General features: G+C 37.3%; 4 protein-coding genes across 14 annotated transcripts in view; all 4 read left to right on the forward strand.

Annotated features, from left to right (window-relative positions):
• Nucleotides 1–5,383: 5,383 nt before the first annotated feature.
• Nucleotides 5,384–85,958, forward strand: clip1.L (CAP-Gly domain containing linker protein 1 L homeolog). Of its 11 annotated transcripts, XM_041567608.1 has the most exons (28): nucleotides 5,385–5,538; nucleotides 24,366–24,548; nucleotides 28,130–28,689; nucleotides 32,836–32,960; nucleotides 33,963–34,188; nucleotides 35,559–35,756; nucleotides 35,910–36,013; nucleotides 36,386–36,446; nucleotides 41,054–41,158; nucleotides 42,226–42,252; nucleotides 46,435–47,382; nucleotides 49,450–49,566; nucleotides 51,474–51,531; nucleotides 52,720–52,803; nucleotides 53,249–53,405; nucleotides 53,516–53,681; nucleotides 54,790–55,005; nucleotides 57,893–60,631; nucleotides 62,390–62,527; nucleotides 63,570–63,676; nucleotides 68,154–68,274; nucleotides 72,234–72,286; nucleotides 74,261–74,281; nucleotides 77,882–77,999; nucleotides 78,970–79,129; nucleotides 81,121–81,176; nucleotides 82,463–82,590; nucleotides 83,634–85,958. In XM_041567608.1, exons 2-28 carry the CDS (start codon nucleotides 24,461–24,463, stop codon nucleotides 83,860–83,862), a joined length of 7,110 nt encoding a protein of 2,369 aa, XP_041423542.1. In that variant the 5' UTR covers nucleotides 5,385–5,538; nucleotides 24,366–24,460; the 3' UTR covers nucleotides 83,863–85,958. The 11 variants fall into 11 exon arrangements, with proteins under 11 accessions (XP_041423571.1, XP_041423542.1, XP_018118580.1 ...); XM_018263091.2 differs by lacking the exon at nucleotides 74,261–74,281; XM_041567635.1 differs by lacking the exon at nucleotides 49,450–49,566 and having other exon boundaries at nucleotides 46,435–47,154.
• A 6,276-nt stretch (nucleotides 85,959–92,234) lies between these two features.
• On the forward strand, nucleotides 92,235–93,454 carry LOC108697102 (hydroxycarboxylic acid receptor 2). The gene has a single exon (XM_018226771.2). The coding sequence runs from the start codon at nucleotides 92,422–92,424 to the stop codon at nucleotides 93,361–93,363; it is 942 nt and encodes a 313-aa protein (XP_018082260.1). The 5' UTR covers nucleotides 92,235–92,421; the 3' UTR covers nucleotides 93,364–93,454.
• Nucleotides 93,455–100,524: 7,070 nt separating this feature from the next.
• Nucleotides 100,525–116,539, forward strand: vps33a.L (VPS33A, CORVET/HOPS core subunit L homeolog). Its single transcript, NM_001127880.1, is given in 13 exon segments — nucleotides 100,525–100,857; nucleotides 101,592–101,657; nucleotides 105,124–105,251; nucleotides 106,101–106,290; nucleotides 106,570–106,686; nucleotides 107,199–107,373; nucleotides 107,869–108,062; nucleotides 112,119–112,245; nucleotides 114,030–114,097; nucleotides 114,605–114,742; nucleotides 114,974–115,111; nucleotides 115,388–115,556; nucleotides 115,991–116,539. Coding segments are annotated over 13 exon segments (1,806 nt in total). The 5' UTR covers nucleotides 100,525–100,755; the 3' UTR covers nucleotides 116,185–116,539.
• A 16,442-nt stretch (nucleotides 116,540–132,981) lies between these two features.
• The window catches only part of diablo.L (diablo, IAP-binding mitochondrial protein L homeolog), an 11,203-nt gene continuing 5 nt past the window's right edge, over nucleotides 132,982–144,179 (forward strand). The window contains 6 exon segments of the mRNA NM_001097970.1: nucleotides 132,982–133,031; nucleotides 137,468–137,582; nucleotides 138,701–138,829; nucleotides 140,560–140,670; nucleotides 142,147–142,243; nucleotides 143,952–144,179. The exon segment at nucleotides 143,952–144,179 is cut by the window's right edge and continues 5 nt beyond it. Of these exon segments, the coding sequence (NP_001091439.1) occupies nucleotides 132,982–133,031; nucleotides 137,468–137,582; nucleotides 138,701–138,829; nucleotides 140,560–140,670; nucleotides 142,147–142,243; nucleotides 143,952–144,179 (730 nt within the window).

Genomic DNA, 144,179 nt, shown 5'->3' on the forward strand with positions numbered 1-144,179 from the left:
AAAAATCCAGATATTGGTGAAGGCTGCGTTACACCTAACAGGACCACATGATCACAGTCTGAAATTGAGATGCTCTCATTCTATTTCGCAATGTTACAGCTGTGCGTGCAGTTACATGTCACCAGTTTGTCTATGAACATCTAAGCCTCTAGGTTATTTTAACAAGTACTGATTAGCTCCTGTGTACAACTTTCAGTTTTTAGAGCCCCACTATGGACAGTTGCTGGAACTTTTATTATGCAGTTGCACTGTATTTGTGCTCTCATTACCCATCCATGTATTTATTATAAAATAAAATATAAAGTATCAAAGAGGATAACCACTTCAACTCATGGGTTGGTCTGTTGCCATCTGTTTCTTTAGGTAACGTTATTAGGAGAACCCTTTTTGACTGGCAACCTACGTAGGGTTGTCTAGAATATCTTGTTTTTACAATTACCCCTCACAGATTCTGTCCTGTATGTCATGTTTGGTGACATTTTATGAGTAAACAATTCTATACTTTAGAGCTGTTCTGTTTGTCACACCCAGTAGTTATAATACCATAAATTTAAACTCCTTTATAATTTGGAATGACAGAAAACAGATTCCTTATCATAAATTCCTTTAGAAGTAGGCAATTAAATTGTGAATATTACTGAGGAACCTGTAAAATTACACACAAAATTGGATTCTATCTTAAAAAGTTAGAGCTTAAAGGTTATTCTATAAATAAACATGCAGATAATAGAATTACTGTGGCAATTTATTCAGTTTCAGAGAGATCCATCTATATGCTGACCCAACTGGTAACTTATGAATATGGATATTTAACATATTTTACATTGTCACTAGAGCATAAAATAATAAGAAATAACAAAGGAAATGTTCTTCTAAAACACTTGGAAATTCCATTGCTGCAGAGGTTCCAGACATCACTGAAACTGTCCTCCTCGTTCTCCTATTGGTTTAAATAGAAACTAATAGACAATGCAATTATTGTGCTCGCTCCCCCAAATGGTTTTAATGTAAATTTTCTGGCGAACCACTAGTACCAGAAATGTGAGGGACATTTTCATCTGGCGGAGTACCTGTCCCATGTGAGAGGAGACACAGTGTTTACAGACAGACAAGCCCACCATTAATCTTTCAAGAATAGGAGCAGAGCCACCTCTGCCAAGAGGCAAGTTAAAAAGTTCCTTGTAACTTTAAGAGAAAAAAATTGCAGGTTTTAAACTGGAAATTCAGCTTTTCCAGTGCATTGGGTGCATTTACGATTTCTACAGTAGTTTGTGGCCCCTTCTCAGCCCTGAAGGAATGCAACTTTGGGGGGGGGGGCGGATTGGGACGGCGACCTCAGAATAGCCAATGGGGTTGAATCTCCTTTAAGCAGGAGGGTTATTTAATATATTAACACATCATACAGTGCTTGCACAAGTTGCACATTTCAGTACATGGATTTGTGCTACAGTGATGCAATGTGTCACTTAGAATTGGTCAGCAGTAATGAAGATCATAAATATGAGGCCTTTACTTTGCACAGAAACCAAAGGTTTATAGACTAAGCTCTTTGGGCAGGGCCCTTATTCCAACTTTATATAAAAGCTTCCAACACTGTTTCTGTTTGTATAACTGTACCCTCTGTTTGTTCTATATAAATACAATACAATCAGTTGCACTGAAACCGTATAATTTTTTCCTAAACACCACCGCAGCAGCCAATCTTTAAGTGCGTTTTGAGCTTTTGCCAATAGTATTTATATATGTTGAAGTGTTACTAACACACTTGCCTAGCATGTATATAAGGCTGAAAGCAATAGGCACATACTTTATAGCTAAGCTTGTAAAAGTGTTCATTTTTTTAAACAAACTCCATTAAACACAAAAAAATTGAGAAAACTGAAGTCTCAAAGCTATGCTGAGGATTGTGGCCTTAAATCAAGAAGTTGAAGTCCAAAAGAATTTGCACAAAATAATATTGAAACATATGGATTACATTAAAATATCAGCCCTATAACTGTTGTTAAATGAGAGCAGATGCATGGGGTACAGAGTAAAACAGATGTTACAAAGATGAAGCCTCTTTGTAATAATACATACTATTAAGGTTACAAAACTGAACAGTTGTTATTTCAATTAACCAGACATTAGCCAGATTGCAGGTGTAAAATTAAGCAGGTATTTAAGCATACAAAATTACAACATTCTCAGTGTTTTTGGATGTTGTATAAGACAAATAATGTAAAGCACACTTCAAGGTATAGTTGACCTTTACATTAACTTTTAGTATGTTATAGAATGGCCAGTTCCAAGCAACTTTTCAATTGGTCTTCAACCCTTTTTTTTAGGTTTAGTTCTCCTTTAAGCTATGCCATGGCAGAGCCGATGTCTTGCAATTAGAACACACATGCGTGGACAACGACCCCATACACACCCACAAGGGATTCGACCTCTACCAAAGAATGGACTCTTATGGGATCATTCAAACACTGATACAGGTTGCTTCCTACCCTACCCCTTTACCATTGCTTTTATCCTTACTCTACCACTCTACTCTGTCTTCATTATAAATGGACTAACTGTCTGCATCAGGGCCGGATTTATATTGTGGGCGCCCCTAGGCCCACTACCGTTCATCGCCCCTGTCCCCTCAAGGGGGACAGGAGCAATGGGGATTGGTGCATGGAAAATTAAAAAAATTATTGTATCTCCAGCGCATCCCCAGTGTTTCTGAACCAATGTGGGTGTGGTTGGGCAGCATGCCACCCCCCTAAAATTCTGCTGCCCTAGGCCCGGGCCTAGGTGGCCTTTCCACAAATCCGGGCCTGGTCTGCATACCTTTGTTTACCCTAAATGAAAGCTTATGAAAACACTGATACAGTGGCCAGACATATCATAGTCATCCAGTTCTGTCACAAAGTACTTAGTCTCAAGAGTTTTCAATATAGCAACAAGTCAGATATTTGCTTTCATGAAATTAACTGCACTACTTCCTTTAATGAAAGGTGAATGATTGCTAAGAGTTACTGTACAAGGGCCCATGTCACTATTAAACAGTTAAGTGTAATTAGCCTATTAAGTGTATAACTATTACGTGTAATTAGCCACTGGGCCATCATTTATTTATATAGTGACCAGTTATGCAGCATATTAGTTTATAACAATAATTTAACAAACATGGAATACAGAATAAAAATTGGATCAGAGAGTCCTGCTCATAAAATCTTATAATCTAAAGGCAGGTGGCATTTACTGATTACATGTTTAAAACAAAAATCTTTGGATGCTATGAGTTACTGCACCTGGGCAACCTTTTTGCCTTGTATAACATATGGATAATTATATCCTTGCATCATTGTCTGCCTGGTTTTGGTTTGATTCCAGAGAAAATGAATGCTTTAGAATTCTGTTCTTCTACCAGTGTATAGTAACTGAACTACCTCAAGATTCATAATCAAGGACATGCTCTTTTATAAACATTTATTAATGAATCTCAATCTGGCTTTCAGTGCATGGCAATGATGATATATTACTAGATGGGCAATCTGTAGATACTGGCAAATGCTAAAGGGGCTGCTGCAATGCCAAAGTCTATTTTCTGTCTCAATCTGGACCTGGTAACTAAATCAGCACAGAACGTTTCTACTCCACATAGCCTTTCTGTGCCATCTGATTTTAACACTTCATTTTAGTGCCAGTCATTCAGTTTAGGGATCTTTCCTAAGTGGGAGCTTTGAAGGGACATACCCCCTTGTGAGAACTGTGAGGCTGTGGAATTCTCTCCCTGATGTAGTTGTAGTGCCGGACTGGCCCACCAGGATACCAGGAAAACTCATGGTGGGCCCAGGTGTTGCTAAATATTTGGCCTATTTCATGGCCATTTCCTATATCTTTGTGAACAAAGTGGCTAAATAGATGGAATAATAGATTAATGTATGTAAAGAATAGAGACAAGAAGAATAGAGGTTGAGTGAGGAGAATAATAAAAGTACTGAGAGTGGGCCCCTGGTCTATGGTTCTTTTGTGGGCCCCTGGTGTCCCAGTCTGACACGGAGTAGTTGTACAGGCAGGTACATTAGATAGCTTCAAAAAGTCGTTGAATGGCCTAGCAAGTGAGAAAGTGCAGGGTTATTGAAAATAGCTATTAGTACCAAGTTGATGCAGGGTTCAATCTTCGAGAAAGAATTCTTTCCACGTCTGAGACACATTAAAGAGGCTTTAGATGGCGTATTTTGCCTTCCTCTGGATCATCTTACAGTTATGCAGGTTTCATTAAGATGGAAAGGTTGAACATGTCTTTTTTTCAACCTCAGTTACTATGTTTACTAAAATAGATACAATCTCCTATAACTGTATCTATTTTAGTAAAGTATCTGTAGAAAAAGATCATGATGACCCACACATAACAAACACTTGTGCTAATGGGATGATCAGGGCAAATGTATATTAAGTTTTAATGAGGTTTGGCACAGTAATACCCCAGTGCAAAATGTCTTACCATCTGCCATCTCCTTGCAGCATCGGCAGTAATAGATTTTGGGACATTCCAAAGAATTGTGCATTACACACATACAGAAAGCACAGGGACTTTGAGTCCCAGAATCCATCACAGAGTATCATGGTTTCCTTTCAACCTGTGGAATCAAGCGTAAATAAAAAAAACATTGATATATACGTCTGGAATTTTAGATATTGTTTATGTCCCTATTTCATGAATCCAACTTCATAATAGTATTGTATATAGACATTTTTATAAAGCACTGTACCATACAAAGGAACCTACAGATTATATACAAAAATATAATGCATAGATTATGTACAAGATTGATGTCCCTGCCCCCCAAAAAGCTTACAATCTAAATAATCAAAATATCTTCCCTTGTAGTGCCAGGTGTGTTAGCATCAAGATGGCTGATAATGGACAGTATAGGAAGGATTGGAAACATAGGGCCAGTTACTAGTAGCAGCCAATCAGGTGTTTGCTTTCATTTTGAATGTATATTTGACTATTAAAAGACCATTAAAAGTACATTGCTGATTGGTTGCTATTGGCAACTTCACTGGTTCCCAAATTAGCCCTGGTACAAGATCACGTGTTCCATATCTGGAGGAGAGATTGCATTGCCTTATCACTGCTAAGATAAAATGGTCATATCCAGAGGTAGCCGTGTGTTTACATCACTGGCCCCTGGCTACTCCGGAGTGTGAAGTGCTTGGCGGAATTAGGAAACCGCTATGTTCTCAACCTGAAAGTGTCACGTGACATCCAGTGAGGTTACTTGGCAAGACGGGGAAGGGTACGCAGAAGACCTCACTGGATTTCTCAACAAGCATTAGCTAGTGCCAACCAGACTGCTACCTCCGCATTCCTTCTCTTTCCTGTCAGGCAATGGCGTCACGCGAACCGCCCCCTCTCCTGCCCAGGGACGTTCACGCGCTTTGGCGCGCGCCTGGTTGAGCTGCTGTTGCTGAGTGCGCGCAGTGTGCTAGGTGACCGGTCGCTAGAGCACGGGGAACGGCGCGAGTGGCCGCTGTTGTTGCGAGAGCAAAGAGGGGAAGGTGAGTGAGAGCTGCGTGAAGCGGTGCAGCCCATGGGGGAGGATTAGTGTTGGCTTATGTAATACACGCAGCACACTGACAGCTTGGCAGGTAGTAGCAGAAGGCCGGCAGATGTACAAGCGCTGCTTCCCTGATGGTGAGAGGCCTACACACTTACAGGGCAGGGTTGGGGTGATTTAGGCTCCTTGGATCACAGACTCTGTCACGTGACAGCGAATGACCGAAAGCTCGGGGTATAAGAACAGCCCCGTCTGCTTATAAATATTAAGTGAAAGCCTTCCTGCACTCACAGGTAGCGCTATGTGCGGGGGACAGGCAGGGAAATGTCACAGCTGGGACTACTTACTGCAGCGCGCAAGGGGCCCTATGTGGGTTGTTCTCTTTCTCAGAGAGTCGCCGAGGAGTCTCACAGAACCGTGTGTGTTGGCAAGTCGTGTATGTAACGTGCAGCAGTGTATCCAATGAGTGGCGTTATATAGAGCCGCCACTGCAAGTCGCTTCCCTTCTATTATTCTCTTCATATTTACTATCTGCATTTGCATGTGATAATATCAGGCGCAGGCTTGGGGAGAGACCTATCATTTATGTAAAAGTCTATTGATACTTGATTGCCACTTGCTACTGATATGTACAAGACAACATAGGGATGCTGCTATTGTTACATGGAAAGGTGTCTACTGGTGTCACATACATGTCACTTGCCTTCCATTTCTGTGCAGCAAATGTTTGCCACTTTACGCTGCTTTCCATGCAACTGTCCTGGAAATACTCCCAATGTGTTTGTATTCAAAGCAGTGATATGTGTGTCAGGGAAAACAACTTGCACCAGACCCTGACCCAAAAATATTGCTACTGTATGAGTCCACTAAACCCATACCTGTGGCCAGGCCTGGACTGGGAGTCAAAATAGCCCTGTCATTCTAAGTACACAGAGGCCCAAACAGCCCCCTAACAGCCCACTATATGGTAACTTTCTATGGAACCATACAGCAGCCCCTCTGGCATTTGCCAGAACCCACAGATTGGCAGTCCTGACCTGCCTGTGGCTTTCTGTTCTGTTCACTACTTCTCTACTGCGCCTCTTCTTCCTAGACAAATAATCTTCTCTAACAGAGAACGAGTGTACTTGCCCATCCTGACCAGCAGGCCTGTATTGGCAATATGGTGGTTCTGGCAAATGCCAAAGGGGCTGCTGTAAGGTGCCATAGGCAGTCACTATATAGTGGGCTGGGGGGCTGTTTGGGCCTCTTTGTACTTGAAATGCCAGTGCAATGCCTATTTTGAATCCCAGCCAAGACCTGCTGCCCTAGGCTACAGTCCTGCAGCAGGTCGGGTCCCCGCGGGTTACCCACAAAAACCTGCGGTACCCTACGGTTAGAAGTTCCGGGTGTGGGTATAGACACGGGTCACGGGTTGGGCCGCGGGTTTTCTCAATAGCGATTTTTACTCCTTTTTTCTGATCGCCTACTTCCAATGATGTCACTTCCCGTTTACAATGACAGCACTTCCTGATTCTTGATGGTCAGCAGGTCCGGGTTGCGGATAAGGTACTTGCGGGTCGGGTTGCGGGTACAGGTCAGTTACGGGTTCCAAAAAATGGACCCACGCTGGACTCTACCCTAGGCATCCTGGCTAGCCTTACTGCACTTGATGGGACAGGTGAAAGCAGATGTAAATGCCCAGTGCCACCCCATCATTGCACCCAAGGAGCATGCTTCTCCTGCTTGCACCCAAACCCACAATGGTCACCCAAATTTCAACTTGAACCAACTCAACCCACGGGCCCTCAAGTTTTGGGTCAACTACACACATCACTACTTCAAAGGCTCTAAGTAGCCCATTTAAATTACATCTAGATTATATTAGGTCTGTAATGTATATAGATCCAGGGTCGGACTGGGCCAGTGGGACACCAGGAAAAAACACAGTGGGCCCCACTGGCCCAGATCCGCACCCTGCGGTTCTTCCTGCCCCCAGTCCAACCCTGTATAGATCTTCCAGTATTTACAGCTATATGCAGGAAGAATAACTAACTCTTCCCCAGTAAATTTGGTTGCTACTGATAACAATTCTCTGATTTATACTGTTTTTATTCCTTCTCATACTTTGGAATTTAATGTTCTTTACTGAATTCTATTCATATTGCTGTTCCTTGTGGCCTTTGTATTCCTTTGTATTTTTTATATTTTTCCTGATTTGACAACTTGAACAGAAAATGAAAAGCCTTTACTGCTGGGGGCACATAGGCACAGTTTCTCTATGCAACGAAAATATTAATGCCTAAAGCTATTCACATATCTTTGCCTGGAACTTTTCCTTTGAATCAACAAGTCTTGAGCTAAAGGGCATGTAAACTCCTAACTAGATATTGTGAAAACGATAGAAAGTCTGAAAAAAGAAAGTTTGTTGTAAATGTATTAAAGAAGTATCTGTCCCTTTCTGTTATCTGCTCTGTTGGTTCCGAGTTTTGAAACAAATGTAGCAGAAGTCAGCTGGTTTACAGAAGAAATATATGCATAAACAAATAACTTTAAAGCCACAGATTAGTGTTAATGAATGCCCAGGGAAAGCTGTTGAGGGTATGTTTCTTTTATTAGGAAACATTACTACTTTTTTGGTGTACCTCCTCTTTAAACAACATGGTTAAGAAATCCAAAAATAGCATAAGGTTTGCCTTGTTTTCTTGGATGAAGAGACTAGATACAAACAAGCAAGGCTGTACTGCAAAGGAGTATTTTCCTTGTCTGTTAATGTTAAGTGGATATTTCCCAGGGGCGAGGTAGAAGCTTCAAGACTGGAGGAACCCGTTGTGTTCATTAATTTTTATAGCTGGCTGGGTGCCCTTTTTAGCGTCCATAGCTGTTTGGACTTGAAGAATTTGACGTGAGCTGAGGCTGAGCTGCTAAATATAATCCAGCTGTGCTACCTAGCAAGGACCCACCTAGAAAGAGTGTGTGTTCAGCACCCTGAATAGTAATCAGCTGGAATGACCCCACACCAATATCCCAAATAGTCACTGTGCTAGCTATAAACTTTGTGTGTGGTTTTACCTGCTGATCCTTAATGCAGATATAAACCCACAGCATATTACTGTATGTGAAATGGGATTGGTGAACACTCCTGGCAATTATTTTTAATGGCAACAAAATAATTTAGTGTTAGCTGACTTTTGTGTTTTTATGCATAGAAACAAACCAGCAATTAAACTTTATTGTGTTTTTTTATTATATTAAGGCAATAATACATAACAGCTCCAGTGCATAAGTTCACATTTAGTCACGTAGCTGGCTTCCTAGTTCATATACTATCTAGACCAGTGTAGTGTTATTTAGAAGAGGTATATACAATTTATATGGTTAAAATGTGCCCTAGCTAAAGGATCAATATGTCCAAAAAATCTTTTAAAGTGATATAATGGTTGAGGATATGCACACTTAAGATTTTATTTTTTCTGGCGTTAGAATCTGCCAGCTTTTTGGGCATTTGATCACACTTAATTGATTCCATTATATTCTGCCTTTTCTAGTAACATTCTTATGTGAGCTAAACTCGCGCTGTATAAATGACACTAACCTGTGAGAGTACATTTGGAGCTGCTATTAATTGAATTGGGATAAGAATAAATGATCAGCAAGAAATACTCTTCTGTTACTTTAATAGATACAAGAAGTATAAAAATATCCCTTTAAAAATTGTTGCATTCGTTTTAAAGGGATTCTTCTATATAAAGTGTATCAATTTAAAGTAATAGGAGACAAATTTTCATGGCACCTGAAACTGAAATAAATTGTCAGTGTTTTGATGTTGTTTAATACAATTGCAGCTCTGTTTTTCATACTGCATTAGGATTATGTCACGCATAGTGCTTCATGGACTCCAGTGGGACAAGCCTGTGTTATGTAATGCAGTTCTTAAAACTTTGGTTTTGCATCTATGCAATTTGTATGTTTGTTTCTTGTATGATTTCTAAAACATATTTCCAGTTCATCTCTGAGAATAAGGCTGCATGTGACATTCTTGAATTTATATTTGAGTTAACTTGTGACACCATGTTACAATTAGTACATGCTATAATGCCCAGCACAACAGCAGTTAAACCTGTAATAATGTGTTTTAATAAGTATTAAACTTGTTTTGTTTCTGTATTAAATCTTGACAGGAAAACAGTTTTTTTTTTCTAAAGTTCTTTTAGGGGAACTCTTCTGTTTGCTGCCGAGGTCTTCTTCCAGTTCACTGTTTAATGTGTATGGGCTAATAGGTCATTGGACAGACTTGGATGAGTTAACTAGCATCCAGGTCATTAGAGTTGTTTGGTGAATATAGCGTGTTTCCTATCCTACATACATTAGTATACTGTTGGGAGAGTGCAATTAAAGGGAGAAAATTTGCAATCTGTTTTCATTTTTTATTATTTCTGGTTTTTGTTATTTAGCTTTTTATTCAGCAGTTCTCCAGTCTGCAATTTCAGCAATCTGGTTGCTAGTGTCCAAATTACCCTAGCAACCATGCATTGATTTGAATATGAAACTGGACCATGTAGAGGCCTGAATAGAGAGACGAGTAATAAAAAGTAGCAATAACAAAACATTTGTAGCCATACAGAGCATTTGTTTTTTAGAAGGGGTCAGCTGCAGAGAGTCAAAAGAAAAAGGCAAATAACTACAAAACTATATAAAACACACACACGCACACACACGTCAGGCATGCATGTGACACAAGTGACTGCTAAACACCCTTTATAAGAGTATATTTTTCTAGTTATTCTCAGCTCTTGTGAAATAACACGTGTGTGTGTTTATTCATTTACTCATATCTGTTTTATAGGTAAAATTATTTTAATTACGCCCATTGCAGGAGGGAGCTCTTATTTGTTTAATCGGCACTTGATTGGGTATAGTTATAAGTGCTACATTTAGTTGAGAACCAACAATTGTCATGTTTGTGAATTATAAAAGATGTTATGATGATCTTGTGATATTTGTCATATCAATGTGTGCATATAATATAGTTGGTGATTTAAAAGCAATTGCAATTTCTTGTAAATCAGTAAATATACTGTGTTCTTCTGAACAGGAGAGATTTTACTCTGAGGTCTCCTATCATTACTGAAGCAAGGGACTCTCTTTGTTTAACCAGTAGGTTTTTTTTGTTTACCGTCCGGTTAGCATATTTGTTCACTGCCAATGGGTGTTGCAACCGTTGAAACAAAAGTATAATAAAGGCCAAGTAGAAAAATAGAATCCAAAAAAGCTTGTCACTTTACTGTCCTGCTTGCTCAAGTAAAAAGCATTAATCCACTAGTTCTGTGGTTTAATTCACTAGTCTTATAGCCGGAACTTGTGCATTTGAATGGAGTGCAAAGCATTGTAGAGCTACCAATGCCTCAAACATATGCAAATAAGTATTTATATTGTTCAAATGTTATGCCAGGACAGACCAACTGCTGTCTGCATTGTCTTACCAGACTGCTCACAAACTGCTCATACGAAATTTAACAGTAAGGCCAAAACTTTCCAACCCATCTAACTTATTTATGCATGTTGGGTCCTTCTTTAAGAAAGCAAACTAACTTGACTGACTTGTCACTTTAATGAAACTACAAATTGGCACAATAAATATATATATACACTTTCCAATGAGTATCCGCACTCCAAAGCTGTTGCTAATAGCGGGGTGCAGGGTAATTGTGTATGTATCAATTCTCTGCAAACCAGCACTCCCTTTAAAAACTTGATAATTTTATTGTCGTAGTATCAAATGCCCGATGTTTCGGTATATATATATATATATATATATATATATATATATATATATATATATATATATATTTATGTATTGTGGTATGGTGACAAAAAGGTCCCCAGTTTCCTGGGGAAAAGTGATTGATGGAATGTATGTTGGGCCACAGATTCTCAGATATTGTTACTGAGGTGAGACCAGTAGTGCTCTTAGCAGAGAAACACTATGTCTCTCTGCAAGGTTTTTGTAATTGCTGATCCAGGACTGGTCTTACTGGGAACCCGCAAGAGTAGGGTGGGGCGGATTCCCAAATCCGTAGGCCAGGTTTTCAAGAGGCCCTAGGCCTATTTAGTACACCTGATGCTGAGCAGCAGTGCTGAATGTGTGTGAGACAAACTGCTGGTGTTCTCCGCTTCAGGAGAGAAAGCAAAGCATTTATTTTGTGAACCAGAAGGTTGGATTTTTTTTCTGTTGAACTGCTGTGTTTTGGTTACCTTCCCCCTGCGAGGGGAAATTTCTGCAGCCGCTGGAAAATAAACGCGGGCAGGAAGCCCTTAAACCGATCCTGGTGTGTGAAGTCGCCTCTTTTGCAGCCGACCAGCGAGTGAACCCCAACAATATATATATAATGGAAAATGGAACAATAAGGCAGTTGATAATCTTGTTCATACTGATCTCTCGTAACGTAGGAATAGAGAAAGGTTGGCAAAAAGAGAGAGCGAAAGTATACTGTACAGATAATGAGCAAGGAGATTGGACAATGGTGCACTTTTTCTGCTTGAAGTTTGAAAAAATGCCGTTCATTCAATGGGACTAGCAACTAAGGGCCACCAAATGGTGGTGGTCAAAATACCAACTAAGGTATCAGCAAGAGAGGGGCTCAGAAGTGTTTTGCAGTATATCTGCCCTGTTTGTGTTTCTCACCCTCACTCCATGTAATGGCCAACTAGGTACAAGAATATTGTCATGTGACCATTTTGGTGATTTCTAATATTGTCATATTTACACCAGGGGATAAAATATGATTTGATACATTATATATTACAGTACACAAGTTTCAGTGATTTATGTTACAGAAAATACATCACTAAGCACCAGTTATAAGGATATAAACTAGAGCGACGCACCAGGGTACCAAGAAAAATGGCAGTGGGCCTGATCTTGGAGGCCCGCAATTTCAGGCTTGTCCATTCACATAGTTAACTTCTATATTTATGCATTGTACCAGCATCCATCAATAGCTTACTACCTGCACCGCCAATACTTTTGCCCCTCTCCTGCCCACCACACCAGTTTACCTAACTAAATGTGCATGACCATTGACTTCTGCTTACAAAAGTATATTGGGAGCCCTTGACGTTCGATACTCTAGTGGGCCCCCCGGTGGCCCAGTCTGACACTGAGCAAGCTTGGTTAGTTATAGGGACTAAAGGGCTGATATTCTGTCAGAATATACAGTAGGCTTTTACTGCTTACCGAATTTAGCAGTAGAATATAGCTACTAATACAAGTACCAACTCACTTGTTTGTCTAGGGGTATGAGAACAATCTCCAGGATCGTAGTATTTGTATAAAAATAAGAATATTGATTGTTGTGTTCAGTGAACAAGGTACACATATATTACAATACAGTTAAATTGGGTAAAAGACAGGCACAGGGAACTAGCATAAGATGTTAACTGCTGTCCCTGCAATCCTACTGCCCCCCTCTGACTAGTATTGAAAATGATGATCTACAGTTCATGGCGACCAGTCCTTACAGGATAAGAACAGAGGTGTTCCTTGCTTTGATGTTTACGACCCCAACTGTTGTTTACGCATAAACAATAGCATGCAACCCCCTGGCAATGCAAGTTAGCTATTTACAATACAACTGTACAACTTGTTTGTACAGTTGGCATGTACTCCTTGGGTTACTTAGCAATTCACTCCATATATTATAAATATAATATAATACAGGTATAATATAATGATATAAACTACAGACACTCCCTACAATTTCAACCTTGCTTGTGTTTAGGAATTGATAAAAAGGTGAATCTTAAAATGAAGTAGTACACAATGCACCTAGTAAAGAACAATCCCTAAGGCTAATAGCACATATATCATTTATGCACCAGCTGAGAACACCTGATACTTCCCTTGTCCCCTCTCATTGACAAAAATATATGCAATTTTGGTGAAAAACTACCTACCTCAAGTGGTAACTGATACCTTGCCTTCATATCAGTGACAGAGACATTGGGCAGTTATCAGGTATATATTTCAACATGAATATTGTAGAGTTCAGTAGCTGTAATAAGATTGATATTAGGTATATTTTCTTTACACTAAATTGTTGTCCACTGGTGTTGGTGTTATATTGCTCCATAGTTCTAATTTTCTTTTTCTCATTGATAAGACTGTATCAGCATCACCTTAAATATATATTTACATTTATTCAAACATTGTTTGATGTTAAAATTCACACTATGCAGAGACTAAACTGTCTCAGTATGCTTCGATTAAATAAATATTATTTGATAGTCCTTGGTGATGTAAAGGTGAATCTTCCCTTTTCTATCTAAATGTTTAAGTGTTTTGGGTGTGTCACAATGTTTTGGGTGTGTCTCAGTGTTTGGCTGTCTCTTCAGACTTTCTTCATTCTACCTTGCATGACACCATTGGCATAGCATTATGTATTTTAGAAGATTCTTAAACCCTTCAGCAGAAATAGAGCTATTTGTATTGGTTGATATGGAATGAGAAAAGACAGACATCCACATATTGTTGTCATTGGTTTAAAGGGAAAGTTTACTTTAAAATTAACTTTATGTAGACAGTGACCTTTTTAGAATTGTTCTTGTGGTCCCCTTCCAATATTGCCACTGTATTAAAGGCTAGTCCAAGAGCAAACACATGCATTTCTATATTTAATTTTGAAATTTGACTTGAGGCTAGACATTTTCTTAGTTTCCCAGATGCCTTCAGCCATGTGACTTTGAGACTTGTGCTCTGATAAACTTTTTCACTCTTTACTTTTTCACTGCAAGTTGGAGTGATATTACCCCCCCAGACCATCAACAAAACACAGAGAAGATAACAGCTCCCTGACACCTGCATCCTAAAACTGCTTCCATGCTCCACCTGTTGGTAGATATAAATATAACATGCAATAGTAAAACATTCAAGTCTGGTTCACCCAAGTCACTGTTATGTTGAGTAGGAGAATGAAATAGAAAGAAGTTCCATTGTGAAGTGCTGGCTCTTTTTTTGAAAGCACACAATCAGATAGTGACATGAGATGACTGTCTACATACCAATATTACAACAAATAACAAATTTATTGGTTCAAGTATAAATTATGAAATAGTAGAATGAATGATTTGCAATGTACATAGTGTAATTTAGTAATAAAAACTAGGGATGCACCAAATCCAGGATTCAGTTTGGTATTAGCCCAGGATTTGGCCTTTTTCAGCATGATTCAGATCCGTCCGATTCCTCGTGCCTAGCCAAACCAAATCCAATTGCTTAAAATCAGGTGACTTTTTGTTAAATAGCAAGGAAGTAAAAAAAGTATCTTCCACTAAGGATTGGGGATTTGGCTGAATCCAAAATAATGGATTTGGTTCACCCTAATCCTAATAAAAACTTTACCATAAAAAGCATAACAGAATCTCTTTAAAGGAGACATATAGGATAAATGAAAAAACCCTAATTTTGTAGGCAATGTAAGCAATATATGGTGTTGCTTTTACATGATGCTAAAAATTAATATTATCTTTAAAAATAGCCCCTTTATTAGAGCTCCCTATAGATGTTCTCTGGTCCCTGTCTGTGTTTCAGATGAGGGGTGGGCGTGTCCTAACGGTTCCTGTCAGAAGCACAGTAGGAGGGGGACAGCCAATCACTGCCCAGCAGTCACACAAGCACAGACAGGCTTCAGTTCCCTTTCAGGTCCTGCTAGCTGCTGATTGGTTCCTGTCCTACAGTGCAGTGTGATGAGAGCCGCCGACTAACCTGCACAGCTTGGGAGGGATTATTAGGGTTTTTGCAGAAATATTCAATAAATCAGCCTGTACTGGAAGAAAGTTATCATATATATGACCCCACTCTTAAAGGGATTGCTCACCTTTCAACACTTTTCTCAGTTTACAGTTTTGAGATTGTTCACCATTTTTTTTTTTTTAGCTTTTTATGTCTTTCTGAAGCAGCTCTGTCTAGGGGTCACTGACTGTATATCTGTTTTCTAAACTGATGGATACATTAGTTTGATATATTTCTTATGTTTCTTATATTTCTGCTAAGCAGAATCCCTGAGTTTCATTAAAGGCAGCTGTTAGAATTGATACAATATCCCATAGATGCTACTGAGAAATGTATCAACTAATGTAGCAAACTGTTCAGAATCTCCACCTGGATAACTGAGCTGTCAGACTGCAACGCCGAGACAGGAACACTAGACTTCTTTGAAGAAACCATTAAAAATGGAAAGCAATTTTAAAAAAATGTGCCTACTTCTGGTGAACAATCTTTAAATAACTGAACTGAAAATAAGTGTTTGGAAGGTTAACAACCCAATTAAAACACAAAATAGTCCAAACTGGCGAGGTAAAACTTTGTATTCACATCATATTTTAAAGTTTCTAAATAGAACTTTTTACATCACATTTTCCCACATAACACCACCTACTCAGCACTTCTGCAGATTCAAAAGAATGAAAAAGCTAACTTGCTGTGAAGTGTGATGTTTCACATCTTTGTTATAAGGTGTAAAGCAACTGGCTCCTTTCTATTCTGCTTACAACATAAATTGTTTTACTGTGATAACACGCAGCAGTAGAAATATTTGTCTGCCTCTGGCTGGAGCATGCTGGTCACATTCCATCTGAAATCACGATGCTGTGATGTAATTCATTAGCATTTTTTTCCATTTAAATATGAATTAGTACAAGCTACATTGTGTTGAAATCAGATGAGAATCCAGTTTTCAAAGTAACACCACTGAGATGGTTGAAGATGCTTTCTTACTGGTTGGTTTATACCATGCTGCATCTCTATCAGACCATTGGAATTTCAACTCATATACCAGATTTTAAGACCGCCCCATCCTTAAAGCACCATCCAATGCTGAAAGATAATGTCTATTGAATCAGGCTACCAAATATATGATGTTTACAGATACAGTTGTTAGTACCAGGAAGCATTCTGTGCATGTGTACTGCTATAAGTTTTATATGTATTCATTACTGACATGTCGATCTGTTTTTAACTTGCATGGACTGTATACTATAGGGACATTCTTTACCTTTGTGTGTTAGATATTCCTGCTTAGTGTATTCATGCATGTATGTGTGTGTGTGTGTGTTTGTATATATATATATATATATATATATATATATGTGTGTGTGTGTATATAAAATATATATAAAAATATATATATATATATATATATATATATATATATATATATATATATATATATATATATATAAATAATACACAAAAACCATGAATATCCTGTAAATTATATCCTTAAAAACGGTGAGTTCTGATGTCATTTCTGTCAAATGACTCATTGAAATTTGTGTATTATAATTAATAAAGTACCCCTAGTTGCAAAATATGAGGATATTATAAGTTACCTCGGAGTTCCATGACCTGTATAAAAAAAGCACTCGTCCTTCTAGTCCTGGAGACGGCTCAAGTGAGGAGCCGAAACGTTGAATAAATTTTCACTTTTTTTCAAGACCTGATTGGTACGTTCTTTTCATTGTGGTAAATATGGCTTTTTTTGACCTGCACACATGTCAATGAATGGATCTCTCTGTGTGTGTGTGTGTGTGTGTGTGTGTGTGTGTGTATAGTATAGTGTACAGAAAGACAATGAACGTGTATTTTTGAGATAAAATGCAAATGCAAACCTTCCCTGACGAAGGTTCCAAGAAGGAACCGAAACGTAGGATCACAATAAACCGTATGGTTTCACCTTATTTGACTATTTGATTTTTTGCCTGTGAGTGCCGTAATTTTTGCATTTGACTATATACATATATATATATATATGTATATAGTCAAATGCAAAAATGACGGCAAAAAAAAAAAATGTGATCCTACGTTTCGGTTCCTTCTTGGAACCTTCGTCAGGGAAGATTTGCATTTTATCTCAAAAATACACGTTCATTGTCTTTCTGTTTTTTTTCTTGCATGGATAAGTGAATTTCTTGATGGTAGCTCAACTACTTTTTCAAAGAAAATCTATTAAACTTTATTTCTACACTTTAGATATATTTATAAAAAAGCAAGCTGAAACAATGCCTGAGATGGCAAGGCAAAGAGGCATAAAAGTTGTGTTGCAGATGCTGCTTTTTGTATTGAAGCATACACTAGCCTTGTGCACTGACTTGGCACAGCGTAAGGGGCCTATAAAGCTTTTACTATAAGAGGCTGAGACATTAAATATACCACAACTATTTTTCAGTTGCATTCTATTTTTAATTGTTAAAAGTTTGTTGAAAATAAATAATTAATTTCACTTTCCACCATTTCATAATGAATGTTCAACCGATGTATACATTTAGTCAGCAATCTGACCTAAAAGTCTATTTTGAAGAATGAAAAACTGAAAACCAAATTAATTGACTTTTATAATTTACATTTATAAAAGCAGTAAATGGAATGAAATTCAAGAAAAGTAATTATTTCTTAATAAGCAGTATGGGTGCACTGATTGATTCCGTTAAATACAGAATAATCTATATAGCTAGGAACTGGATAACTTGTATTATAGTGTATGAAGGGTGTTTGCTTTAGAGGCACAACTATAGTTGTAAGTCATTTGACTTAAAGGGTTCAGTTACAGGTTGTCAGTACGTTAAGGCACATATGTATTAAAAATTCCATGATTTGAGTAAAATGTGGCAAACAGTTATTAGAATTTTTCAAATTCTAGTTTTCAGATTTAGGGTTTTGGGATTTATCAATGGATAATTGTTATCAAGTTCAAATGAAAAAGTTCAGCATCAAAAACCAAGCAAGCTTCTACAGAAGCCAATAAGAGATGAATTCTCTAAATTTAAACGCAGAACACGTTACTGTAGAACATATTCCTCATCATATTCAAAATTATAGTTCTAACTATTTTTTGTCTCAACAACTTGCGTGAAATATTGCATAATTTTTGATAACCCATTTAAAAGGTGACCCAACAATTTTTAATCGAACACCAGCATGTCAAAAACACAGTTAAAAAAAATCTTGATTTCCAACTCAAACCAAAATTTAAGATGCCAAATGCGTGGCCATGAATAGAAATAGAATTAAGCAGGACAGGGAAATAATAGAAATGTTTTCATATTTGGCTCTACTGTTGGGAGTATTTAATATAAATAGCATATGCTTATTTAGTTTTAATTCCTATGCTCAGCAAGACACAGCCAAATTAATTCAGTCTTCAATTTTTATTTTTTTAATTTTTTTAGACAGTCTAATTCTAAAAACATTTAGATTTTCATAGCTAAAAAAGAAAAGAAAAACCCCGCTTCTGACTGATAATTCCATGGTTCACTTCTAAAATTTAAATACATCCACTTGCTGATACTTATAATAAATTGTGCAAAATTAATAAACAATTTGTGATTAGCTTAATTGCTTGGAATAAATAAATTATCTGATTAAAATTGTTAAATTACATTAAAGTGCTACTTCCGTGCTTATTCATTAAATAGTTATAAAGGACAGACTTAATCAATATATTTCTGCCATTATTTCATTCTTTTACAATTGATTACTTAAAGTGCATTGGTGTTAAATAAATTAATTTGAATATTTAAAGTGCAAGTGCATTAGTCCATCCAGGGACTTTGTAAACCTTAAAAATTAATTATTGAACCAATTAATTAGTGATAAAAAGAATTAACCAGCAACTCAATCCGATTTAAAAGCAGGAAAAAGGATATAAGAGAAGGTGGAGTTGTCCCAAAACTTACTACCTATTATTTTTCTATCCCTGGGACACCACAAAGCAAAGAAAGGCAGGAAAACCAGGACTGTGGTCTCGATATTACCGTATATACTCGAGTATAAGCCGACCCGAGTATACGCCGAGGTACCTAATTTTACCTACGAAAACTGGGAAAACTTATTGACTCTAGTATAAGCCTAGACACAACTACAGCCCTGTCTCCCAGCAGCGCACATTCTGCCAAAGCGACCCCCCAGCAATCAACCGGACTTCTTTGCAAAGTTGATGGTGACAGAGAATTGCCAAACGGATTACTGTGTGCATTGCCCCACTGTCCCACTACCATGTGCAGAGGGTGTTGTTTGATATTGCCATCACTGTTAATCTTTCATATAACCAACAGAGGGCGCTGTGTGATTTTGCAGTCACTGTTATTCTTTCATATAACCAACAGAGGGCGCTGTGTGATATTGCAGTCACTGTTAATCTTTCATATAACCAACAGAGGGCACTGTGTGATATTGCAGTCACTGTTATTCTTCCATATAACCAACAGATGGCGCTGTGTGATATTGCAGTCACTGTTATTCTTTCATATAACCAACAAAGGGCGCACTCTTATTCTTTCATACAACCAACAGATGGCGCTGTGTGATATTGCAGTCACTGTTATTCTTTCATATAACCAACAGAGGGCGCACTGTTATTCTTTCATATAACCAACAGAGGGCATTGTGGGATATTGCAGTCTCTCCCCAAGTGTACTGTTGGTATAGAAATGATTAAAAGTGACTGAAATCTCAGCTACTCCGGTCGGGTACCGCTGACCCGCGTATAAGCCGAGGTAGAGTTTTTCAGCACATTTTGGATGCTGAAAAACTCGGCTTATACTCGGGTATATACGGTAACTCTAACCCTATCCTTGTTAAGAGCTATCTACACCTCACAAAACCACAAATCCTGTCCCCCTTGAGAATCCCAGTGCGGGACACAATAGGCAGGGAAGGAACAAGAGTGGGATTTGAGCGCCGATCTCCACCAACCAACCGCCCCCCCTGACCAATTCCACTGCTAAGTTACAAGGCTTGAAGCTAAAATTATTTAAGAAGATTGTATTTAAATCCTTTTAAGGAGTTATTTTTAAAAGAAGAGGCAGAATGCCCCCCTAGTGCTATCCCACCCGCACTGGGAGAAAGCAGATAAGAGTACTTACAAACGTATATGCTTTGTGTGAAAGTGGATTAAACAGCGCTCTTTAAGCTGATACTAAAAAAATGGGTTGTATGAGGGTTGGGGCAGACAGGCAGATTCGGGGAGATTTAGTCACCTGGCAACTAATCACTTCTTCTGCAGGGAGACAATCTCCCCGAACTGCCTTCCGCCTGCTTGAATGAAGAATCACCATCACTAATGCACTCGCGGCGCTTCGATTTCCGAAGTTGCCTCATGAGGAAACTTCGGGCGACTTCGCAAATCGAAACGCTGTGATTTCCGAAGAGCAGGCGATTCTTCATTCAAGCAGACGGAAGGCAGTTTGGGGAGATTGTTGCCCCACAGAAGAGGCAATTAGTCTGCCCCAACCCTAAAAGAAATTTGTTTGATAACAACTCCCCTATCACTCTGAGGGCTTCTTGGTTTAAAGGGGTGGATAAAATAATTAGGGGCTTCTTATGGGCAGGAAGCCATCCACGCCTGAACATAAAAATATTGCAAGCATCTTTGTCTAATGGGGGGACAAGCCCTACCTAACCTCAAAGTATATATTCTTGCTGCTCAGCTAGTCTATGCTCATTGGTGGATGGTCCCCGATATGAATAATCCAGCGGTGATACTAGAAGCCGCCATAGTAGGCTCACTTGAAGCCCTATCCAAACTTCGTACCAGGGTGCCTCTTCTTATTGTACCACCACACCCTCTATGGTCACAGTTGTACAGGCTTTCCAGAAAGCCCAGACGTTAACAGGGCCCCTCTGAGGTTTGGTCACCTAGGACCCCACTATAGGGCAATAATCATCTCCCTCACTTTCACGGGCTACAAGACAGTACCAGATGGGCACAGTTGGGAGTCAAAACCTTAAGGGACTTTGTCAATGGTGGTGAATGTAAAACTTATGACTTACTGAGACAAGAGATACACCCTCCCCCTAATATGTTTTTTAGGTTTCTACAGCTGCGCCATGCTTTTAATATACAATTCCCTGCAAGCAGGGCAGCCATCAGGGGGGGACAGGGGGGAGAGTTGTAGGGGGCCCCAAGGGGGGCCCAGCCACACCACACTTACTTGATTAGCCGGCCCCCTATCTTTCTGAGAGCTGCTGACTACGGGAACGCATGGATGTTTAAGGGGCCCTGGCCACCAATTTCCTTATAATGTGGAGGGGGGACACCTGGCCACCAATTTTTTTTTCTCAAGTGGGGTCCTAGCCACCAATACTTTTTAATGGGGGGGGGGGGCTGGCCACAAATGTTTTTTTCATGGGGGGCCCTGACCACCAATATTCTTTTATTAACATGTGGGAACCCTAGCCACCAATATTTTTTTTGTGTTTTTACTGTGTGGTGGGGGCGGACCTGTGGGGTGGGGAGGGTGAACCTGTAGGTGGGGCTTGCAGTCGGCGCAGCCCAGGAAATGTTGTCGTATGGGGCACTGTGATTTCTGATGGCGGTCCTGCCTGCAAGATCCATAAGGTTAGCTGAAACTACCCTAGAGACCTACCTCCATAGACAAGACCTGACTAAACCTGTTAGTCCTCTCCTGGTTCTACATTATATTGTCAACTGCAGGCCCTTCGCCCCTGGAAAGAATTAAGAACAAATGGCAGAGAGACATCCCTAAGTTGGATGATGAGATGTGGTCTGATGCTCTTAAAATGGTTCCAAATATTTCCATCTCAATGAGAGATAGAGACATCCAGGTAAAGTTTTTAAACAGAGCGTACCTGACTCCGTATCGCTTAGCGAAAATATACGATAATGTATCTGACCTGTGCCCTAAGTGCCAATACTGTTCCATGTATTTTGGTCCTTCCCGGTGATAAAGGGAATCTGGGGTAATGTGCTTCAGTTCCTAAATGAAAAGGTTGCACTCCCAAATATTCACTCCCTGGAACTCTGTCTACTTGGCCTAACCGGTGATGTTCCACTTCGCTCCTACTCCAGACTCTGTTACCCGCAGCTTCTCTATTATGCTAAGAAAGCCATTCTAATGCACTGAAAGTCCCTAGACCCCCCCCCCCTCATTGCAATATTGGCAAAAGCTGGTAAATGACACTCTTTCAAGTCAGAAACTGACTGCCAGAGGATGCCCAGAGAAATTTGAAGCCATATGGGGCACCTGGTTGGATATACAGTAGACTGAACAAAAAAGGTTGTAATCCTGTATATTTGTAATTGATGCCTTTGCCTTACTTCTCTCCTTTACTTTTCTGTTTCTTATTTTCATTTTATTGTTGTTAAAAATTGCAAAAATAAAAACTTAAAAAAAAAATTAACCTGCTTGAAATTCTTGGGTAAAGAATGACATTTAACTTTGACAAGTTCTGAATTCTGTACAATGAATAGTTTGTCCTTGTCGATTAAAACAAGAACACTTGTCTTCCAGATGCTTTGTCTTTTAGTGCAAAGCAAGCATTCTGCATTATCCACTTGTATAATGATTTCTTGGAGTCATGGGGGTATATTTATCAAAGAATGAAGTTAGAGATCACCACAGTCTTCTAGACTGAAATTCCGCCACTCTCCATTCATTTCTAAGGGATTTTTAAAGAGTATTGTGGGTGAAAGTGAAAGTTCATCCTTTGATAAATAGGTCTTTCAAAATCCCATAGAAATGAATGAAGAGTGGCGGAATTTCACTAGTGGACGGTGGTGATCTCTAACTTCACTCTTTGATAAATATAACCCATTTGGTTTTACATTTATTTCAGTATGTAGATATGCAGATATTTCATGTTCTGTATGCAGAATAAGCAATGCTGTTTTCATGTAGTGCCCATCCTTGTGCAGATAAAATCTTTAGGTTAATAGCACTGGCAGTGTTGGATGCAAACATGTTAATCACTGGTACTGGATGCTACTTTGTATGGTTTTACTGCACTGTAAATGTATTATTAAGTGGGACCTTTGGCCCTGGAGACTGTGTGCAACTCTTAAAAGGGTTGTTCACCTTTACATTAACTTTAGTATGATGTAGAGTGATATTCTGACAATTTGCAATTGGTTTTCATTTTTTATTATGTGTGGTTTTTGAGCTATTTAGCTTTTTATTTACCAGCTCTCCAGTTTGCAGTTTCAGCAATATGGTTGCTAGGATCCAAATTACCCTAGCAACTATGCATTGATTTGAATAAGAGACTGGAATATGAATAGGAGAGGCCTGAATAGAAAGATGAGTAATAAAAAGTAACAATAACAATACATGTGTAGCCTTATAGAGCATTTGTTTTTTAGATGGAGTCAGTGATCCCCATTTGAAAGTTAGAAAGTGTCAGAAGAAGAAGGCAAATAATTAAAAAAACTATAAGAAATAATGAAAACCAATTGAAAAGTTGCTTCGAATTAGCTATTCAAGAACATACTAAAAGTTAATGTAAAGGTGAACCACCCCTTTAAATGATAAATTTGGCTAACATTTTCCCTATTGGAGCAGCAGGTTAACAGAGCCTCCACTCTTGGGGAAAAAATATTATTTTGTTCAAGGATAGCCACCCCGAGTTATGTGCTCGCCCCAAATATGCTCCTGGGGCAGTTGGCCATACTGGAGCATAGGTATGTGCTTATTAAGTTTGTGTCCCAGATCACTCAGTATGCAAATAACATGAGATTGGATTAGGCACATGCTCATATTGAGAGAGCCAGGACACTTGCTCAGTATGCATATAAGTGTGCCCCCAGCATGGCCATCTGCACTGTAAGCTCCTCTGCCCATATAATTTGAAAAATATAGGCACAAAGTCTGGTGAGCGAAGCAAAATTTTAATTCTCAAATCAATTTTCTTCCAGTATGTAAACATTTTCTGCAAGTTTGTTTTGAGTTTGTGATATGCTAAGTTATACAGCTCTGTTTATAGGGTTTGTATCCTTAGTAACTCCCATAATAAAATAATTACCATGCCACTGAACCTTTACTCTGTGTCTTTAACAGTTAACTTTGGACCTTCTGAAGGCAGCAGACACCGTGGAATCGATGGTTACAAAAACATAAAAATTTGTGGAAAATTTTAGCTTTTCGATGAAAGAATGAGTTCCCTGAAGCCTAGTGGGCTAAAGGCTCCTTCCAGAATAGCAAAACCTGGAGCAGTTGCTGCTAAATCATCTGCTGTCACTGGTAAGAGCATTAGCTTTACATGAAATCACTCAATCTGTGAAGAAGAAATACAGTAAAATAAGCAAGAGGAAATAGGCAAAAATAAGTAAATATACATTATTAACTCTGGGTTTACTAGTTTTGTATTGTGCAATGCATTCATGGTAAATCCTGCCTTCTGTCATGCATTACTGGTGTGGCTGCACATTGACTCACTAGATATTGTTTTTTTATTTTGACTTTTATTAAAGGGGTTGTTCACATTCCAGTATTTTTTTTCCGTTTGATCTAATGCTAAAGTTTACCTTTTTCACCTTTGTATGTCTTAGGGGGGTAAATACATTTCTTATCTGTGGCCCTTCTGAACAGAATCCCAAAGTTTCTTTAAAGGGTTTGTTCACCTTTAAATTGACTTTTAGTATGACATAGAAAGTGATATTCTGAGACAAATTGCAACAAGTTTTTGTTTTTTTGACTTATTTAGCTTTTTATTCAGCAGCCCTCCAGTCTGGTTGCTAGGGTCGAAATTACCTTAGCAAGGTGGAATATGAATAGGAGAGAGTTATAAAAAATAGCAATAACAAAACATTTTTAGCCTTACAGAACATTTGTTTGTTTTTTTTATATGGGCTCAGTGACTCTGAAATTTTTTTGAAAACTATAAAGAGTCAGAAAAAAGGCTGTAAAACTGAAGGCAAATTGAAAAGTTGTTTAGAATTTGCCATTCAATGACAAAAGTTAACTTAAAAGTGAACCACCTCTTTAAAGGCAGCTCTTAGAATAGTTGCTAATTTTCCACAGATGCTGCTGAGAAATGTATCAACTAATGTAGCAAATTGGAACCGTTTAGAATCTGCACCTGATTTACTGATCTGCCAGACTTAAGCACCAGAAGGAGGCGCATTACACCTTAAATGGGTTGTTCACCTGTGTTATGTGCTACCCATAATACTCTAACCCCCATCCCCTTGTTTGCTGAAGTTGCTGAATATTAAAGGAAGCATCGCTGGAAGATTTGGAGTAGGTGGAGCATCTTTCCCTAGGCAGTGTGGGGAGCGTGGTGACAGCACAGTTCTGGAATTCCCTTTTCTCTACTCTAATTGGATATAAGCAGAATCCTTTGTATTAAATGTATGCATCCTGCTTATTCACTTGCTATCATACTGCTACAAATGTGAAAATGTTAGGGCAGGGGCATACAGGGCGGATTCGGGGAGATTTAGTCGCCTGCCAACTAATCACCTCTTCTTTGGGGCGACAATCTCCCCGAACTGCCTTCTACCTGCAATAATGAAAAAAACGCCAGCGCAATGGCACTTGTGGTGCTTCGATTTCTGAAGTTGCCTCACAAGGAAACTTCACTGAAACTCCGAGAGTGCATTGCCGCAGGCGATTTTTCATTTTAGCAGGTGGAAGGCAGTTCGGGGAGATTGTCGCCCCAAAGAAGAGGCGATTAGTTGGCAGGCGACTAAATCTCCCCCGAATCCGCCCTGTGGGCCCCTGCCCTTAGAGTTAAATTCATGCAAGACTGTGAAACAGAACCTGTGCTATAAACTAAAACCTCACATCTGTGCTCGATTATACTTCTTATGTATGTATGTATGTATGTTTTAGGGATGCACCAAATCCAGGATTCAGTTCGGGATTCGGCCAGGATTCGGCCTTTTTCAGCAGGATTCAGATTCGGCCGAATCCTTCTGCCCGGCCAAACTGAATCCGAATCATATTTTGCATATGTAAATTAGGGGTGGGGAGGCTAATCGCGTGACTTTGTGTCACAAAACAAGGAAGTAAAAAATATTTTCCCCTTCCCACCCTTATTTGCATATGCAAATTAGGGTTCGTTTTCGGTTCGGTATTCGGCCGAATCTTTCGCGAAGGATTTGGGGGTTCGGCCGAATCCAAAATAGTATGTATGTATATTTTTATTTGTATAGCGCTCCTTGAGGGCAAAGCACTGTACAGCAAAACAATAAATTAGTAGTAACAAGGGGTCATTGAAATAAAAAGTAACAATAAGTGCATTATTTGAAATACAATTCAGATAAATATAAAATATAATTACAATACAGATTAAGTGCTCAGTGTCAAGGAAACAAAAGGCTAGAGGACCCGATCCCATAGGGCTTACAGTCCAAATGGAATGTGCCCCCTCCCTCTTTCCCCCAAGCATATATATGGGAGAGGTAATGTGTCAGCTTAGCTCCTGCTCTTTAATGATTGCTTTGTCAAGAAACTTATCAGCTCCCTTTTCTCAGTTATTTGGTTCCCCCCTCCGCCAGCATGTATCCCTGAAAACACAAGTCTCAACAGTTCATTTAGTTTATGATCCTATTGGCAGAAAGTTACTAACTCTCGTTAAGACAGAGAATTTGTACGTGAGTTATTATGATAATAGCATAACAGCAGTGTGATCTCTAACACTAGTGAAAGCATGCAGACTATAGCTAGTAAGCGAGATTACCTCCTGTTGGGATTGTGAACCAATGAGACGAAAGTCAAGCAAATTAACTGACATGCACAGAAAATGTTGAAGCTTTTACTGCTCGTTCTCAGCTCTGTATAGCATTTTAGTGATGTGATGTAGTCCTGTTTAGAAAGGGTTCGAAAAAAGTCTTGATTTCCGGTCATCAAACTGCTTCTTGGCTCTTTGCTTTGTCACTTTGCCACCCAAGTGGCCACAGGGGTTCCCAGCCTACCCTCCATAAATTTCTTGTTTCTCCCCGTGGAAGGTGCCAGATTATTGTTTACTTCAGGAATTCTATTTTTACCACCAACCCAACTAGAAAACATTTTACAGGGAGAACACTGTCTGGTAACGTCAGCAAGTGAAAATATTCTATCTGGATTAGCATATAATATTTCCCTATAGAGCAAGTAGAAAATTGTAATTTGTTGGAAACGCCCATAACTTTCATTTTTTTCTTGGGTATATTGACTTCAACCGACATGCAAAAAACAATAGAATGGATACTTAATGGGTGCTAGCTTGCATAGGGCACATATAATAGACATATGCAGACTCCAGAGCACATAAGCAAACCCACTGCAATTTTATCAGAAAAGTCATTGTAGGTTTGTCAATTCAACTGAAACCTTTTTATTAGTAGCTGTTACTGATCCTTATAAAAAAGCAGAATCTCTTAAATTTCATGTAGTTTCAAATAGTAATGGGTTTCCAACACCCTGTTCATATGTCTCCTGTGAAGCTGTCTCTTTCTGGGACAGATGCTTGGCCACACCAAAATCACATTTCCTAAACAGCCAATTATTTGCAAAGAAATAACACTTGGACATGGACAGGTGCAACTGACGAATTGGTTGGGTCTTTTCAACCAAGTGAAATGCACCTAAAAGGAGTCTTTCATTAACTTTGTCTGCTACTGGTTTGTGGTTACATTGATTTTTAATTGTGATGACAGATGTTAAAAGAGGGCTACCTGTACCTGCAGCTACTTGCAGATGTTTATTTGTAGTTGAAGGTGCTTATAACCCCACTGTAAGTAAAGACTCTTTATTCCATTGATTTTCTTGGTGAATTGGTCAATTAAAAATGTGTTTTATATGTCTTTTGGTTTAACTATTTTATTTCCCTGTTGCAGCCCCAACTGTAAAAACAGCAGCAGAGAAACCAACCCCCCCTTCAGGGACTGCAGAAGAGTTTGTTGATGATTTTCATGTTGGAGAGAGGGTCTGGGTTAATGGTAATAAACCTGGATTCATTCAGTTCCTTGGTGAGACCCAGTTTGCTCCTGGACAGTGGGCAGGGATAGTATTGGACGAAGTTATTGGAAAAAATGATGGTGCTGTGGCTGGAGTTAGATACTTCCAATGTGAAGCCTTAAGAGGAATATTCACTAGGCCATCAAAATTATCACGAACACCATTGGAAGAGGAGAGCAATGGTACTCAAACTGCTCCTGTTTCTAGAGCTACCTCTCCAACCTCTATGTCTTGTACAAATGTATCTCCAGTTGTAACGACTGCTCCAACATCAGTAGTGACACCATTAAAAACCTCCACACCATCTGCAAAGGAATCCTCTACCCCAGCCCAATTAAGCAATCTTACAAGGACAACAAGTGAATCCATATCGAACCTTTCTGAAACTGGATCTGTGAAAAAAGGAGAACGAGAGCTTAAGTTAGGTGACAGAGTCTTGGTAAGCCATCTATTTATTTTAAGCTGTCTTTAATTGTCAAATGTTATCTCTTTACCTTTTGCAGGAATTATAGAATGATTACTGCATATCTCATGCATTGCTACAAACCCTTTGGCTTAGCTGTATTTACAGGAATGTAGCTTTTTTTTAGGAACAGTTGTGGAGAGTTTATTTATTCTGTTTACTTTAATATGAACAACATTGATGTGCATTTAAAGGATAAGTAAGTCTCTTATTTTAAAACTGTGAAAACCTCAAAGAGGTGCCTGCTGCGTATGCCTGATTCATTTCATTGGAGGCAACGAGCATGTCCGGTAGGCACTTCTTTGAGGTTCATTCAGCTGGAGAAAGAAGGAGAGCTCAGAAAAAGAAAGAAGCAGAGCTTCACGCTAAACAAGAATAAGGCATGGGATTGGATCCATAATCTTTGGGGGTTGTGTGGCAACCAAGTGGCACATGAAAAATTGCATGTGTAGAGGGAAGAAAGGATTTCACTAAATATGAGTAAATTCTGCATAACAAAAAACAATTCAAAAGCCATGAGCTACTTGGAGACAAAAAAAAAACAAGCTGAAGGTTTTGAAATGACCCTCACAGTCCCCTGATGTAAACATTATTAAAAATCTGTGGGAAGAACTGAAACATAAAAATACTGTGTAAAAGGAAGGAAAACTGAAAATCAGGGCATGCAAAATTGAGATTTCACTGTAAATTCTGCAATAGTCCAAACTTTTACACATGCTACAATCTGCATTTCCTTTATTCCAATGTTTTACAGTTGGCAAGTATGAAATTCTCAAACGGTGCCCAAACTCTTACATTCAATTGTATGTGTATGTATACAGATACACAATTGCCATTTGCTCTTGTTATAAATTTTAGTTGGCATGCATGCTCAAGCACCATAGTGGTGAGTGATCATACAAATATAATATACAGTCCAACTGAGCTGCACATGAATTTAGGTATAAAGGTAGCATTATTTCAACATGTAAAATTCGCCCAAATGATACAACAGTGATATGCAGTATTGAGTATGATTCAGGTAGTCTATTAATCATTTCACAAGCATGATGTATAGGATCTGTTATCCGGAAACCTGTTATCCAGAAAGGTCATCTCCCATAGACTCCATTATAATGAAATAATAATTAATCAATTATTAATTGAACCTGGCATATAGCTGTAGAATAGCTGTTAAATAAAATGCAAAATTGTATTGTTCTTAGAAACAGAATTGCTTCTTCCATATCCTCCTTCATAGATGCTCTTAAAAGGCACCTGTTGGGTAAAAATGTCAAAGGTGTGGGCTAATATGCGGAGGCATAAAAGAGAAGGCAAATAAATTGGCACCATTATACAACCTGATGCTGGCATCTTAACTTCCCGGTGCTGTTAGGCGTAATTCACTCATCTAGAAGAAGCAGGCCACGATTGTTGAGCACCCTCCTTTTCCTAGTATTGATCCAATCACTGAGGTCTTGTGGTGAAGTATATTATCCGCTATCACTCTCAGGCGTGCCGGGTACAGCATTGCATATTGATAGCCGAGCTCCCTCAAATGTCGCTTGCAATCCACAAATCTGGCACACCAACATTGTATCTCTCACCAAAGATGGAGACCTTTGCTGTGTTGTAATCAACGCCTCTTTTTTCCGGCCTTGCGATAGTGCTGCGTCTCTCGCATTTAGCATTCTTGCGATGAGGGGTCTTGCCGCCACTCCTGGTATTGGGGCCTAGGTTGGTAGCCTGTGTGCTCTCTCGACTGCAAATGTCGACGAGAAGGCCTCTCCCAAATTTTTCCACCAACCAGGCTTCTATGACGTTTTCAGGGGCGCTTCTGGAAATCCAATGAACCAAAGATTATTGTGACGGAGCCTATTTTACAGGTCGTCAGACTTATTAGCACAGGTATGCTGCTTTGTCAAGTTGCTGGATGCACTCTGGTATTGGGTTGCAGACATCTTCGACCGAGCTTACTCTGTGGTCCAGCATGGCGGTCTGCTCCCGTCGTTTTTGGAGATCAAGTTTAATGATAGAGCTCCACTTTTATTTCCTATGTTTTTGCAAATATCAGCGTTGTGCAGGTTTCATTAGAGGATCTGATTTCGGCAAGAAGATCAGTTAATGTGGGCTCTGCTGGTTGGGATTCTTCTATCTCATTAACGTCGGGCCCATCGCCGCCATCTTGATCTTGCTGGGCCTCGCGGCTTAACCTTTCAAGCCATGCTGCCGCCTCTGAGACTCGCTTCTGTGCTCGATTTTGCCCCATCAGGGATCTTCGTGGCAGGGGCTCCCAGTGTAGCTCACAGGGCTCCGTTTTTGCTGGGCGATGTCGCTGATATTCACAGGATATTTAGGATCGGGAGTCGGAGATAATCTCTAGTGCGTCCTCTTATATGCGTCGTCAAACCATGCCCCTAGACTGAAAATTGTTTACGTTACATATGAATAAAAAAAAAAATTTAGGGAACAGAATCACAAAATACTGAAATAAAGAATATAAATATATCCAAGGTTCAATAAAAGCGGTTTTGTTTTCCTTTTCATTTTTGGCTTTTTTTTACTGGACACGTTAATTAATTATATTCAAATAAAGGAAAGCAGATATAACAGCTGGAGGACTAAGAATTCATCCACGTCAACTGACAAACTAAAAATAGATCTTTCCTAAAGACATGAGACCTTCAGGCTGGATATTAAAATAGGAAGTGAAGAGTTCATTTTTCAAGTACACTAGTGATGTGTTTGCTTTTCCCAGCTCTGTTTTTTTAAAGGAGAACTGATAGATAGAAAGCCATAAATAATTAGCGTTGCATAACTACATAAAAATGTGAGTATTACAACAAAAAAAAACCATAACTTCCATCCTGTTATAAATATATATTAGAAGTCAACTTGGGGATCAATCAAAGCATTTGACTTCATGCTTTGTGCATTTATAGGGCTACAGAACTCCTTGGTCAGAGCTGTGGAGTCGGAATCAGCAACAATTTTGGGTATCTGGAGTCGGATTTGCCAAAAATTTACTGACTCCTAATAACTTTAAATAGAAGCACTGAAAAAATTCAAATCAGATTTAAGAGCTTCTATAAAGGAAGATATGGCGGAAGCAATTACAGTATGTGTCTAAAAACAATACTTTTAGTTAATTTTGGATTGTATTGAACAGCTATTCTACAGCTAAATGCCAGGTTCAGTTAATATATAAGTAGTTTTAGGTTTTCCAATTGTTTTTGCTTTATATAGTTTAACTTTGATTTGTTTTAGAATTTAGAATTACATTGAGCTTTGACAGTGATAAAATGTCTTATGTTGTGTACATACCTTATTTCAACATGGAAAATACATCAGTATATTAAAGAACAGTAACACCTAAAAAGAAAGCATTTTAAAGTAATTAACTTATAATAATATACAGTTAACATGCACTGGTAAAAGATGCGTGTTTGCTTCAGAAACACTATAGTATAGTTTTATCAAAGCATATCAACAGTACATTATATTTTAATTACTTTAATACACTTTCAGTTTTTGGTGTTATTGTTCCTTTAAACATGTTGGAGTTGGAGGTGGAGTTGGAGGTAGCCAAAGTATTTATGTATTGACTCCACAGCCCTGGGTAAATAGCTATTTTTATAGGACCTAGATCACCACAGACACCTTTCCCCAGTTGAGAACTCAAAGTGGTGTGGTTTAAGAGTCTCACATTTTCTGTACCAGACGGACTAGGTATTTATATACTATGTTACAGAGCTACTATGCCGTTTCTTTTTTGATAATCAGTAATAGGTGCTCCTGCTTCTGCAAGCAGGTTTTTATACTACTTTTTCTTACATAAAAAAGATTGGGGAGATCAGTGTAGTGGGAGACAATGATCATACCCTGCCCCTGAGCCTGGGAGAAAAGTAGTCCCTCAGCAGGTGGATTTTGAGTATGCAAAATTAAGTGTAAAAACCATTTGGAATGTGCTTAACAAATAGGACACTTTTGCTAGGGTTAATGAAGAGGAGACTTAAGTTATATCTAAAGTGTAGTTTAGCCCTGTAATGCCATAAATCCTATCAAGACTTTAAATATGTTGGTGAATATTTGCTAGGACATATCCTTAATACCAATAGTTTTATGTGCCATGTATGTTGACAGGTGAGTGGATCAAAAGCTGGAGTTATTCGTTTTCTGGGAGAGACAGATTTTGCCAAAGGAGAATGGTGTGGAGTTGAATTAGACGAGCCTTTGGGAAAAAATGATGGAGCTGTGGCAGGTACAAGGTGAGTGTCACGTGTCATTATCTGCAATTTGGTCATGAGAACGCATGTATTTAATATTAGCACATTCTGAGCTTATATGGAAAAATAAATCATACTTTTTTCTGCATAGTAATAATTAAAGGGGCAGTATACCCTCCATGTTAATATGAATAAATAAGAGTTGTGCTGAACATACTTTTTGTCTATTATTTTAATGCAAAAAATCTGTTAAATGACAATATTGGTGTAGCAGTTTAATTAGTAGAATTAGCTATTCTAACCATGTAAACTCAGGCAACAAACTTTGAGAGTAGAATAGGTCATTTTGAAGAACTCAATGAATTTCAGTACAGTTCATTATAGGAAGGCACCTTTCCAACACGTCACTGTGGTATTTCTGCTCTGTTTGATGTGTGTGTAAGTCTGCCATCTGTAAGTCTGGTGTTTGTAAAGTAGCAACAGCAGTTCAGCCAAAAAGTGTTAGGCCACATAAAATCACATGGGACTGCTGTGTTCTTTTTGTACTAAGTGAAAATCACATGTACACTGACTGCCAAGGTTTAAACTCTCTAATAGTAATGAATTATTTGTTTTTCATCATAAGATAATGGGTTTTCATGGGCAAGCGCCTGCACATCACCATGTGCAATGATGGCTGCCTGCTGCAGTGGTGTAAAATGATAAATAACACTACGGGGAACTTAAACCCTCCTTCAGATTTGTTTTTCACTTTTAAGCTCCAGTACACAGGCCACTCCCCAAACTTTTAGTATATAGCAGATGGCCCTGTTGTATTGAGCTTCTGACTTTTTTCAGCTTGTAGCTGATCATGCAGTTTGGTTGGGTTACTGATCTTGACAAGCCATTGCAGGTTGAGGCTTCAGGGTTGTTATTATTATTATCCTTAATTTGTAATGCTTAACTTTTTTTTACTCAGGCTGTCTCCTCTTCCCTTACCATTTTGGCTGAATAGCAGATTTTAGATATTTCTTCTGACAAGTTTGTTTCATCTTTTATTTAAAGGTATTTTCAGTGTCAGCCAAAGTATGGCTTGTTTGCACCTGTACATAAAGTTACACGTATTGGGTTTCCATCAACCACTCCAGCGAAAGCAAAAACATCCGTAAGAAAAATTGCTACCACTCCCGCTACCCCAGCTTCGCTAAAACGTAGCCCCAGTGCTTCTTCCATAAGTTCCCTGAGCTCCATCTCCTCCTCTGTAAGCAACAAACCAAGTCGCACAGGGCTGGTAGGTCATTGATATCTTTATACAATTATAAAAACAATGATTATTTTATATATATAGTTCATATATATAATAATTATAGGGGATGCCATCTTCTAAAAATAATTTTTTTCCTAATGATAGAAGGTGTAATTCTGTGGAACCTTCCAATATACAGCTAGTATATTACATCTAAGTAATTCTAAAGCAACTGCACTTGCTGAGTAATCATTGAAGACGTTGAACTGAAGAAGCTGCTCGGATGAGTAGTGAAACGTCTTCAATGACCTGGATGAATGAAAATCCTTCATAGTCATATCTTTCAATATACATTTATTAAAAATGTTCACTGTTTTTACAGTTATTTGTTAATGTAATTGCTGTTAAAAGCAGTATCTGCATGTCCTTTGCTGTTCTTTGCCCTGGTGGCTCTAAATTTTGCAGCAACTGTAACAGAAGCCAGATTATCAGTAGGTCATTAGACTTGTCTTGGCTGAAGGAGCAGAGAAGAGAAAGGATCAGACAAGTACTGCTTTCAGCTGCATTTCAATTATATTTACAACTTAAAACCACTGAAAATGTATTATTAATGTTATTAGAGATTGCTTAGAATTATATTTTCTTTCATTTTGGGAATTGTTATTTCTGGGTGAACATTGCCAAGTGTTCATTTGTCCGCCTGTTTACTTTATAAACGTTCGCAATCCATAGTATGTTTTAGTCAGCACTAAAATAATGAGTTTTCCTCCAGCTGAAGCACCATTTTTCACAATGCCTACATGTTCTGTTATTAGCCTTCTTGTAAAGAAGGACGGAAGTGTGCAAGTCATTGTGGAAATTAAGTCCTAGCTGGAGGAGAATGGGCTACTTCTTCATTGTTTAAGTGGTACATGTACAAAGAACCAGCACTACAGAGAATAGCAAAGAACTGACAGATATTGCTTTCAGTAGCAAACATTACCAAATAATCTCTTTGACCAATAGGAATTTTGGAAAACTGGAAAACTGCTTAGAATTACAATTGCTTTTTTAATGCAAATATTTACATTTGGGTTTACACCCCTGGTTTAGAAGATATGAAAAAGAGCTTTCATGTTTGTGTAAAGAATCACGATGAATGCATTCTTATTGTAGTGCATCCTTTAGTTATCATAAAAATAGAATATATAGTACTGTGTTTAAATTGTGCCCATAATGACAAATAATAGTTTTCTTTCTCTACTTGGATAGTCAGGTTTTTTGGAGAATGTTTTACAGCTGTTTCATACATACTGCTCTGCATTGTCACATAGTCCCATCCAATATCTAATTGTAGTTTGGATGTTTCGGTGTCCTTATATTAAAACGGTTCTTTTATTCTTTGAAATGTTTTATATTTGATTTTTGTTCTCTAGTTAACTGAAACATCTTCCCGATATGCAAGAAAAATTTCTGGCACAACAGCTCTTCAAGAAGCTTTGAAAGAAAAACAGCAACATATTGAACAACTTCTGGCTGAAAGGGACATGGAGAGAGCTGAGGTTGCCAAAGCCACAAGTCAAGTGGGAGAGGTCGAACAAGAGTTATCAGTGATACGCCATGGACATGATCAGGTAAAAGTCCTGCATGTTTGGTAGAAGACACTTAAAAATATTCAGCTTTTGGCCTTTTATAAACCAAGTTATCCTAGGATTATAAAGTTATATATGCAATATCCTCTTGTATGAATTCCATGTGCTGAAATCCTTTTTCTTATTTGCCTCTAGTATGTGGTAGAAATGGAAGCGAAAATGGATCAGTTGCGTGCTTTTGTAGAAGCGGCTGACAGAGAAAAGGTTGAACTTCTAAACCAACTGGAAGAGGAGAAAAGGTAAGTATCTGGTAAAAAGCAAAAAAGTGGTATTGGTTTAACAGATTATTGACCATACTTAGGTATATTAATAATATGTGAATGGGGGTTAGGAAATGTGTAACTGGCCCTTTCAAGAAAAACACTAAAGCATTGTAAGCATTTATAGTAGGCTGGTAGCTTTTTCAACTTCTTCTCCATTATATTAATAAGATTTATTCTCTCAAATGTAAATGTTTTTGCACATTTTATAATTTTCTTTGATTCACTAAGATTGTTAGCACCTTATAGCGTGTGTTTAATACAAGGGAGTATAATCATCCAGTCTTTTTTCATGAAAATGTATTTTGAGGCTGTCATGGATGCTAAATTACTATGATTTTTGTTTTCCAGGAAAGTTGAGGATCTTCAGTTCCGTGTTGAAGAAGAGTGTATCACAAAGGGTGATTTAGAGGTAAAATATAGCCAGCACATTTTCATTTTTGCATTGAAATATTTCTTCTTATGGTAACGAATTCAAACCACACTGATGGTTATACAGAATAAGGTAATAGTTTATATTTGTTTAGCAAGTTTGTTCAACTGTAGATCCTACAACATGACGTATATGTGAACAGTACAGGTAAATTGGATAGAGGGGAGCTATTCTTTCCAGCATGGTCACCATAGATAAAGCTTTACTGAGCTGGCAACTACACTTGAAATTCATCATCTTCACAGGCCAGCAATGCTTCTTGCTTGCTAATGCTTTTCACAATCTAAAATCAGACTGTCAGGTTTGTAAAACTGGAAGTGTCATAGTGACAATCACTAGTTATAGTTACTTTGCTTGTAGATTACTGCCAGTTTTATAAACAAAGTTCTGCAATTATTTCTGAAACTGATCTGTTGAATGCCTTTTCTGTTTATGCTTCCTGAAAGGAATGCTGATTTGATTGATTAAAATAGCTTAATAATAATTACATTAGCTAAGTACCATGGTGGGTGGTAGAAAGTATTACGGCAAATGGCAAATGGGGTTATTTGTGTTTAGGTGGAAAACAGTGGCCCAAGCTATCTGTCACTGCATGAGAACAATCACACACCCCATGTGCCATAAGCCTTAAAAAGTATTCACTTATGAAGTGAAATTAAAACATTTTTCATTTTACACTTCAAAGGGGATCTCCAGACAGAAATTTTTTTCACAAAGAAAATTCTAAGCAACTTTGCAATATATATTAAACTTTTCAAAGTTTTAAAGGAGAAGGAAAGGTTAAAACTAAGTAACCCTTATCAGAAAAGTCCACCTAAATATACCAGTAAACCCTCAAAGAAATGCTACTCTGAGTCCTCTGTAAAAAGAAACACTTAATTTCTTTCCTTCTATTGTGTGCACATGGGCTTCTGCATCAGACTTCCTGCCTTCATCTTAAACCTCCTTGCCCTGGGCATGAGCATGCTCAGTTTGCTCCTCTCTCCCCCTCCCTTCTCTGCTGTAATCTGAGCCCAGAGCTATGAGTGAGCAGGGAGAGATGTCACACACCAAGCTTATACTGATGCTGCTATTCTAAACAAACAGAGAGTTTCTAGAACTTTTTACTCAGGTATGGTAAAACATTCTACAGAATAAATATAGCATTCTAGCTTGCACTATTGCAGCTAATCTATTGGCAATAAAATGCCTCCGTAGCATTCCTTCTCTTTTAAAGTTAATTTAGTAAATTAATTTGCAGTTGAAAGCATTATTTTTTTTATCCCTTTTTGTTCTGTGCTTCTGAATCTAAACAATGTAACAGAAATGTTCCTCCAGGTCTGGTAATCATTTAACTTCTGCTACACTGGTTCAGGAGGCAAAGGAGGATCTGAACAATCAGATGGATATTGCTTTCAATAGCAATTATGTTTTAAAATAACAGTAACAATATCGAAAGTATTAAATTATTGTATACTGGAAAACTGCTTACATTTTCTTTCAATGTGAAAATGTCATTTTGTGCATTTAGGAGGTTCTCTTAAAAAGCAAGTAACATGCAGATGGTAGGCCCCTGATAATAAATGGCTAATAATATGAAAGTTTTGATTAAAATAGTTTTACCTATTTATACAGTTTTAGAAACTTTTCCTGCAATGTTATCGAAAATTAAAAAAATTTGTTAATTTATACAAATATAAAACGGGTAGTTGTCCTAATTTAAAAGGATAAAAATTGACTTAAAAAATAAGATTTTTATAGTCAAATTAGGTAAAACAGGTAAATTTGACTAAAAATAGAAAAGTGTTCTATTTTAGATACATGTGGTCTAATGTATAGTATGTGTGTTATAAAGGGACACACAGGGTTTTATTTATATATGCATAGGTATATATATTGTGTTTTAATTGGTATATTGACATGGTAGATAGCTTTAAAACTCTTGGGTTGGGGCATTTCTGGATTGCCAGTTGGACAGCCTTTGCTTGAAAATTCTAGCAGATTTCAGCAATGGCTTCCATTATACTACCTTTTCAAACTACTCAATCATATTTAAAAAGTCTTAAAAATAGTAAATAGGCACATTCAGATTTGATTTTCTTACCAGTTCACCTTGTAGAAAGATAATCTTGTGTTACTTGCCCTTTAGGTACTTTTTCATTTTCCATTATGTCATAAATATTGTTGAAAGAGCCTTCCAGTAATTTTTCCCATTTTATAGTGACACATTTAGACATAAAATAAATATGTAATTCCTTTGACTTTTGAGGTCTAAGTAGCTTTGAGAAAATGTATTGTTTTCTAACTAAGACTGGCCATTATACATTAAATATAATTCTGGGGGATCTATATATTTCTAGCCTTAGACAGAGAAAATGTTGGAATGGCCTCTTTCTGGGCACTGCAGTGTTTATCAGTGTATTAAAATGCTCAGATCTAGCCCCATCCAAACTAGATGAACATTACACTAAGAGAGGTAATACACTTTTAGATCACTGGTTAATGCCATGTTATTATGCTACATTTTTAGTCAATAATTATGGTATTAAAGGGGTGGTTCACCTTTAAATTAACTTTTAGTTTGATGTAGACTTTCAAATGCTACAGCTATTTGCAATTGGTTTTCAATATTTATTTTTATGTTTTTTTTAATTATTTAGCTTTTTGTTCAGAACTCTGCTAGGGTCCAGTATACCCTAGCAGCCAGGCAGTGGTTTGAATTAGAGACTGGAATAAACCTAAGAGAGGGCAGGAATAGAAAGATAAGTAAAAACAAACAAAAAAAATAGCAATAGCAAAATTGTACCCTCACAGAGGAATAGTTTTTTTGGTTGATGGGGTTAGTGACCCCCATCATGAAAAGAGGCAGGAGAACAATTAAAAAAAATTAATAAATTAAGACCAATTTAAAATTTGCTAAGAATAAGACATTCTATATACTAAGAGTTAAGGTGAAGAACCCCTTTAATGGTGTTAAAATATTTTAAAATAACTGCCACTAAATTGTCTCTGTGTCCTTTAGATTTGTTTGAGAACACATCTCACCAAATACAGGTTTGGTCACTGAAGAAGTAAAACTGTTACATTTAATAAATTTCACTGTATGGCCAAAGTATCTGCGCACATATAATTAGTGAAATTGTCACTTGAAGACACACGCATTTATGACACAGGTAAACAACCATGTAATCACCTGCAACAAACATTGTTTGTAGAATTAGTTGTACAGAAGAACTTGTGACATTCAATGGGACTCTATTATAGGATGCCATCTTTCTAACAAGTCAGTCCATCAAATTTTGAACTGGTAGAGCTGCCTAAATCAACTGTTAATAAAGTATACATTTCTACAAGCATATCAACACTTGAGAGTTTGAGGTCTATTTATCATGCATGGAGGAGAAATAATTGTCTGGCTACAGTCCCTGGTTCTAGTAAGAGCAAACCTTAATGCTACAGCGTAGAGAGACATACTTGACAATTCCATGTTTCCTACCTTGTGGCAATAGTTGGAGAAAAGCCCTTTCCTGTTACAACACTATGAACACTATGAACAGTCCCTATGAACAAAGCCGGGTGTGTACAGAATTGGGTTGCTCGGATGAGAGTAGAAGAACTTCACTAGCCTGCACAGTTACATAACCTCAACCCATCTGAACAATTAAGGGGTAAATTGTTATGCCAACTGTGAGTGAGACTGGATTACCAAATGCCCACCATATCAAATTATGTTGTGGCTAAATTGAAGCAAATCCTGCCAACAAAATTCTAATATCTGGTGGAAGCCTTGTCCTGAAGACTAGAGGCTTTTATAGCTGTAGAATGAGGACCAATGTAATTTAATACACTTGTTTTTGGAATGAGATATTGGACAGACAAGTGTCCAGATACTTTTGGCCATATCGTGTATAATTTACAAGTTAATTCAAAGTACAGGCAAATCTTGTTATACTAAATTATTATTAGTTTATAGGCTTGTTGTGGAAGTGCTCAAATATTTGGTCTAAAAAATGGCGCCCTAACTCTAAACAATATTTTGCTTCTCCATAATCTATTAGTGCTTTAACAAATGGCTTTTGTAGTGGCAAACATATTTCTATTAAAATATTCAGTAAAGAACTAAACGATTAATAGATATTTAAATAGATTCATACTGAGTGCTAAAACAATCATGAAGTGTTTTTGTTAGTGCGCATTAATACTTTTGCTGCCCAGGGAAACTGTACCATGTTTTAATACTCAGCTTTGTATTAACAAGTGAGGAGATTTCAGCTTGCAAATGTATTAACAATCTAAAATGCTAATGCATTTCTTGTTAATTCTGGAAAAATGTAATTTTACTTGCTGCATGCACCTATCTTATGTTTCTACTTATTTCCATTTCTGTGTGTCTTTCAACACATCATTGTCTGTCTTTTTTTATTATCTTGATCACCCTTTTCCAAGCATCATATTGGTCCTTTTCCCCTCGTTTTTTTTCCTGCTTCATCTTTGTTCATCTATGGTCCAATGGCACCGGAGCACGGCCTGCATGTGGCTCCTTCCTCTTGTGCTGGCATGTGATGGTGGCACTGTTGTGTTCTCTTCCTCTCCCTTTTTACTAACAGACGCAGACCAAACTGGAGCATGCCCGCATTAAGGAGCTTGAACAGAGCCTGCTCTTTGAAAAGACCAAAGCTGACAAACTTCAGAGAGAGTTAGAAGATACTAGGGTAATGGTTTTCAATATTTAATGGAAACTCCCTGGAAAACACTGTTTATAATAACTTTGTTCAGCTAAAGTGAATTTTGAGGTGATGGAGTAAAAACATATTCTATAGTTAGTGCAGGGGTACCCAACTACAAGCCTTAAGCACACCATATTAAGTTTATACCCAGTTAAGGAAGGTTTAAGTTATCAAAATTCTAAAATCACAGTGACCTCACCATCTGCCAGACAGGGATATTTTGACATGCTGGTCTGTAATGGCTCTTAAAGCTTGAAGTTGTACACCCCTGTATTAGAAGTCGCTTCAGATGAGGAGAAAGGGTATTTATGTCTTCACATTGCTACTATTGTTTAAGAAAAAGTGTTAATAAAGTGTCCGGTACTGATTGTTTTATTTGCTTACATGCCTAACTTCTTACGTTTTTATGTCTAATATTGTTGCATTGCAAATGTAAGGAAACATTTTTTTCACTTCACTCACACCCTGTTATGGCTAAATGCTGTAATTCTACCAACAATGGCTGTATTGTTGTTGGTGTTTTTATAAATAGTTTTTTTATTTTATTTTATGGAAAGAGAGAAAAAAGAACATCAGGTACATAAATGATAATTTAAAAAAATTGCTGGCACACAATAGTGGGTGAATTATCAATGCTCAAATTCAAGTTTTTCATGCTAAAACTCCGTAATCTGAATTATGGTTTCAAAAATTTGAATGTCCAATATTTATTACATTTGAAAAACCTGAATGTAAAACTTTGGCATCTAAAAGCTTGCGAGTTCATGTCGAAGTCAGTGGAAGTTGTCCTAGGCAAAATTTAGCTGCTTTTTTTGTTTTCTTTTTTTCAATTCAAGTTTTTAAAAAAAAATAAATAAATTGAGAACTTGTAGACCCATATCAATGTTTCGTAGACATTTTCTTTGGTTTTATTTTGTTATATTTATTTCAAATGCTTTTTTCCCTTATCCATGCTTTTTATTGCACTTTCACTGTTTTGGATTTTGCAGGGTGTGGGATAGAAAGAATTGTGTATGGTGTTTTGCAATATTGACATTTCTTGTTATTTACAGGCCAAAACACGGCCAGTATCTCTAAAAGTAAGTAATGAGTGCATTGTAGGCCCCTTGTCTTTGTCTGCTGGAAGTGCATAAGGTTGCTTAAGGTGGTAGGATATGCACTAATATCTGCTTTTTTAATGTGTTTAATTGAATTTGTTGGATGTAATTGCATGTAGAATTTAATATTTACCAAGATTTTATAGTTCTGTGGACTAATACTGAAGGGCTTGAGTTTCAGAGATTTAGAGAGGTGTTTAAATGTTGACAGCATGCTGAATGGTGTAGCCTTTTATTCCCTTGTGTTTCCTTAAGTTTTTATAGCTAACATTATGATAACTACTTCAGTGAAGTGTAGATTGCTTTCCCTTTTTGTTGCCGGAATAAAAAAAAAATCAGCATAAGAAAAGACTTTAGACGTTCCTCTCAAAGTTTTATATTAGTTAAATTATCTAAATGTCTCTAGAAAACAAGTCTATTTCTGCCTTTGTTTACATGCATAATTTAACATGCAGGAATAAAGCCATTAGACTTTGGAAATACACATTAAGGCCATATAGGATTTACCATCTCTGATACTTTGTGAAATACTTTGCCAATTGCCTCTCATTGTGAGAATTCGGAAAAACCTCTGATTTCTGCCCATTCGTCTTACTGATTTGAAATTGTGGAAGAGCTTGAGTGTATTCCAATCTTGAAATTGTGTTGACCACAGGTGATATTGAACTTTACGTGCCTCAGACCTACACTGGACACGTCTATTTTTTCAGTGTATTCAGTGTATTTTTTTTTTTTGAAGCAGTATTTTTCGCATTGCATGAGTCTGGTTGTGTAGTCAGATGCTGTAATTCTACCACAACGGGCAATAAAGTAATGTTTTATTTGTTTCATCTGTCCATATAAAACATATACAGTCACTGGATATCCAATTCCTGTTGTCTCTTCAACTTTTCCTTACCTTACCACTTGAATTTTGGTGTAAATTTTTTTCTAAACCTTTGCTAGAAGAGTATCACCTATTTGCCATCTTTTTAATTCAAAAAAGTCTTTCTCATTTGCAGGCAAAATGCAATTTATATACAGATTTGGCCCTACACAGGATGCAAATTACCAACTTCTTTTATCAGACATTTGAGGATTGCAGTTATATTTAATTTAGTGCCACTTCTACAAATTATTACATTTTGTTTGTATTATGCAATTGAAGCTAGGAGTGATTATTGCAAAACGTTCATGCTATGTTACATGTTAGGCCCTACTTAGCAGCACAGATGATTGAAGGTTTTCCATATTTGCCCTAATATAAGCTTGTCCCTTAAACTTTTTCTTGCACAAAGTGTATTCCATTTTTTCCCTCAGAAAAGCATGTGATTATTTTAAATAGTTTCTCTGGTAATTATGGATCAGAATTAGGATTAAAGCTATGTTATTCCAGTTTGAAGATAACATGAAGCTTGGGCTTTACTGTGAATATTTAAGATACCCTGAATAAAAATCTACTACTGCCTTTTACAGTCAATGTTTCCCAATTCATTGCACTGAGAATAGGGAATTGTTTAGATGAGAGAATAGGGAATTATGTAGTTGTGAAGCTGTGCTGGAATGGGCCGTTGCATCAAACACAGCCAATGTGGAGGGCATTTGATTGGAGCTGTAGAATAGTTGTTAAATACAATCCAAAATTAGCTTAAGTATTGTTTTTAGAAACAGAATTGCTTCTGCCAGAATTGCTTTTTCATAGAAGCTCTTAAATCTGATTTGATTGTTTTCAGTGCTTGTATTTAAAGTTATTAGGAGTCGAGAGTCAAAATTGCTTTACTCTATACGATTTTACAGCTCTGTTGACTTGCCCTTTACACTATATTCTCATCTATTCCCAGAAACTAGTTACATAGCTATGCCTTGACTTGGGCAGTCAGTACCCCATGGCTGCTCAATTGGAATGAAGCTTGAAAAAATGGCAAGACATGAAAATGCTCTTAAAGTTGTGGTTCACCTTTGAAATAACCTTTAGTATTACGTAGAGAGTGATATTCTGAGACAATTTGCAATTGGTGTCATTTTTTAAGGTTTTTGAGATATTTGGCCTTTCAATTTGCATTTCAAGCAATCAGGTAGCTAGGATCCAAATTACCCTAGCAACCATGCATTGATTTAAACTGGAATATGAATTTGAAATCCTGAATAGAAAGATGACTAGTAAAAAGTATCAATAACAATTCATTTGTAGCCTTACAGAGCATTTGCTTTTTAGAAGGGGTCAGCGACGCCCATTTGAAAGCTGCAAAGAGTCAGAAGAAAAAGGCAAATAATTATAAAACTATTAAAAATAAATAATGAAAACTAATTGAAATGTTGTTTAGAATTGGCCATTCTATAAGATGTTAAAAGTCATCTTCAAGGTGAACCCCTTTAAAGGGATGGTTCACCTTTAATTTAACACTTGAAATGTTCTAGAATGTCCGATTCTAAGCAACTTTTCCATTGGTCTTCATCCAGCTTTCAAATGGGGTCTCTGATCCCATCTAAAAACCCAATTTTCTTCAAAGCTACAAATGTATTGTTACTTTTTAATTATTCATCTTTCTATTCAGGCCATCGGCTATTCATATTCCAATTTATTATTCCAGTCTGGTATTCAAAGTAGTGCATGGTTGCTTGGGTAATTACATCCTAGCAACTGAATTGCCGAAATTGAAAACTGGAGAGCTGCTGAATAAAAAGCAAAATAACTCAAAAACTACAAATAATTCAAAATGAAAACCAATTGCAAATTGTATCAGAATATCACTCTCTACATCATACTAAAAGTTTACTCAAAGGTGAACAACTCCTTTAATGCCTTAATACATACAAAAGCAAGTGCATTGGGTATAATACATTTTTATTCTCCAAAATGCAGCCTTGTATCACAAATTTCCTGTATAATTGTGGATGCAGCTTCAGCTTTATGCTAATGTGGATGCAGATGGTAAATGATGTATAGTTCTAGGACAAGTGTGAATTGCCTCATTAGGGTATGAATTGCATCATTTCTGATGCAGTCCAAGTTTGTTGTGTGCCTTTTTAAGATCAGCATGCAAAGAGAGCACTGCAAAGGGAAAATGCTTAATTCCAGGTTCCTTTAGTCCATGCTCACTATCCTTTGCACCTTGGAAATAAAATGGCAAACTGGGCACAACTAGTGTTTAGGTGCACTTTTTTGGAATGTGTATGGAAACAAGTGCCTTTTGTGAATTACATTGGTGTTTTTGCACTTTACCTTGGGAGACTGGATCTTCCATAACATCTGCATAGTATCTACACTAAGCTTTTGCAATATATCTGGTATTTTTGTTTACAATACCTTTCACTTTGTAGTGTAGAACATTGGATGTGTCTGCCGTATAAGAGCAGTTTAGCAAGCACATTGCAATAAAATCCCGGCTTTTGCAAAAATCCAAAATATCTAAACGGATATTTCCATATTCCATAAAGATCTGTCCTAAATAATGGTTTGTCTGTGTTACATTTGAGTACAGGTAAAATTTGCCTAAATACATTTTATGCTTTAATTAACCTTAATAATTAATAAAAGTGTAGACCCATAATATACATGTATTACTTGTTTCTCCCTACTTTCAATACTTTTTTGTTGGGAGGTTCAATCCAAAGACTAGTACAGTGTATATATTTTATTTGTATGTAGTATTTAACATTCATGTATTTTTCTTAAACAGATACTGAAGTATGGGGACATACTGAGGCAACATTAATTACATATGAGTGTGAGGTTTTTGTTATTTCTTTTTAGAATAAAACTTGTATCTGTTGCTGGAGGTATTATTTGTCTGTTCTGTGCCCTAATCATCTTAGTTGGTAGCTTTAATTCTGCCATTTAGGGAAGTAAGGATTTTAGAAGAAATAGGATTACTAGTACACTTTTTTGTATATAATATTTATTCATAAACTTGGAACAATTTAAAAACAGAATAAGCAAAACTAAGTTAATGCTTTTAACATTGGAGGTTTTGTAGAACTATAATTTACTTTTTATGACGGAGATTTGTTTCCAGGATAATAGGGAATTTTTATTTAATTAAAACTTAAACTAATTATTTTTAATGGGACACTTTATTTTTCTTCAATAAGAGTTTTTACTGATTATGTATTACTGAACTACTTGGAATGTATATTTAATATACTTGCTTTTTGTCTCTCCATAAAATAAATTTTGAACTTCAGGTGGCAACAGTTTCCGAAAAATCTCGCATCATGGATTTGGAAAAAGATCTGGCTCTAAAAACCAAAGAAGTTGGAGACTTACGGCAAAGACTTGTAGAGAGCGACAAGCAAGCCGGTAATGTTGACACATCACTTTCTCTACTGCAAGAACTCAATTCTTTACAAGAGAGCATTGCTACAATGACTAAAGAGCACAATCATGAACTTGATTTTCTCAAAAATAAGCTTGAACATACAGAAGAGAACCATGCAAAGGAGATTGAAGGATTGAAAGTATCTACAGAGAAGATATCTAAAGAGAATGAAACATTGAAAGTTAAGCTAAACCATGCAAACAAGGAGAATTCAGATGTAATTGAGCTTTGGAAGTCAAAATTAGAGAGTGCAATTCATTCACATCAGCAGGCAATGGTAGAACTAACACTTTCTTTCAATAAAGGCACCAGTGCAGAAAATTCTGCATTGATTGAAATTAAGGCTCAGATAGAAAATTTAAAATTACAACATCAAAAAGAGATAGAGAGACAGAAGTGTGCACAAGATAAAGAGCTTGCTGTCCATCTAAAGGAAATAGAAGACTTGAAGTCTAAACTTCAGGAATTTAATGAAGAAAAAGAAATTGAGCTAGAGACCATGAAATCTACGTTGGAAACTGCAGAAGAGCAACATCTTATTGAAATGGAAGACACTTTAAATAAACTCCATGACACTGAAATTAAGGTAAAGGAACTGGAGGTTTTGCAAGGCAAATGCAAAGAGCAAAGTCAGATCATTGATAGGTTAACAGCTCAAATGAAAACTGCAGAAGAGACTCTTGTGAGTTTTGATGCAGTGCAGAAAGCAGAGTCTGAAAGTAAAATGGAAATCTTGAGATATAAAGAAAACATTGAGGCAGCTGACGTTAAAATTAAAAATCTTGAGTCTGAAAAGCACGTGGAAAGTAGCAAGGTTTGTACCATCCACCATCATTTACTTTATTTTCCTTTTGGTTATTTTATTTGTTTTGTTAAGTTCTCTTTATTACTTTTAGTCATGGTATTATTTGCTTGTTACACTGTGGAAATGTTAAAAAGAACACTGATTTTACTTAATTTGGAAAGAACCTAACTACTTATTAAAATAGAAAGTCTTGGCAAAAGTAGTTTTTACATTTTGACATTATTTTTATTATTATTATTAATAATAAAGACCAGCAACATTTAGGGGGTTATTTATCAAAGGTCGAGTTGTGTTTTCCCAAAAACTTTTCAAAAATTTTCAGGGTAGTTTTCAGTCAAAAATTTAAATTTTTGTGTTATTTAAAAAAAAAATTGAATTGTTCGAGATTCATTATAACCCAAAGCTGGAAATTGCACGGATTCAGAAAAACTCCAGCTAAAACCTGTCAATGTCATGTAGAAGTCCCTTGAACCATTTGAAGATTTTTTTTTTATAACTCTTTATTTATAAAGGTTATATGCATATATCAACAAATGAATAAAACTTATAAAAATACAGAAAAAAGGGCAAATAAAGAATACAGAAATCCTATAATTAAAATAAAAATAAAATACCAAGAAATGAAATTAGTACATAGTTTGATCTCATTGCATTATGGAGAGTATCTGCATATGAAAGTGAAGCAAGAAATGTATCCCATGGTGACCATATGGATGTGTGGAGATCCAGTTTGTCTTCCAAAAGGGCTGTTAAATAGTGCATGGACTGGATAAATTTAAGCCTATCAATAACATGTGAGATAGCGAGAGAGGGAGCCACCCAATGAAGGGCTATAACCCAGCATGCAGCTGCTAGTATTTGAGATACCAGTTTACAAGGATGAGGAGCAAGTCTAGGGTAGGGTTTTGACAGTCACCTCTACTATCTGAGAAGCCAGTTTGTACACTTCAGTCCATAAAGCTGACACAATGAGGCATTGCCTACAGGCATGAAGATAATCACCCTCTGTCGTACATCCCCTGAAGCAGGTGGATGGAAAGTTTGGATTAATGTCACGTTTACGATTAGGTGTAAAGTGCCAACGAAACATCACTTTGTATGCAGTTTCCCGAACCCCAACATTAGGGGAGAGCTTTGTAATTGAACACCATATTTTAGTCCAAGTATCAAATGATATAGGGGTTCCCAAATCGGTCTCCCATGCTGCCATGTATTTATCTGAAACTGGAGAGGGAACCTCTATTAGTTGAGAATAAAGTAATGAAATTACATTTCTGGTGCCAAGTGGGTTACGACAACAGAACTCATATAGTGAGCCCTCTAGCTTAGCTCGATGTGGAGATTGGTAGTCATAAAAGTGGGAGAGCTGGTTATAGCGGAAATGCTCTAAGGGAGGGAAAGCATACATATCACAAAGGAGGGAAGTATTTGAATTCTTGTATAGACAATAAATTTTATAAAGTGTGTAGCCCATTAGAAGTCCATCTATGAAAAGCTAAATGATTTAGCCCTAGAGGAATGTCTATTAAGAGATGAATGTTTGCTTCAGGGTTTTCCATAGCTGCAGGTGAAACTTAATAATGGGGTTTGTCCATTTGAAGATTTTAATCCTTAACTCTTTATGTTTGAGTTTTTTTCAAATTGCAATACAGTGAAGATTGGGGATGCTCCTCATCACATACTACTAAAAGAATGCAAAGTTAGATAGTTCTATGGAGCAGAATTTTTTAAAATCAGTTTTTTTCCCCCAGCTGCTACAATTGAAACTCCTCTTGACGGACAACTTCTGTGTTTTAACAGTAGTAAGCCAAGGAGCACAGAGCAGTAATATACTTCCCTAAAAATAAGTTCTCCTTGAAACCATATTTAAACTCTGAGCGCTTGGGCTGAGCTGCTTTAATTATTCGTTAATTTCAAAATTACCAGTGTTCTATCTGTAAAATAACACTGCTATTCATTTATTTTCTGCATTCATTACAGTTTATTTTCTGCTTTCATTACTTTAATCTTTTTTTTATAGTAATTAGATTTTATTTTATTTATTTTATTTTCATTTCATCTCATTAACATAACTAGGCAAATGATTTGGCTAAAGAGTTGTTGGAGCAAAAAGAAAAGCTTTCTCTGTCTGAGCAGAAACTAAGTTCATTTGTTCAGATGAAAGAGTCTTGGGAGAAAGAAATAGAAGACTTGGTAAGATCAGCTTTATCATGTTATGCACTTTCTAAAATAAAAATAAAAAGTTGTAAGCTAATGGTATCTTATTCTCCACTGTAGAGAAAATGCCACATATTGTATGTTACTGTATAAGGCATATGCTGCAGAGACAGATGAACCACTGCTAGTAAACACCACTGCAAATGTTTGAGCAGTGACTCGATCAGCCTAAAGTAGATAGATACCTTAGGCTAATTGTTCAGGGTTTTCATTGTCTTTATGCTCAGGAAAAAGACAGTGATCAAAATGTATTGATCTGTGTTTGACCTCTTCCCACAAAAATATATGAGAAATGGGTATTTAATCTACTGTTTTGCTCTAGTATAATACTAATAGCCCCTATCTGCCTATTAACAGCTTTCCATAAAAGCACATTAAAAAACACTCCATAAGGAGGAGTATAATGTCAGAAACATCAAATCGAGCCTTTGAGCAGTGGTGTGGTGATCACTTCCACATTTACTTTAGGCACAGGGGGAATTGTGATATCTCTTTGGCCACTGCTACAAATGCAAACAGTGTACCTTCCACTGCTATGTTTTATAGGCAATGTTTTTCTCACATATCTGTGTTGCAACCAGAGATAAATGGATTGAAGTGAAAGACCCTGTGTTCCATTGGCCTAAAGTAGTACATTTCCCACAACAGATAAATAAGGGCAGTTTGATCAAGGCTGTTTTTTGCCTGAACACAGCATCAGTTAAATTGGTGTGCTTGGCATTGGCCTTACACACAGGATAGAGGGAAGGTGTCAGTCCCAGTTTGTTGTGAGTTGTTTTAGCTTTTATGCAAATTATTACTGTTTTTTGTATTTTTGCTCCAAAAATTGCTGTGTAAAATGTTTGTTCTTGTTAGATGGGCCTGTATGCATGGCTACACTCTTTCTACCTATACAATAGGGTAATTTTTGTTTGCAGCCACCATTAGTTCCTGGTCACCAAAAATCTTCCACAATACTGGTTATTAGGAGAAGTCAGTGGAGTCTGCTAACTTGGGAATTCTCAAGCTCAAGATTTTCAAGAGTTGGGGGTTGGGAATACCTAGTAGTCACAGAGCAAGGGCAGACATGAGGCTACACTACCCTTTGCTAGTACCATTATACATTTTAGCTGATTAGTGATTAATTAGGGCTGATAAAGAAAAAACACATTTTTTATGTTTGGATGTTTGCATCCAAGCAAACCATGTTATTAGTAACAAGTGTGAGTTGAATTCAGTTTTAATGTTGGGGTTATTTTTTTCTTTCTATATTTAAATATAAAGACATAGAATATATTTCCTATAGTATTTCTAATGTGCATATTTAGCAGTTTGGCGCTGCTTTGTTTTCATAATGCTTTCACAATAGTAGTACATAGATTGGCCTATTTTGTTTTAGTTAATCTTGAATGCCTTGGAAAAAGACATATGACTACTTATATCTTTCAGCTGAAATATACAGACGTGAAATGCTGTGTGCAAACACTAAGCCATACGTTTTAATTTATGTTCTGCTATGCAGAAATTACATAGATATCACTCACAGGGTAACACACAGAACGCCAAGCATTATTCGCAAGCCTTGATTCCCTCTGGTGTTCCGTCAAGTCACCACAAGAATACTTCAATCATGGGATATGGAAATCAAAGGCAAACAGCAGAATACCTGCTAATCAGTGCTTTATTGTGCGTCCACACGTCCAAAAAGGGCCTTTTGCTGCCCGAAACATGTCGTGTGGACGCACAATAAAGCACTGATTAGCAGGTATTCTGCTGTTTGCCTTTGATTTCCATATCCCATGATTGAAGAAATTACATAGATAGTTGTAAATTAAATATAGCTTGCTTTTTAATGATAAAGGTTTCAAATACTTATACTATAACATATTTCATATGTCTTCTAGAAAAAGGGTCTTAATAACTCTTCTGAGAGTGCAAATCTGCTTCAAAAAACTTTGCAAGGTAAGTTTTGAATTTGTTATACATGCAGTTATTTCTCTTTAAAGTAAACGTAAACCATTTACTCTTTACAAGTACATTATAGACAGATAGCGTGGGATTGTCTTCTCATAGAAAAGAACAATGCAAAGAGGGCAACTAAAAATGCTTGAAAACTGTAAAAGAAATCATATGAAATACAAAAGTGATCAAAAGAACAATGCATTAATATTTTTGAAGGCTTTACATTTTATTTAAAAGAGTTAAAGTAATCATCATTAAAATTTGAATATTCTGCTTAATTTTAAATGTGCAAACCCCTTGGTGCGCTCCAGAACGCACTTGTCAGTAATGCATGTGGCTGATTTGTCTCAAGCACTGCCAGCCTTACCCACTCTGTGGAGGGAATATACCATGTATTTCACTAGTTCTAGGACACTGATAAAACATTTAATTCTGTTTCACATAAATGTAATAAGATTGTAGGAGATGTGGCCCTTATTTTTTTTTTTTTTTCAAAATGTTTTAATTTTCTTATGCTTTACAAGTAAAGTAAAATATAACAAATAAAATAAAATGAATTGACAACATAAATGTCAAGTACTAATCAGGTTTTGAGCAACAAAGTTGGTGATTAACGTCTTTAGATATCATAAGAGTGACCAACAAGAGGTTGTGGCCCTTATTTGACCACATGGGTGCAATAAACAGCTTTCACTTACATCTGATGGCTTATAGTTTTTGCAGACCTTAGAAAAGATGTCTTAATGTTATTAAATTCAACCACATTACACACCTACAGCCACAGATTTTCTTTTTTTGTATTGGTTGTAAGACATAGAGGGTGCTTTGCGAGGGTTCAGAATAATACACAGAGATTCATAGTTTCTGTTTGTCTATTTTATATTGAGAAACAAAGGAAATAATTGATGTTAGAAAGACACATACTTGTGCAGTTTGACCTGCATCCCCCCCCCCCAAACAATATCAGTTAGCAACTTGCATTCTGAAGATTTTTCCATGGCCCTTAATCCATGTTCGAAAAACTTGCTTGGAGAGAAGGAAGAGGAAAATACCACATAATAAGATCTGCAATTTACATATCTCTGAATGAATTTTCTTTATCTCATAAGTCTATAGTAACCCACTCAGTCTTGGGCCCATTTGCTAATACCGAAGTGTTTGATTATATTTTTTGTTTGTTTTAAACAGAAACTGTCAATAAGTTAGAGCAGAAAGAAAAGCAGTATGAGGAAATGTCCAGTCAGTTGGATCTCCTGAAGCCACGCTTTGTTTGTAAGTTGATTTGTCTCCTTTTTATACCCTGTTGGATATTATTTATAGTTAGAGTCTGCCCGCCTCATAGTGTGAATTAAAATGACAATTTGTTAAATAGGCATTTATTAAAATCTTGATATAAATCTTGCATGTTCCTGGAGTTACAGTTCTCTCTGTGGATAGCTACCAAACTTGAGACTGTGAGAAATGTTTATTATGTCAATTTTTTAATATTGCAGTATGATTGTCCACTCTCTGTACTTTTAGGTTTATGGCCTTACAGTGGATATGTTCCATTGTAACACCATGTTGCAGAAATTGCAGCAGCACTATGTTACTACTGAACCAAGTTGGCATTATTGGGCACTTAGATTTGTGGCTCTTTATTTTACTAGCACTTAGTGCTATCTCAGTATTGCTCATAATAACTTTTTTTGTTGCTAATCTCTCTCTTGTTTTCCAGCTCTGGAAAAATTGTTGAGAGAGTCTGAAGAGAAGGAGAAAAACTTTCTATCAACCAAAACTAAACTAGAGAAACAAATATCTGAAATGATCCAGTCTTCTGGTGATAGCTCTGCTCAGTTGACAACATTAAATGAGGAGCTGCAATCTAGGGAAAGGTAATTTCTGCCAATGAAATATAAACATAAATACAGTATACACACACTGCTCAGTGTATTTGCAGAACAACTATATTTCATAAGATTTTACATGAAATTTTGATGTTTAGAAATTTAGATGAGCTTCGCGAAGAACATACAAAAGCACGAGATCTGGTACATGAACTAGAGGAAAATATTGCTCTTGTGAGATCTGAAGCTAAAAGAAACTTTGAGGAGGCACAAAAATCTCACCAGGAGGAGGTGGAAAAAATGGCTTCCCAAATAGGAGACCTGGTAAGAATAAAAAACAGAATACTTTCTATAATTATATGATCTTAATACAAAACATTGTGATCTCTGTAACATAAAGTATCTGTGCACACAAATGCAGGACTCAGTCTCTAACAAAATCAGTCAATAACTTTAGTGTGAAGTTGACCAGTGATAGGACCAAGCAATGTTTGACTTGGATATCCTGTCCTTATTGCTGCAAAATAGTCACCCTAATATATCTAATTTATCTAGCTAATATACTGTGTTCACTTATACTTGGTTGGCCAAGTAGGGTTTATTTAGCACACACACACAATGTTAGTGGATACATAAACATTGCCATACAGGAAACGGATGCAAAAGGATGTGCACAGGGAAAATTAGGATGACCAAAAAAAAAAAAGGCTTCACATAAGAGAAGGCATAGAAAGGGCCAGATATTTCAGAGGACTATAAGTAGGCGGAATAGGGTAGGTTCCAGAAAGTGGTAAAGAAATAGGACAGACACAGAAAGAGGGAGGCAAAAATAAAATACAATACAGTAAAGACATGAATGTAGAAAGAAGAGGTAGAAAGAAGACACAGTGATATATATATATATATATATATATATATATATATATATATATAAAGATAATCACAACTAAATGTTAAAAGCACAAGAGAAATAAGGAAAACATTCAAGTAGTGGGTAATTTTGCTAGTACAGGTATGGGACCTGTACCCAGATAATGGATATTTCTGTAATTTGGATCTTCATAACTTTCCTACTAGAAGATCATTTAAACATTAAATGAACCCTTAAATGAACCAGATAGGCTGGTTTTGCTTCCAATAAGGATCAATTATATCTTAGTTTGGATCAAGAACAAGGTACTATTTTATTATTACACAGAAATAGAAAATCATTAAAAAAAATTGGATCATTTGGATAAAATGGGGTCTATGGGAGACAGCCTTTTTGTAATTTGGAGATTTCTGGATAATGAGTTTCCGGATAACGATCCCATACCTGTATATATAGTATAGGAAATGGAGGGATGCATTATGAAGACATAATGTAAGAATCAAGTATATTTTATAGCCAACTATGTCAATATTTTAATGGTGATTTCCCCCCCCTCCCCAGAAACTAGAAATCGAAAAGAACCAGACTGAAAATAAAGAACTTAAAAAAAGTCATGATAAAATAACTGCTGGCTTGGATACCCAGCACCAAGCACTGGTTGCCACACTAACGCAAAATCTAGAAGAAAAAGAAGATCTGTGGAAAACCGGCCAAGCCACAATAAGTGATATGAAGGTACAAATGGAGGATCTAAAACAACAATCAGAACAAATCAAGGTATTTCAGACCAAGAGTAATACTTTATTTGATAGTATTTACCTTTGTCACAAATATTGTTTTGTTTTTTTTGTACAGTTTTACAGTTTTTTGTAAGATAAATTATACTGATACGGAGAGAGAAAAAAAGAAGGGGGAGCGCATTGAAAGGCTTGTAAAACCTGACTTTTTGCCCTAAAATGTTGTTTTGTGTAATAAAAGGAAGGATAATGTTTGGTCTTTGTGAAACATCAGTGGAGTTCAGATATGTTGACCAGAACCCCCTTCTCTTTAATGATTAGCTCCAGCAAGAGAAACCAATCTTTAGCAGGAATGAAAAAGCCGCACTTTGGGACATTGCAGATTAATTTGTATATCTCTGGCCATAGTTCCTGAAGTGAGATAATTGTAAGGTGTAAACTGTTTCAGCAATATATACAAATCCAGCACCCACTTTCTCTCTGTCCATAGCCTGCGTATCCAACTGTGGTGGTATAGTCACTTTAAAGGAGAACTAAACCCTAAAAATGAATGGCTAAAAATGCCATATTTTATGTACCGAATTTATTGCACCAGTATAAAGTTTCAGCTTCTCAATAACAGCAATGATCCAGGAGTTCAAACTTGTCACAAGGGGTCACCATCTTGGAAGGTGTCTGTGACACTCACAAGAGCTTATATAGATATACCCCGGCCCAGTGCACTTTTTTGCTAATAGGAGCATTGGTCTGGGGTATCAGATAAGCAACATTTTGGCAACACCCCCAGTGATTTTTTTTTTTTGTTCTCCTTTAATGTGAAAGATTTATGTAAATTTAGTCCACAGTGCTCTGGCACAGATCACACCAGATTGCACATTTCAAATGCCCTTACATAGGGGTAGTTTTTTGAGAGTGTTTGAGGCAGATTTAAGTCACAGGTTTGAGCATACCCTAACTGTGTTAATATTGATAATATTCTTTCTGCTTGTCCCCAAGAGTCTTCAGATATCAGTTTTAGTACACTGCAATTCATTGTGTTTTTTTCTTATAGAATATGTTTCATTTTTAAGTTTGATAATAAAAATATAAAACAGAAACATGCATGTTGAACTCACAGAAATGCATAGAAACACAATAAATTTGTTTTGCTGCATTCAAAGACCCTTGTGTACAAACCCAGATTTGGATGAACCCATTGGCAGCAGCTGGCCTGGAATATTTTCTAATTGTGGAGAAAATGTATATGCTATTAACTGTGCATTGTAGTTATGATGCTACCTAATCCTTTTTATAATTACATAACAACTTAGTCCATCAAAGTCAAGGAAACCATTTAAAAATATTTCACTACATTTTCTGCAACCATAGAAAGAAGCATTTGATACCTGTTGCGATGACCATTGAATGTGGCCCAGTCTCTTAAAAAGTAACTATTCCATAATGTAAAGGGTTAAAATGTCCATGGCTTAGGGATGGTCTTCTCTCCATAAATGCTTAAAAAGTACTCTTATGACAATGAGTAAGGCCCATAGCACACAGGAGGGAATACTAATAAATGAGAAGTGCTGCATGCATAGTACACAAAGTGGTGACAGACAAAAAATCTTGCTTGAGGAAGATAGTGGCAGTAAAAACGCTTGTGTGCTATTAGTCTTAGAAGAGATAATTGGTCAAATCAAACAGCTGACTTCTAAATGTGTATATAGTGTCAAGAATAATAAATAGCTCTATTGCTGGTTTTCCTATATCCACTGACCCAGCAACATTTGCTACAGTATGTGCAGGCAATGGCAAACATCACCATGTGAAAAATATGTGGTTGTTTTGGTATCACGATGGGGACACAGTTAGCGCCACATATTTCTTCCTGTATTCATGCATATTTAGCAACATTTTAATGTTTACATACCACTGAGAATATAACGAAAGCCCCTGTTGTTGCAAGAAAATTATTTTAAGATGTAAAAATATTTTATTTTACTTGTAGCAAAGGCTTAAACACTGCTTAACTCATTTTTTTTGCAATAACTTTCTGCAACTAATATATTTCATATTCTTCATGTGCTGTACAAAAATCTAACATTTTGTTACCCATTTTGTTTTATATCTCTCTCATGTTTTTACATAGCATTACATATGGGCTGCTATTGTTTTCTTTTGTTTTTGTATTTTGCAAAGCTTTCATAAATTGTTTTATGTATGCACTGGCACGCAGAAAACAGAGATCCCTTTTAAACTATTAAAGAAAGTTGGACTTGTCACATACTTAAACAATTTAAACCCATACCTCGGAGAAAATGGGATTTTAGGATCCGAAAATGTGGTACCTTTATTTGCACTTAACACCAGATCCAAAATATTTTAAATTATAGACTGAGTTCAACTTTCTGCCATTTAAAGTTTTTAAAAATAAATTTGATGCAACCACTACTAAGATAGTAAGATAGATATGTCTCGTATTTGTTTTTCTGATGGACGCAGTGCATTTATACCCCCCTGAAAATGCTAAGCAAACCATACACAAATTGAAATACATAACATCTACCAGATACCATTGGAGTATTCAAGTACATGCATCAACATACATAGGTGTGTTGTTTATTAGTCCACATAAAGCTGCTGACACACAAACAGTGTAGATGAAAATATATTTTTCATAAAAGTAACATCTGAAGATCTTAATTCACTAAACCAACGCTGAAAATACAAAATTAAGTTCATTGCATTTCCAGTTTTTAAATATGACTTTGGGTGTGTGATCTCTGGGTATTAATTTCACATTATATAATATTTACCTCAAAATACAATTGTGATTGGCGCATCAGTGCATACATAGAAATGCTGTAATCCTGCTTAATACACATTTTTTATTAGCTTGCTTTATTTCATTTTTGTTTCATTCCTTCTTTCTACCTTTGTCCTTTTAGTCTTTAACCTGTGTGTTAGAGTCTACAAGAAATGAATTTGAACTAATATCTGAAGAAATGAGGGTTTTGAAATTGGAAAGAGACAAACTGGCCCAAGAGGCCAGTACTTTAAAGGAAGGGGAGGAGTCTTTGAATTTAAAACTTTCAGAGTATGAATCCAGTATCAAGACAATGCAGCAAGAACAAAAACAGTTATTGTCAATAAATGATGATCTTAAACTTGGTAATGACAGTTTACTCATAAAAATAAAAGAGCTTGAAAACAAGAACCATGCTCTTAATGATGGAAATGAAGCTTTAGTTTCTGATAAAGAAAAAATGCTGTCTGAACTGGATAATGCAAAGCAAGAACTTTTGAAGATTACTATGGACAATGAAGACTTGCAGGCTGCTTTGGAAAAAATGGATGCCGATCTAAAAGAGCTTCAAAAAAGCAAGGATATGTTGGTTGCACAATGTGAGGATCTTCAGTACCAAAACCAAGAATTGCAAAATTATCAGAAAAATCTGACTGAAGAAAAAATAACTCTTGAGAGAGAAAAAGATGAAATCATTGAAATGCTTAAAAACACAGCAGAAGAAATGTTGAACAAGCAAAAACATTTGACAGAAGAGATCAGTGGCTTGAAAATGGAAAAAGAATCTGTAGTAGAAAAACATTTGGAACTTGAAAGCAACTTAAGTGCTTTAATAAGTGAGCGAGACAACCTATTAAAAGCCACAACTGAAATTAAGACTGAAAGAGAAGGTCTAATGCTAAAGCAAAATGAGTTGAATACACTAATTGAAAATCTGCATCAAGAAAAAGAGAGGTTAGCATTGGAACGGAACGCTAAAGAAGAAGAGCTTATTGCAGTTATATCACAGCTTAACCAATTACTGCAAGAAAATGCAACTCTCTTAAACAGTAAAGATGCCTTGACTTTAATGTGTGCAACAGTTGAAAAAGAAAAGCAAGAGTTGAAAGAGTATCAACATCAGCTTATAGATGAGAACAATTTAATTAACAAGGAAAAAGATGACATCATAAAAGTGCTTAAGCAGGCTCAAGAGGAAATTTCAACTGAACATAAAAACCTTGTTAATGAATTAGCTGGACTAAGAAGTGAAAAGGAGATTATAATAGAAAAACTTGTACAACATGAAAATAGGGTTTCTGTTTTAGTTAAGGAACAAGATGAATTGATAAAGACAACCAAAGAACTAACCTCTCAAAGGGATAAACTTTTGTTGAGCGAAAAAGAATCAAATGTAAGATTAAGTGATATACTTAAAGAAAAAGAGCAGACGGCGCTTGAGTTTAGTGAATTAACAGCAGAACTGTCCTCTTTTAAAAAACAACTTGAGAAGTCAACAAAAGATAATGAAGAACTTCGAACCACAAAGGAAACACTATCAAACTTGCTTGAAGAAATCAAGACAAGTAGAAGTGTTACTGACTCTGAACGTGTCAGTTTGTTACAAGAAAAAGAAGAAATTAGTGCATCCCTAAGAAAAGTATTTGCTGAGAAAGATGATCTTCTCAAACAAATTGAAGAAATTACAGCCACTTCAAAAGTGTCATTAGAACAGGCCATGTTATCTCAAAATGAAATGAAGGAAGAGATAAATAATCTGAAAAATGATAAAATATTAATATCTACAGAAATGGTAGAGTTAGAAAATAAATTTAAATCCGTTTCTGAAGAGAGATCTGCATTCATAGAGAGTAACACTGAACTTGTATCCAAAGAACAATCACTTATTAAGGACCTTACAGAATTTAAGGATAAATATGAAATTTTGAATTCATCAAACTCATTGTTGGATCAGGAAAAGAAAAGTCTCATAAAGGAACTCGAAGCTCTAAATGTCAGAATGAATGAAACAACAAAATGTGTTGATGAACTGACAAAAATTAAAGAAAATATTTCAGTGTCACTGGAACAAGCTCTTAAAGACAAATCTGATTTGGAAAAGGAGATCACCAGTATATTGCTAGAAAAGAATTCTTTGATGGAGGGTTATAATAAGTGTTGTTTAGAGAAGGAGCTGATGTTGAAAGATAGAGATGACTTGCAAGTCAAATTTCAGAGTTTTGAGCAAAGGTTAATAGAAGAAAGAGAGACATATACAAATGAGAAGGAATCACTTCTTTTGAAAAACGAAGATCTTCAAAAAATCCTAGACACAGTAACCGAAGAAAAGGAGCAGGCATTGTTAAAACATAAAGAGTTTCTCTCTGAGCAGCATAAACTTGTAGAGCAGAAGCAGGATATTGAAAATAGTTTGCACACACTTAGCAGAGAAAATGAAAGTTTACATGCTAAGAATCAATGTCATTTAACAAACATTGAAGAACTTCAAAGTCATATTGAATCATTAACTAAATCAAAATTAGATCTCCAGGACTCCTATAACTGTATTTCAAAGACGTTGGAAGATCTCCGTTGTGTCCATGAAGATAAAAAAGCAGAACTGGAGGGCTTGGTTCATGAAAAGTCTGAATTACTATTAGCTCAAGAAAATCTAATGGCATCAAATGGCACTATTTTAAAAGAAAAGGAAATACTCACCAAGAATTATGAAAAATTGTCTGAAGAATTGGTTTTATCAATGAGAAAGTTTGAAGAAGTCACAGCACAGTCTCAGCAGCTCAGTAACCAGTGCCAGGCTTTGCTTTATGAAAAGGAAGAACTGTTAGAGAAATACAATACACTCGAGACTCTTCACAGCAACACTGAAGCAAAAAAAGATGAGGTATCACCTTTGATATAAGTATATCTATATACAGTATATATAAGCTACTAACACTGAGCACTTTGCCAAATGGTAATGGGAACTCCACTGCCGCTGCATGATATGCACTTCACTTTGTGTGTGACATGTTATATACTAAATTAAGCTGGCACCAAACATTACATGCAACCAGGCCTGACATTTTATATGTATAATTATTTGTATTCTTTTTAACATTTACTGCCCGCTGTAAGTTTTGTTTTATCATTTAAAGGTATATACAATTTATTAACAAGTTCTCCGAAGCATGAATTTCAGGACTTCCAAAATAATTTGGCTGTTATTTAATGCACTGATAAATGCCTAAATTAGTTTAACTCCAATCTTATTCCTCTTTTGAATAATTATCCCTCTTATTTATAAATAATTATAAATGAAATTGCACTGGAGAGTTTAATTGTATGCATGAATAAAATAGTTGCTTAATTCTTGAATATCTTTTTTAAGTTTGGATGCTGCTGTTCCACTTAGTCATCACCAGTACATAGCTTTGGTACAGAGAGAGAGAGTGTCGGACTGGCTTCCCGGGCGCAGGGACTTTTCCCAATGGGCTCTTTGCCCTTCCTGAAGCTCAGAGCATTAACTCTTTTCTACCCTTTCTCATTGAAGGGGGCCAGGGAAATGACGCATTCAATGCCACAGATAAACAGCAGAATCCAGAGAGAGAGTTAATTATAGAGCTGGCAGGGGTAGTTTTTCCAGAAAGAATTTGCACAGTTTAAATGGGAGAAAAAGAGCTAAGAGATTCCCCATGCAACCTTATTGTTTAAACTGTAAACAGACCGTTTGTAGGATGAACATCTCTACCCCTATACTGTGTATCAATGCTATCCTCTGCATTGTGTCTGTAGCCACTGTATTGCTTTGTGCTCTTAGCTTGCTCGAACATTAATGCAATACAGAAAAATAACTTTTATTTGAAGCAACGTAGGTGGTTCTTTACAGTGAGGTCAGTGAGGTTGTGGAATGCACTGCTGGGTGATGTGGTGATGGCTGATTCAGTTAATGCCTTTAACAGTGGCTTGGATGATTTATTGGACAGACATAATATCATAGGCTATTGTGATACTAAATTCTATAGTTAGTATAGGTATGGGTATATATAATTTATCTGAGAGTAGGGAGGGGTGTGTGTATGGATGCTGAGTTTTCATTTGGAGGGGTTGAACTTGATGGACTTTGTCTTTTTTTAACCCGATTTAACTATGCAACACAGGAGAGCATAGCTGCCCACATATAATTAGTCATGAAGCAGGCTCTGGTTGCTCTGACAGCTCTGTGAATAACATTTTTCACAAAGACTTAAGTGAACTGACATCTAGTGGCCAAAAAAAAGTACATTCTATGTGATATCGATCACATTTGCACAATGGGTATCTCAAATGCAGATACCAGGGATTTTCTTAATAAAAAAAGGTTTTAGTGCTGTGGGTGGTTGCAGGCCTATGATATCAGGTTGTCTGGTGGGCCCTTGGTGTGGAAGTCTGACACTGTACAGAAAGAGTTCACACGTGATTTCAACCTCATCAGTGGGCAAGTCGTTTTGGCCATTTCAGTTTTTAGTAAAACAATTTATTTTTATAACAACCTTCAATCATGAAACTGGAATGACTAAGTGTAACTGTACTACTAAACCATTTAGTTACAGTAGAAGCTGTAAAGTAGCAGAAAGACTTCTGGTTTATTTTCTTTTATTAACCGTTATTTATTTTAACATAGGTGAGTCAGATGGCAAAAGAAACTTCTCAAATAGTTGAAAAGGTTACTGCAGAAAAATACAAACTTGTGAAAGAAAAGGAGGAAGCTGTTCATGAAATTGAAGCACTGAAGACGCTCAATCAGAAATTGCAAAAAGAAGTGAGTAGTTAAGTGATATGAACAGAAATCATATTCCCACCATTCACATTCTACCTTACCTAGTAATTATTATATGCTTATATATTGGTGTGTAGATAGCCATCTCAGGTCACAGTGGTCAGTCCTGGGTGGTTTACTATTGAGTGCTATTCTCATATCATCAGGGCATTTTTAGCAATAGAGGTGTCAGGAAGCTGTTATCTTGTTACCGTTTTGCATGTTCTGTTGGCTGCTGGAAAGAGGTTATAGGGGAAATATCACTCCACTTTGCAGTATACAGCAGTAAAGAGTCACTGAATTTGTCAGAGCACAAGTCACATGGCTGAGGTACCTGGGAAACTAAGAAGCCCCACATAAAAATCTGTTTGCTCTTTTGAGAAGTGTATTTCAATGCTGGAGGATTCTGCTGGAGGAGTGCTATTAACTGATGCATTTTGTAAAAAAGCAGATCTTCCTGTAACAGAATCCCTTCAAAGTTCTGAATAGATAGTTCTGAACAAATAGGGTGTTTTGTTACAAAAAAGTGATATTATTTGTTAGGGTGACAATACATTATGTTTTACACCCATTTAATATGCCTTTTTAACTGGCCGTACACAGTAGTATTGGTTGACGGACTCATTCCTGACCGAGTCAGCCGCTTATTGGCTCATATGTTGGGCCAAAAAGATGACCTTCATTATTAATGTCTGGTGAGGCCTCAGTCAAATATTGATTAATAAGACTGAAAATCCAATTGGATGAGTATCATGGTCTGCAAAACACTGCACTAGATTGCCTTGTAAAAAGAGGACTTTACTATCATTAGAAAAAATGAAGGATTATCATTTACGCACATAATCCTCAGCATTACAAAGTGATTAAAGCAAAGAGATAAACCTACAAGCTTCAGTTTGGTTAGTGCAACATTACATCTTGATAATTCTGTGGTCGAAGTTGTTGCAGTCTACAACCATTGTTTTATTAGCAGTCACATTCTTCTGTAAAGTCTTTTTTGTTGATGCATAGTTACTTGCTTGAGATAAAAGTTCTTTTCATACAGCTGAAGGATCTATCACAAGAACGTAATACAGTTAGTGAAGAGAACACTCGGAATGCTGAACTTGTAAAGTCAGGATGCCTGCAAACAGAAACACTCATGAAGGAAATGTAAGTATCTTTCAACTTTTACTAGCTTAAATGCTTATTTGAAAGGATTCTAACTGAATATAAAGTGAATAGTATTATGGTTTCCAGTATTTCCTGGACTATGTATTTGTCAGTTGCTAGACATTTTATTAATAAGCATGCAAGGAGAAACGCTATTGTACTGCAAAAGCAATGTTATTGAATAAAGGTGGCCATACGCATAACAATTGCAATCTTTCCTACAACCGTTGGTTGCAGGAGAGATAGTTTGTTTTCATTACAAACGGTAAGCTATATCATCAGATATACAGGTAGAAACAATAGAATTCTACCTCTAACTGACAATTTAGCAGTAAACCCTGGCCAACGCCTTCAAAAGCTCCCAATCAAAATGTTCCTCTTGGACAATCATCGAGCCAACCAATATAAAAGTCTTTTGCAGATATCAGTGAGCTCTTCTTCTGCCATACAAACACGTTTTGTACAATAATATCTGTGCGACATCAAGTAGAGCGCAAATGTGTAGGGGAGGACAAGGTAATGCAGTGAAGAAGTTCATGGAAGGAGTTTTAAGAGGCACATGATCTGTGAGGAAGGAAAGAGTTAGGACGGGGGGGGGGCACCAAGATTGTCAAATGAGAAATATGAATACTAGTGGAAATGTATTTGTGTAACATTAAGGGAACGATTTATCAAAAATCGAGTTTTTGTTTTTTTCACGATTCAAGAAAAAACACCAGTACAATTATACTCGAATATTCTTTGTAACCTTGAATATTCACCATTTATTAAAGAATAAAACCTGGCGAAGTTGTGGTTTTCATGCCTTTGTGCTGCAAATATTTGTTCAACATTGCTCATGTGCTCATAGAAATATAACAAAAAAGTGGCTAATATGTGTAAAGTAGTAAAATTATAAGCTCCTACACTAATCTTTTCAGTTATCTTTATTTCTACTCATTTCTCTTTTCTCTCTGTTTCATTCCCCTTTATCTTGTTCTAAGCCATATATATTTATTATACATATATATTAATTATATTCAATCCATTTTGTCTTAAACATGATGATGGAAGGTAAATAATAATGTATAGGTATTTCATCAGCAAGTCTTATTAGGTCAGTGTTCACCCAGTAGAAGAAGGTCAAACCAACAACAAATAGCAAACAGGGGAAATCAGTATTTCCTTATCAAGATCTCCCAAGTGTAGATTAGTTTAAAAAAGTTTCCATGGTAGTGCACTTTAAAGGACAAAAATTTATTTTTATAGTTTTCCTTAGAGATCCTGTTCCCTAGCCCTGTCAAACGCTTTTTGGTTCAGCAATATACAAAATTGCATTTCCTTGTTTGTCCTAACTAGACCCTAAACTATACTACCCAGAACCTCAAAATTTCATCAAAGCATCAGGATTTTATATTAACTCAAATACTCTGCTCAAACAACTGTCAATAGATCCACGTATTAAAATATATATTTTAATTATAAATTGCAGTGGCTTAAAACAACTCTTAGCAGTGAATATACTCTCTATAATAAAAATGGTTTCAGAATAAATTATATTGGAACTTAATAAAGATTTACAAAGATGCAATAAACTTCTGATATTGTGGCAAGCATGACTCATCATTTTAGATCATTGCCTGTTCCTCCTCCTGGATCAAGTCAACCGCAATCCATAATATAGGGTGGTTAGTCTTTTCTGCGTCTACATTTTTACAGGAAAGCATCTATTGACGGGCTGACTAACTGCTCACATCACAGAATATAGCATTTTTTATGGCTAAAACTAGGCACAGATCTATCCAAAGCATTAATGCCATCATACTTAAATACTCTATAGACACAAAAATATACAGGCAGGTTACTCGCTTCACATAAAATTGTCCCTCCTGTAAATAATTTTGATAGGGACCTTAAATTGTAAACTCCGCTGGGGCAAGGACAGATGTGAATGGTACATAAACTCTGTAAAGTAATGTGGAAATGTATCAGTGCTGTATTAATACCAGGAAATAAATTTGGGGTAAAACTAAAAGCTTAATTCCTTCCTGGTTTATTTCCATCTCCTTTCCTAAACCCTCCCTCCAGTCCATGTTTATTTCAGTTTAATCCTGAAAAGTACTCGGAACAGCTGTATGATACAAACTTCATTTATATGTAAAACGGCTCTTTGCTTATTACTGTCACATATGTCACCCAAAGGGATAAGTCAGTTATGCATAACAGTTTTGACCTTTCAAAATTAATATAGTTATGAAAATAGAAAAGCAAGATTTTTATTAGTATCTGTATGGATTTCTGCAAGCTTAATAACATCAAGTACAAGGTTCTGTCTTATGGTAACAAAGAAAAAGCAGATCAATCAAAATGTACAAATTGTTTATTTATAGCAGAACAAAGCAATTTAACAAACCTACACCTCCTCCAAAAACTTCACCACACCAGACAACGCAATAGTTCCCTGTTGTCCGTGTGATATTGTCTGCCAACCCAGCTACTATGTGCTGCTTTTTATTCACATGTATAGCAAATGGGGCAGTATTGGGTATCCAGGGTTCTGTTTGAGTTATGGAACACTTAGGGGTGTATTTGTTAACATTGGAGGCAAACATCATTGTTGATGTTGCCCATAGCAATCAATCGGCAATTAGATTTGAACAGTCACGTACAAGTTAGAAAACCAACGTAAAGATCTGCAACATCACTGGTTGCCACCTGGCCAGTTTTTTACCAGCCTGACCGGTAAAAATGAAGCTTGACCCCAATGTTAATAGGGAGAAAATCTAAATATACTGGAAGGCCGGTATTTTTCTCCAAAAAAGGTGTCAACCCTACTGGTGACGTTTGTCTTCAATGATAAAAAATACGGCCCTAATTGTAGAATTTGAACTCAGTTGAATTCTTGGTCAAAACCTAATGTGCATATTCAGATTTGAGCCGAATCCCCCAAATTGCATCCAAAAATTCTGGTCACCTCAGGTTGTTCAGTCCTTTAAGTCCTATGAGATGAAAGGAGAATGAAAGCTATTCCTATAACTTGGTACCCCTTGAGAAGCATACTTCGTCATGTATAGTTCTGCAATGGTTTGGGGGGAGTCACCTTAAGCAAGTTAATCTTGTGCCAGGTACTGTCCAGTTAAAGCCAAAAGGCTCTTGGCTACTGTGCATGCTGTGCCTGGGATTGGTTTAAAGAGAAAGGAGAATTCAACCCCCTAGGCGCAAATGAGTTCACGGCAGCTATCTTCTTCCGAGCGCTCTTCTTCCTGTAGTAATCGGCATTTGGTGGCGCATGCACAGTAGGAGGCATTTGCCAGTGCGGAGCTACTTTTTTCCGATTTCTTTTTCGGAAACTTTGTGACTTTCGGCGCATGCCTCCTACTGCGCATGCGCCACCAAATGCAGATGACTACAGGAAGAAGAGCGCTCGGGAGAAGATGGCTGCCGTGAACTCTGCTGGAGAGGACCTAGAAGGAGGGGTAAGTAACAAGTTAGGGGCATTCAGTGGCACTGTCAACCCCATTGTGCTGCATTGCTTTTGTGGAACAGCCTAACGGGCAGTATTTCTGGGACCAGTATTGGGATTCAGGAGGGTGGAGGGTACTAACCTAGATAAATATTTTTTGTTGTAGAGTCTCTTTGTAAAGTAGGTTATGCACCGAATCCACTATTTTGGGGTGGGAAGGGGAAACATTTTTTACTTCCTTGTTTTGTGACAAAAGGTCATGTGCTTTCCCTCCCCACCCCTAATTTGCATATGCAAATTAGGATTTGGTTTGGCTGGGCAGAAGGATTCGGCCGAATCCTGCTAGAAAAGGTCGAATCCCGAATCCTGGATTCAGTGTATCCCTAATGTAAAGAAGAATATTTAAAAAACAAGAATGTACCAGTGCATTATTCTTTTAAATATAGAAGAAATGTGCACAGACAAGGCTGATTGGTTATCCCCCTACTACTGTGCTTCTGGTATAAACTATTAGGACACGCCCACCCCTCATTTGAAACAGGGACCATAGCAGAGCTTTTGGAAGCTCCAATAAAGGGACCTTTTTGACAGATAATTTTAACTTTTTGTCCAAAGTGAAACCAGTACCATATATAATTAAATATCGTTTACAATATTAGGATGGTTCTTTAGTTATATTATGTTTCCTTTAATATCCTATGCTAAACAGCATTGCTATATTTTTTGAGCTTTCTGGATAATGAACTTATGGATACAAGGTCCCATAGCTGTACTTTCACATCTTTAGCTTATATGTCTCTGAATGTTAGGATAGGTCGTGCAATATTTCCGCAGTTTATATTTTACCATTTCTTGAAGAATTCTGTGTAGGTTCTGGTTATACCTAGCAGAAACCTTTGAATGTATTTGCTGTTTGTCACATTATTACAGTCATGCGATTGGGATGTATTTTCCAAGCTGCAAATATGATTCCATCCCACAGATTTTCTTGCCTGTCTTGTTTCCATAGTAACTCTGCTTTCGTTGTCATTGCAGGGAAGGACTGAGGCTGTTGGCTGAGCAGAAGTCCCAGCAGTTAGCAGCTCTACAAGAGGAAAACCTCAAACTTGCGGAGGAGCTTGGAAAGAGCAAGGAGGAGGTCACGACAAACCAGAAGGTTGGTACTGTAACATTTACTGACTCTTCTTTTTCTGCCAATTAAAGAAATGCTCAGTGTTGATTTCACCTTTAAAACATTGACATGTTATATGTTGATGTTGCATCAAACTTTAAACAGGGTGTGTTTGATAGGCACCTGCCCAGTAATGTCAGTAATGAATGGAAGCTATGTTGTTCTTGTTGCATTGCTGGATTCAACTTTAGGATGTAAGTGTTGTGCTTGACCTGCCCTATTTTGTACATAGATCACTACCCTGAGTACCCTTTGTATTTATAAATTCTGTAAATCTGTATACTTTGCCTTCAGAAGTATTCCATATGGATACTGATAAACATTTTCTAAATTAAAGTTTCAGTTAATATCTTTTGTACCGCCTTTGGCAGCCGTATGAGCTATTGAGTCAGGTTTATGGCTAATATGCACAGACAACTTCAATTTGCATTTTTATGCACAATGATTAAGGAGCTTTTGTGTGTGGTTCATGCATTTAGTACTTCAAAATATATAGTGACTGGTCTCTATGGCAACTGCTAGTTAATTGTTCAAAATGCAGTTTCTTCTCGGCTTATAAGACTAATGTATCTGTCATTTAACAACACTTTGTTGCAGAAATGATCTGAGGTATGATCAGTTTGTGACAGAGATAAACACTTATTGTGTGTTGAATGTATCTCATTCATTCGAATCTGTATATAGGTATTAGAAGAATTCAGTTGAAAGTTACTGGAGTGTGTGAGATTGCAGAATTAGGAAATAAGAGATATACTTTCTTATTGCAATCACATTACATAGGATACATTTATACAATTATTTAAGTTTCTGTGTGGTTGTTTGTATACATAATCTATAAGCCATAGAAGTGTTTTCTTTTAGTGGTGGCAATAGTTTTTGTAGTTGTATGATCTAGGAGGGATTTGGAAATGAAAGGTTAATGATACCAGGATTCATTACTATGATCATTGCAGGTTAATGGTACTAGGTATATTAACATCTCCTACATGGTGCATGTAGAACTGGCATTTTTATACCAAGCTTCGTTACATAGCTTGCTATTGCATGAGATTTCTTCTGTTCTCACAAATAACAGCCCTCTTGTGTGGGTGTAGGCATTTGTCTGTTGAATGGAACGGTTATTTTTAGCTTGTAACAAGCTCAGCAAAGGTGATAACAGGAATGAAGAGAGATTCCATTGGGTTTTGAGAGGAGCATTATCCTATACAGATACATAATATTTCACTGAATCAAAATCAGAACAATAATTCTGAATTCTATAAACAGCAGAAGAAGGGAACAGTTAACATGGGGGGGGTGCATTACTATAATATTCTATCCTGTAGCACTACTATTTATTAGCAGAGATATTTTTAGTGGGATTTAGTGTGTCGTTTGTGTAAGAAGAAACATATGAAAGGTTAATTGCACAGCTTGTACAGTCTATAAACCCCTGGGAGTCAGGAAAGGCTCAATGCCACCTGCTTCCTTGATCTACTTAAAGAGAACTGTGATGTGATACACTATTCCCTGATTTTACCAGGAATGGAAAGGGCTGCACAATTCATACGTGTGAATATACAAAAACACGCAAAGGACACGTTTTATTCATTTCTTTCTTCTTGTGTACTGTGCTATTGGCTACAAAGACTATGCTACTGTCTCTTTGCCTGTTTGCACATATATTAATTACCTTTCTGTGCTACATTTTCCCAAGGCTCAGAGAGTGTTCCAGTGGGGGGGCATGCACACCCAACGCCTGCCTATGTTAAATCTGTTATACAAAGTTACTAATTATAGTCACATGCCTGTGGTTTGGGATGCTGATAAAATGATTTCAAGGAAGAAGTAGCTATAAAAACAAGAAAGTCAAAAATGTAAAGGAGATACTTTCAAATACTGCCACTGTTTTCAATGGTTGGAAACTTCAAAAGAGCAACATATAATGTATCAAGGAACCACTCTGCAGTGCAGACCTCAGATTTGTGAATATTTAGGGCTAGAAGTTCAGGTAAAACTCAGGGCCTACCCTAGTACTGGGTGTATCCCTTTATATCCTCCATGACTTGATCAAGTGTGTGTTCCAAGGGTCTCTTCTGAATTATAGTTTCTTGACCCGACAAATGAAAGAATACCACCTCCCAACTGTCCAGTTTTTCGCGTGACAGTCCCGATTTTGACAGCTAAGCCCGCAGTTCCGGATTCTTACTGAAATGTCCCGACTTTCTCTTTGACCTCTTGCACTGAACAGACAGAAAAAGCTACAAAGTTTCTGAAATGTAATTAAATAAGAGGCTTTTGGCATTGAGCCCAGAATACTTGGCGGCTGCAAAGATACAATTGTAACTATTTAAGACAAGCCAGTCTCTTGGGGGAACTGTGACTTGTTAACACATAACACCTGACCCTAAAACCCCCAGAAATGTGTTCAAACTTTCCATAACCTGCCATATTTTGTAAAATGGATGTGGTGTGGCCATGAAATGGGCGTGGTCAAAAAAAAAATTTTTTTGGAAGTTATTTAAAAGGTTTGTAAACTAAAATATAAGAAAATGTAATTTGTTCAAAGCAACTGTCCTATATTCATTACACAATTTCAGTGGCTTAAAATGTATTACATTGTTCTTAAACGCAATATCTGCTGCTGAGCTTCACTGAACTCTACAAGTGTGTAGGGCAGAAAGGGGCTTGACTGCTTAAAGCCTTCCGAACTGAAAAATCCATTTTGAAAACTTTCCTGAGTGTCCAGGGAATGTGATGAATCCTAAAACAGATTGAAATGTGGGGATTCTTCATGGATACCCCAGATCAACTTTTGATAATAGGCCCATAAGAGTTTAACTAAATTCACATTAACTCAAATCTGTTTTATAAAAAAAATCAAAGTATAACAAATTAGACGGCATAAAATTGTGAAATGTAATTGAATACATCAAACATTTTGAAAAATTTGCATTGGAAAAAAAATCTTTAAATTTGTTTAAATCTTTAAACAGCTCCAGATGACTTCTACATGAATTTGGGCAGCTTTTACATGCCATACACATGCAATAAATATATAATTTATAATTAAACAAACACTGAGTAAAAAACAATTGCAAATTGTCTCAGACTATCACTCCCTATATCAGACAAAGTTAACTCAAAGGTGAAGAGTCCCTTTAAACATTGGTTGTTTGTGGTTCATTGCTACTTAAACAAATCAAAAAGTGCAATGCCTGTAAACAAGGAACAACCTCTCTTTCGATTTCATTACATTGTAGTTATTAGTAGGGATTTTGTTTGCAAAAGAAACGTTTTCATGATTATCCAAGGATAAGTCATTTTGCTTAGTTTAGACAGAGCATGGGTCTCTGGTGTCAACTGGACCAGGGCCAATAGCTATCAGTTTTTCAAGAGAACATGTAGTGTAAATGAGCTAACACACAATTCAGGATGTAAGTGCCTAGGGATAGGGGAGGGAATATTAAGACACGTTAAAGATTGGGTACATTGTTGGCTATAATTAGGAGGGCTGTGGCTGGCCATGAGTAGACAGTGGCTATTTAGACAAGACTAATCTGGCAAGTCAGTAAGTAAAACCTCAATAGAAGCTAGGGAAAAGGAAAAAATATACATTAAACTGTGATTATTTTTATAAAACAATAGTGAGAGTTTATAGTAATCCTTTAAATAGCTGTATGGTATGCAGATTCCAAAATCAGAAGAAAAAAGATTAATGGCACAAAATGCTGATGTGGAACAGCATATAAACATATCACCTAGCTGAAGTGGCTGCAGTTCAACACCATCATTGTGTGCAGTTACTGTTTTTTGTATTTTTTAAAATGTGAGTTTTTTTTTCTGGAGGAACACTCATATTTGTTCTGCACTGGGCAAGTGTTTCATTTCCAGGCTTTGTTTGCTTGAAACAGTCAGGGGCTTTCTAAGTAAAATAATGTTTTTTGTATTTCTCTTCTTTTAAGCTTGAAGAGGAAAGATCAGTATTGAATAATCAACTGCTAGAGATGAAAAAGAGGTAAGTTATTTTCTCAGACCCCCCCTCAATCTTAATCATTATTCCAGGTGCATGCTAATGTTCTGACAGAATGAGAGCACATGTGAACTCATGCTTTACAGTGTAGACTTGCTCTGTGACTGTTTATTAATAACAGTTTTTAAATGGATTTTCTATATAGAAATAGGATAATTTAGCTGTACCCTTTATATATGAAGTGAATGTGAGAGTAACATGTTCAAGCTGTGGTTCTAATTCCTGAATCAGGAACCTTGATATATATTGAACACAACATTCGAAAGGAAAACTAAACATGTGTCAGGTTGACCTAGGAATTCAATCAAAGCACCAATATATGATAAACAAGTGACTCTAACAGAACCTGAACTCAGGATGGGAAAACAATAATATTTTCTAAAGAATATCCCCCTATTGTGTGCTGTGCCCGCCACACTGGGAGCCCACTCCCATTGTTGGTGACTATACTGGGGTACACACATGCAAATAGCTTGCTCCATAGGTGCATGTATGTCACCTGATTCTTACATCATATGCATGCGGGGAAACAGAATTTTGGTGATAGGTGCCCATTAATCTATGGGACAATATCCAAATTAGGGGCTACCATGAACCCTTCTGATAACGTGAATTGTCCTTCTATACTAGTCAACAAAAAGGAAAAGTGGATAGTTAATTCAACCCTCAGCCTTGGGTCCTGAGAAGGAATTGCAGATTTAATCTGGGTCCCATTTAAAAAAGTTAAGAAAAACCTGTGAAAACCATAATCTATTGATGATTAAGGATGTTAAAACTCTCATTTGCAAATGCCGTGACTTCTCATTGGCTTGTTTAGACATTCGGAACCTTTGTTTTAGTCCATTTTTGGGGTATAGAAGCAAACTGAAGCAACTCTAGTCCTTGTAAAGTAGAAAATTAGGCTGTGCACAGGCAATCCCGCTGTATAATGGACTCCTACTTAGAAAACAGTCACAACAAAGGGTAAAGGGGAGGGGGTTGTAGACTGGGGACATATCATTAAAAACATATTTAACTTTCTAAATCCATTTTTGCCTGGGAGTCGCTTTTTAGAAATATGTATCTTCCAATGATTCTGCTTTAAACAAGCCATAAAGAATGTGTGCACACATCATTCCTACTTTGCATCTTTATATATGCAAAAGGAGACCATGTGGTTTGCCTTGGGACATTTTGCTTTCAATTAGTATGTTGAGTGCACACATTCTCTTCCATTGAGTGTTGTTTTCCCTATGAGATGACTATTCATATACAAAAATATGCAGAAATATGTTCTGTGCACACAATAAGCTTTGCCTTTTATAATTTACTGAGGATAATATACATGGAATAGCACACTGCCAAATCCATTGCAATGCACATGTCTGTTTTGCTTGCATTGAGTGTAGGACAGTCAAGAGAACCAAGCCTAACGATTTGTTCTTATGTATTTTCATTACTTTTATGCTTGTAATAAAGTTTCCCATTCTTTGAATTCTGCTTGTCCTTACTTAGTGGATCAGAATTTAGTTGTGTTATAAAGTACAAGCTCTGGAGTGGAGACCAGTGGTTTCTCTGACAATGATCTTACCTTGAATATTTGTGGATTGCTGAATGTCCTGCTCTGTTCCAGCTTGCGCTGCTAATCAATGCTCATCCCATTCCTCTCTCCCTTTCTACTTTTGCTTCCTTTGCTATATCTGTGTGTCTTTAATGGTAAGACTGAAGAAAGTCTATCCACGTTACAACAAATAGTTTTTTTTCTATATATATATATTTATTTTAGTACAGCATTGTTGTACGTATTTGGCTGCATATGTCCCAGAGTGTCTTGCTTTTGTTTTTGTAAGATTTTTTAAATTATTTTTTTAAGCTTCAATTTTTCCCAACCAAAAACACCCAGCAAATTTCTTTCTTGACCTGCTGCATTTCACACGTTTTCTCTTTTCTCTAACATGTGGTCTTTGATATATTTTTAAGCCTGCCCAGTAACACTTTAAGGTATCTGCTCAATTATTAAATAGACATTTGAGTAAGAAGAGAAGAATCTATAGCTTGCCATACTGATGGCAGAGATGTTCTCACTTCCTAGGGTTAAGTGCTGATAAGAGTATATATACTATCTATTAAAAAGAGAGCTTGTGTTTCTTTTTTAATATCTTAAATGCAATGCATTTCTGGCAAAAAAATGTGCATATTACAGAAACTTGTATTTTAAAAAATCATAACTCATAGGCTTCGTTCACCCTACCAACATGGCCAGTCTTACTGACAAAAACCCTATTATAAAATGTTGGTAGAATTATTCACAAGGTGTGTGGTCTTAGTTGTTTCTTAGTCTTTTGTAATAGAAGTGGAAATCACTTTCTTGCATTTAGTTGGGGTGATAAAAGTGTGAACAAGTCCATTGATATGCAAAATGACCATGTATCTTCATAAAGCTGGTTATTGCTAGATTCTCCACTTGCTACTCTTTTTTTTTTTTTTTTTTGTGTACTAGATCCATAAATGTGCTAAAACAAATTTTCTTTATGTTGCTTCAATCAGTATAGCATTGTGTTGTACATGTTGGAAAGGACTCCCAGTCAGTTTTCCCTCCGTGATATTGCAACAACTGATTGAGGTTGATTCATGTCCAGATTTAGACTTGTTACCCACCAGTTTAGACTTGTTGCCCACCAGTTTTTATCAAAGAGTTTTTTTTACAAGTAAAATTGATGGTATAGTTTGTAGTACAGGACTGTCCAACTGGAGGCCCACTGGCCAATTTGGGCCCTCTTGAGATTTTTAAGGTCCCCAGTCTGCTCAAGAACTTCATTGACCCCATTGTGTAGAATGCCTGGCCCACTCTGTGGAAACAGTTGGCATTGCCAGTATATTATTTGAAATGAACATAAGCAGCATTTTTAAAAACATATTCTACAAAAAATGAGTTGTTGTAATTGTTTAGTATGTTTGATCTTGAACAAAGAAGTATATTAAATATGAAGGCACGGATCAGAGTCATTAAAAGTCAGAGAAATGTTGGTCTGAATGTCATTCAATTAGATGCCCTCTTATTTCTTTTTGAGGAATAAGGGTATTGCTTTATTTTTATAGCCCTGCTATTTGCTCAGACTCCTGTTTGGCTACATATGCAGTCTGCTCATGGAAAATGACACCTAAGCTGTCATTTATTTGATGTGCGCTGACTTGCCTGTGTCTGGAGAATGTAATTTCCGTGATTTCTGTTAAGTTTTTGCTGTTAATAAACACACTGGTTACTATTTTTACTATCGTTATTTTACACCATATGGTACACCAGAGAGAAAGATTAGGAAACTGGTAATGAGGAACCACTGATCCTTCCATCATCATAACCAATGCTTTGCATGATAATCGTGTAGTGGAGCCATGCATGCCCTTATGTGTCGCTTGCTGACTTATGTTTAGAGTATCAAATCTATAGCTGAACTATTTTCTTCCAAAGAAGGGTACAAGTTGGTTATCCTGGGGCATCTTAGGACTGCTGAGCAACACTTTCCTGCGATTAACCTTAAAAGGACACCATCATCTAGAACTAAAGTTTGTCTTTGAATATCTATAGACCATTTTAACCCAACAGGAAATGAAGATCGAATTGGTGTTATTTACTCACGGGACTTACAGCAACAACCCAAAGGTGTGCCAGCCTAATGAAAGCTCTCCAGGGCCCAGTATATGTGCTCAATGTACTCTGGGTGATTCAGCTAGTATAAAATAGAACATCTAAACATTAGAAAGTAACAATTATGACCCAAATAAGTGACAGTATAATATATAATCTTAATATAATCTTAATTCATCTTAATAATCTTCTAGATCCAACAGAAGTTAAGGATTCTGTGCCATTTGTAGGTTTAGCCCTTCTCTATATCACAACACCACATTAATAATACAAGTCAATTCCCAGGTTTATTAAAATATTAAATATTCACAATCTCTTGTGCATATTTAAATAACGTGGGAATTTACATTTATTATTACTGTGTGGTGTTCTGATATAAAGTAGCGCTAACCTGGTAAATGGCACATTGTATTGTTTTAGTTGTATAAAATGTATATTCTATTGAACTCATTAGTATCACTAGAGAGTTTATCTAGAACACACTGATTAATTATACATATAAGTTTAGTACTGACTGAAAAAACTTGAGGAGTTAATGATTCTGTTGCATAATACTGGCTGCATTGATTCTTAAGAAGCCATGCAATGCACAGCAGAACTAATAATAATATCCTTGTAGGTTTAATGCTGTCACCTTTCAGTTCTTGGGCACATGGAGCATTGGCTCTGCTGCACTCATCAACAGAGCTGGGGAAGGGAGTTGATCTGCTTCTTTCAGCCTGAGGAGCCAATGTTCTGTGTGCCCTGGCCCTTGATGCCACACAGATCTGATCTGATAGGTCAGTCATGATTTCTTGTTTCAGTGATGATTTCTTGTTTTTTGTAAAAAAAAAAAAAAAAAAATCCTGGTCATTTATATTAAATATGGCATATTTATTTTGTAGGTGCCAAGTTTTATGGGGAATATCTGGCTCAGCAAAAATGATCAAATCTGCCTCCAGTCCTACCTTATACTCATAAACCCCAACACCTATAAAATAGACTGTTACAATCGTGGCTTTATCTGGAAACATTAAAAAATTGCATTTGCCTGGAATTTGTGACATGTAAACTTACATGGTACTCCATTAACCTAATTCCCCTCTAACTGACCTTCTATCATGGGCACCACATTGCCTAACATGGGCTTTCTCGTACAGTTTGTCAGCATTCCAGGATAGCACCCCGTCAGTCTTAGTGGTCCACAAATATGCCATGCTGTCAATGGGGCTATAACACAATGCAGCCATTAGCCACATGCATGAGAGTGATCATGTTATAACTAATCTCCACTTTTGGGAGTAGGGGAAAGGAATCTCCAAAAAAAAAAAAAAGAACTATGACAAAAGTTTTGCACATGGGGCAGATTTGCCAACAATTTGTGTATTTTCTCAACCCTGTTTCTTTTATTTAAATAAGCTTTTCAGGTATTTACTGTTATTACTTGTACTTTTGTACTAAAATGTCTGATAGGGTTTCATCGCAAGGATTATCAAAAATGATATTTTATGGATGTAGAATTAAAATATGTTTTGTCTTTATGTCCCTAATGAGCTGAACTTGTAGCAAAACATTTAATATGGTTTAGGAGAGAGTGGTGATACAGGGTTTTGGACTGATTTGGTGTAGGGAGTGTTGGAAATAGCACGAGCTGTTCTTGGATAACCAATCTGTGCCCAATTTCTTTTTTTAATGATAGATTTCCCCATTTATAGTAGTTGTACCCATTATGTGCTAAACCTGTTCCATATAACATAGGGCTAGCCACCCTGACTGATTGAGGAAGCTGTGACATATTGTATCACAGTGTCGAGCTTCAGGTTGGCTAACCCTGTAGGTACAGTGATATTTTTTTCAGTTGTTTAGTGCGCAAAGAATTTTACCTTGTGGCGCTTTTGTAACTGCAACGTTTTGTCTGAAAAAGTGTTCTCCAGTTGTTACCTTTTTCTTTGGTCTCTGAAATTGTTTTTTTGCAGAGAATCTTTAAAAACTAAAGAGTTTGACGAAGAGAAGGCTTCACTACAAAAATCTCTCAACGTTACAAGTGCCTTGATCACTGAGAAGGACAAAGAGCTTGAAAGACTAAGAAATGAGGTATGTAGCATTTATGTAGCACATTGTCATCTCATACATCTCAGCGAATCTGTTTCTTCCAGTGTACAATATGTATTGAAGCAAACGCTAGCCTCTATGAAGCAAATCAAACCTACTTTATCTTAGTACCTCTAGACTATCTTTTATTCCCTACTCTTCCTTGTAGGAATGCACTGAATCCAGCATTCGGTTCTGGATTCGGCCAGGATTTAGGCTTTTTCAGCAGGATTTGGATTTGGCTGAATTCTTTCGACCGATTGAACCGAATCCTAATTTGCATATGCAAATTAAGGGCGGGAAGGGAAATCGTGTGACTTTTTGTCACAAAACAAGGAAGTTAAAAATGATTTTCCTTTAGGATTCGGTTCAGTATTCGGTCAAATTTTTCACAAAGTATTCGGGGGTTCGGCCAAATCCAAAATAGTGGATTCGGTGCATCCCTACTTCTATGACTTCTCCCCTTGTTATGGGAGAAAACACTCTATGTCCTTTACTCTCATGCAGTGCCACAAAAATATATTCATTCTTTTGTGCCACACCTTCAGTATATGAACTCTTTAATCTCCCTAATCCTTTGTTTCTTAGCACCTTAGATTTTTTTTCTTATTAGATTTCTAATTCAAAGCAGTATTAACAGATAATACACAACAGTTGTGTCTTCTATACAGTTGTATAAAACATTGTAGCCAAAAATTAACATTCTTTAGTAAATATATACTGAATAGAAGGTTCTGGCCATTATGAAATCTACCACTGGGATAAACAATGGTGTCACATCACAGTTTAATCCTCTATCTGAGACTTCTCTGACTCAGTGAGCTCGCTGTTCAACAGGTCCAACATTTGATATCCCCCAGTGATTTATATTTTCCTTCTTTAAAATAGATTATGATGAATTGGTTGTCATGGCTGTCATCCAAAAATCATTTTGACAATAACTTTATAAAAACCACACCATTGTCCATTATAGGTTGCAGAACTGCGGGAAAAGAACGAGTCTGCAAGATCTCTGCAATCTGCAGTGAGATCCCTGGAATCTGAAAAAATAAATCTGGAGAGAAGGGTGAAAAACTTGGAAAAGGAACTTAATGACAACAAGAGGCAGTTGAACAATGCCTCAAACTCATCAGGTGCAAAACAAAAAAAATAAAGCTGTCAATGTTTCTGCCTTACACTTAATACTGAAGCCAAAATGTGCACAGAGAAACCTACTGCACATCATAATTGTGAATGTTGAAATGTGTCAATTGTGAATAAATTATGAATTTAAGATATGCCAAGCCTATTCTTTAAAGTATAAATGATTATTTTAAAGGAACAGTTCAGTGTGAAAATAAAAACTGGGTAAATAGATAGGCTGTGCAAAATTAAAAATGTTTCTAATATAGTTAGTTAGGCAAAAATGTAATGTATAAAGGCTGGAGTGACTGGATGTCTAACATAATAGCCAGAACACTACTTCCTGCTTTTCAGCTCTCTAACTCTGAGTTAGTCAGCGACTTGAAGGGGGGCCCACATAGTACATATCTGTTCAGTGAGTTTGCAACTAATCCTTAGCATTCAGTTCAGATTCAAAAGCAACAGATATGACCCATGTGCCCCCCCCCATAAGTCTCTGATTGGTTACTGCCTGGTAACCAGTCAGTGTAAACCAAGAGAGATGAAAAGCAGGAAGTAGTGTTCTGGCTATTATGTTACACATCCAGTCACTCCAGCCTTTATACATTACATTTTATTTTTACACTGAACTGTTCCTTTAATGTTCTCTGTCCTGTAATAGAGCCTTCATATTTCTAATTATAAATAGAATAATGAAATCCCTTGCCCTATACGTTCCTGGGCTTTGGCAAATATTCTGTTCACTTTTAACTATGGTTAATGGAGTTTTGAAAAAACTTTGGCAGTATGTTCCCTGTTCTTATGTACCTGACCTGTGCTTTCTTATACTGAATAGGGACTGATTCTATGCATTCAATGGGAATTGTTCAACATACACATAATGTATTTACTGTATATACCCCAGTTAAAACATACAGTATAATAAATATTTTTTGTGATGTCAGTTGAAATGTCTGTTGAAATGCATGTTTAAAGCATTACAATACATAAAGCATTTATAGGACTTTTTCTCAATGCGTTTTTATAAGTTTAGAATAATCAGTATATGGCCTAAAGTATTTGGAAATATTTCAAAAAAATTCCCGTAACTCAATATGATTAAAAATCCATAATTTATTCAATTTATTTAATGTATATTAAAAAACATTTCAGCATACTGACCCCATGATCCTCCACCTTAAGCATTTTGTACCCTCCAGTACTTACTCATAGGTGATTATACCACCCTCACGGTGGTCACATATTTAAAGCCGACATAACTCCTCTCATCCCAATACAAAAGTATTTGGACACCTGTCTGTCCAACATCTCATTCCCAAACCAAGGGTGTCAAAATAGAGTTGGTCTTCCCTTTGCTGCTATTACAGTCTCTAGTCCTCTGGGTAGGTGTTCCACTAGATGGTGGAAAGGGTGTTGGTAGGGTTTTCTTTCTTTCAGCAAAGTTTGGGAATCCGTTTTGGTGCACTGTTAGCATTCCGTTTATTCCCACTTAGTTGAGGTCAGGATTCTGTGAAGGCCAATTAAGTTCATCCACTCTTGTCTTAGCAAAGCCCATTCTGTATGGAGTTTCATGGGGGTATTATTGTGCTGAACAAGTAGTGATCTCACAGTACCTGACCAGCCCCCATAGTGCTGTGGTGGTGACCTTTTCACCAGTTTAGCTGACACAGTTACACATTGTAATGCTACGTTTGGTTGCCTCTGAGCACCCCTAAAAATCCCCACGGCCCCTATGAATATTTTTCTTCTGGTCACAGTTTGTAATGCAGCAGTGAGTATTCCAACTGAGGAAGTGTCACCTTAGACAGTGTGTTTGGCTACTTTTGGCCATGCAACATATTTCTAATAATCATCAAGCACATAGAAATATACACAACTGAATGGTCTTGTGAAGAACTGAAAATGAGCTGAATGGTCACCTGTACAATCAGGCATAATAATATTGAATCAATAAGCTCATTCATATACTTATAATATGTCTTGTAAACCTCTTTTTTTTTAGGTGATTCTTCCTTCAACAGCCAGTTCCAAGAAGAGAAAACATCCCTGGAAAGCCAGGTACTGTAAGAGATAAAGCCTGTGTAGTAGACATTTCTTGTCTTTAGTAATTAGACACAATGCATTAAAGGAACAGTTCAGTGTGAAAATAAAAACTGGGTAAATAGATAGGCTGTGCAAAATAAAACATGATTCTAATATAGTTAGTTAGGCAAAAATGTAATGTATAAAGGCTGGAGTGACTGGATGTCTAATATAATAGCCAGAACACTACTTCCTGCTTTTCAGCTCTATAACTCTGAGTTAGTCAGCGACTTGAAGGGGGGCCACACGGTACATTTCTGTTCAGTGAGTTTGCAATTGATCCTCAGCATTCAGCTCAGATTCAAAAGCAACTGATATGACCCATGTGCCCCCCCTCAAGTCTCTGATTGGTTACTGCCTGGTATGCAGGGTAACCAGTCAGTGTAAACCAAGAGAGCTGAAAAGCAGGAAGTAGTGTTCTGACTGACTTGTTATAAATCAAATCACTCCAGCCTTTATACATTACATTTTTGGCTAACTAACTATATTAGAAACATTTTTTATTTTGCACAGCCTATCTATTTACCCAGTTTTTATTTTTACACTGAACAATTCCTTTAAGCTTGTCACTGACCTCATTTGCAGCAGTCTGTGAGGATGATTCATACAGAAATGCTCTGCCCCCTCATTACTAGTACCATGGTCTTAGGGCTCTCACTCTGTTTTATCTGGTTGGGGCTGGACCTGTTTCCTCTCTGGTAGGCCAAAGTTGTAATATTACAGGTCTGTCTGTGATGTTCTTTCTTTATAATGTGAGGCCTCAGGCTTATGTATAACTGGCAGGTATAGCCACACAAAACCTCATAATTCTATTTCTGCATCAGCGAAGACTGGGAACCTATAGAAATATACTGAGTTTAACAATGGATTTTTAAAATCTGTTGATAGGTATATGTCAGGAATATGTTACTATTTTGAAGCAATTTTTGAAGTTTATTTGTGTACATTATAAATAATATTGGCTGACCTTTTTATTATTAAGAGATTTGAGTACAGTTTAATAATTAGCTGAACTTTTCTGTTGTATCAAGAAATGGACTCCTTGACTTTATCTTTACTTTGATGAGGCTTAACAATAAAGCTGAGAAATAAAATAAATATGGGAATGTACCTGTCACTAGCTGCATCGGTCATTATGACTGATTTGTCTTTGTTCTCATGAATTTAAAAGTAAAAAAAAAACAGCTGTGTTATCATTTCTTCTTGCAGCTATAACAGATACTCTTATATATTGTTTCGTTTAATTGTATCTTTGTTTCTAGATTGATTTCCTCAACTCTGTAATAGTAGACCTTCAAAGAAAAAACGATGAGTTAAAGCTGAAAATTGAAAAGATGATTGAAGCATCGCTCAATGGCAATAATGAAGAGGAAATGGATAATCATGACAAGTAAGTGGTCTGAGCCATGGCATTATCAGGAATATAGTTTTTGATATTTTAGGTTATCTGTCTAACACTAAATATTATGCAAACGTACATTGTTTTATCCTGCTGTAAATGACAGTACTGTTAGCAAGATTTGATACTGAATCCAAACTATGGTTTTCCTGTGATAAAACTATAATTTTATTGCTGTCAGGAGCTAAAATATAGATAGCAGTGGGATGTTGAATATTTATGAAATGGAAGACAACACTTCAAGGGGATTATTTCTAGGGATGCACCGAATCCAGGATTCAGTTCGGGATTCGGCCAGGATTCACCCTTTTTCAGCAGGTTTTGGATTTGGCCAAATCCTTCTGCCAGGCCAAACCTAATCCTAATTTGCATATGCAAAATAGGGGCGGGGAGGGAAATTGCGTGACTTTGTGTCACAAAACAAGGAAGTAAAAAATGTTTTCCCCTTCCCACTCCTAATTAGCATATGCAAATTAGGATTTGTGTTCTTTATTCGCCGAATCTTTCGAGAAGTATTCGGGTGTTCAGCCGAATCCAAAATCGTGGATTCTGTGCATCCCTAGTTATTTATCAACATTTTTCTGAAAAATTCCAGTGTGGAAAAAAAAAATGAAAATCGTGTGAAAACTTTAATATTACGAATTCTTCTGATTTTCCGCCCGAAAACCATAAAATCCTTTGGATTATTGCATGAAACCCAATGCAGATCAGGATATCTTTGGGACTTCTCCCACTGACTTATATACAACCTCGGAAGTTCTGAGATGCCCGATTTTCCGATTCTGACTTTTTCCATCCTCAGGGTATAATAGATCTCGAAAAAAGTCGAGTTTTTTTTTCACAAAAAATTAGGATTTTATGGTAAAAAAAACTAAACAACGTTTGAGTTTTTGGCATTTGGACTTTAATAAATAACCCCCTAAATGTACAGAATAGATGACAGTTTGTATTTATACAAATTCTCTAATAAGGGTCTGACATGTTCTCAGGAACCACAGTCCTAACTGACTAACAAAAATGTATTTTCTTTTCAGCTTAAATGGCACCCAGGGCAAAAAGAAAGTGCCCCCTCGACTTTTCTGTGACATCTGTGATTGTTTTGATCTACATGACACAGAGGACTGTCCCACACAGACTCAGCTTCCTGACTCGCCTCCTCACTCCAACTTCCACGGGAGCAGAAACGAGGAACGTCCCTATTGTGACATATGTGAGGTTTTCGGACACTGGACAAATAGCTGCAATGACGATGAGACCTTTTAAAAGGGCATTGCTTAATAACAGTATAATTACCTGCATAAGGATTTACAGACCTCACCAGCATTTGTGTGCACAGGCTTCAACAAAACTAGCTATTTATAGGGGGAAAATGTTCCATTTATAATAAACATTTTATTTCCCTGGTTTGGCTTTGCAAGAGAAAGCATTTAATCCGCCTTCATATGTTTATCCATTAATTCAGTATACCACTTAAGGGCTTGCTAAGTTATTAGCGCTTCATCTATGAAACCTCATTTGTTTTTAAACTCAACAGATATTACATGCATATTAATCTTGTGTTTTACATTTGCACTATTTAAAGATGAACATTAAAATGCCTTTGACTTTTGACACTGGATGTAATCAAAAGGACATATCACTCATAGTTTTCTTTACTGCCATCTTTTTTCCATTTTCCCATTGTTTTCTGCATGAAATGGATGAGGTGTGATCATGACCACGGTACTTAGACTGTATTTGCTGTGTGCTTGAAGTTTCAAAGCGCCTAAATGTATTTTGTTTAGCTATACCCAAGTTAAAGCTGCTGAAAAAGTGTACACAAATGGGAATACTTGATAATTATCCCTGGTATTATGTATGAGATACTCAGTGAAGGTAGAAATGCCAGGGTTTGCAAGCCTGAGTATAACTTAGGGATAATACATCAGATAAATATCATCCAATACTTCCCTAACAGTAATTCTTTGTACTAAATCATAGGTCCCTCTTGTTAAGGAATGGCTGAATGTTACCATATCATTACATTAATCAACAGTTCCTCAAATAGCTGTAAAACAGAACACAGGTCTGTATGTATAATGTCTATACTTTATCCAGTTATCCTTCCAGTATTAACCAGTAAGTTACTAAAGCTTTCTGAGCTTGTGTTCCATTGAGGCACATTACCTGTTTGTGGGATATAGTTGTATCTAGGGATGCACCGAATCTTTGCAAAAGTTGTGGCCAAATATCAAACTGAAACCGAATCTTAATTTGCATATGCAAATGATGGATGGTAAGGGGAAAGCATTTTTTACTTCCTTGTTTTGTGACAAAAAGTCATGCAATCCCCCCTTATTTGCATATGCAAATTCGGATTTGTCAGAAGGATTTGGCCGAATCCAAATCCTGCTGAAACAGGCCAAATCCCCAACCGAAACCTGGATTGGGTGCATCCCTAGTTGTACCATATCCTGCCTGTGTGCTCTCTTGCTGACTTTTATGGACAGCCTTAGCTTTAAGATGCTATTAAAGATCAATCAGCAGATATCAGCACTGGATTGTATTTCCTTGCATGTACAGCAAATTCAGAATCTAATCTAACAACATTTTCATCCCAATTATGATTTCTTAAACCATTATACTAGGGCCTCTCCATCTGTAGCATCTTATTGTTATGACTATATGCTTTGTCAGTAGCACATTGATTACCACTCTTCCAGGTCTAATTCTCTAACAGGGTATAGCAGTTTGCTTCTCTAGTCATTTGGAAACCACTAATATGTGGTTGTTTAGTGCCTCAGATACAAGCCTGTCTAAAGAACAAAAGAAAAAAAAAGCATACTACGCAGATGATTTTGGAACTGGAGTTCATATCCTTCAGACTGTCTATATTTACTACTCAATATATTATTTTGTCCTTATTAATTTACCTCTGCCCTGACCACCTTTGTAACAAGATGGAGAAATCAATATTTATTAATATTGCTGGTGTACTGAACGCCTTTTGCTATTACTGTACAAAATCTGTTTATAGAGTGAGTTGATAGGTTTAATATAAATGAGCTAAATAATCAAGTTGGAATATGTATATGAATTGCTGGTTCCATAATGTATAGTAGGTGTAAGAATGAATGAATGTAAATATACATATTCTCCCTAAATAAAGTTTAAAAAAAAATTTAAAGATCGATTAAGAACACAAGAATCTCTCTGTCAACATACTGTATTGATTTCCAGTACATATTTATTGTTTATGTAATATGTATGTTCTTAAGTGGATTTTTCTTATATTGAGAATTCTGTACCTGGCTTTCCATGGATGAATTTGTAATTGGCTATAAAAAGTTGTATTAACTTAATAAATAAATTTGCTGATATATTTTCTATCTGTATTTCACTATTTAATGGTATGGCATAACACATGCTGCACAGTTCCTTTAAAGGAGAACTAAAATGGCATATTACAGGTATAAGACCTGTTATCCAGAATGCTCGGGACCTAGGGTTTTCCAGGATATCCATACCTTAAAGGAGAAGCAAACCCAAACGTTAAAAATCCCAAACCCCAACCCTACATAGACCCTCCTCCCTCTAGCCTGTTAGCCCGGGCAAATGCCCCTAACTTTTTACTTACCCCTCGGTGCAGATTCAGGCATCGGAGTTCACGGGTGCCATCTTCAGCCGCTTCGGTAATCTTCTGCAATTTTCATGAGTTTTGGCGCATGCGCAGTTGTCGCGTAACAGAAAATTGCTCCAGCTGCACATACACCACTTCGCCAGTCTCATTCTGAAGATTATTGAAGAGAAGAAGATGGCACCCGTGAACTCCACTGGACAGAATCTGCACTGAGGGTAACATTTAGGCTGGGGGGAGGAGGGAGGGGGGTCTATGTAGGGTAGGGTTTTTTTTAACTTTTGGGTTTGCTTCTCATTTAAGTCTACTAAAAACTCATGTAAACATTAAATAATCTGCCACCAAGGATTAATTACATCTTAGTTAGTAACAAGTTCAAGGTAATGTTCTATTATTACAGAGAAAAGGTAAATCATTTCTAAAAACTATAATTATTTGCTTATAATCTAATCTACGGGACAAGGCCTTCCCATAATTCTAAGATTTCTGGATAATTAATAGGTTTTCAATGGGTCCTATCATCGTCCTTCAAAATTGTCACAGGAGTTAGCCATCTTGGATTTTACATGACACTGCACATGCTCAGTGTTCTCTGGGAGCTGCTGAGAAGCTAAGCTTAGCAGTTGTCACAAATCATCAATCAGAAAATGTGCTTCTTCTGTTATAGAAACTGGTGCTACAGGGCAGGATTATTAAATTCTGATGCTAATTGTGCTGGTTTATTAGTTGCCATGTAGTGAGAATCTGAATCAGCCTTATATTGTCACTTTTAGATTTTATATATTTACTATATTATAAGTTGGTCCCTAAGCTAAGTAACTGACAGCAGCGCAGAGTATGTGAAGCAGAAAAGAAGATGTGGGACTACTAGGAGCATCTTCAGAGGTTCACAGGTCTTCACCAATAAAGGGCTATCGTTTCCTTGGGCTTGGAAGTTTCAAAAAAGAATGTGCAGCATTTCTACTGACTTTTTAGCTTTAGTTCTCCTTTAAAACTGCATTTTCTGTATCACGGTGCATCACATCACCCACTGTCTCCTAGGAAATTTGTCATATTCTCCAGAGCTCTGTGAGGGCATTAAGTCACTAGAAACTCCACCAATAAAATGCATTGCATAGCTCTGCTCCTGATGCAAATAGAAAAGGCTGCTAGTTTGGGAAAAGTTGAAATTTTACTTTCCCTAATTCCCCTTTCCTTTTAGTCCAATCAGCAGCACACACTGAGATTTCCTCCCTCTCCCTAATTAGGACAGTAGGACCAATAGCCAAGCTTCAGAAGTCAAAAGAACCCTCCTCTGCCCCCCTTCCATCGTGTCTTTGCAAATAATACAACAACACGGAATGCAGAAATGATTTAATAGGGTGTGTTTACTTGTGCTGCTGATTGGACTAAAACCAAGATAAAGAAGATAAAGAACTTCTGATTTCTGAAAAAGATTGTTGAATAAAGTCTTTAAACCAACTCATAGCAGATTGAGGGGTTTCCATTAGCTTTTGCCAGGCAGGCTTCACAGCGACCTCTCTCATAGTTATCTGGGAGCAGAACCTCACATTGTCTGCAGACCAAATGTCTGGTCTTAGACCGCTTTTTCCCCTGTCTAGTTTCCAGACTGGACATCTGTAGAGACAGTAATGAAAATAATATTTGCACTCTGTAAACATTGGGACACATATTGGGCAATAAGAAGACCTGCAATGCCTTAATTGCTTCTCCAGGTAACACAGTCCTTGTTTGCAGCGTGACTGCTTGTACTGAAAAACATTTATGGGCACCAATTGCATTACAGGCGATTCTTTTAAATCCGCAGCTTCTGCACTGCGCGATGACGTCATCGATGTGCACCTCCTGAAAGCCACTCCGTGAATGCTTGCCTGTCCTTTCTCTCAGCAGTCAGCTGAATCCGCATGGGTAGGAGCTTTGTCCTTTACCCTCCCCAAGGACCACCACTCGAAGCTGGCTCCCTGGACGTCCCAGAGTTCACTCCCGAGCCCTTCTACAAAAGAAAAAAAAGATCCCACTGTCCCAGGTAGGACAGAAAAAAACACGATGGAAGGGGAGGGTTCTTATGACTTCTAAAGCTTGGCTATTGGTCCTACTGTCCTAATTAGGGGGAGGGAGGAAATCTCAGTGTGTGCTGCTGTTGGACATTAAGAAAAGTAATGATAATGGGGGATTTTAATTACTCTGATATTGACTGGATCAACATTACTGCCAGGACAGTTAGGAACATGTTTATGATCTTGTACGGAAATTTTATGGCACAGGTTGTTGAGGAGCCAACCAGAAACCATGCTGTACTGGATCTAGTGATCTCTAATGACCCAGAACGTATAGTGAATGCGCAAGTCATTGAACCCTAGGGTAATAGTGACCATAATGTTATAGCATTTAATGTCTGGTGCAAAAAAAAAAAATACACTGGAGCAACAAAAGCCCTGAATTTCAGAAAAGTAAACTTTAACTTCCCAAGGGCTGCCCTTCACAGCATAGATTGGGGTATTAGGGTTTCTGCTAAAAACATAGAACAGAAATGGTTGTCATTTTAAATAATACTAAATCATTACTGTTCTCAATTTATTCCTTTAAGAAGTAAATGCAGAAGGACTATGAACCACTCTGTGGCTTAATATGGAAGTACAAAAGTCAACAGGAATAAAGAGAAAGGTGTTTAAAGACTACAGAAGCTGCATTTAACAAATATAAACACTATAACAAATGTAAAACAGCAACCCAGAAGGCAAACATAGGAAATGAGGAGCACATTGCAGCAAATGCTAAGACTAACCCCAAAAATAAATGTAAAGTTATGTAAAAATAGCCAAGCCACTTATACCCTTAATGGGACTTCACTAGGCAAATCCATAATGGAAAAGGACCTTGGAGTCCTTGTAGATGATAAACTTGGCTGTAGCAAGCAATGCCAGTCAGCAGCATTAAGGGCAAATAAGGTCTTGAGCTGTATTAAAAGGGGCATAGAGTCAAGGGAGGAGGGGGTCATTCTTCCACTGTATAGAGCACTTGTAAGGCCCCATCTAGAATATGCCGTACAGTTTTGGTCTCCATCACTCAAACAGGACATTATTGTATTAGAGAGGGTACAGAGAAGGGCAACTAAGCTGGTAAAAGGTATTGAAAATCTTAGCTATGAGGAAGACTGGTCATATTGGGGATGTTCACGCTGGAGAAGAGGATATAAGAGGATCATATAATAATCTCTCTAATGCTTTATTTACCAGTAGGTCCTTCCAGCTGACATAAGGTCACCCATTCCGTTTAGGAGAAAAGAGGTTCCGCCTAAATATTCAGAAGCGTTTTTTTACAGTGAGAGCTGTGAAGATGTGGAATTCTCTCTCTGAATCAGTCGTGCAGGCTGATACATAAGATAGCTTTTATGTTTAAAGGAAAACTATACCCCCCAAACAATGTAGGTCTCTATTAAAAGATACTGAGTAAAACAGCTCATGTGTAAAACCCTGCTTCATGTAAATGAACCATTATCATAATAATATACTTTTCTATTAGTATGTGCCATTGGGTAATCATAAATAGAAAATTGCCATTTTAAAAAATAAGGGCCGCCCCCTGAGATCGTAAGATTCACTGTGCACACATACAAACCACATGTAAGGTCACATGAGCCAATTAACAGACAGAGTTGTGTCTTTTGCTTCCTCACTTCTTCCTGTTACAGTTAGTGTTGTAGTATTTCTGGTCAGGTGATCTCTGAGGCAGCACAGATAGAGTCACGAAATGGTGGTTCAAGGCAAGAGATGTAAAAGGGCAATATTTATGTAAATATATATTCCAGTTTGGTAAGATTCTTTAATATGTCATTCAATTTTATATAAACTATCTGTTGCTTAAGTATTCATTTTGGGGCTATAGTTTTCCTTTAAAAATACAACAAAGCTTTCAGGATCCTTATATTCAGACTCTACGTCCAAATGAGGCTGTAATGTAGAATGCAGGGGTAATCATGTCAAGAAAGCAAGAAACATTTTTTTTCTACCATAGACACAGTGTTTTGTACATTACCCTCATTATATCAGTTACTGAGAATGGGATATATATACTTGTTTCTCTTAATACTAATCATCGCTGCTTAAGCTACATACAATGCAAAAAGCATCATTTGACTGTTAACCAAAAAATGCCGTAAAGGAATAACATGTTTGCTATTCTCCGAAACCAAAATGCAAAATATTCGATCACTTCTGCACCTGCCAGTTTTCCTTTCATATTTGCATTGAAGCCAATGTACAAGTACCAAGCTAGATGTGCTATCCATAATTAGCATTACACATGTCTGTGTTAAAGGGATTATTTATATAGTAAATAAAGTACCATCTCTTGTAAAATATAAGGAAATTATACAAGTCATGGAACTGCAAGGTGACTTCTAATAGCCTCATATTTTGCAACAGGGGTACTTTGTTTACTATAATACACAGGTTTCAGTGAGTCATGTGACAGAAATCACTAAGCTCCAATTATAACTGATGACAACACTAAGCACCGTTTATACTGAAATAATTTACAGGATATTCACGGCTGTTGTGTATTATATAGCTATACCCACAGGCCATATTAATGCTTAGTGTGTGTGGGGTAAGGGTGAATTCACTGCTGAAGCAACATTATAGTTGGCAACAGATACAAAATGGTCATTGGATTTATATGGACTGGAAGTTATCCATTCCTCAGCAATTCAAAGCGTTTTGCCTTTCAGTCTGCCAGTGTGCAGCAACTGTTAAATGGGTGGTTAACTTTTAATATGTTACAGAATGTCTGATTTAAAAAAAAACTTTTCAGTTGGTCTTCATTTTTTATCTTTTATAGTTTTTGAATTATTTGCCTTCTTTCCAGGTTTCAAATGGGGGTCACAGACAAAACAAATGATCTGTAAGGTTATAAATGTATTGTTGTTGCTACTATTGTATTATTACTCATCTTTCTAGTCAGTCCCTCTCCTATTCATATTCCAGTTACTTATTCAAATCAATGCATGGTCGCTAGGACCCCAGCAAACAGAGAGCTAAAAACTGTAATCTGGTGAGCTGCTGAATAAAAAGCTAAATAACTCAAAGAATAAAATATACATCAATGAATATTTCTGCATCATACTAAAAGTGAATTTAAAGGTGAACAACCCCTGTAAAAAGTTATGATGTACCCCATAATTTATAAACTCTAAACAGATGCTTTCCCAGCCCTTTGGAATAAGAGAAGAGTTAAAACAGGAAAGAACTGAAGCATGGAGTTGTTGATAATGTCATTGTGTGGCGTGTGGCACCCGTGTCGGCAATGACATGTATGGCTCAAATAGGCAATTGCCAGTGGCGTAACTACTGGGGAAGCAGGGGGTGCGATTGGGCCAGGGCCCGCACCCCCTCAGGCCCCCCCCAGCAGCTCACGCACCACGATTCCCGGGCGGTTCCGGGTGTACGGAGGGGGGCGGGGGCCCGGCAGCACGTCCCGCGCCAGGGCCCGCCCTCCTCTAGTTACGTCACTGGCAATTGCATTAATTGGAAGAGATGTCCACATAATTTTGTACAGAGGAAAATTTCCTTAATGAGGGGGGAGTCTAATTTGCCAGGGTAATAGAGTTTCAGGATTTTGCCCCATTTCCCAGGGCACCCTCAAATAATCATTTAGCAAAAGAGGTAACGAAATGCGTAAGGTGGGTTATATGGGGTCAGTATGTACTATTTTTAATATGCTAACTTAAAGGAGAACTAAATCCTAAAGTTAAAAAACCCCTACCTCCCTACCCTACATAGACCCCCCTCCCTCCTTTAACAACAATTTTTGACTTTTTACAATTAGTAGTTCACACTTTCATACTTTTGGCCATATAACGCATGCAGGGTTTGATAGCTTTGTATTTACTGATGTTGATTTCTGTATTAAACCACAAAAAACACTTTAAACTCCATTGGCTGCTTTGTGTCTGCACGGACGCTATTATTATCTTATGCATATTGAGCTGGCATTTGCCCAAAAATGCAAAAATGACTCCATCAAGAGCAAAGTGGTTTACCACTACATACAACCAAAATATTCCTCCAGCTAGATGGGAGTAACGTTCAATGGTTTATACATCACAATTCTCTCTCTGAACAGAATTCTAGCTAAAGAACAACCTATTATTTCTAAAGCAGGTGTCTATCTGTAGAAGAAGCAAATAACCCATTCTCTGCTTCAAAATGAGTAACAGCTGCTGTCAATATGAGACGCCCGTGCTGGACCAGTTTCTGCCTCCATTACTTCTGTTTGAGTTTGTGCTGGGACTGGTTGGCAACTCTATTGGATTATGGATGATCTGCCGCCAAGTGAAGTTGTGGAAGCCTTACTCTGTATATCTCTTCAGCCTGACACTGGCAGACTTTCTTGTCCTCTTTTCTGTGTTGTTCCGGGCAGATTATTATCTAAGAAAGAAAGACTGGATCTATGGTGACATGCCTTGCAGAATCTTTCTCTTCACACTTTCTGCTTGCAGATCTGCTGGCGTCATCTTTCTAACCGTTATTGCCATTGATCGTTACTGCAAAATACTGATCCCTTTCCACAGAGTGAATAACGTCACAGTCAAGAAAGCTGCCATATTCTGCTGCTTGATGTGGCTTGGAATTATAGCATTGTACTCTTACCTTTTAACAGGGTCACATTCAGTAAAGATGAACAACTCCACACAGTGTGAAAGTTTCCAGATCTGTCCTACAGACTTTTCCACGGCTGCCTTGCACGAAGGCTTGTACATTCTGATGTGCATTTGCTCCCTAGCCATTATGTCCTATTGCACAGTGTGCATTGCTCTGCACTTAAACAACAACACTATAGATAAGGATGGCAAGATCCGCAGAGCTGTGAGATTTGTACTCTCCATCACTCTAGTATATACAGTGTGTTACTTGCCCAGCACTCTGGTCAGAATCTCTATCTGGATGCTGAAGTTAAAGAGACATGAAGACTGTGCAGTATACACAGATGCTAATGTTGCATTTTATTCCACTATATGCTTTACCTACTTTTACAGCATGCTGAATCCCATTATTTACTACTTGTCTAGTACCTCTCCCAGCCAGTTCAGTGGAACAACTCTTGCAAAGATCTGTTGCACAAAATGCAATTATTGTTTTGAAAACTAGACTTTTTTAAACGTGGAAAATGTTATTATAACTTTTCAATATATGTGGTTTTTAAAGTGATACTGACACTAAACATTTTCTTTTCAAAATATTAATCTAGTTAGGGGGTTATTGATCAAGGTCTGAATTTATCTCCGTATTTCTAATATCCAACTCCGAGCAACTCCTAATTCCCGAATGGACCTAATTTATGAAGAAAAAAGACCAAAAAAATAGGTTCAGGCAAAACTCCAAAAACTTCGGAGTTTCCCCAAAAACTCTGAATTGTTCAGTGTTTTCCGCAAAAACTAAACATTTTCAGAGTTTTTTGCTCCAAATCCCAGAAATCATTGGATATTGGTACGGACATCAGTGCAGACACTGGGACCTTCCCCACTGACTTATACGGGACCTCGAGAGCTTTTAGATGCCGGGGTTTTTAGACCATCGGACATTAATAAATCTCAAATAATAATTCGCAGGTTGTTTTTTTTGCTCCGAAAACTACAACTTATTCGAGGTTTGGATATTTGGAGCTTGATATATAACCCCCTTAAAGTTACCTATAGGTCACGTTGATTTTTTGCTGATAGTTCTGCTTTTGTAAGTAATTGTTACTTGAAGTTCCTAAACCTGACTGTTTTGCCAACCTGACTGTCCCTTCTCAGTTAGGGGTAAATTTATCAAAGAGTGAAGTTCCGCCACTAGAGTGAAATTCCGCAGCTCTATTAATTTCTTCATTTATTCATGGGTGAAGTGAAAGTTCACCCTTTGATAAATACACCTATAAAAATCTCATAGAAATGAATGGAGAGTGGCGGAATTTCACTCTAGTGGCGGAACTTCACTATTAACTTCACTCTTTGATAAATATACCCCCTAGAGTTTCTAATGCTAACAGACTATTGCTGCACAAATGTGGCAGCCCCCACACAGAGGAACATGGGGGTAAGAAAGGTAATGGAAAAACATCAGTCGAATACTTTTATGGTAAAATTATAAAACGTATTCAATGATGATGTTATGATGGATATAAAAAAAGATTATTTTCTGGTGTCAGTATCTCTTTAAAGTATTTATAAATGTAACTACTACTCAAAGTAATATCTTTGCGGCTGTTTATAAACTCTGTCCTTCTCGTTCCGACTGCTAAAACAATATAGCAAAAGCCAGCCTTAAGGCTTAGAAGAACACTAACTCCTGTTACATTGTTTCAGTAGTCAGAACCAGAGACCAAAAATGGATAAACAATTACTGCTTTCAACTACAATTACTTTTCCCAATAACTTTAACACCACTGAACATTTGAATAAATGTAAGTGTAAAAGTTGCTAAGAATTATATTTCCGTTCATTACCAGTCGAGTGGAAATCCAATTTAAAAAGATTTACAATCTGTTTGTTTAAACACTGAGGCATCATGTTGTATCTTTCATATCAACTTCATAAAAATGGTTGATTTTGCTTTGTTTCAGAATTATATTAGAATCGTTATACTCTGCTAAATTCTTTTGTTAAACAAAACATATAACTGGGGGGCTCAGGGGTTCAATTGTGCACAAACAACTAGTCTTTTACCATACAAGAAATATTTACCATAAATGGACTTTTGTACAATGCTATTTCCCAGGATGAAGGCTGTGGTTACTAAAAGAGGAGGTAAAATTAAAAAAAACTGGTTATCATTTTTAAAGGAAAGAACCCCAAAGCTATTTTTGCACAAAGGGCACCAATGATTCATTAATTAGGTGGGATGTAAGAAAAGCCAAAAGCAGAAAATTGCATAGCATCATTAAATATGTAGTAAATCATTTGCCTGATATGGCCGCTCAGCTTTAGTACTTTGTAGCAATACGGCCCAACTCAAGCAAAAAGAATGTACTGAAGAAATGTCACTTCATAAAATGATGGGGAAATCATGGATCAAAGACTCCCAGTGAAGTACACAAAATATACTAAATCTACTATTATTGGCATGGAATGGAAACATTTCATTGAAACTGATAGCAAAACTAATTTTCAATCCAAGCCCTACTTATTATGCTGATCCCACCGAATCCACAAAATAACAGTAAATTTACATCTTAAAAAAGTGGAAGCATATTGTGCTGAAAATGTGTTCTATAGAGACACATTGGGGGTTATTTATAAACACTGGCAAATTGGCACCCGGGCAGTAACACATGGCAACCAATTAGATGATTGCTTTCAGTGTTCAACCTACAGCTGGCTGAAAAAAACTAATCACAGATTGGTTGCTATTTGTTACTGCCCAGGTACAAAAATTTGCCCTACATTAATAAATGTGGCCCAGTCTGTAGTATGATTCAATGGTTTCCGGGCTTTTTCTGATGAAAATGCTGTTTGTGCCAACAACACATTTAGTTTATATGATATAAAATAATGTGCACTAACATAAAAATGAAGAAACTTGGCATGTGCAGCTCATTTACTCTATTTACAGATAAGCGTGGAATATAAAACATGGGCAACTCCTGTTATTAGATTACGGTTAACAAATTCTAACATTAGGAGCAAGATTGGATATTCACTCAGGAGTTTAGTTTCATCAGACAATCCAATCCAGTCCAGGAACAGGACCTTGGTGGCCTTGGGAAAGAGAGCAGCTACAAGTTCCTGCGCAGGAGGTAGGTCGGAGATATGGTCAATAGGTTTCCTTTTGAACTCTTCCACTTGTCTGCTTATGCATTCATTCTCATGCTGGAATCTATTGCCAAGCCAGCTGCTAACTTCATAGAGCAAGCGATTATCATAAACAGAGGGGGTTTCATTGCCTGAGCTGGTTTCCACAAAGAAGAAACTTGCTGAATTTAAAAGCTGTACTATGCTTGGTGTCATTTTATCAAAGTTTTGCAGCCCATGGATTGCTTGCTCTATGACAACTAGTAACATTAGATGAACTGACGTCTTCATTTGATCATTTAGGCTAATAGATTTAGAAGTAGAAGTTCGCAATAATGACTTTATCTTTTGAAAGACCAAGTCACTGCCTGCTGTCACCTTCCAATGACTAGCACTGGAACCATAGGAGTCACTCAAAACAGTAATTGTCCTCTGTAATGTCTGGAATAAAATGAATAGTGTGTGGATTCCTATGTGGGTCATATGAATAATCAAGAGACTGGCTGAAGTGTCTCTCTTCATCTGCTTGGCATCTCAGTGTGGATTTTTCAGATAACTCTGGGTTTGAAAGACAATTCTTTAGGTTGTACTCCTTCTGTAAAGTATCATCCTTGATTCAACTCTTCCAGAGTATCTACAATAATGCAGTTTGGGGAAGAGTTTGGAAAAGAGTTCAACGACAAAAGTAAACTGATCAACAATGCCAGGGCACATTAAGAACTACACCTTATGTTTGCTCATCTGTACTGAGAGATACTTAAAACAATGCCAGCAAAGGTATTAGCCTGTATTGGGTGCAGTTTATCATTTGATCATCTTTAATGTTCACAATGTAATGATTCGTTTTTATAATAAAAGTTAAAAGGAAAACCCCATCTGATTTATTTTCCTAGTAACCCTAATAAACCCAACAAAACCACAACAAAATCATGCCACCTAGTAGACAAGGAAAGCAAAAGTGCTTAAAGGGATACTGTCATGGGAAAAATCAAAACACATCAGTAAATAGTGCTGCACCAGCAGAATTCTGCACTGAAATTCGTTTTGAAAAAGAGCAAACAGATTTTTTTATATTTAATTTTGAAATCTGACATGCGGCTAGACATATTGTCAGTTTCCCAGCTGCCCCCTGACATGTGACTCTGATAAACTTCATTCACTATTTACTGCTGTACTGCAAGTCGGAGTGATATCACCCCCTCCCTTTCCCCCCAGCAGCCAAACAATGGGAAGGTAACCAGATAGCAGCTCCCTTACACAAGATAACATCTGCCTGGTAGATCTAAGAACAGTACTCAATAGTAAAACCCAGCTCCCACTGTGACACATTCAGTTACATTGAGTAGAAAAACAACAGCCTGCCAGAAAGCAGTTCCATCCTATAGTGCCTGCTCTTTCTGAAAGCACATGACCAGGCAAAATGACCTGAGATGGCTGCCTACACAGCAATTTTATATTGTAGAGTGAATTATTTGCAGTGTACATCATATAACTCATGACAGAATCCCATTAAACCCATTAGTTATGTCAAGCAGTCCTCTTAACTAATGGATATTAGTACTTTGGCCTTTAAAGGGGTTTATATGGACAGTATAACTAGTATTATGATGCAATTTGTAAATATAAAGGGATTATTGTACATTCCCAGTTTAAATTAAGTTTGTTCCTTGTTTATGTATACAATGCTGTATATCACCTGTGTAAAATATACCCATACGATATACAATGTGTGTTTCATAATAAACTCTCTTTCATTCTTTGTTTGCTTATATTGCTACAAGAAAATTATCTACTGTATTTCAGTGTCAAACTATAAGAATGGCAGTATAATTCTTTACGCATATACCCCAAACCAGAGCGACCTGTACGTTTTCAATGACTGCTAGCTGGTCCTCTCTGTCGTACAAGTCAAAAGCCACTCCTTAAATGCTGTAAAACCACAAAGTGTTTATTCCACTTGGAAGCTTCAAACTTGAAGTCTGAAACAGCAACATTTAATAGTTTATTGTTGGTTAAGCTGTATGTACATGTCCTATCAGAAACGAATGTGCAATCTAATGAATTACTTTTTTTGTATGTGCTTGCTTTCATGCACAGCAGCCCTGGGTAATAAAAAGTACAACCATAATTATGGTTGTACTTTTTATTACCCAGGGCTGCTGTGCATGAAAGCAAGCACATACAAAAAAAGTAATTCATTAGATTGCACACTCCCTCTAGGAGCAGTGATCCCCAACGAGTGGCTCACAAGCAACAGTGAACTACAGTCCATTTCTGACACCCCCAGATAATTGTTGCATTCGTATGTTGCTATCCAATCTTTTATACATTTCAATGTGGCTCCCAGGTAAAAAAAAAAAAGGTTGGGGACCCCTGCTCTAGAGCATCATCCAATGTGTGAAGTCTGCACCAGAAAAGGTTTGCAAGACACAACCACAAGTCACTGTGCCTCAATATTCTTTCGCTCGCATAAATTCAAATTGTATCCTTGTTTTGTTTTTGTTTTTTTACAAAAAAAGCATTTTTTCCTTGGGATACACACATTTAAGTTAGGGTTCCAACCCCCACCTGTACACCATCTACATTTATAATAAGTGGCTTTCAGATTCAACACCATTTCCATATTACTTTTTCTGTACAAAGAGTGGTAACCAATTTTTTTACACTACCAAGGGAAAAAAATAAGTTCCTACCAGTACTGAAGTCTGGCTGCTAATCCTTTCTTCGAGAACTTTGCATGAAGTTTAGGGTGATTTTCTGTTCTAATGCCTGTTCCCTGCTGCTTTCTCCCGTGATCGGGAGATAAAGCAGCAGGGACAAGGGAACGTCATCGCTCAGGAAGAAGCCATTGAGGCGAAACGCGTAAGTGGGACTACGTGTGTTCGGTGCAGAAGCAGCCCTTTACATTTGTGCAGGAAACTCTGAGGGACAATGAGGAGCCTTAGCATTTTTGGGACGCACACAGAAAACTTTTAAATGCGGCTACAAAGAAACTGTTTGTGAGTGTAACTTTGAATTTTGATTAAACCGTTTTTAAATAATTCTGCACATGCCGCTGTTTTTATCTCTCTCTATATATGAACAACGGAGGAGGATCCCAGAACCTGGAATAGAATATTCTTAAACCCTGTCTGTTGTGACTCATGTCTGGTGAGTGTATCGTGCCTCTGGAGGCACTAGGATCCCAGTGGTTATACCTTCTGATTTTCCTTTCTACCTATCTACCACTAAGTTGCGTGTGATTGCTAGAATCTGGTGGGGTCACGAAAAAAATATTTCAAATATATATTCACACACAGAATTTTTAAAGTGTTTTTCACCATACACTAAAAGGTAAAAGAAACACAGTTTTTTCTCTTTTTACATTTTTCCTTTTAACACTGCTCACGGGAAGCGATTCACATACACAAAGTGTCACGTGAAAGGTTTGTGTAATAAGCCACAAATGTTGTGAATACCACTAAGGGTGAAAATTTTAAGTGTTTAATATACTACACTATATATTTTTTCTGTTATTCCCCTTCCTCAAAATACTTGTCGTTTTGAGGAACACAGCGAACCTTGTTTTTTGGAAGATTATTATAAACGGGCATAGGAGAGCCTTAAGATTTGCTGGACTTGTTGGGGGAAACCGTAATTTCCTTGGACTCATATTGATTTTGGACTTGTAGTTTCTATAGATCAACATGTAGTCATTTTGCATACAAAGACAAGAAATCATCTGAATTCACTCAGTATCTTTATTATATTAAGACATTTGTGTATAAAGCATAACATTTTGTGCATACAAGTTTTTAGCCATTTTTAATTTTATGTGCAACTTGATTTTCATGGTTAAAACTCCCCTTTATAGTGAGCACCGCATTCCACTAGGACTGTATGTTCCAGCTGCCCCAAGTCATGTGACTTGTGCTCTGATAAACTGATATCACTCTTTACTGCTGTACTGCAAGTACCCAGTAAAGAGGAAGGTAACCAGATAGCTCCCTAACACAAGATAACAGCTGCCTGGTAGATCTAAGAACAGCACTCAATAGTAAAAACCCATGTCTCCCTGAGACACATTCAGTTACATTGAGAAGAAAAAACAGCAGCCTGCCAAAACGCATTTCTCTCCTAAAGTGCAGGCACAAGTCACATGACCAGGGGCAGCTGGGAAATTGACAAAATGTCTAGCCCCATGTCAGATTTCAAAATTGAATATAAAAAAATCTGTTTGCTCTTTTGAGAAATGGATTTCAGTGCAGAATTCTGCTGGAGCAGCACTATTAAGTGATTCATTTTGAAAAAAATTTTTTTCCCATGACAGTATCCCTTTAAGCATTTGCAATGGTTTCATAAAGTTATTTTGTAGTTGTATTTGCTACTGCAACCAGTATCTGTCTGCCTCTGAATGAAACAATGCCAATAGCCCAAATACACTTCTTATTTCCAAGAAAAAATTACCACAGAACAACGTCACTGAACATGGGCAGCGTCAAATAACTGAAGCCAGTGGCCATTTTAGTTGTGGGCAGAATTCCATCACTTGAAAGAAAAGCATTTGTAGGAAAGCACACGGTGCTCGTGTGGGTTTATACTAAGCTCCGCTTCTAAACAAGTGCAAACGCTTCTCAATAACCGCTGGTTGATTACCCAGCATAATTATACTAGGAAAGCTGCTTTGCCTGCCTGAGACTATCAGGTGGCCAAGTGAATACGGAAGCATTTACCCGCACACATTTCCCATCTCGTGATCGGTCACGTGACTTCGTCTGTCAGAAATTCGAAGATGGCTGCGCATCTGTCTTGCGGCCGGGTCAATCTGAACGTTCTTAGGGAGGCGATGCGCATGGAGCTGCGGGAGTTCTTGGATAAATGTGCAGGGAGTAAGGTAAAGTGGGCAGCTGTAGGAAATGTACACAAACACTATCTGAACTTACAAAAATACATTTAAATACAATATCTGGATGTCTGTCTATGGAAAAAAAATACATATTGTTTTTATAGTTCAATTAGTATTTTTGTGCCTTTTGTATGAGCTCATCTGATTCAGCTCATGTCTAAAGGAAAGGGGTTATATTTCCCTTGAACTCCCAAAGTTATCTCAAAGCCTTGGAAGGGAGGGGTTTGTTTATAGAGAGCTCATTATCAAATTGCACAGGGGAAAAAAGGCAGTTTGTAAACAAATATAAAACAATTTGCCATTGAGCATTTTATAATAATAGCTCTGCAGATTTATTCTGGCCCTGTACATATAAATATCAGACAGGCAGTATAGATCTGGATATTTTATGTTGCTTTTTATTGTTACAAAAGTTTGTACTCTCTTTGAATACATGAAATCAAAGTGAATCATGATCATGCTAAATGAGTTTAAGGCAGACTGATATATTTCTGTATAGGCATAACTGTACCTATTTAATACTGGAAAGATTTTGGCAATGCTCGGTTTATGGTTGCATCAGAGCTGGTTTTGCCTAATGATAGTGATAATGATTTGATAGGGTTCATTGGCTTGAATGAATAGTTATGGTGGCCTGTATTAATTTTTATTCATCTGTATGTTGTTCCAGACTCCTGTTTTATTAATTATGGTTTAATCATGTTAACAATTTTCTTTTGCAGGCAATTGTTTGGGATGAGTATCTAACAGGCCCCTTTGGATTAATTGCTCAGTATTCCTTACTAAAGGTAATTTTTTTTATGTCTTCATCAGTGGAGTTTTAACCTATGTATTACAGTTGCAACCAATCCACAGTTTTGCATTCAGCAAAATCTTCCATAAAAGGTTTGGCTGAATACCAAAACCAAACCATGACTTTAAAGGAAAATTATACCCCCTGGACAATGTAGGTCCCTATAAAAATGTATTGCATAAAACAGTTCATATGTAAAACCCTGCTTCATGTAAATAAACCATTTTCATAATAATATACTTTTTTAGTAGTACAGTATGTGCCATTGGGTAATCCTAAATCTAAAATTGCTATTTTAAAAAATAACGGCCGCCCCCCTGAGATAATACGATTCACAGTGCACACAAACATACTATACAAACTATACATGTTGGTTCACATGAGCCAATTAACAGAGTTCTGTCTTTTACTTCCCACACTTCTTCCTGTTACAATTAGAGCTGCAGTATTTCTGGTCAGGTGATCTCTGAGGCAGCACACAGACCATCACACAATGGTGGTTCAAGGCAAGGGATGTAAAATGGCAATATTTATTTAAATATATATGCCACTATTTGATATAAACCATCTGTTGCTTAAATATTCATTTTGGGGGTAAAGTTTTCCTTTAAGGGTTCCAAAAACAGCTGTAATTCTGCTAGATCCTGGATCTGTGCATCACTACTATCAGTACCAAGTTAGGACAGACTAACTTTGTTATGCTTTATGCTTCGTCTGTATATGTTATTTAAATGTTCTTCTACATTTGCTGATTCTTTTTGTTCTACAATAAAGGCCGACACAGCAGCCACACTTCCATAACATTTTATGAAAATGAGCAACGAGTAATATTCAAGCAAAACTAGAATCATGTATGGGAAGAAAGTCGAGTCCTACAATTGGAACCGTATGTTCTGTTATTACTACAACCCCCTTGTAAATCACCTGTGTCTGATTCCAACATGTGTTCAACTGTGATGTTGGGCATGGGGGGAATGTACAGTTCCCGTAGGTTGGAAACACACATTATTTGGTCATTTAAAGGGCAATACAATACAAAACATTAATTTTATTTAATACCATGACCAAATAAGGATGAATGAAAGTTAATGAACACACAGTTTATGCTTTGACACACACACACACACACGTTAAGCTTTGATAAACACACGCATACACACACACACAAAATATATATATATATATATATATATATATATATATATATATATATATATATATATATATATATATATATATATATATATATATATATATATATATATATATATATATATATATATATATATATATATATATATAGAAAAACGTTGGTTATCCGCACTCCACTGTATTCAGCAAACAACCCAGATGCTACTCAGAATCCGCATAATCAATATCTTCCAAAGTAAATGAGTGCACACTGGGAACCTATCGGCAGTTTAGTTTAAAAGCATAGTTTTATTTAAATAATTAAAAAACAGGCCGACGTTTCGGACCGACTCTAGGACCTTTTTCAAGACCATTAATGGTCTTGAAAAAGGTCCTAGAGTCGGACCGAAACGTCGGCCTGTTTTTTAATTATTTAAATAAAACTATGCTTTTAAACTAAACTGCCGATAGGTTCCCAGTGTGCACTCATTTACTTTGGAAGATATATATCTATATATCTATATATCTATATATCTATATATCTATATATCTATATATATATATATATATATATCTATATATCTATATATCTATATATCTATATATCTATATATCTATATATCTATATATCTATATATCTATATATCTATATATCTATATATCTATATATATATATATATATATATATCGATAATACAGGTCGCAACTCCTTCACAATGTACCGTTTTCTGGGTGCTTGGCCAAGATAATATGTAGATAATTATGAAGAGGACCAGCACTTCGTTTCCAAAACACAATAATTTATTGTAGTGTCACAGTGTCTCACAACGTTTCGGTCCACTTTGGGGCCTTTATCAAGGATAAAGTGCTGTGTGTTACATCAAATGTTTAAATACCCATAAACCCTCCAAAAAAAGAATTATTTAATTAGTATAAAACATTAAAACCATGATGAAGATAGGTGAAAGGCATATCGGGCATTAAAAGTATATAAATAATTCCACCACTAGGTGTCACCCCAGTCTCGCGAGTAAAATATCCATGTGTCAAATCCATAAGAAATCACTTTAAAAGTTCCAATATCGCTCACTACATTTCCAGAATCAGTAAATACATTGTAACATCATCTGTAAATAAAAAATCTTTGTTATATGTCTGCAACTTATGTTTCAATTTTTGTATCACTAAACATTTACATTTGCAACATGTTACCATTGATTAAAAAACAATGTCTGTCTTTTAGGGAAAAGAGTCTACTTTAAGTACTTGTTGCCCATTTAACCCCTTGGGTGCTACACAGTCCAACTCATGTATCCAAAATGCCTCTCTTTTTAGCAGCGTATTGTCATAATCGCCTCCTCTCACCCTTTTAGGGACCTGCTCTATCGGCATGCATCTGAATGACGTCGGACTGTGTTTGGCCTCAGCCCAATGCTTTGCCACTAGTTGTTGAGAGATGTCCTGTTTTTTATTTCTAGCCTTCTCTTTTTTGTCTGGGTCCAATGCTGCCCCTATGCTTGATCTGTTCATCACCATCCTTTCCTTTAATTGTCTGGTGGTTTTGCCACAATATATAAGTCCGCAAGGACATTTAATAATGTACACCACCATAGTGGTGTCGCATGTCATCCTCTGTCTGACTGTGTATCGCTTCCCTGTGGGTGGGGTGGGTAAAAAATGTACCCTGTATCAGGGCACCACATAAAATACAGCTCGTACACCTGTACACTCCCGGGCTTTGCATCAAGAAAGGTAATTGTAGCTTTTGATATTTCTGCACAGGATCCGAGGTACTAAGAACCTCCTTCAGATTACTCCCCCTCCTAAAGCTAAACTTGGGCTTCTTGGGCAGTTTCTCACAGATGAAAGAGGTTCTTAGTTTCTAAGATATATATCTTAGTGTGTGCAGCAGCCTTATATATATATCTTCAGTATCCACACTCCAACAAAGCAATTGCAGGGGTGCACAGCCAAATATCAATCATATACTCTCAATTTGGAATAAAGCATTCCCAGGCCAGCACATCACAGTGCTCCAATGTTTTGGTCCCTCTTGGACCGAAACGTTGAGGCACTGTGATGTGTGAAAAATAAAATCACTTAATTTACTAAAGGAAGTGCTGGCCTGGGAATGCTTTATTCCAAATTGAGAGTATATATATATATACACATATACACACACACACACATACACACACATATATATATATATATATATATATATATATATATATATATATATACACAAACACACAGGCATGCATAAATACCCTGTACTAATAATTAACACATTGTTTTATGAATTAATACATATTTTATTTTTTCTCCAGGAGCATGAAGTTGAAAAAATGTTTACATTAAAGTCAGGTCCGCTTCCCTCATCTGATGTTAAAAACATTATCTTTTTTGTCAGACCTAGACTTGAATTAATGGATATAATTGCTGATAACATTCAGAGGTATTTAGTGATTTTTATTATTTTAAACTATGTTGCATATGATTGCTTTGCCTTTTTCTTGCATAAGAAAATACAAAAAAGAACAAATAATGCACCTGGCCGTAACTCGCAAAACCTAACCTTAATCCTGCACCCAACCTAACCCACAAATATTGCCTTTGCACAAACTGCAAATAAACACGTAAACATTCTACGACCCACACCCATGCCGTACCAAGGTCTTCCAACTTTGTACACTAATTTTTTATTGCCTCTTGTTCCAAGACAGAGGATTTTGGGAGCAGAGGAGGAGTATACTTCCACAGTCTAATCCGAACCTGCAGTGGTCTCCCAAATTTCGAAACAAACCCACACAACCTGCAGGTTTGGGTCAACCCTCGCATCACTACTATTTAGATATTGATCATGCAGGGTTGAAAATCCGCCCATATATAATATTTTTGTGTCCTCTTTAACCCTTTGGAAATTTGGTATTTAAATTTGTTGCATCTTTACATATTTGGTGGCTTTTCAAAGCGACACTTGTAAATGTGGTTTTCTGTGATGTCTTTGGAATTTGCAGGGTCATCCAAAAATAATTTAGCAGGATATCTTTTGTTCATTTTAACTGCATTTAAATGACATATCTTGAGAATTGATGTGCAGTTTTCGGAGATTTATTTTTCTTCTAAAACATTTTACTTCTGCCTGAGAAGTTCTTTGTTTGTAAACCAGATAAAAAAAAAAGAAAGCACCTCAATAACACTTCTATAGATGAAGGAATGTTTACATTGTTATTATTTGATCTCTTTCATGCATGTAGTGTGCTTCTGGTTTTATTTTATTAATTTATATTTTCCCTCCCTATAGAGAGGAAAGAGGGCGCTTCCCACAAAGGGATTTCTATATTTTGTTTGTACCTCGTCGCAGCATTTTGTGTGAGCAACGGCTTAAGGACCTTGGTGTTTTGGGGTCATTTATGCACCGAGATGAATATCGCCTCAACTTAATACCATTTGATGGGGACTTGCTGTCCATGGAATCGGAAAGTGCTTTCAAGGTAATATAAGCAGTGATAAAAAAAACTATGAACCTTCGCTCTCTCACTTTTTTTTTTTTCCTTTAAAGTTTGACATTTTGGCACCAAACTAATGTATTCTGCAAAAATTCCAGCACAGTATAAAAGTAGCTTTCTGAAACCTGTTATTTTAAGAATGTATTTAGTATATTAATACATACGTGCACAACCCATCTATCTTGGTGTTATAGCTACCCTCTATCAAACAATGCATACTCTATAACAATATAATTTTGACCTATATTTTGATGTCTTCAACAGGAATGCTACCTGGAGAATGATCAGACAAGTCTTTATCAGGCTGCTAAAGGACTCACCACCTTGCAGTCATTATATGGAACAATACCTCAGATTTGTGGAAAAGGAGAGTGTGCTCGAGTAAGATTGGTTGATTTATTCATTTGTACAAGAATTTTGAAAGGAAAAATAATGGTGATGAAAAGGAGAGGAGAAGACAAAGGTCCACGGCAGATGTAGCATTTTGACTGCTGAGGTCAACACAGGGAAACGGCTGTCAGGATGGCCTTGCAATTTGAATAGAAAACACTCTGCCTATGGTAGAGCTTAAAGCTGTCAGACAGTGTCATTGTCCTACTTTTATGCATTTCTGATTAGTCCCTGCCTGACCAGAATGCCAGAAGCTGCCATGCACCGTGTTTCTATGTAATGGCTGCAGACCTGCAAATGATTTTTGACTAAAGTTCTCCCTTGGAGGACGAGAGAAGCAGGAATTATAAACTGATAATTAGAAAGGAATATCTTTGATTATCTCTAAAAATGAGAGTAAAAAAACCTGTACACTCTTATAATACAATCACATACACGTTACTGATATGTAAATCGCCCATTTGATGGAATAAAAAAGTTAAATTAATATTCTGTCCTTGCAGCATGTAGCAAACATGATGATCAGGATGAAGAGAGAGCTAGGGGGAAGTCAAAGCCAAATAACCCCTGTGTTTGACACTCTTCTACTGCTGGATCGTAATGTGGACTTGCTAACACCTCTAGCCACGCAGCTGACTTATGAAGGCCTCATCGATGAAGTCTATGGAGTTCAGAATAGTATGTAACCCTGTGCCTTTATTATTTTTACTTTGTTTGCAATCATGCAAATGATTACATCACTATATAACATAAAGTCAGACCCGAGCCAAAAGGTTAGGATGCCAGGATTTAAACCAAACATTGGTGACTTTCAGTAAACCAAACATTGGTGACTTTCATTATGCCAGATATTGTAGAAATGTTGTACTAGTGAAGGGATGCTGAGAGTCATGTAAAATTTGCTTGCCCTTAGTAAAGGGCATTCATTGTGGCAAACCATTATCTTTCAGCTTGTAGCCACAGCTATCCAGTGACATTAGAATACAGGGATAAAAAGACATAGTATGAAATTTATAAAACTTACATTCTAAACAGACTTGAATGAGAGGTTACTTGAACACTTTTTTTGCAACACTGAATTCTCCCAAGTTTTAAAGGGGTTTTAACTTCATTCTTTATAAAGATGTATGGAATTTGCAGACAATGGAGCTGAATTCTGTTTGTTTGTATCAGGTCATGTAAAGCTACCTCCAGAAAAGTTTGCCACTAAAAATCAGGGAGAAGGTGGGAAGGATCTTCCAACTGAACCAAAGAAACTGCTGCTAAACTCTGCAGAAGAGTTATACGCAGAGATTCGAGATAAAAACTTCAATGCTGTGGGCTCGGTGCTGAGCAAGAAGGCAAAAATTATATCTGCTGCGTTTGAGGTGAGATAACCGTAGAGATATATCCATTCATCATACTGTTCAGAATAGCCATTTTCACAGGCAGTTTTGCCAGTAAATGTTTACTTTCCAGCTATTGGGAAAGCAAAACTAAAGGTGTTTTAAAAATAAATGTAAATATATAGAAAATTGTGCCTTGTGCACTTTTATGAAAATGAGCTGTTTTTGAGAGAGCACCTTTTAAAGGAGAACTAAAGCTTGACTAAAAAAGTAGGCTAGAAATGTTATACATTATGTTTTGGGCTTCTGTACCAGCCCCTTTAGCACAACCCTTTAGCAAGAAAGATGTGTTTCCAAAGATGCCCCAGTAGCTCCCCATCTTCTTTTCTGCTGATTCAGTGCACATGTTCTGTGCTGCTGTCACTTACTGAGCTTAGGGACCGACTCACAATATACAGTACACATAGAATATAAATGTCACTGATTAGTAATTAATGCAGGTAATAACTACACGGCAGCTCAGAAACTCAGACCAAAATAGCTTTAGAATATAACAATCAGCCCTGTAGCATCAGTTAATTTGCGACGACCCCTAAACTTAGCTTCTCAACAGCTGCTCAGAGTCCACTGAGCATGTGAGTGTCACAGACACTTGCCAAGATGATGACCCCCTGTGAAAAGTTTGTCCTGGATCATTGCTGCTATTATGAAGCTGAAAGTTTAGGCTGGTGCAATAAGTTAAGTATATAAAACATCTTACAACTGAGACATGCGGTAGACACCCAATTTCAAAATGTATCAGTAGATACCACTCCAAGAAGTATTGAGTTAAGCATTAGAAAGGAGACCCTCAGTAAACCCCTTTCATCCTTCTATGCCCAGTTGTCTCAGGTAGGGAGTGCCTCTCTTAACAAACTGTTAAATAAGTGGCAAAGGGATATTCACGGGATTACTGCAGAGGACTAGGAGGATATACTGGAAGCTGCCTTTGAAGGTATCATCTGCAGTAAAGATAAAATGACACAGCTGAACTACCTTCACATGGTATACTTTACCCCACATAGGCTTCACAAAATGAACCCTAATATAAAAGATGACTGTCCCAGATGCTCAGATTCCTCAGCAGAGTTTATGCATATGGTTTGGGGCTGCCCGATAATTCAAAGTTTGCACAAAATATTAGGGCATTATATACATAATCTGCATCAAGAATTGAGAATCTTCTGTGCATATGTTAAGAAGAAACTGCAGACTGCTATTCTGCCTCTTTAAATGGCTTGCAGCAAAAGCTAGAGCTGAGACACAGCTATTCACTAGTTCAGTTATTTTTCTGATCATGCATACCATATACATGAAAGACTGAACACTGTAACTGAGTCTTTCAGAGCTCTGTGCTGCTGCATTTATACAGAAGAGAAAAGATACCGTAGCTGCTGCTGCTGCTACTATTTGTGATCTGGCATCATGTCCCGCTGAATTCTACCAACAGAGTAGTCAAAACTCATGAGGAAATACATAGCTGGGTATTGGATTTACAAATCTCTAACTCCCTAGCCACATATAGGTTTTGGTTTTTTCTGTGACTGTACATTTTGTTAAAGGGGCATCTGATACTCTGCAACTTGCACCATGTAACTCTTCAAATTGGTCATCCCTTGCTAAAATACAGATATGTCCGTTCTCTCCACTGAGACTATTCCTACCCACACTGCGATAGTCTTGCTGATCTATAACGTAAATGTAAATACTGTGCAATATTTGCTTACTTGTATTACACTGTACTCAAAGGCAGATATAGTCCTGTTTAGATGTTTGGTGCAAGAAGAAATATTCTTAATGGCTCCAGTAGTAATTGCAAAATACAGAAAGGTGAGAGTGTATATAGAGCGGGAAAGATTCTCAATAAAGTGGGCTGCTGGTTCTGGAGAGATGGCTAAAACAACAATGCTTAGCTTGTTATAACCTGTAATAATATTTGGGTGGCACAACACTTGTTGTTTCCCAGTAGCAGCTGCTGAAGAAAAGATTGGTTTTGTATGATCTGATATTCACCACGTCTGCATAAAACAATAACAAAAATAGAAATGTTGATTATAGTTGTGACAAAACATAACTCCAAAGCACACATGTACAAAATGAAAGATACAAATAGCAATAAAACGCAACCAATAGTGTATGAAGCAAACCTGAGAAACAGAATTCATTTATGTAGTTGAGTACTTTTTTCCTGAAAATTGAGGGCATAGATTACAAATTGGCAATTTCTAATACCCGTTAGGTCAAAAACACTCAGGGGGCTAGGAGTGGGTACATCACAGCCCTTTATAATTCTAAGCAACACCTTCTTTGTGGCACAAATATGCCATAACCCTTAAGAATGATGTTCTTTGTTACCATAAGTCCTCATTACATTATCATTACATTTTAGTTTTGCCATGGTGAGTTACACTCAGATTGATCACCCAATGCAGACCAGCAATTATTTTAAACCCAACCCCACCACAAGCATGAAGTCTTTAAAATGTGAGGGATAATAAATTACTGCTGCAGAGGGGCCTGGGATTATTCTCATTATGGCACCCAGCAGAAGAATATGTATTATTGTCTCTCTTCTTTTTTAGCTAAAACTGATCAAAAATTAAGATTGTGTTTGTCTTTAAATAAAAGAGCATTGTGTTTAGGAAAACGGCTATTGACTTTCTCCAGGACTTTATATTGTCAGAATATTTAGGTTATACCTGCATTAAATCAACACAAACTTGTGTATAATGCATTCTGCTTGTTACTGACATGCCCGAAGCAACAGCTCATGAAATTAAAGTTGAATTTAATTTGTTTTTGTTTTTTTCTAAATATCAAGAAAACTGGTAACCATTTGCTGCACTTTATCAGTGACATATTAAATGACAAGCCAAGACTAAGTATCAAGCATTAACGAGGGGCTTAGCTGCATTAGGTGCTAATGAGATTGAAATGACCCTGCTGATCAGGGAGTAAGAACTCAAAATCATTATCACTTTCATGCTTAGACTTGCCTGTTCTTCTCAGAGAAGACTTTAAAAACCATGTTAAGAAAACAATCCATGTTGTATTTATGCAGTTTCATTGATTATTTCTTATTTTAAGCAATGTAGGTGGGTTTACCTTTCTTTTTTATTTCACCTTCATTGCCAGGAATTTTTCTAGACAACAGTTAACAGGTTATCTTATACTCTTATTCTAAATGCTAAGTGCTATTCTAAATGATGGTAGGGACTAATTTAAAAATTGCATTATAAGATCATTATATAGTTAGCGAGTGTAACAACACAGCAACTACATACTCTGGGGCTTTCATAGAAATGCTATTTTAGGTGGGATCTAGCTGTAATCGGCCATGAGTTGCTGTATTGGTGGTGGTGTTTAATTGCCAGGTAGAAGTCTGCCTCTCTAAATGTAGCCAGAAATGTAGTTATGGGTTATAATGTATAACTTTAGTTATCTGTGTTGACAGACCCAGTGAAGACTTCCCAATGAACTAGTGAGTAATATTAAAGGCAAAGTTCACTTAAAAATGAGCTTTTAGCAAGATGTAACCTGTGAAATTCAAAAGCCATTTAAAGAGGGTTTTAGTTTTTTTACATAGGCTTTGAACCATTTACCCTTCTTGTTATCTGTGTGTACATTCTAACATTTAAACTGCTGTCTGATGCTAGGGTCACAGTCAGAGGGGTTTTGCAAAACACCAATAAATATAATTGGAAAAGAAAGAGAATGGCTTCAATGACAGACTGAAAAACGAAGTCTTTCTCCATTAAAGCATTAATGATGTTAATAAATAAACAAATCTAGCTTCATAATTGATTTACTTTCTGGTTGCTAGGATCACTGTGCCTAACCACCAGAAAGCACATAAAATTCCAGGTTAGAAGATCTTTCTATAGAGTACTTTAGAGGTGATGTAGTAACATAGGTAATGCTTTCTTTGGGATATTCGGCTTTAGCAGTCATTCAGCAGTTACATTTTACTGGTCTAAGGCATTTAAAACACAGCAGGTATTTCATTAGTTGTACTAACAATGAAGTCTGTTTTTTGTTTTTTTTCCCCTCCATACAAAGGGAAGGCATAATGCGAAAACAGTGGGAGAGATCAAGCAGTTTGTTTCACAGTTGCCCCACATGCAAGCCGAGAAAGCCTCTTTAGCCAACCACACGTCTATTGCTGAACTCATCAAAGATATAACAAGTAAGTCTTACATTTTACATGAAGTGAGCTTGCCCATTGTAATTCTGTTACGTTACTTCGGGTTTCCATACCTGCAGTAGCTTCAACGTGCTCTGTGGCGGTCACCCTGAGCCAGGTGAGTGGGTGCAGAGACTGTCTCATATTATCAGGAATCTGCTGTTCCAGATGTTAAATACACCCTAGGTAGTTTTACAGAGTAGATTTAAGATATAGTACTTTTAGACATTTCTGCCAGTGTAATAGTGCCTCTAGAGCAGCAGTTCCCAAACTGTGGGTTGGTACAGTTGAAGGAAGGAGGTAGGTAGTCTACAGAATAATTATTGTAAGTGATTATTAGCTGTCTTTGAAATCTGCTGAATTATAGCATGTGTGACTGATCTGACCATGCTTTCACTTATGTGTAACCTTGTTATAAGCTAAGGAGGTACCAGCCAGAGGTTTGACCACAAATAGATAATTGGTATATATATATTTTAACATTTTATTGAAGTTTTGCAAAAAAAACAAGCAGAATTCTGAGACGTATCGCGACAAAATTCAGAAACGAGAAAATGTATACTCAACATCGAATACAAATATCTAGTCCTCCATAAATAGCGAAGAGAATTGAACCCAAAAAGTGATAAAACATCTGAAGTAGAGGGGGGACAGTAGTCTACCTAGCAGTTTGTGTTTGCCTGACATAGAAGATGTAGGGAGAGCCACGGGTAGCCCCATTATGTTTCTATGTCCAATATAGTTGTGTCTAGAAGTGCCCCTAGTATATAAAAGACTGGGCTCTTTCTTTTGGATGCCTTGTTACAGTCTGGTATAATAATGACTAAAGAGAACAAATAAATTGGTATAGAAGACTTCTTTGAATGAGGGAAAGTAACTGAGTAGTCTTGTGATTCACCAAAGGAGTCTAAGAGGAGTTGGTAGCACCACTGGTACAGGCACTACAAGTTCTAGGACTCTCATTATTATTCTTATAGAAGAAGCAGTGCCTTATTGTAAGAAATGGAACTGGTCTGTTCAGTAAATAATTACTGTTTATACCTCTTGCGCCCAACAAATCTTGTAAAATAATTAAATGAAGCCCAATAATCCCAAAGTAAGATATTGAATTGCCCTTTTTACAAATACTTTTTTTTTATTTTTTATTTTTTCAAATAAAAAAACAGTCTGGCCAGATCTAAAAGAAATTGATAAATATAGAAGAGCGCACCCACTGCACTTAAAAATCATGAAGCAAGAGCAACTTTTTTGAATTGGAGAGAGTTATTTTTTATTTTTTTTAAACTGTTTTGGGTTTAATGAATTTACTTTATTTTTAATTATTTATCGATAAATTGTGGAGACTTCAATTTATTATAGGTGCTCTCAATCCTTGATGTATTTTAGGTGATGTGTGTGCTCCTCCTATATCTATCAATTTCTTTTATATCCTTTAGATATTTAAACATTTTTATTAATGAAAAGGGCAATGAAATGTCTTGCTTTGGGATTATTGGTCTTCATTTAATTATAATATTATTCTGTTGTTGTCCCCATAGGGACCAAAGGGGATTTGTGGCCCTTTAAGTCCTGAAGTGATTAATACCCATATGGTGTCACAACTTTTCAAGCCCAACAAATATTGACCTGAGTTAAATATGGCCAACACTATAACCTAATACCCAGAAGGCACTTTTAGAGCAGCATCCATATAGTGATTGTGTTTCATAACTTCTTCTGCAGCACCTGAAAGATAACAGTTTCATTTTTCAATTCATTCTTGTTCTTTTTGTACCTGTGTGTTTTAGCTTCAGAAGCTTTCTTTGATAATTTAACAGTGGAACAAGAATTTATGTCTGGGTTTGACACTGATAAGGTTAGTTCTCTTTTATGTTCTTCCTACTAACCTGTCTTCATAGTGTAATTTTAATGATGCCGTTGTATATCCTGACTATTGTTCACTCTTTGTTGTGTCCTTAGAGTATGTAATGACAACTTTGCACACTGTTGCATAATGAAAATCTGTTATTCATTTACATTATGTAAAATACTTGTCATAACCCCCTTCAGTGATCTTCAGATAAAGTAGCTTTTTAAATATAATAATAATATAAATAATAATTTTGCTAGTTATATATATCTCAGAAGTACCTCACCAGGCTTTGTGTCCTGTTTGGGCCCGAAGGTGGTGGTTTACTACTTGTTGGCCAAATGAGTTTTAAATTGTGATTTTCCAGCCGCTCTGCCTGTATTGTATATTGTTGTAATATATTATATAATATGTTATATATTGTTATATTAACATTTTGTACTTTGGGGTCTCATTAACATGTACCCATATGTTAGATTGTGTAAAACCTTTGGAATTAATTTTTTACAATAGGTAAATCCTTATATCGAGGATTGCATAGCTAAGAAAGATCCTATTCTAAAGATTCTGCGCTTAGTCTGCCTTCAGTCTGTGTGCAACACTGGGCTAAAGCAAAAGGTTTTGGACTATTATAAGAGGGAGATTCTGCAGGTAAGTCCATATGTCATTTGCATTATTTAACTGGTATCAGTTGTCCTTTTAAATTTTTATTACCAAGCACTAAAATGATTTCATTATTCTGAGTTACTTTTGTACATCGGCTCATCACAATGTGTCTGACGTTGCCCTCCACTGCTACAATTTTACTATGTTAAACAGTTGTTCTTTGATTGTTTTTGTTAAAACTGTAGTACACAAGTTTGTTTGCTTTTTGTCCTGCAGACGTATGGATATGAGCACTTATTAACTTTACACAATCTGGAGAAGGCAGGATTATTAAAACTTCAGACCAGCAGCAGAAACAATTACCCAACTATCAGGAAGACCCTTCGCCTTTGGATGGATGATGTAAATGAACAGGTAAATTGATAACTAGCACAAGCACTGCTGTTTCCCATTTTTTAATGAAGTCATAAACCTTCTATAAAAGTGTTGCTGAATTAAGTGTTACCCGGGCATCCATACCAAGTCTGGGAGTCGGCTGTACAGCCCAAGCATTGAGTTAAAATTTAATTATTGTGCAGTGGAGGAAGAAATTTCTATGTATAAACATTGATAATGGAGGCACACATTTTCCTGTTTATAACAAATAATGCAGTGCAGAGACAGTGAAAAAAATGTTTTTTCTCTTTCCAGAATCCCAATGACATATCCTATGTATACAGTGGTTATGCTCCCCTGAGTGTGCGTTTGGCCCAGATTCTGGTTCGCCCTGGGTGGAGAAGCATTGAAGAAGTACTGAAAATCCTCCCTGGGCCCCAGTTTGAAGAGCGTCAGTCCCTACCCCCTGGCCTTCTTAAGAAAAGTGAGTTATTGCTTCAGCTAAAGACATTTATCTTGCTGATTATTGTGTGTATGTCCTATCTTAACCAGCAGGATATGGAAGGCTGTTTACATAAAATAGAATAGAAAATACTAACTGGAGGTACTTTACAAATAATTTCCTGTTGAAATACATTGCTGAAAAATAAGCTTATGCAGAGTTGTGCAGTATACATGTCCCCATGACTTCCCAGATTCCAAAGCTCAATTTATTTAATAAACAAAGCAAAGCCAGACATCTGAATGCAAATATGTGACTGTAAGCTCATGAAGCTCTTGCATGCAGCATGATAAACTAAATATATATACAGTGTATATCTTAGTTTGAACTGTCCTACACTGATGTGTTTATTATCACATTATATAAAGCTTTGTTCCACTTTGTGCACAACTAAATTCTACCTTTAATGATTACAGGGCAGCAGGGAGAAAACAAGGTGATTCTGGTCTTTTTCCTGGGAGGGGTCACATTTGCAGAGATTGCAGCATTGCGCTTCCTGTCTCAGATGGAGGATGGAGGAACAGAATATATCATTGCTACTACTAAACTGATTAGTGGCACAACTTGGATTAAATCCCTGATGGAGAAGCTTGAGCCTCCCCCATTTTGAAGGCATAGCTCATGCTAGGAAATCAGATCCTGTTACATGATGATGCCTGCAGAAGAGGAGTAATCTCGATTTACTGATCATTTATTTGCATACTGGTACATCAGCCATAATATGAATGCAAGATGCCCTGCACAGTTTGCTAAACCTGTATGATGTGTGGACAACAAGACCTACATTGCTACCAACATAAATATTGATCTATATAGCAATAGTATGTCATTATGCATAGAACACAGCATATAGATACCATACAAACCTGCTTTCCTGGAAGAGACAGAGTGATTTTAAAAGTTCTGTTGAAACAAATGACTGCGGTGTCCTGGCTTCTGAAACCAGTAAATCGTGGTAGGTTAACTATTGGGGTGATATATACACCCAAGGACCAGTAATGCCAAGAAAGTCAAGGTCTCGTATAGTCCTTAAATATATTATGTCAGTCAACCTTTGTCTTGGTAAAAGACACACATGATTTCTCTTTGTAAAGTTCTTTGGAATGTCATGGATGTATTAGTCCTGTTGAAGGGATTTACCTTCATTTTCCAGAATGCATAGCCAAGAACAAAGTGTAAAGCATTTCTGTAAAGCTTGTGATGTGCAATTGGCTTCAGAAACTCATGCTCTTCTGACTAATACTAAATTACATATTATGTATACAAAGATGTTTCCTTGTTCAATAATCTCTTGCTATACTATTGGAACCCCTAACCAGTCCTTCGTTTTGTACCATTTGCCACTGAGCAAAATCCTGCACCCTGCTGTGTTGTACAATGAGAAACTGTGTTTTTTTATATAATGAAGGACATTAAAGCAAACCATTCAAATGTCTATTCATCAGTATCTCTAAGCTTTGTATTTTATGTAAGAATTGTACACTTCAATATAGCTAACTTCACTCTTTAATAAATAAATTACCATCCAAATCACCCACACTACCACCTCTCCTCTGATTCTCAGACAGCCCCTGCACACATTCAGACTTTTTATATTATCCAAACTGTGCATGCACTAAGGGGCAAATTTACTAACCTCCGAAAATTTGCCAGCGACGGCTTTGCTCACAGCGCAACACTTTGGCAGGCGTAAATTCGCCAGGACAACGCTAATTCACTAAAATCCAAAGTTGCGTCCAGGGCACCGAGTGCTGGCGAAGTTGCGCTATCGTTACTGCGGCAAGCAAAGCGAAGTAGCGATATTGTTGCCTAATTTGCATACGGTAGGAAGTTAAAGTTGAATGGACGTATATGTTGCAGCAAATACATTACACTACACAAGCCCGGGAAAGCTTCATAAAATAAAATAAAGTTGTTATATTGCCCTACACATAAGCCCACTGTATAGTTTATGTGCCATATGTTCGGAAATGCAGAAGGGATGCTGGCTACCACAAAAAAAATGTATGCTCTTTTGAAGCCTATCACCCTGAAAAAAGGAAAAGACGCCAGCGCTTTTTGGGACTTAGAAAATTTTTCAACTAAATTTTGAGGAAGTTCTATCTACTCTATTGCACTTCGCCTGGTCTGAGGTGGCGAAGGCAGGTTTAGCGCAAGAGGTAACTTTCAGTAAAATGAATTTGCGTAGTTAGGTCCATTTGCCAGAGCCCAAATTCGCCAGACGTTAGGGAGCGAAGTACCGCTAGAGTCTAATCTCCTTACGCCAGCAACCGTTGGTAAAACGTCAAAGTTCCGAAATTACGTCACGCTGGCGAATTTTTGCCAGCATTAGTCACTTCGTCTTTTAGTAAATTTGCCCCTAAGTGTGCACTTGCTGGGAGGCTAAGTAAAGATAGTGATGGTCCACTCTGTAGCAGACCACCCCAGGCCAGTGCCGAAGAAGGGGAGAACTAGCCTGAGACAAGTGAAAATTGCCAACCTTTTCATTAAAACAGTGTGTTTAAAGGGATTCTGTCATGATTTTTATGGGGCTGTTTTTATTTCTGAATTACACGGTTTACACTGCAACTAATTCACTCTACATATAAAATTTCATTCCTGAAACAATGTGTATTTTTTTTTTAGTAATATTGGTGTAGGCAGTCATCCCAGGTCATTTTGCCTGATCATGTGCTTTTAGAAAGAACAGCACTTTAGGATGGAACTGCTTTCTGACAGGCTACTGTTGCCCTGCACTGGTAAAACTGATCTGTTTGCTTCAGAAACACTACTATAGTTCATATAAACAAGGTGCTGTGTAGCAATGGTGGACATTGAAAAAAGGCTAAATGGCACAGGGTAAATGGTGGATAACAGATAACACAATTATGTTCTACAGAGTTTATCTGCTTTGTAATCTGAGCCTTTTCTCCTTTGAATGGCTGCCCCCATTGCTACACAGCAGCTTATTTAGATATAAAAAAAAAGTAGAGTTTCTGAAGCAAACACAGAAGTTTTAACAGGGCAGAGAAACACTGTATTATATTTGTATTACTTTAAAACCATTTAATTTTTTTGATGTTACTGTTCCTGCCCGTGTGTGGTGGCTTCCGACGGGTCCCCTTGATCAATATCATGCCAAAAATCGACCATATGTCGATTGGGCAGGTTTGATTTTTCCTTTGATCGTGGACCGCAGCGGCTGGTTGATATGATCCTACAACCTGTCAGCGCCTGTTTGTTTTATTGTAATCTGATTGTTCAGTCCTAGTTCGACCCTGTATTACGCTGTCGTTAGTGGGCATATAGGGTTTAGATATGCTCTTTTGGCAACCTCACCAAACTAGCGGATCTAATAGTGTATGGCCACCATATTTCAATATATCTGAAGGAATCACAGTGATGCTTGGGTTTTACTACGGAGTGCTGTTCTTATATCTACCAGGCAGCTTAGGGTTGCCACCTGTTCGGTTTTGACCCGGACAGCCCGGTATTTTGAAGGGCTGCCTGGGTCCAAATAAGGAAAACTGGGCAGGATTCCCTTGACTGTTACGACGACTGCCACATCATAGCCCCGCCCACTGACATCAATGACACGCCATCTACGTCATGGTCCCGCCCTCTGATGTCACGGCCGCCCCCCTGCCCGGTCTCAGCCGCTTCAACCCTAACACAGCTGCTATTTTGTGTCAGGGAGCTGACATCTTGTGACATTTCCATTGTTCTGCTGAATGGCTGCTGGGGGGGAGGGGAGTGATATCACTCCAACTTGCAGTGCAGACTCACTAAAGTTTATCAGAGCACAAATCACATGACTGGGGACACCTGTGAGACTGACAACATGTCTAGCACCATGGCAGATTTCAAAATGATATATTAAAAAAAAAAAATCTGTTTGCTCTTTTGAAATTAATTTAAGTGCAGAAATCTTTTGGTGCAGCACTATTAACTGATGCATATTGAAAAAAAGTTTTCCTGCAACAGAATCCCTTTAAGGACAACTTAAAAGAAAAAAAAATGGTGCCCAACATTCAATACGCTATATTATATTACATTATTATAATATAAACATTAATAATTGCTTTTGATGTTACAAAGCCGTGATAATGGGCAAATGCAGGCCTGTCTGGAGCTGTGCTAAAACACATTCCTTGAATATATATATATATATATAATCGTGGTAATTTACACTTTTAATAGCTTATGTGTTGCAGACATTTTTTCTACCCTTGCAGTTAAACGCTGCATGATAATTACTAGCAAATGCTTTATCATTTACTAGCAGCTAAGGAAGTTTACAGAAAAATCTGAATATTTAACCCTTTCAATGTACATTTCCTAGTAATATGTCTTCATTCATTTGAATGGAATATGGAAATCGAAAAGCTATTTTGCTGACACTATTTTTTCCCAGAAGTCTAGAGTCTACAACTCCAGCAATGTTTTTCTTAAAGGAAAATGAGACCCCAAACAATGTACGGCTCTATAAAGGTATATCACTTAAAGTAGCTCATATGTAAAACCCTGCTTCATCCAAATAAATCATTCTCATAAATATAAACTTTTATATGTACCACTGGGAAACCAATTTGTATTGGCTTTCAATAGACTGCATTAATGTGTATTATTTAATATAAGCTGAGTTCAAATGTGGAAATGCAGCAAACAAGCATTTCCTGGGGGTCCTGTGGCTGGGCAGAAAGGGGTTGCATGTAGCACCTATCCACCCCCCTCGTTCTCTGTTAGAAATCGCTGAACTAAAGCATGATGCATCTAGGAATTCATGTTTGTAGGTACAGTATATAACAACAGTTATTCGCTAACCATAAAGTCACATGTCTGCATGCACAATATGGGAGTTATTTATTAAAGTACGAATACCAAAAACCCGAAAAATTGGAATTTGTTTATTATAAAATCCAAATCTTTCGTGTTGAAAAACTTGAATTTTTAAGAGATTTATTAAACCCTGAGGATGGAACAAGTCTGAATCCAAAAATCCGGCATCACAGACCTAGCAAGGTTGTATATAAGTCAATGAGAGAGGTCCCTATCCTATTTGGAAGTTTCTGTGGTCTGTGCTGGAATTAGCCCAAAAGTACGACTAATCTGGACGTTTCAAACAAAAAAATGAAAAATTCTTTTTGGGGAAAAAAATCCAAAAAAAATAAAGCAATCCTGGAAAAAAACTTGTGTGATCGTATGATTCGGATTTTCTCTTGTTTTTTTTTTTATTGTGTTTGGTCGGACATTTTCTATTTAAATAGTCTTTTAAATAATTTGATAAATAAGGCCCTATATATCCTGATAGGTTACATTTGCTTTCAGAATGGGAATGGGTTTTCTAGCAGGTCTCATTCAGTGACATTTCCCTGTCCTTTGCTATCATTACATCCCCAGCCTCTCAGATTTGATTAATATTGGCCATGTGTTACCATCTGCACTCCAACCTGCACTAGCAACCCATTAGCACAATTGTACATGGTAAAACCTTTGAATTTAATATAGTGGTAAAGCTTTTACAGGTTTAAACTTGCTAAATAGCCTTTGCTTGCCACCATCTGGTACTGATCATTCTTTCTGGGTCAGTGAGGAAACTATTTTTATGCTATTTCAGGGTAAACTAACTCAACCCTAAACAAACAGGGTGCCGATTTTAACACTGTAAAACAGCAATGGTAATAATAACCTTTCTTTTATGATGCCTCACTATACCCTTATGTCTTTTGGAAGAGAATGCAGCCCTTGAATCCATTGTATTACTAACAAGGAAAGTCATTTTCTCTTCCTCACAATTTAAAGGGAATGTCACCCCAAAAAACAGTTTTATGCCTAATCAGGGCAGACATAAGAAGGAACTGACTGCTGAAACAATGTAAGACAAGGCAGCTTATTAAAGGAACAGTAACACCAAAAAAAGTGGCAATATCTGTACTGTTGTCCTGCACTGGTAAAACTGGTGTGTTTGCTTCAGAAACACTACTATAGTTCATATAAATAAGTTGCTATGTAGCAATGGTGCGGAAATTGAAAAAAAGGCTATATGGCACAGGTTACATAGTGGATAACAGATAACACCATTATGTTCTACAGAGCTAAATAGTTTGTACCAATTACACAATGAGATGCCTGTGCCACTGCTTCTGTCCCAACTAGAAGCAAATGCCAATGCAAAGTCTTCAAAATTGTGGATAAAACAGTCTCAAAAACCGCAGATGCTGTGCTGCAAGGTTTTATTAACACTCTGTTTAATAAACCTTGCAGCACAGCATCTGCAGTTTTTGAGCCTGTTTTATCCACAATTTTGAAGACTTTGCATTATTCTACAGAGCTTATCTGCTATCTGCTGTGTAACCTGAGCCTTTTCTCCTTTGAATGGCTGCCCCCATTGCCACACAGCAGCTTATTTATATAAACAATAGTAGTGTTTCTGAAGCAAACACATCAGTTTTAGTTGTTCAGGGCAACACTGTATTATTTTTCTACTACTTTAAAACACTTTCATTTTTTGATTGTACTGTTCCTTTAACAGACTATCTGCTAAGAATGAGAATTACCCTGACGTTCCGGGGGGAAAGCATTTCTCAAGATAAATCTAAAATCTATTCGGAATGCTGAGGACCTGGGGTTTTCTGGATGAGGATTCTGAAGTTTGGATCACCATGCCTTGAGTCTGCTAAATATCAAACAATAAACTCAAAAGAATAGTTTTGCTACCAATATGGATTCATTCAGCTTAGACACCATCCAGTACAAGAGAAAATGAAGATTATTTTTAAACATTAGAATTATTGTCTTAACATTGACTCTTACTTCCCGTAATTCGGACCTAGATATAGATTATGGGATTGTGGATGATGGATCCAATACCTGTATTTGATTTACTACTGTAGCACTGGGGCAATAGGAATAACTCAAATGTGCAATCTCACTGCTGCTTGGGATCAAATCAAATACACATAATTGGCTGATATGGAAAGAGGCTGCCCTAAAGTATTAGAGACCCTATGGTCGTAATCAAGCGCTGATATATCCAGTTATCACTTTATTGTATCTGTATTTATTTTGTATTGATCATTTTAAAAAAAGTTAAACTATACTTTTTACCTATTTAATCTGATTCAGAGGAGCAGAAGAGCAGACACAGGCCCCTCTCTCAGGCAGGAGCAATTATCACTAACAAGCTTCCTGTGCAGCCTGATAATGCTCTGCTTCTAGCTGGGGCCTCTGTGCCAGAGAGAGGCAATAATTTAATAACCACAGCTGCTGATTATATTAACATGCCATTTGAGCCTGCTGGACAATGTGTAATATATTTTTTTCAGCATGAGGTACATACATTTTCCTGACATCAATTTTAGATCTATATATGTGTGTAGCATAAACATCATCATGATGCCAGTTCCATCATTAATGGAACAAAAATAGCTATTGTAAAAAAGGTTTATCAAAACCTTGGTAGAACTTAAAGGGGAACATACTGAGTATATACTGTGATGACCCCAGGCCTTGGTAGGTTGTGATCATAGGGTATGCATTTCAAGGACATTTTTTTTAGGCAAAGAGACTCTTTATTGCAGCAGGGCAGCTTTAAAAACAGGCCGACTACCACATACATTTTATTTAGCACTGCTGCAATAAAGAGTCTCTTTTCCTAAAAGAAAGGGTTTCAGAGTTTGGTAATGATGCTGTCAGTCAGTTAGGGTTGCCACCTGGCCAGTATTTTATGGTCCTGGGCGATGACTGATGCCAATGTAATTAGTAGGGAAAAAAAATAAAAACATAGGAAGGAGTGTATTTTTTCTAGAAAACATGGCAACTGTATAGTCACAAGAGTACGCAGGTTTAGCTGTGGTGGTTGTAGTTGGGCAGTCTCTGTGATCTCCCATGTGCAAAAGACTAGCCATTATAAAGTGACCAACCCCTGTCATAGGATGTAAAACAGGGTTTCACATTTTCTGTAAAGGCAGCTTCCTGAGTAGGTGAATCATGTGACATTCCAGCAGTCAATTGTATTTCAATAAGAAACAAAAGTTTATCCAATTTGATCTTGTCAAATAAAAATGCAGTTTGGTGGGCTTGCCCCCCATAGTCGTGTCACATGGGGTCAGATATAACTTTTATGCATCATGTTCACCCAGTCTTAACTACCATCTAAGTCACAACTTCCCTGCCCTGTTAAGATTTATCTGCAAAGTAGGGGCACATTATAGCACTTTGCCATAGTGAAGAGCAAAAATATGAATGCAGTGCTGAAACCTACCCCCGGATCCACCAATTGAATGAGGAAAGGAAAACTGGCATCATTCTAGGCTAGAGAAGTTCACTAGCATCTGAGTTATGTCCAATCCAATTATGGATAAATAGGGCAAACTATACCCTAATTTTCTGCGCAGGAGATGCAATAGTTTTTTAAATCTCCCATGTGCCAATCCCCATTGCTCCAGCCCCAATGATGAAAATTTGAGCGAATAAAAGGGAGGGGACAGGAACAACAAACGACAGCGGGCCTAGGGGCACCCAGTATGTATATTCGGCCCTGGGCACATTTTCTTTATCAATAATAAGCATCTGATCCATTAAACAGTGCCCCTTTGTGGTCAAGCTGTTTTTTTAGAATCCATAACTGGTTCACTTAATTATATCTGATAACTTGTACAGTGTGTTTACACTGCTATTGTTTGTACATTACATACAATATCGGTTATGTGCTTTTGCCTGTGTGTTGGTAACTATACGTGTAAGTTGCTCTACTTGAGGTTCCCTGTTTCTTTTTGTCACTGACAGGTTGACTCAGCACATGAAAGCAAGATTTATGTAGAGAATATTCGTGCAGGTAGAAAAGAAAGATAAATTGTGGAGAAACATATTTTCTCTGAGGTTCATAAAAATATTATATCCTTAATAGTCACCTTATATTTTGTACACCTACAAATTGCCTTCCCTTGGGGGTACTAGGTTTTATCATGGCCTGCACACTATCTGCAAGAAGTGTCTGTGTTTCCTCCAGGAAATCTATTTTTTTCCCATGCATAAAGGATAATAATGCTTCATTTGTTAGGTAATATATATTAGCAAAACTTTAGATGACGAATATACAGTTTATATACAGTAGGTTGGTTCATCTGTTATTAAACTCATTCTTCTGCGGGTACATTTATGGGCTCCATATTGGTTTACCGCCGTTGCCAATTCCAGTTCATTTATTTTCCCTGACTATGTCCAGACATGTCATGGGCTAGATCTCTGCTCTCCCTCGTTCTCACTATAATGTCCTGTGCTGCAAGTCTTAATTATAGTGCTGGTGCTGCAAGCACTGTTCTGCCCTCCTTCTCTTACAGTTACAAAGCTTCCTTTTTTGCTTTAGAGTAAACTGTTTACTCATAATCTGCCAATATCTTTCTGCCATGTTAGAAAAAATGGAGACGCTATAAACTGTTCTTTTTAACCCTCTGGAATACATATAGCAATACATTTATACAGCAAATTAATGTATCAAAATTGATAAACCTTTCATTTATATCATTTTGCTGTGCTGTCTTCACATATAATTACTGCTGTAAGATGTCACAGTTATCCATTTTATTCAGTTTTACTGGACAATTTTGAGACAATTTTTTAAAGGAGACGCAACCAATGTGATAATTTTATTTGTGGATTGTGTTATAATAGTCCAAACCTCTTTGTTGCCTCAATTACATACATTATGGTTCTATGAATTTAGAAAGAACCACCTGTCTGATTGCACATTGGACAATGCTTAAATGCATAGGAAGGAATGCTAGTGTAGCCTTTTTAATGGGACATTCTAACTTTTTGTTTTTGTTTTTCTTCTTTTATTAACTAGATATCCACATCTATGACAAGCAGTTTGTCTGCTAGAATCTTAAATACATTTATTATAAGTTTATTAACAGCTATGAATTTTGGGAACTGGCTTACAATTAATCTGCTCCCCCGGGTGAGGTTGCCTTGGCTGCCCTTTGTTATTATCTGTCACCCAACTGCTCTTTTTCTCATCCTTGTTAACTCCATAGAACGTTATTATCCTAATCCCTGCCTCAGCGACCAAATAAAATGGCAAGCATCAATTGTAAAACACAAACCCAGAGGAACAACTGTTCCATTTTAGCATTATATATAATGGACCTTTCAAATAAATGCATCTTCATCTCTCCATTTCCAAAATAACTTTTCCATCATCTGTTATCATTGGACTCAGGCCACACCTAGTCCATTAGTAATTGTACAAGATCATTACTGTGGGATCTGGGGATTAGCAGAGAGGAAGAGGATCAGACTGTAGCACCAAGCTTGGAGAAAGCGAGAAACACACACAGAGGCAGCTACAGTGAGAAGGGAGGGAGCTCCAAGCAAAATCTAAAGTTACAAAGCCACAGTTTAAGGTAAGAATTATGTGTACAGCAACATAATCTGCACCTGAAATACTTAATTTAAAGTTTGCTTAGCAAATGATTTAAATGCTGCCAATTGATGTAGGTGACAGATGCAAAATTAATGTTTTTTATTCTATATATTCAATATTAGTAGATTATAGAAAATAGAATAGAATATAGAACATTATTTACAAGATGCTTTGGATGTCTGATAATTTTTTAAACATGCTAACATAATATAGAAATGTTGTCATTAGAATTGGTTGCGCAATATAAAAATGTTGCTATTACTATTGAGCTCTATTACTGCACTATTAACTTCAAACTTATAGCAAAGAGATTGATTTCTCCAAGCGTCGGTGTTCCTGCAGCACTTTACTGCCCATATACTGCCGAGAAAGTGCATCATAAGCAATTAGAACATTAAATATTAAAGCCCTTGTCCTTCCTTAGATGGATTTGTATTTATTGTTGAACGATGTCAATAAACCATCAAAACAATAAAGAGAATTGACCAGGAAGCCCAGTTTTAGATTTCCTTCATTTTATTCCTTGTTTAAAATATGATATTTTATTTTCATATAAGCAAGAGAAATCCATGCATTTCTTTAATGCATATTAATTCAATGTGCCGTTTGTAGTCCTAAATAAAACACACTTTTAAGCTGTTAAAAAAGCATGATATTAAAATAATAAAAAAAATAAACGTCATAGATTTTTTGTGACCGTATTTCTACATGAACATGTGTTTATTAAGATTGCTAAATTATGTATAATTATTGTATTGTGTTCGTATTTCCCTAGTTTAGATTATACTGTACTTACACCTTTACAGCTCAGTCTATTTAGCATATAATACCAGGTAAATATAAGGCTGAATTTACTAAACTAATATACAGTAACGGTATTATGTTCTATGTCGAATGATAGTACTAATACAGCACTTATAAATACTGTTACTAAGATTAAAACAATACAATTTTTAATTGATTCCCTATAATATAATGGCAGACAATGTATTTTTATTTTCTTGCTATATGCTAAACATATACGTATACACATTTTTGAAAGCTTCAGCAATAATTATATTTCTCTGTTACTGCTAATTATTGACCATAAAAATATTGCTCTCAGTTTTTTTTTTACTAGACTAAGTTCATTTGGGGCTATCCCACTCTCCCTGTTAGTTATGCCACTAGTTTTTTTAGTTGATAAATAAAGTCCTTCATACATACTATATTTATTTATACATGGCAGTGGAGTGCCAAGGACAAGTATTTTCTTAAATATTTGTAAGATGGACAGCACACCGATTTTTCTTTTCTTTAAAAAGCCTTTATAAAGCCATGGGCTCTGACGCAAACAAATCGGCAACGTTTCAGACAGCCATCGGTCTTTTATCAAGCCACCTCAGCAGGACAAAGAATTTTCTTAAAATGTAAATCCAAAAAAAAAATGTTATCACTCGATGTTGACATCAATTAATAAATCATTCTTTTTTGCCATTACATGTAATAATTCTTTCAATTCTGTGATAAACGTGTAAGTATGTGTGTGTGTACTATTGTACAGGAGATAAATGCTGACATTGACCTTCTGTATTTTATTTATTTATACAAGTACCAAGCTTTTGTTGCTGAGTATAGTGTGCACCCGTTGCTACTTATATATAGTAGATTGGGGCTGTTTCAGGCATTTCTCTGTCACCAGAAATAGGCTGGCTAAGAACCCACCTGGCTTGGCATTAGCCTAAAGCAGTCAGGCACAGAGATGGCCACTATACTGAAAGATTATTGAAAATGTAATTTATCCCCACACCCTATGTCTCATACTCCTTCTCCTTTTAGATTGTAAGCTCTTTTAGGATTGTAAAACTCATTTAAATGTGTACACCCATTTATTGTACAGTGCTGCCATATATGTTGGGGTTCATAAATATATGATGATAATAATAATATCTTATCTGCAGGGGCAGAGTGGTGAAGCCTTGAGGGTGAATCATAACAGCTAAGGTGGCTATGGTTTGCAAAGAGTCATTCGCTATCCACTTCCTAGTGGTGCTGAAAGAGATGCTGGCTTTTGTACTCTTCAGTTACACTGTGTTGCTGGGGGCCCTCATGCTGGCTGGCTGGACTACTTACCTCATGGTTCTGAAATGATCAGAGCTGTCAAGACCATGTTGGACTTTGCTGAACAGCAATCATCAAAAGGAGTAACAATAACGGATTCTTATGCAATTAAGCATTACTGAAACCCAAAGTAGAAACAGCACATGACTATGACTATGCTGTTAAAGAATTATTGCAAGCAGATAACTTCATTGCTACAAAATGATTGATAATGTACATTATGCTTTTACTTTTAGTAGTGCTGCAAAAATGTATTTTATTTCACTAGTCTAATATAGAGACTTTACTATGGGACATATTTACAAATTTTGCAGTCATGTAGAAACACATCTTTTCAGCAGGCATTATTAAATCACTGTAATGCCTTGAAAATACTCCAATTTATTGAGAAAACCAAGACTGGTGAATTACCATTATAAAGGTACAACAGACACATTAGCATCTCATTATCTACATCATATCCCACATACATCACTGGAGTTTACCTACTACAGTAAAATTTTGACTGAGCGCTTATATATATGTAATCAAACTATTTTTTTTAATATCTTAATTTTTCAATAAAGACACAAGGTACATAAATGTGTTCACCAGCTGATAAAGTGTTTTCCTTTCGCAATAAGCATTTTGGACAATATGAACAACACATGGGCCATTTGAACAACACACTGGCATAATTAAGTGAGGAAATATCAATGTTGCCACAATATTTTGGTGCATAATGCTTGGCATATAGCAAATACACAATGATGCCATTAAATTAAGCCTGACATATTGATGCAAACCTTGATGGCAATAGACAAGATGGATAATGCATAATTAACATAATTACTACAAAACTCTTAGGGAGTTATTTATTATTATTATTTATATAAGTCCGAATTTATCTCAATAATTTCTGCTATAAACTCCAATCAAATCCGCTCTGGTTTTTACACTTATTTATTATTACATTTTCCCAAAAACAAATTTGCGGGGAAAAAAAATAAATCAGATTTTCAAGATTTATTTTCGCAATTTTCCATTCAATTTTCACATTTTTTTCGGAATTTTCACCTGCAAACCCCGAAAACTTCGGGGTTTTGCACGAAACCCAGAGCACATAAAATAAAATAAAAAATCACTGGGACTTATATGCAACCTCGACAGGTCTTAGAATTTAAAAATATTCATGGCAAACTTAACATTATGTATTATAGATCAGAATAGAATAGACTAAGCTAATTACTCAGGCTACATCTGGATTTAATAATTTTGTTTATTGTAAATAAATTATAAAAGCTTTACAAAAGGTTTGGACTGATGCGGGGTGGTCTGGTGCTTAGTGAAGCAACACAAGATTTGACATGGGTGCATACAATGAAAGCCAAGATGGAAGCACATTGAAAGAAAGCTCCTTTCAGGGTAAATGAAACATTCAATGGTAGTTTTATATACAGCACATGGGCATATATGCTATTTATTATTTATGTACAGTCTCCACAAAATTCTCCCAAAAAAATATTCCGCAAATCAATTTAGTGGTATGTGTATTGGGTAAATTGGGTACATGGATATTGGTAGAGATTTGTGGGCTTCCATACACATACCAATGATTGTCAGAAACTTATATATAATTAGTACACGTATGGTCAGCTTTATGGAGGAATTGAATACAAGGACTGGGGGCCATGACAGAGAGCGGATTCTGTTAGAGAAAGAGATGACATTATCCTGCGCTGGTTTCTATACTGTCCCTCATCTACTCATCTACTCATCTACTGCTCATTTTCTCCTCTGGTATTCACTACTCCTGTGAAGCAATTCTATTTTATCACAATGGCATAATGTCATGGGTTATATTGTTGGGGAAATTCAGTTACCAGATATCACTTGAAGTGAAAGACAAAGCTTATTTGACCCAAGTTCAGGGAATTCTGAACATAAAGTCAGAATCCAGAACAAAGAGATTAGTTGGGCTTTTATAGACTTGGGAAGGTATGACACGACAAAGTATGTGAAAGTTACTAGTGGAAGAGCATAGAGATTTCACAGCACAGAAATATAAAAAACTGTTCTTACATCCAAACAGGTGGCTCTGCCCTTAGGGCCAGGGTACTAGTGACTAAGGCTAGATTGAGAACAGAATCAATCTAAGCCAGGGGGGTTTATGGGGTAATCTACATACAAAGATGTTTTTCTCTATAGCCATGTAGTGGGATACCCAAAGCAGGATATGACTACAACTGTCCAAACATACGGATGACCAAACAGCACTGATCTGATGGATTGGCATATGGGCCTACTATACTACTACATCTAGCTGAAATATACACATCTGGGTCAACTGAGTGATGTATCTGAGCAGCACAGTATGCTGTTTTGACCAGTTAGCATGTGGTATAACAGGACCAGAATTATTGGCAGAATTAACACAAACAGCTTGAATCATACAGTGTAGTCATACATTGATCAAACTGTATGAAATGTTGGTAGTTGCATGGCCAGCAGTAGGCCGGTATACAACACCATGAAACTGGTACGATAACTACTACATGCTTCACAAAGCCTGTTACTCCAGTATGCCACCGGAGACAAGGACTGTCAGCCTTTGTCCACCACTTCTTACTGTTCAACTAGAGTGGTATGTCTTGTAGTTTAGAAACAGCTAAAAGACTACAGACTGGGGATCCCAGTGCTTGGTAAATGATTAGTAGGGTACCATATAACCATTGCTAAGTGGATTCGTAGTGTACCATATATATTTCTCGGTAAGTCTATAGTCATACAGGAAAAAGTGACTGCTCTTCATTGCTGTGCAGATTCAGCATTGCTGGGGGCAGTTCCCCTTTATGAGGTCATCTATTCTAATCAAAAATTGTGAGATTAAAAGATGAAAAACAGGTCAGTATGGAAGGAGTTACTCCCCCAAACCAGTGATTAGGGTGATAAATGCATTATACAAAAAAATAAATAAAAAGCACATGTAAGAGTCTATTCTACCAACATGTTGGCAGATGATAAAGTCATGCCGTGGGACATATTTAAAGCCACAGATATAGCAGTACAATTCTTGGCAATGGAACACAGGTATCTTCTCCAAGTACAGCCATGGGATCCGTTATCCAGAAACCCATTATCCAGAATGCTCCAAATTATGGAAAGGATGTCTCCCATAGACTCCTTTTATCCAAATAATCAAAAAATCAAAGGTATTTCCTTTTTCTCCATAATAATAAAACAGTAGCTTGTACTTGATCCAAACTCAGATATAATTAATCCGTATTAGAGGCAAAAACAGCCTATTGGGTTTATTTCATGTTTACATGATTTTCTAGTAGATTTAAGGTATGAAGTTCCAAATTATGGAAAGATCCATTATCTGGAAAACCTCAGGTCCCAAGTATTCTGGATAACAGGTCACATACCTGTATTTCCTTGTTTACTTTATTGAAAAATGAATATGTTTATTTGTGTTAATTTTGTCAAAAGTAGTAAATACCTACTACAGGATCAGTATATTAAAAAAATGTAAATGTTAATACATGCTTACATTGTATTTCTTAAATATTAAAGGAAAATTAAACCCCCCCTCTCTGAGTACAAATCCATAAAGTCTGTATATCAGTGCTTTCATTTTGTCCATTAAGCAGTTCATATTTTTGCCAGTAAAGCAAAACCTCCATTTTACATTCCCTGATTTGAAGTCTTCTCTCATTTTACACTATTTTTTTTATTCACTGAAAGAAGTAAAATGGGTTGTATAGTACTGTAAAATGAATCAGAAAAGGGGCTAGCTGTTTTATTTGGATATAATTTGGATATGACTGGAAAAAAAATCCAGGGTATCTGGGGAATTGATAACCCGTTTCTTTTTTGTTTTACTTGGTATGGTGAATTCCCTCTCTAGAGAAGTAACTAGTGTGACCACAAACAACTACAACTTTTTATGCTTTTACAAAAACATAACCTATGTAGTGTATGCCCTGTGTTGTTTTTTTTTAAGGGATGGTTCATCTTTAAGTTAACTTTTAGCATGTTATAGAACGCCTAATTTTTTCTTTTCTTTCCAGCTTTCAAATGGGGGTCACCGACCCCATCTGAAAAACAAATGCTCTGTAAGCCTACACATGCATTGTTATTATTATTACTTTTTATCAATCATCTTTCTATTCAGGCCTCTTCTAATCCTATTTCAGTCTCCATTCAAATCAATGCATGGTTGCTAGGGTAATATGGACCCTAACAACCAGACTGCTGATATTGCAAACTGGAGTGCTACTGAATAAAAAGCTAAATAACTAAAAAAACACAAATAATAAAAAATAAAAACCAATTGCAAATTGTCTCAGACTATCACTCTCTATATCAGACAAGAAGTTAACGCCAGGCCCGGACTGGCAATCTGTGAGTTCTGGCAAATGCCAGAGGGGCTGCTGTAAGGTGCCATAGAAAGTCAGTATTTAGTGGGCTGGTGGGGGCTGTTTGGGCCTCTATTTTGACTCTCAGTCCAGACCTGGTTAACGCTATATAAACTGCTTGGCATGTTATTCTATATTAATCTACTAACTAAAAACACGCACTGTTAGCAGAACATACTGCAACATCTCCAGTATCAGTCAATGACAAATCCAGGTCATAGTCTGATTCACCTCGGAAGATTCCCAAGCAAAGGTTACCAGGTATTGCATTAGCCAAATAACAAAACACACAATGGAGTCCATGAGTCATGTTGCTTTATTTAGTGTGTAGGGAACTAGGAGAGACATAGTATCACAAACACAGTTACGTAAACACTATCACAAATAAAACTTCCACAAGCACATTCTCGCAAGACGAGCGTCATACCACTTCCGCCAATAAGCTGCACATTATTGGCAAATGACAAAATTCTATTGGTCGCTTCCTGCTGCCACCAGTAAGATGGCGTCGCTCGCTAGACGTTTGCTGTGGAGCGTCTCTTACATTGTCAGGTACTGTCATACAAGAATAACAATGTCTATAATAATTTTTATTTTAAAAATGAGCTCCGAGGAGTAAGAGACTGCCTTCTGTCAGCTGAAATAAGTAAAGACAATGGAGGATGTTTTTATAACAGGGAGTAAAGTAGACTCGCTGTATTGCTGCTTGCCTCATAACCTTTTAGCTGCCGGGTTCTAATCTCGTAGGAGACTCGCAGTAAGCGGAAGAGAATGGCGTTTCTCTGAATGTGTGTTCATATGTGGCTGGGTGGGTCTCTGCTTCTAAAGGAAGAGGCTGCTTCCATTACTTACCTGTTTTGGCACCTCCGTTGCTTTAAGCAGGGGAGGGGGGTCGCTAAAGCATTGAGAAACTTGGGCTACACGCCTCGAGTCTAGTGAAACTTTAACAGAATACACACATAATGTTGTTTTGTATCAGTTGCTAGTCAGACTCTGTGGCCAACTTTTCTCATATAAAAATCTAAATAAAAAGTGCTGGTATCAACAGAAAAGTATCCCAAAAGATCGCAGCAGCTAAAATTCAGAGGGAATTTCATATCCCATAACTAATACCCAGGGTTGTATCTGTGTCGGTGAAGTCAGAGTCAGGACCAGAACTAGGGGAAGGGAGAAGAGGCACCTGCCTAGGGAGCACTCATGTGGGGGTGCAGGTGCCTGTTCAATAGTCTTCTGCCTACTCCTAATCCAGATTCACTCCCCTTCTCTGTCTCTCTCCCCTCCTTACCTTCTCCACTCTGCCCCTTGTTCCTACTTCTCCCCTGCCTTTACTCTTCCCTCCCCTCTGTTATGGCGCACTGGGTTTCACTACTTCTTCTTGTGCTCTCACAGGGAAGTGTAGGAGATTTATGGTTGTCACGTCAACAAAAATAGACAGTGCTGATAATTTATTAATAACTGTCTACATGTGGTTTAGCAGAGGCAATTCTCAGCATTGTCTATGGCAGAGTGTTTTCTGACGTTTTATAGCCATGACAAATAGCTGCTACTTGTAGTGCTGTGTCTTCACCTTAAGGGTTAGTTCACACAAGGAGATTCAGGGAGATGCATTTTCCGTAGTCGTCCGAAGTTGCCTCACGGAGGAAACTTCACGCGAATTCAGAAAGCGCATTGCCGCGTGTGCTTTAGCGCAGGCGACTTTTCATTATAGCCTATGGGAAAACACGCTGAGGCAGTTCAGTGAGATTGTTGCTTAGAAGACGAGGCGATTAGTCGCCAGGCAACAAAATCTCACCGAATCTCCTCATGTGAACTAACCCTTAGGGTCAGGCCACACTGGGCGTTTTGGGGAGATTTGGTCGCCTGGCCTCACTGTGCGCCGGCTAAAATGAAAAAATGCTGGCACTAATCACACGTGCCGATTCATTTTCCGAAGTTGCCTTACGAGGAAACTTCGGAAGACGAAAAACCGCGTGTGATTAGCACCAGCGTTTTTTTTTTTTTTCATTTTAGCTGGCGCAGAGTGAGGGAAGGAGCTTGGGGAGATTGGTCGCCGCAAAAACAAGCCGATTAGTCACCAGGCGACCAAATCTCCCCAAAACGCCCAGTGTGGCCTGACCCTAAATGACTGATTGGGTGTACAAAGATTATAGCTCTTGCTTTAGAGCTAGACAGTGGAGTTGCATTACAACCCTACTTCTATACTATATACTATAGTACCACTGCACACAGGCATTTGAATTTGGGTCTTTCCATGTTGAAAGCCCCAGAACTCGTATTTTATTTATATTTGGTGTTTTACTCCACAAGTGCATCAAATGCATGATGATGTCGCATATTGCAAAAAAAACAACAACAAAAAACAGAATCGAATGCAGTAGAATTGATATCCATTGTTGGAAAACTCTCAAATCACATAATGAATATTCATATAATGTTTTTTTGGTGCAATAATGCAGTTTGAGTGTTTTACCCACTGCAATGTTCAGGACTCACAAAATGCAGAAGACGAAACGCCAAGTGTGTCATTACCCCAATTGATAGAAATAACTGAGAAAGCATAAAGTTGTTAAAGGCTAACATTGCTGGTATTTAAGGAGCAGGAAATCCAAATTCAATGGGTGGCAAATTCAATTTCTGCATGCTAATTTTCCTGATTGAATTCACTGGGGAGGGGGACGACTTGTTTTTTAAACTGGTACCTGCAACCTGTGGCTCTAAAGCAGTATCTAAATTGCTACTGTTATTGAATACAAGAAGTGGTAGTTCAGCTACATCAGGAGGACTACATGTTGCAGATTCCTGTCCAGGGCCAGACTGGGAGTAAAAAGCAGCCCTGGCAAAAAAAAAATCAAAGCAGCCCACATATAAATGTGTGACTTTGGATGCCACCCCCCCATCAAGTTAAAAAATAAAAATTGGTGGCCAAGCCCCCTTCCATAAAAATACAAAAAACCAAGTGGTGGCCAGGGTCCCCCCCCATTAAAGTAAAAAAAAAAAAACATTGGTGGTCAGGGCTCTCCCCCCATAAAGTATAAAAAAAACCATAGGTGGCCAAGGAAAAAAAGGAGACAATTGGTGTCCTTTACCTTTAAAATTTGGCAGGTGGCCTTTTTCCTCCTAGGCGACGGCGGCTTCTTCTTCGGTTCCCATTCAGCAGCTGTGGGTTTGGCTCCCATTCAGTGACTTAAGGTGGCCATACACGGGCCGATAAAAGCTGCCGACAGACCAAGTCGGCAGCTTATTGGCCCGTGTATGGGGGCCCCCGACGGGCTTCCCCGATCGAGATCTGGCCGAAAGTCGGCCAGATCTCGATCGGATGGGGTTAAAAATCCCGTCGGATCGCGGCCGCATCTGTTCGTTGATGCGGTCCCGCGATCCGACCGCCCGTTTGGCGAACACTAGGATCCGATCGTTGGGCCCTAGGGCCCACGATCGGATCAGCCCGATATTGCCCACCTCAAGGTGGGCATATCGGAGGGAGATCCGCTCGTTTGGCGACATCGCCAAACGAGCGGATCTATCCGTGTATGGCCACCTTTAGACTCCAATTCAGTGGCTTCAGCTCCCATGTGGCAGCAATTGCTGTGCAGTGGCAGATTATCACCTGGCCTGAGTCATTGCTCAGGGCCCAAACTTCCTAGAGGGCCTAGTTCCAAGTTCAGATTTTCTTTCAGGACAAGGCACCACAGCTTCAAAGTAGGGATGAGGTTGGGCAAAGGGCCAATGATAATAACACAACCTAAGGCAAAGGCACTGGTACTGTGTCTGACACTCTAGAACAGTGATCCCCAACCAGTAGCTCGTGAGCAACATGTTGCTCTCCAACCCCTTGGATGTTGCTCCCAGTGGCCTCAAAGCAGGTGATTATTTTTGAATGCCAGCCTTGGAGGCAAGTTTTGGTTGTATAAAAACCAGGTGTACTGCCCAACAGAGTCTCAATGTAGGTTGACAATCCACATAGGGGCTACCAAATGGCCAATCACAGCACTTCTTTGGCACCCCAAGAACATTTTTCATGCTAGTGTTGCTCCCCAACTCCTTTTACTTCTAAATGTTGCTCACAGGTTCAAAAGGTTGGGGATCCCTGCTCTAGAACTCAATAGTGTAGAAGAGCCATCAGGCCATTTGTTCTGAAATCACAGTGTCTCTTCCAAGGCCTACTACTAGTCCCCAAACTAAGGGGCTCACTGAAATGACCAATCTGCCCTTCCCTAAAATCAACTCTTATAGTGACAACAATAAATATTTGCACCGTTATTGTAAGTGTCATTCAGGGCTGTAGCACTCAGAACTGAAGCTGAACAGACAAATTTCTATAAAGCTGCTGTGTGTGTAATACTGGAGCTTATTTAAAAACATGTGCCCAGTGTAGTAGTACGTAAGCCACAGAAACTAGATATTTAGACATTTCATCATTCATCAGCCTGAAACACTATCTATGCACCCCTATATTACAGAATGGACTAGCTCCCGCGTGCTGGAAGTCGTTGCTTTATACTGAGTCTGGCAGGACTTTCTAATTGAGTTTGTTGAGGTGTAGGGGTCTGAGTAGAATTTGTAAAATAACAACATATTTACTATAAATTATTTTAAAACTGTAGTCTTTGCACTTTTGTAATTGTATTACACCCAGACTGCAAGTACCTTTGCCAGCTGAGTTTCCCTCTCAGTACTTGAAGGTCGACTCCACCCCTCACAGGCCGCTTACTTACCAGGAACATGGCGATCTCTGCCCCACAGTCTGTATAATTGTGTGTTCGACTGGTTTGGCTCCCATTTGGTGGCTTGCGGTTTCGGCTCCCATGTGGCAGTTCCCAGCTTGGACATTTGCCCGAATGTTCAGATTACTAGCATGGGCCTGTTCCTGTTAATACATTAAACCCCCCTCTGGCTTCAAAATTAAAAAGCAGTTAAGATACAATGACATGTTTCTGTGTTTTTTTCCTATAAACTGTTCTAAAGGTTTGGGTATTTTTATTTTCTTTCAGAGAAAGCTTTCCAATTGTAAGTAAGAGAAACTGTGTCAGTTTACTGCGAGGTTCATGGCGTAAAGTCCTGTCAGTGGGCGTTGGGACAAGCTTATGTGCAATTCCAGTTGGACAGGTAATGGAAAATATATTTTGTGTTTATTTTACCATAAGTCCTATTAATTCTATCAAAGAAAATACAGGGAGCATCTGAAAAACAGTATGGTGGCTCATTGGGTAGTACTTCTGCCTTGCAGTGAGATCCTGAGTTTGATTCCAGCCAGGGCACTATCTGCAAGGAGTTTGTATGTTCTGTCTGTGTCTATATGTGTTTAAATCAACCATAAAGGGAATATAATAGAGACCAAAGATTATATGCACCACTGAGGCAGTGAATGGTGTATACTGTAAAGCAATGTGGAAATATGCTATATAAATGCCAGGAAATACATAAAATAAAAAAGATACAGGTATGTAAAAAGAAAAGAATCTACTGAGGCATATGTAATAAGAGTGATACATTTATTTAGCACATATTATCATATGTAATTTCCAAAAAGACGTTTAGTGGGCCCACTAAGAGAGCTGGTTGGTGTTGACAGCATTAATCAGAACCATTAACCAGAACTGACAGGGACTGCACCTTCCTCTTTATTTCAGTGAAGTTTTCTATTAACTGTGTCCATCCACATTTCTTTAATTTGGCCAAAGGTTTGAACCATGCTTTTTTTTCTCATTTTCATGTCACGTTTTATAAACCAACAACTGAATCTGTTCATGTGTAACTGGGACAGGCTATATCCGAAGTCTTTTACAACAAATCCAAAATGGATCCATTACAATTTAGCACCTATGTCAGTGTATCAGTCCTTTGCGTCTAACTTCAGAACATGTTTTGAAAAAGTACAGAGTTTGCTACAGGTCTACTAGGCAATAGCCAGGGGTGTAACTACAGAGGAAGCAGACCCTGTGGCTGCAGGGGGGCCCAGTAGGTATAGGGGGCCCCATGAGCCCCTAATTATTGAGCAATTTTAACATATTGGTAAAGCAGGACAACCTCTGGATATTTTGGGGGCCCTTAAATTAATTTGCTGTGGGGCATCTTATTGGTGGTTATGAGTTACTTCACTTAGGTAGATGTAGTGCCTTTACTATTCTTTCCCAAAATGTAAGGTTATTTTTGAATAAAATGCACAAAATGGAACAGTTTGTCATGCCTTCAGTATTTTCGTTTCTCTTTTATTTTGTTTTTAGAGGTCAGAGCCCACTCTCTCCAGTGAGTCCCTAATAAAGAGGGCAGCATCTTTGGTAGCAGACAGTTCGTCTACATTTTTATCTCAGACAACTTATGCTCTTGTTGAATCCCTCACAGAATATACCACGGTAAGACAATGTTATTGGGCTCTTGCCCATCTATGAATATGTTACGTTAAGCTCCAATTTTAAGTTTTCTGGGGACCAAAATACAAAACATAAGATTCAGGAAAACATAAAATAGGGTGATGTAAAATGGAGTTTTGAATTGGTGTTAACCATGAAAAAATTGTCAAACTGTAGTGTGAAGAATTAGTGGGAAAAAATAGAATAAGAGTGGGGAAAAATGAATTAAAATGCACAAAACCTTTAAATGTTTCTCAAAAAGTAACATTTACAGGGTTTTTTAAGGAAAATAAGCCAAGACAATAGTGTACTTCAAAAACACTGGGTGAATCTGGTCAATAAATCTCTGTTCTAAGATAACAGGAAGGGTGCAAAGAGCAATCAACCATGTATTTGCACTTTGCACCCTGCCTTCCAGCCTAGATGCATTACCTGCATTGGGCAGAGATGTATTTATGAGGGATGGACAGAGGAAGGCACACTGGAGTCTCCCTTACCTGTCCCCTTTTTTTTTTTTATAAATGGAGCCTCATTCAGATGCTTAAGTTGGGGAGTGGTGGTGGACCTCTGCAGCAGGTCCCTTAGGCTAGGGCTGGTCTTCACTTGCTGATACTGTGCTCTGCATTTCACACACCAGCTTTTTTAACCAACACAATGTGCAGAGTGCAGCCAGACCCCAGACAAGGGATCTTTGCATGGACACTAATGTGGGTGCTATTGGGCCCTTTAGTTCCTTGCTCTTCTATTTGGGAACTTTTTAAAACTACTGTTAAAATTAGAACCTCCTCAACCAGCCCCAGTCGATATACCTCCAGGACAGACTAGATTTTCAGCTAGGTACCTAGCCATCTCACTCCATTTGTTTACATTGGCAGTTAGATTTAATCATTTAAAGTTTTGTCTGAAAAATTTGCATCGGGGAGCAAGAATTTCTACAGATATTTCTCAGGGCTTTGTTGAGCAAAGGGCAAAATGCCATTCAACTGCTCAAAGCAGTTAGGCACATATTCATTGATTGATGCCAGCTTTAATAAAGTGTCACTTTGTTTCCCATAGCCATTGCAAACTCATTTTGTGTTTAACAGTAGTCAGGTCAGTAGGAAGTTCTGTTTTTTTTGTTTTTTTTTACATCCAGCGAAAATGTATGTGAAAGAACAAAGTAAATGCACAGTATGTTTTTCTACTCTAACATTTATCCTAGGCACTTTCTGCATGGTATGTTCTCTCCATGCTTGTGTGGGCTCCTCCCACATCCCCTAAATGCATACAGGAAGCTTAATTGGCTACAGGCAAAATTGACTATAGTGTGTGCTGTGGGAATTTGATATTGCAGGGATTGTTGTGAAAGATTTATATAAATAAAACATAATAGTAAATAACCATTTCCACATATTTGTATTCTTATTTATGATTGGCTCCTGCCATGTTGAAGATTTCAGCAAAAGCATTCTCCAGCAAAATGCAACAATAGCTCCAATGTCTATAAATAGTGACTTACAAAACTGTCTGGCTCCCCAAGGTGGGCTCATAGGGCTGGATAGGGAGTTCCACCTGATAGCCAGTTAGGCTATTGCACTTTTCTGTTATTGCACTTTTCTGTTACTCGCAAGTGATAAAGTATAAGAAAACAAACATATTTATAACCAGAGGGGTACTTGAAACCAAAATGTCTGCTAATTCTTTCTATTGAGCAGAGCAATTCCAAGGCATGACTGCTTTTTCTTTGTCTGCAGGCTGTTTATACACTGATTTCTCTGCAGCAGAAGTACTCCTCCCTTCTTGATAAAATTAATTCAAATGAAGAAAGTGCCATCTGGCAAGTGATCATTGGAGCTCGTGTGCAGGTATGATTGTTAGGCTCGGCTCAGCCCATATGGGCTATTATATTGCCGGGGGGGGGGGTCTTCTCAAAAAAGTTTACTTGCTACAATGGATAGCTTGTTCCAATCTTAAGGTGTTCAAGTGCTTGCATCTTTCTAAATAGTGCTTAAGTACAGCCCAAACATCATTTACACCTATACTTTAATTTTAAGCCACAACAGCTCCATCATGTTGATAGGTCTATAGAATTCTTGGCAACTTTGCACTGGGCCAGTAACAAGTTTTTTAGGCATCTTCAGATGAAGAACAATGAAAACACAAATGAGCTTGGTTGTTATAGGTTACTGCCCGGGTCCAAATTTGTCCAGTGTTGATAATCCACTTTGGGTACAAGCTCGCAACATAGTATTGCCATCTAGTGTGGTCCTCCGATAATGAAATAGAAAATAGTTCACCAGCATTCCCTGGCCTATCTTAAGATAGAAGCCTGGTGCACAGTCTGGGGAAATGACACCACCTTGTTAAATGGCAAACAGAATAACCCAGGAGAATACGGAGAGATAAAGAAATTAACGGTAGGAGAAGGCAGTTTTTCTTATCTGATTTTCCCTTGACATTATTCTGGTTATTCTTTCTTATATAAATGTTATGCTTCACAGGTTTGGGACACTCTGGTCTGTTTATAAATTACACTTTATTGACTCACTATAGATAAAGGACTTATACGCGGGGCATTTTTTGTGGGCAATTGTAGGACATTATTTGAAAAATTTATTAATTTTGCTTCTTTAAAGGTTTTCACTATATGCAAAATGGTATGTTATGTCACTGGTGACACCTTTAAATATTGCTCTTGTTTGAATTACGTGAATGTTGATAAAAGGATCCGCACACACTTCTTTCTTTTGCAGTGGGGGGTCACCCCTTCACTTTATTTGTTTAATCACCACACCATCAACGTTTCGGGGGGGATACACCCTCCCTTCATCCTGATGAAGGGAGGGTGTATCCCCCCCGAAACGTTGATGGTGTGGTGATTAAACAAATAAAGTGAAGGGGTGACCCCCCACTGCAAAAGAAAGAAGTGTGTGCGGATCCTTTTATCAACATTCACGTTGCTAGGGGACCTTGCCGGGTCGACGGAAGAACGCACCACCTCTGCAGGATCAGTGAGATTGGGTGTGCGGTAAGAAAATCACATTGTCTTGTTTGAATTAAGCAGGCAGGGTTAATCCCTGTTTGTATGAAGACTATTGTGCCGAATATTCTGTTTACTATACTCATGCACCATTACAAGCAAATGTTACAAACTGCGCCTGAATATATCTCCTACCCAAACGCTTTTAAGCTGACAGTTCCTACAGATGATACACATCAGGCATAGACACTTTTGGGCTAATTTACAAACACTGACGAGTAACCCATGGTACCCAATCGAATGGCTGCTTTCATTCTTCAACCTTGAACTGTGGATTTAAGTCTTGTCTTGTCCTTTGTAGATAAATCAATTAAAAGAACAGTATATGAAGTATGAATCTAGCTGGCAGAGAGCAGTGAGCCTATCAGAGATGGCAGCAGAAGCAGCATACCAATCTGGTAAGTTTTCATTTTGCTATGTAGCCCAAGCATCTCAGTTGTTTACTATACCGCTAGGTGGCAGAACTGAGCCATTATGAATCGCTCCTACAGTTAGTCAATGAAGCAGAAGCCTTTTTATCTTTCCTATGGTTATAGGTAGGAGATAGCAGTAACTGTAATTTGCTCCTGTTTATTTTATGTCATACCACGTGTGGATTAAAGCCTTTTTCTTCTGCCTTGTGCCTTTTCATCCACACATTTATCAATATGTGCTTAAGGTCACTGGTTTATCCCAATAGCCAGAGGTGCTCAGTGTGATTCCTCCTTTGCTCCCTCCTCTTTAACCAACTATTCGACTTTATATATAAATATATATATCCTGTGAACCTATTGGATTGCGGTTTGAAACAGAACATTTTATCTACCAATGCAGTTTGTTGGTGGATATATAGTATATCAGAATATGAAGAAGTAAAGGTAAGCATAACATTTAGCCATCTCTGTGTATGGTGGTGTTGTGCAAAAAGCCCATAGACTGGGTGGTTGGAAAAGCCACCTTTACACCAAAAAAATAATTTTTGTTTTAAATGAATGACAATGTAATGTACTGTTGCCTTGAACTGGTAAAACTGATGTGTTTGCTTCAGAAACTCTACTATAGTTTATATAAACAAGCTGCTGTGTAACCATGGGGGCAGCCATTCAAGCACATTATACACAGTAAATAACAGATAAGTTCTCAAGAATCCCATTGTATACTACAGAGCTTATGTGTTGTGTATCCTGTCCCTTTTTCAGCTTTGAATGGCTGCCTGCTTATGTATGTGGACACACACAATATGAATTGCCAGTAGTAATGTGCAGGTCGGGTAAAACCTGACCAGCCCTCCACCCGCACCCGACTTCCATTTATAGACCTGCCCCACCGATGATGTCACAAAAGGGGCAGGGCAATCAGGTGCACATTTATAAAAAAGGAAGCCGGCAAGGTGGCGGGTGGGGAGAGCAGGAAGAACCTGGCAAAAGGGGGTGTGAGATCGGCCCAAACCCGAGGGTATCCGCCCACACATCACTAATTGGCAATTATTTTCTTGATGTCATGTATGATTTTTGCTAAAAAATAGTGTAGGATATTGATCGCATGTGGTGTTCTTGTTTCCAAAATAATTGTACCAAAAGGTGCAAAAACCCATTTGTGTCTCAGGGAAGCACATTTCCCTGATTTTACAGTTCCCAAAGTTTACATTATTCTTTGCTGGTCCCCTGAAAATGTATAATGAGGCTTTTACTGTATAATGATTTCTACCATATGTACTGTATATTCAAGAGGACTTAGATTCTTAGGTTTATGTAGTACTGGCTTTTGTCTTTTCATTTCTTGATGGATTCTTAACAGATATATCCCCTTTAAAATAGGGATGCACCAATTCCACTATTTTAAAATTCGGCCAAATCCTTTGTGAAAGAATCCAACCCCTAATTTGCATATGCAAATTAGGGGGAGGGGGAAAGAGAACTGCACAAGCAGCTCGTGGTAAAGAAATTCCTTGTTTGTGTGATGAAAAGTTTTGCATTTGGTTTGGCCAGGCACTTGGATATGGCAGAATCTGAATCCTGCTGAAAAAGGCCAAATCTTACCAGAATCCTGAACGGAATCCTGTATTCGGTGCATCCCTACATTAAAAGCACTCTTAATTTGTGTTTATTCATTTTTACCAATGTGCAGGTGCAGACCAGGCTTCAATGACTGTGCGAAATCACATCCAGATAGTCCAGACACAAGTGCAGGGAGCCCGTGATCAAGCTCATATGGCGGAGGTCCAGCTGGCTGCAAGTCAGACAGAAGAGATCAAAAGAACTATTACAGAAGATAAAGGGAACCCTCCCAGTGGAGGGAGCCCAAGAAACAGCCTATCAGAGGAAGAGGACATACCTGAAGCTTACCTGCGTGAAG

Source organism: Xenopus laevis, chromosome 1L (assembly GCF_017654675.1).
Source record: "Xenopus laevis strain J_2021 chromosome 1L, Xenopus_laevis_v10.1, whole genome shotgun sequence".
Classification (NCBI taxonomy): Eukaryota; Metazoa; Chordata; class Amphibia; order Anura; family Pipidae; genus Xenopus; species Xenopus laevis.

Coding starts and splice junctions, on each gene's coding strand:
- clip1.L (XM_041567608.1), top strand. CDS start 24,461: ATGAGTTCCCTGAAGCCTAGTGGGCTAAAGGCTCCTTCCAGAATAGCA. Junction 42,253..46,434: donor CACGGCCAGTATCTCTAAAA/GTAAGTAATGAG, acceptor TTTGAACTTCAG/GTGGCAACAGTTTCCGAAAA. Junction 79,130..81,120: donor CAATGCCTCAAACTCATCAG/GTGCAAAACAAA, acceptor CTTTTTTTTTAG/GTGATTCTTCCTTCAACAGC.
- LOC108697102 (XM_018226771.2), top strand. CDS start 92,422: ATGAGTAACAGCTGCTGTCAATATGAGACGCCCGTGCTGGACCAGTTT.